Here is a 144,179-nt window from a genome sequence, read left to right as displayed (position 1 = left end):
CACTGTGTAACACTTATACTCGTATTCACGACAGGATAATTCTGAATTCATCAAGTAAATTAGTCTTTTTGCTAGTGTCCATTCTTGCCATATAAATATTGACTTGCCTGTTAGTTGATCTTATTTTTTTAGAGAAGTGGTATTGTACAAAGAATATAATTATTTTCTTCTATCAACCTGTCTCTAGTAATGTGAATAACCAGTGAAAACTGATCATACTCAGTACAGGAAACATAGATTGTATTTCATTTGCCCGGACTCCTTGTAGCAGCACAGTGCAGGTGCTCCTTCAGTTACCCAGCTGTGGCTGTTGCATGGTCAGATGCTGCTTGTTTGGTATCATCAGTATTGATGCACACAGCTGGTATTCCTATTCTGTAATGCATCTTTTTGATGTACGCCATATGCCAATTAACAACGGATAAACTACTTTATTATCGTCAATCTGTATTCGCCATTTTGACTTAATCTTTTAATATTATACATTCCCAAAGAGACTTCGGGTTAACAGAGCTGGTCTGCTGTGATTACATCTGATGGACCCTGCCAAAAAGGGTGACTGCCTTAGCTACCATGATAACCACTGTGGTGTCAGACAATGAATTTCTTACTCCTTTCAGTTTGAAAAAGTTTCAAAGGTGCCCCTCTGCCTTGTCTACTGTAACCTCTAAACTGGTGGTTAAGATAATCGCCTTAAGGACGACGGCCAGGAATACAGGGGCTAAAAAGAATATTGAACCCACGACTTTTTTCTTCGAATATTCAACTTTCTGGATGTAAATAAGTAGTAGGCAATACCACCAAATGCCTACCTTTTAAAAGAAAAGGCTAAGCCTTGCATTGCTGTTAGTGCATAACACAGACATGCCCTGAAAAGACGGCTACACACAGGGTAACCAGACCAGAGAGAAGGGCCTCTGCACGGGTGTTTGTAAGGAGCCTGCTCTGGAAAGTTAAGACAGGACGATTTCAACACACAGCCCTCTTCCCAGCCCTTCTGGATAGCTGGTTTTAAACCACCCCTCGCTCAGCACTTCAGCCATTTGGATCTCATCTGACATGCCAGACGGTCCTCACACAATGATGGTTTACGACTGTGTACCTAACTGTGCTTCAGGTTCCTTTGTGAGGAGCAAAATCCAAATTACAGCATTACAGTATCTCAATATAGCCCATCAATATTTAAGTTCTTTATTGGGTCTGTTCCTGATTTAGAGACATCTGGCTTAAAGGGAGATGATTCTACTTCTGGTATAATGCTATCGACTTCCAGAGAGCAGCTGTTCCATTTTATTCCAGTCATCTCCAATTTTTTCCTAAATAGATATCTAATTCCTAGATCCTTTTGTCATCTCATCTCAGATGCTGGTGAATGAAGAAACAGCTGTGATAGCTGTGTGCCTTTTCATTTAGCACCTACTCCAGACACGCGGAGAAAACACTCTCCTTAGCGTGCATGCGAGAAGATAATACAAATTACTAGTGCTGCTGAGGCTGCAAAACCTCTTAGTGACTAGTACCCTGGAAAGTGGTGGTAAAGGGGGTTGGACAAATTAAAAATCCTGGGGTAAAATCTGGATTCCTGTTCGGTTCGATTTTTTTTTCTGCAGGAAACCTCAAAGAGTAGAAAAAAGGAACCCTTAAACCCCACAATCAGTTGAGACGGGTACCTAGTATGGCAAAAGGTTGCCCGATGTCTTGCAAGCGCTGGTGTAGACCAGATGTCATACATCTGAGGGGTCCCTTCTAAGTTCTTTAAAAAATGGGAATATAGGTTCAAGACAGTGTTCAGGCTGTGGATCCCAAACCAATGGATGAGTCAGGAGGACTGGGCTTTCAGATTTTATATGTGCACCATTTCCCTTTTCTTTTTATGCAGCTGCTCTCTCCTCCAAATCTTGGTGACTCCACACGCCACCTGTCTCAATTTTAAAACTGCATTCCCCTTGCACTGCATACAGGATCTAGCTATCTAAATCTAGGTCTATTTTGAGTGGCGAGAACTTACAGAAACAATGACGTTTTGATTTTATCTTTTACAGGCTGATGTACCCCGTTGTACATCCTTCCCCGTTAAGCTTTGCTCTTGTTTATGCATCTCAGCCGGATAAACCAGAGGGCTAGTCACAGGATACTATTATTATTTTCTGCTAAGCACCTTGATTAGGCTCTGCATCTCAGACTCCAACTTTGTTCTTACAGCCAAATTATTCGGAAAACCTTGAGAAGCTTTCATAGCTATCAAAGGCTTTTGCCTTCATATCCTTTTTATGAGGAGGAAGCCTATCCCAACCTTTGAAACCTTACTACAACTCATTCCTTCATTCTCATTGTCTGCTTTAACTGTTTCCTTGAACACTTTCAGACTTGAAGTTCTTTTCATCTCGGCTGTTAACTCATCCTCTCTTAAAGCCTTCCCAGTAAGTACACCGCATGTCAAGTGGCACATAATCTGTAATCCTGAAGCTGCACCTTATCAAACGCTTTCCTTAGCCTTTGTGACATTTTTTTAATTCAATTAAAACTTTTCCTCCTTCTCTTAAGGATCCCCAGCAGACTCTCTGACCTTTCTTCTACATTCTACCCCATGTTTATTCTATACCTCTGATCTTGCCCTCTCCTCTGTCTCCTTTATTTGCACCGCACTGTATATCCTGAAGACATTCTCCTCATCTGAACCTCTGGTTTATACGAGAAACCTGCTTTACAATTTAGCCTCTTCACACGGAAACATATTTTATTTTCCCTTTTGTCTCTCATCATGCAAGTACCCTCTCACTAGCTCATTACCAAAACTTTCCACCACTAACTCAGCAGCTGTTAAATTTTGTCTTACTATTCTGCTCCTTGCTGTATCCATCTACGGCCAGAACTTTTCTGCCGGCATAAGACTCCTAAGCAGCACACTAACGTATGTTGCCATATGCATAAAATACAAAGGCACGATGTAAAATACGTCCGTAACAAAATATTTATTTTTTTCTTATTGCTCAAATAATTTTGTTTGATTTTCTGTTCCTCATTAGCCAGAGTGAAAATCATAGCATGGGACAGTAAATCCTCCTACTATGGCTCCAGCATGATGTGAATAAATCATCGTGCTGGAACACGTGAAGTTCACATAGCAAACCTGCATGGATTCTACATACTTCTGCAGAAAAAAAAAAAAGCTACATTGTTTTCAGACCAGAAAAATGTATTTCTCTGCAGCAACCTTCCAATTTTACAGAAACACAAGCTCTGTTTACTTTATTAGACTTCCATGATACACTGCACGGCATACCCAGTATTATTTTAGAACTCACCAGAGAGCCAATGCAAAAGTCCTTTGGGTCCAGCGTTTATATCTTAACCCATTTTCCCCTTTATTGAGAGTTTTAGTGAGAGTTTGGCATACACAATAAATGTGAAGTGGGTGTTTTACAGCACAGTGATTTTGTACCTTAAAAATCTGACAGTGAACTCTTAAAAACAATCAGGTGAGCTCTGTGCATGTACATTTTCACTGTAATTTGCATGTATGTACTTCATTATTGATCCTCAGAGTTTTCATTACCACATAGGACAATATTTCTGTTATTAAACTATGTCTTTTTATGATTTGGAACAAAAAATAAGCATTGTATATATTTATTGACATTTGTGCAGACCCAATTAGAATAAAAAGCAAAGAAATTATCATCAAGGAAACTGAGTTTTAAAACAGCCCTGTTGGGGAAAGATCTGTGTTTTAAAAGGATAAATAGATCTTAGTAGCAGTTTTAAAAATACAGTTTTTTGTGGGAAAGGAAAAGGTTTTTTTGGTTGTTTTTTGTTTGTTTCTTTGATTTGTTTTAAGGATAAAAATAAGAACTGTGAGAGATAATTACTGACCAGTAGCTCTGCTTTTCTGCAATTACCATCTGATTGTATTTCTCTCTCTGGTGTCGAGTCACTGATGCATCACATAGGGACAAAGTGCCCAAGCTCAGAGAAACACTGGACTCATTTAAGCCACATACAATTGAACTACTCCCTGTGACTAACTAGTGGGCTTTGGAGATGCTTCCCAGAACAGTCTATTCAGATCCGTTGCAAAGCTTGTATGGACATAAAACATAAAAATCAACATCACCTTTCTTGCCAGTACCAGCAGATGCCATGTAGGGCAGGGCAGTGAATTCAAGAGGCACTGGCAGACCAGCTCTTGCTGACTCAGCAGCAGGGGTTCAAGACAAAGCCCCAGGCTGAGCTGCCCACCACCCTTCTCTGCCAGAGGCATCCCAGCTCACAGCAGGCTCAGCAGAAGGGTGCGCACGCAGCCCATCAAATTAGTGCACAACACCCTGTGAAATCTTTTTCTCTACCGGCCATGAACACCTGGTTCTTCAAATCTTTTTCTTGACTCGGAAGGTGGTAACTAACTGATATTTGCTGTGGCTTCTGGTGCTTGATAAGTTGTGGAAAAGGTGGAAAAGGAACAGGGCTGCTGCCTCTGTAAGTTCACTATAGGCTCCATTTTTCTTTTCCTACAACTTGGCTGCAGCACTACCATCTTCACTACTTCCAAAACCATCCCTTCTCCTTAATTTTTAAGCCACAGCTTCCACAGAGGCATTAATGGGAACAAAGAAACAGAAAAGGAAATGTATACTGACACATGGCACTACGTCACAGACAAAACACAGACTTAGTGTATTGGTGGCGGTATTGAAAATTTGAGAATAGAGTCACAAGAAAAATAAGACTATTGAAGCAGAATTTCAATGAGCTCTCTAAAGAATCCTACAAAAATTTTTGAAACAAAGACATAATCCTTATATGTTTTCCTTTGTAAGGCTGATCATACTTTTTCTTTGCTATATTAGACATCTTACATCAAAAAGGCAAAATGATACAGTTTTCTGTGATGAGCCGTAAAGGGTAAATGAAATTAAATGAGTAAATGAGCTTCCCTACTGAAAACCCCATAATTTACTTAATGGAAAGAATGAAGTACATGGATTTTATTCAATTATAGCACACTGTTGGAATGTAACAAAGGCAGGGATATACAGTGGTAAATGCTGAGATCCTGCATTGTATGGAAAAGTTTGGGGTTTTTTGTTGCCTTTTGTTTGTTTTTAAAACTTCCCCCTATTCCCATGGTATTCAACCTACTTCCTCAACAGCAAGACAGTTTCCCAGGTGACAAGCATACTAGGTACACACTTGCTACAAGAGTGCAGATGATATTGTCATTAGTTGTGAATTCATTTCTGAAGTAATAAAACAAGCTAGTTATCAGAGGTGAGTCTGTCCAGTTCTGAACTCTTGGGTTACTGCAGTTTATGACATCAGTCACAAAATCCATATGGCTCTTGCAGGGGACATGAATAAAAGCTTTATCAGTATTTTTGTTTTGCCATGTTTCCTAATGTTCGCAGTTACATGAAGTTTGATTTCAGGGGTTTTGTGCTTTTTGACTCTTATTTCAATGCATTCACCAACAGAATAATTTCCCTGTAAAATGCTAACACGAGTTTGGCAAATGTTCTTTAGAACTTCATGCGTAACATTGTATAGAACAATTAGAAAAGCCTATTTGTTCTACTACAAAACCTTTTTACTGCAGAAAGGCGGCAAATTGCTTAAGCTTTTGTGATTTCTGCCATTAAACTTGCTCCTATCAAAGTCTGCTAAATAAAATATGTTGGTCTTTCAATGCAAATGAGTTTTGCTCCAATAATCACAACTCAAGTGGCACATGCTGGAAATGTTCAGAACCAAAAATTATCCAAACCTTTTGAATATTACTGTTTTCCCTAGGTTTACTGCATAAATGACATTGACAGGTGAATTTTTCTAAGACTAGGAAGAAAAAAGTTTGAAAGAAAGAATTTTTTCTTACTTCAGACTGGATTTTCTGAATCTATTTCAATATTATCAAGAAGAAAAAAAAAGCCCACTGCTTAACTAGCGCAGGTTCTGTTCTCCAGCAAGGATGAGAGGAGAGACGTAGAATTTTAAATGAACAGATTACCACCGCTACATCAATAGTCTTTAAAGCTTACATTTAGATCTTAATTTCAAATTCAGATGTTAGTTTTGGGACCCAAAGGGAAAAATTTAAGTTATCTTTGTTTTGTGGGTTTAAGCACATAAAGTTATTTTGAACCCAGTCTAGTAGGAACAAATTCATGCAATTAAAATACAGTTTAAATCATATAATCGATTGCAAGCTTTTGAACCAATGTTGTGTGTTTATGTAAAAATTATTCCAAATCCCTCAACTATCACACTATTAGAGAAACTTAATGCCATACAGTGTCTCCAGGGAACACCTAATTATTCCCTCCAAGTAAATAACCACCCTTATCCTTACAGAACACCCTGTACCAGAACACTCCTTCCTTTCCCAGAGCGTGATTTTTGGTCCCAGCCTGCTGGAGATCTTTGCCTTCAATCAGATGGCATTTGTGGTCTTTACTTTTTTTTTTATTTTTTTTTTCCTGAGGCCCTTGAGGAGTTGCAGTATTGCGTTTCTTGTGTATGCACGTCCCACTGACTGGTAGTGAGAAAGGCAGGGCTGCCCCTTCTTAACATTAATGATCAGGGCTCTGCTTAAAATAAGTTAAGAGGAGACAAGATGTACTTCTTAGTTCTTATTTCACACAGAACATGAAATATGTTGTTAATACATTTTTAATTGCATGCCCTCCTATGAAAGGTCTACAACCCACTAAATGTAACACCTACAAAAAGTCCCAGTACTTTAAACCCCCCAATATTTTTCATAAATACATTGGAGCATGGTTGAAATACTAACAAGAAAATACCAGGGCTGAAAAAGGCCATACAATTGATACAAGAGTAAAGGATCAAAGAACACATTAAAATAAAATTAAGCTGTGATATCTCACTCATACCAAAATGCTACTGCATGCATAATTTCATGAAAATCCTATTTAATTTCACCGCATTTTGATGCATTCAGTGAATCTACCATGGGAAGGCAATAAATCAGAACATTTCACCTAAATGTTTCCAATAAACTTGTCATATAATGTTATAAAGTCAGGAATAATATGCCTAGAGTACACCACAGAACTGTTTCAATGTTCAATTTTGTGTCAGGCCAGGTTTCTCAAAAAGCATAAACAAGCAAACGTGCTTGCACAATAGTAAGAAAAATGTACCTAGTGTATTAATCAATTTGGCCTCCCATGACATTTCTTTAAAGTAAAGACACATCTATTGATAGTTGTACTTTCCAAATTAACACTGTTGCAAAATGGTAATTAAGGATGGAGTAGGTTTTTTTGGGGTTTTTTTTTTTTTGAGTCACAGATAGTAAAAGCAGCATAGTTATGTGTAATCCAAATAAGCCATGAACAGCTGGGTAGAAGAAAATTATAGCAGCCTGGACTAAAAGGACAGAGGATACTCTACACTGAAGCTTGCTTCCTGGACCAATCTTATTTGGGGATTGGACTGGAGGACCTTTAATGGTCCCTTCCAACCCAAACTATTCTATGATTGTAAGTATTTTCCATAGCTAATGGAATATGATAATGAAATGAATGGACAACAGACAAAGTTGGAAAGCATTGTCAAAACAAAAGAATGTACCAAAATGAGTAGAACAGAAGACGCTATACACTTGGGAATAATGTCTTAAAAATTAGCTGAAAACCACAGAGGAGGAGGTATGTTACGGGAATTTGCATCCATCATAGGATAAATAAACCACCAACGGGACACTGTGGTGAAACAGCAAATGTATCAGGGGAAGTATTTCTAATAGAATATAGCAGTATAAATTTCCAACATGACCTTGGTGAAACCATATTTGCAGTCCCGTGCACATGTAGGACCACATATGCTCAAGAAAGATGAGGTCCAGTGAAAATAAAGGCTGTTAGGGTGACAGGAGGGAAGAGAGCTTTCCTGCAAGAGCTATCTGTGCTATTCTAGGCGTATCCTAAAGGTATATAAAAAAAGGCAAATTTTGCACTTGATCAAAAGGGTAGTGACATTTTCCAATAATCCCTAGCTCTGCTGAATGAATTGATCTTGAATTAACCTCTGAGAAACCCCTGTTTCTGGCTCACAAAGAGCTCCTTGCTGCCCAACCCAAGCCACAGGGTTGTTCAGATGCTCAGGATGATGTTTAGATAGGTCAAGCTGAGGACATTCATAGATGATGGCCTTCAGACTAAATTTGGAGAAAAGTCCAAATGCTGAATATCTTACTTCCACCCACTTCCTCAAGACATGCCACACATTATCTCACGAAACTCAGAGGGCACTGCAAGACCCTGACCGACACAGAGCCATGCTCTCTGCTTTGTATTTAACCACAGTATATCTTCCCCTCAAAACACATGACATATTTGCTTTTCATTATTGACTTTATAGTTCATTTGGGGGGGGGGGGAAGAGTAGTAATTTAGAAAAATGGCTTAAATAACTGAAATTATCTGCTAAGTTATTGACAGTCTTGGAGTTAACGATGTAACTTGAAAGATCAATTCTCTGTCTCAGGATTATGATTAAAGGAAGAAGTAATAATAACTACAGTGATGGGGCTAAATTACTGTAAATTGTTCAGCTAATTAAAAATAAACAATGAATATATCAAAACAAAGACTGAGTGAATCAACCAATGAATCAACAATAATTTGCTCCTGAATTTTGAAATTATCAAGTCACTGAATTAATACAGAGACTAAAGCACGAGACTAACATAAGAAAAAAAAAGGTTTTTTTGTTGTGGTTTAACTGCAGCCTCAACCAAGTACCCCACAGCTGCTTACTCACTGCCCTCCTCCCCCTTGGTGGGATGGGGAGGAGAATCAGAAAAAAGGTAAAACCCGTGGATTGAGATAAGAACAGTTTCATAATTGAAATTAAATAAAATAAAATAATAACAATCATAATGAAAAAAGGAGACAACAAAAAGAGGAAGAAATAAAACCCTAACATCCAAATGATGAACTATACAATTGCTCACCACCTGCTGACAGATGCCAGCCAATTCCCGAGCAGCTGTCAGCGCCTCCTGGCCAACTCCCCCCAGTTCATATAGGGAGCATGATGTTCTATGGTATGGAATATCCCTTTGGCTAGTTCAGGTCAGCTCCCTCCCAGCTTCTTGCGCACCTCCTTGCTGGCAGAGCACAGGAAACTTGAAAAGTCTTTGATTTAGAGCAAGCACTACTTGGCAACAACTAAAACATCGTGTGTTGTCAACATTATTCTCATACTAAATCCAAACCACAGCACTCTAGCAGCTACTAGGAAGAAAATGAACTCTATCCCAGCCAAAACTAGGACACTAAAAAACCCCACCAAACTATAACAAAAGTCATGCATAGAGACACTGCAGGAAGATGTATTACATCCATTACTTCAGAAAAAAACAAAAGCTAAAAACCTGTCCATCCACCTCCTTCCTACCCAATGCCCCGTCTGACAAATTGGAAGGTCTGTTCCTAATGTAGCTCTTTGACTCAGGGAGTTCACCCAAATGGGCAGTGAGATAACTTTTGCTAATTGCAGAGAAATAATGAGATTAAAGTAGTTTCCCTTCATTCAAATCCTAGAATCTCACCATGGCCAAATTGAGGTTTTCCTCCTGCTTCACTCACAGAAACTAACAGATGACTTAAAATTAGAGATAGCCATTGAAAAATTAACAAGTGCAGCAGCATTTATTTAATCTTAATGAAAATTATTTAGATAATAGTCTAAATAAAATAATAATGAAAAAATATTGGAGGTGTAGTTCAGGAAAAGCAGATGTTTAAGGTCTGAGATCCTGCTTGAACAGTGTTGTTCTTGATGGGGGTTGCTAGGCACAAATGGGAGGAAGACTTTGAGGCCAAGACAGGAGCGGAGCCAGAAAACACAGGACCTGCATGGTCAATCACAAGCCGAGACCAAGTAGGTGAGAAAAGTCACTAGCTTAAAGACTAATACAAGAGAGTGTTCAGAGGCTGAGATGAAGATTGGCCAACATGCTACCAGTCTATATGCTACTGGGAAAGAGGTTGGGCCAAAAAATAGATGAGTGCTAGAACAGGACCCAAGGATACACTGTCCAAAACGGAATCAGACAGCTTCACAGATGTGAGTAGTAGATTTCCCAAGCAATTTACTATGATTATTGCGGAGAGATTGGCACTGGAAAATATAATTTCACTCAGACTGTCTTTTTTTAGTCTATCAAAACTGTTGCTCCCTTAAATCAGACCCAAACAAAAGGTGCAAGTGCCTGCAGCCCCACCGTGACTGCACTAACACTCACTCAAGTGCAATTCAGTTTTTAAAGTGCCTGTAAGGAAAAGCACAGAAGTGCATATGAGCATGAATATGCTGAATAACCTTTTTGTGATACCTTGGAGTCGTTGCCTGTAGGTAAACACACACTGTGGATGACTCGGAACTTGTCCCTGACATAGAGGGCTCAGAGTCCAGCCAAAAGAACCCCAGAAAGTACAGGCAGAAACTAGCCAGTGCTTGTTGGTTATCCAAGGCACTGAAAGATTGTAATGTTACCGAAATCTCGGAATGAAGAACTTATCGACACCAATGTGATGTAGATAAGCAGACACTTCTTTATTAACGGCCGGGTGCGTGAGCGAGTCCTCTCACGATCAACGCACACCAGGTCCCAAAATCAGATTCCATATATAGAACTTATTCATACATATTCATTAAATATTCATGCATAATCATAATATTTCCCGTAAATCATTAACATACTCTCCTCCTATGTCCGATTCTGCGCAGTAAAGCTTAGAAAGGTCTAGAAATGGGTCTAGCGTACGATTTGGGTAGGTGGTATACGAGTCGGATATGTATATGCGCTCTCCCCCTGCCGGAATTACCTTTTACTAAAGTTCACGATTTCTTGGCAGGCAACTACAAGCTATTCCAGTCGACTCTCCCCAGTTTCCATTAATCTCATATTCTGACATTTCAACACACCTCTACATACAGAAGACTGGTTAAATACAAAGGAACCTTTCAAACCCTAAAGTTATTACCTAAGTTTTAACAATGGTTCTAGCCCCTTCTTCTAGCCTTGGTACAGGATGTACAGAAGATCTCATAGCAGCTTTTACTGTGCAGCTATAAGTTTCATTTAAAAATTTTTCTTATCCTTCTATATTTTAATTGATTAATTGATTTTATAAAATCATTTAATAAAATCAAATAAAGTCAATCAATCTTAACTTATTAACAAATTGATAACAGTAATGCCTGATAAATTGCTCTTGGGTGGAAGCAGCAGCTTGGTATGTGTCAGTAACGGAAACATTACTGACACCTCCCGTATCGTATACGTAGCGTAGCACTTAGGGCTATCTCTTGATGGAGACAGAGTTTTTATTGAATCCCAGGGAGTGCTGAGGATAGTCTCCATCCTGGTAATCTCATACTGGACCTTGACACAATTCATTTATCCAGTTTAAGCGTCTCTAGCAGAAGACAATCATACATTTATCTTTACCAATTACCAGTGGAAACAACCTTGGGGATTGTTTCCTGTGGTTAAAAAGCAAACCTCTTTTGACAAAGGAAGCAGTGAATGAGTCCGCTTTCGGGATATGAATATCTTGGTATAACACAGGTAGAATAGTCCTCTGAATTAGATAAGTCTCAGAAACTTCAGGGAATCCATATATACTCTGTCTTTCCAGACAAAGCACGAATGATAGAACTCAATCTTTTCTCCTTTCCTGGTGATGCTATCAAAAGTAGAAAGACACTTAAAAACCAGATGCAATGTTGATATTGCCAAGAGCTTGAAATATGGACTTTCACACTCTCTTATGTCTTAAAAAATATCCCCAGAAAGAGGAAGGCTGTGAGACAGCAAAAGTAAAACACACATGATGCAGCCTCAGTCTACAGGATTCATGAATTGATGGGAGCATGTAGAAAAAGCCGTCGCGCTACTGGGCCACTGAGAGAAACTGAAGGTGCTGGGAGCTCCTGGTGCAAGATCATTAAGGGAATGATCTCTCAGTGGCTTTCACAGCTTGGAACTTTGCTGGTGCCCAAAGGTATAACACATTCCGGACAAGGAGATGAAGACTCCCAGTCTCTAGCACTTTTCAGTCAGAGGGCAACTCCAGGATCTGCTTGTGCAGCAATTTTTTGAGTTTAACCTGATTTTCCTGAGCTGTTCTTTGGCAAAACAGACACGTAACATGGTGACTATGTTCAGCCACTATAGATAGAGATTGGTGGTTGATCACAACGTGACACACAGAAAAGGAAGATAACTGATGGTTGTGGTTTAACCCTGGCCGGCAACCAAGCACCACAGCCGCTTGCTTGCTCCCCCTCACCCGGAGGGATGGGGAGGAGAATTGGAAAGGAATGTAAAGCTCAAGGGTTGAGATAAGAACAATTTAGTAGGTAAAGCAAAAGCCGCGCATGCAAGCAAAACAAAGCAAGGAATTCATTCACCACTTCCCATGGGCAGGCGGGTGTTCGTCCATCCCCAGGACAGCAGGGCTCTGTCACACGTAACAGTTACTTAGGAAGACAAATGCTGTAATGTCGAATGTCCTCCCCCTTCTTCTTCCCCCATTTTTACATACTAAGCATGACGTCCCACGGTATGGAATATCCCTTGGGCTAGTTCGGGTCACCTGTCCTGGCTGTGTCCCCTCCCAGTTCCCCCTGCCCCTCCAGCCCTCTCACTGGCAGGGCCTGAGAAACTGAAAAGCCCTTGACTTAGTATAAACATGACCCTGCAACAACCAAACCCATCCGTGTGCTGTCAGCACTGGTCTCACATCAGAGCCAAAACATGGCACTGCACCAGCTACTAAGAAGCAAACTAACTCTATCCCAGCTGAAACCAGGACACCAGTGAAACTTTCATGCCCAAAGCAAACCAGTAAGTGATGAAAGGGAAGCTTTACTGACAAGAACAGAAGTGCTAGATATAAAATGTTCCATCTATCTTGAGCCACTGCTGACAAAAGGAAATGAGAATCACCACACAGTTTCACATGATTGTCTTCCACAGAGCATTAGACAGGAATATTTGAGAAATAACCTACACCACCACAAATGCAAATAAGCCTTCAGTCTGGCACAGTTTGGCATACACATATCCAGAAATTCAATGAAAAAAATGGAAGCTCCACCCCACAGAACTTAAAATGACATTTTATATTATTTTAGTATGAACAAACTTCTGGATTTTTTGATTCTGAACATGGATTAATCCATCATATTTGCCCTCTGTGCATTAACTCTTTAAATCAAAGCATTTAAAAATTAAAAATCTGCAAAAATAAACTATTATTCTGACAGCTGCTGTTTTAAATGCTCTAACTCTGGCTTACTGCTGTGTTAAATTTAATTTAAATTCACAATTATTTAGGGCAGAAACTTATCTTTTCATTATTCTGTAAATTCCATGTTCATCTGTAACGCAGGCTAGTAAGAGATGACGATACAATTGCAGGGAATGAACCGGCATCCTGAGTAAAGTTGTGTAGAAATCTATTACTCAAGGTATTAAGTATCTGCTGACTTATTTTTTCCTATTCTGCTTCTCCGCATCTGCAGAGGTGAAAACAGGAATTGGTCTGTTTCACCCCAAAAAGAAAACAGCACCAGGCAAAACAGTAGACTATGCAGCTGAAGCCTGAAATGAGAAATTAGGTACACCTTCAGTGTGGGCACCTGGGAAACAAGTACACTGCTGCAGAAATGAAATACGTCTGTTTCTCTCCAGGAGTGCTAGGAAGAAAAAAATGACGCAAATGCTATACCACTTTGGAACAGCCTGTCAAGTAAACAGAGAGGCCTCCTCTTCCTTTCTTCACTTTCTCCCTAAAACTTGAGGATGCCTTATACAAATAAGTGGTTTAGACATTTTCTCTTTGCTACACAGACCTTATTCAACTTTTCATCTGTTCTTACACTAACAGCTTAAACAGAATGAATACTTCAAACTAATTTGTACTTTCTTTTTTATTTCAGCTGAAAGCTCAAGTTTCTGACAGAGAGCAAAGCATGACTTAATTCTGTCTGTATTTTACATTAAACCTTTTTGATCAGTGCTTCAGCTAGAGGATGCTCCATCTGATAACTCTGTTCTGCCATGCTGATTCATGCAAGTAAACTTGTAAACTTCAAGGTGTTACATATAAACCAGAAATTCAGAATCAGGTACAATATTTAAATATACCTTCTATGTACTTGAAAGCTGCCATCAGTGGCTCCCCTAAGTCTTCTTTTCATTAGCCTAAGCATTTCTAACTTTGAAGTGTTCCCCCAGAAGTCGTGGTTACATGTCTAATCATGTAGTTTCAAAACCAAACACCAACAGCACCATTTCTCTCCTATTGGTCATTACTCTTCTGTCAGTATCAGGATGTAGAGAAGAAGAATTTCATGTTTTGAAAGCTCACTCCTCATATGCATTCCAGCCTGATGTTTATCAACGTTGCAACAGTGTAGTATTACGTTCAGCCTATTTTTCTGAAAAAAAGTGCTGAAGCTGCCAATAAATTCAGTTTTTGTTTAGCAGATATGTTACTTGGAATATACTTAAACTTTCTAAACATTTTTTAAACAAGGATTAGTGTTGAATTGGGGCAGAATTACTCAGGCATCTATGCTTAATATCATGCATGCATTTGTATGCTTGATTCAGGCAGTTCCCTGATGCACCCGCCAAAACATAATTTCACTTAAGAAATAAAATGTACAAGAAACGTCATTCTCTTATGACAGTTGATCACGTGAATGAAACCTAGACAGACTAGAACAGTAAGCTAACAGAGACTTCACGAAGTTCAGCAAGGGGAAAGGCGAGGTGCCCACCTGGGAAGGAAGCACCCCTTGCAACAGTACAGGCTAGGGGTGCCTGGAGGATGAGCTGAGCGTGAGCCTCCAGGGGCCCTGGCAGCAAGAAGCACCAACAGCATCCTGGGCTCTGTCAGCAGGAGCACGGATAGCTGATCGAGGGAAGGGATTATTCTCCTCTGCTGTGTACTCATTAGACTGCACCAAAGCCACTGCAGCCCATAACAAGTCCCACAGTGCAAGAAAAACGTTGATAAACTGGAATGAGTTGTGGAGGCCATCAGGACAGTCAGGGCTGGAGCACCTGCCACATGATGGGGGAAGTCGTTCAGCCTGGAGATCAGATGGCTTAGGACTCACCTAAGAGCATCCCCCAGGGCCTACAGGGAGACAATCAGGGGCCTAGAGCCAGGCTCTTCACAGTGGAAAGAAGAAAGATAACAAGGGTAAGTGGAAACAAAAGAGATTAAGACTGGGTAAGGAGAAAAGCCTTCCCCATGAAGCCAACCAAACAGCAGAGTATGCTACCCAGAGTGGTCATGTGGTCTCAGTCTTCAGAAGTTGTCAAAACTCAACTAGATAGATCACTGAGAAACCTGGTTTGTCCTTCTAGTTGACACTGCTTTGAACTAGTGGACTAGACCTTTTGAGGTCCTTTCCAACCTGAATTTTCCTACAGTTCTAAAACCATGCTGACACCTTCTGGAAACTGACTAAAACTCTGAAAAGACGGGGGATATCACAACTTCAAATTGAATACACAAGTTCAGCATGTACTACTTTTTTACTTAACTATAACCTAGTATATTTACTACTTCTGCGTGAAGTTGCATTTAAAATTGTCAGCCACTATAGGGGCTTCAGTAGGGGTTTTGAGCTCCTATTCCAAGGCAGGCTAGAAAAACAAAAGCTGAGCACACGAAAAAGTCCTGCTCATAAAAAACTCCTTGAAAATCTGATTTGTCCCTTAATCTGTCCTTTATTACTTGCCAGTTGCATTTTTCTTTACATTTAACAAGCTCTACTTGCAAGGGCAAACAAGTTCTCTCCTAACGATGTTCTGACAGAAGAAACATAATTGCATACCATAAAATCTTAGTAGCTACTTTAATTGCTCCACAATTTATCTTAAAGTGCTGTGCATGATTTATAGTAGCAAAATGCTCCCCCCTCCAGCAGCTAAATAGAGCTGGCTGGGAACTTTCAAGAAATCTACCTTCTTTTTTTTTTTTTTTGGTAGAAAAATACCCACCTGAAAGGCAAGCCTTTATTTCAGGGACATTTTAATTAAAAAAATAAATTTTGCTGGGAAAAGTTTCTTAACTTTTAGTAGAAGTTTTAATCAGATTTATAATACCATGTTAATTAGTTTCTTAATTACAGCAAGAATACCCAAGTTGAAAGACAGTCAATTTGTAAGCTAAAGCAGACAAGGTGACAGAAACAGATTCAAGATCTTGCCTCATCTAAATAGCAGAAGACCAAAAAGCTTGAACTCGGGTCTAGGTGAAAGAACTATCTTGGTTGAAGCTTTGTCTTTTCTATTGTACTGGAAGGACTTTAATGTAAAAGACCAACAAAAAAACCCCAAAGCATCAAATGAAATTTTCGTTTGCTGATGAGCCTTGTCTTTAAATAATATTTAGGCATCTGTGAGACAATAAACAAACACATATCCTTCCATAATTACAGCAATTTCCACATCCCCCTTCACCTCAGAATTTTATAACAGTAAATGAAGTGGTAACTTTGATGCAGAGCAGCATCATTTTTAGACAGACTACTGCTGGAAGTAGAAATATGAAAAGACTAACATTTCAGAAAGTGAAAGCTGTTTCTCTACAACAAGGCTCTACACTAATTAGGCCATAATTTATCAAGTAGGAAATAGAAATCAGTGAGCCATTAGGAAAAGCTTTTAGAAAGAGACTAACTTTGTAGCTGTACCATCAGACGAATATATTCTGATATAATTGCAGCTTATTTATTCAAAGAGTTATATATCTGTGGGTTCTAACTCATTAATGAATAACGCTTGTTTCTATAGAATTCATTGTTGACATGTCTAAACAACTTTGAGCTGTACTTAATGGAATCTGATCTGCTGAATGAAATCCTCAATCATTAGTACTTTATTGAGCCACTTGTAGCTCTTTTGAATATGAAGTGCTGAAACAATCTTGCTCTCTATTTAAGTTGGATATAATTATTTTCAGAATGAGACAAGTTGACTGGGATGTAAAAGACACCTAGAGTCCAAGTTGGAAGTATACACAAATGCTAAAACAAAACAGATCTGAGAGGTAATATGCAAGCCTTGTGAGTATAAACTATATGTAAGAATAAAGATTTACGGACATCAGATCAGTAATAAGAACTACTCAAAAAATCAAATGTAGAGACAGATACTTTTTTGCTGTTTTGCGCCACAGACCTCGTTTAACAGACAGTGACTTTAGAAACCCTAAACAGTTTCAAACTGGATGCACCAAAGACAAAATGACAACACATTTCAAGCAGAAATGAACAACGGCTGTTTATAAGATAGATAAAGAAAACAAAGATAAAGTAGCAATTCAAGTAACAGAAGTTTAAGTTGCTATGGCACATAATTAGCAAAGTATGTTTTGTATAATTTCTGTAATGACTATGGCATGTAAAAGAAATAAGGCTAAAATAAAAGTAAATATACAAGTAAGATAGAAACTAAAAATACAAAGTATACATATAAGTATATATATATTTCAAAATAGAAATAAAGGGCATGTATAAAATAGAAGTGAAATTCTGAGGTAAGAGAAACTGCAAAATTGCAGAGATTGTATTTCATGCAAAATAAGTACTACAAGAATTTCATTACAACTCTGAATTAAAGAAAATTTTGATATGTCAGCACTTTGAAATCACTCCATATTCATCTTACTCTTTGCATATTTCCTTTGAAATTTTTCACAAATTAGCGTGTTCATACTTTTTGCCTTTATAACTTATACAGTGTCTGTGCTAAAGGATTGTCCCTAAAATTCTAGGCAATCTGAAGCCTTCAATGCATAGAAGTTGGTACTAGGTACAGCTGGCCTTGATCTTTAGGAATTAAAATGTATGTTTCAAAATCTGCTTGCTTCTAAGTATTAAAAATCTTACAAAGTTACTGCGTTTTGACAAAAAGAAAATCTTATAAAAGATAAACACAGAAACTGAATGACTGATAATTAAGTTCTAATGAAAGTACAGGATACAATAGCTTCATTACAAGAAATATATACTACTAACTCTAATGTACCAACCTCTCAACATCGGTAAATGAGAATTTCCCTCTCCTGATTTCATGCTAAGATATCAGCACTGTAAAGGTTCATTATTAAAGTGCTGTGAACAGAAATGTCCAATAATGTACAATTCACAGTAGTCACAGCTTAAAAATAATTGTTACTCAGCTTATTAAAACTGAATAAATTAAGATTACTTCTACTATTTCTTTCTTTTTTATTGTGTTTATTTACCTTCTGGATTTCTTGCATGCTACTGAGCAAATCCATCTTCGTTTTCAGCTTTTCCCTTCTTTAGTATTTCAGCTGCAGTGATTTCAAGAGAGTCTTTATGGAAAAACAGCTATCTCCTATTGTAACTTTTTTAATAATCACAGACTTTTATAGAAGTTTCTTTTTTCCATAGTATTCCTACTAAAGCTGTCCTTTTGAAGGTCAAAACAAAATTATCTTCTTTTTCTGAGCAATTTCCCATCCCTTGAGTCTTAATTCATTTACCGTCAGCTGCTCCCACTTACAGTTACTAATTCCTTCAGGATAATAAACAGCAGAGCTGATACAAGGATAAGATCAGTGGTGCTACCAAAGATTTAAACAGGTGTTGGAGCTAGAATCTGAATATATAACAGGACCCTTATCTTTGATGATCCCCTCTCCAAGCCTGGCTCATTCTCTCTGCCTTGGGGACCTTATGTTGATCATCATTTACATTTCTCTTTGGAAGTTTCCCCTGGGCTCATACCTGCTACAAGTTGAGTAAATTAAATACAGATGAAAGCAGCATTAGCAAAAAGTAATGGTAAGCGTTAGTGAATTGACCGCAGGCAGCTGTCCTGGTGTGTATTGCAGAAGATGGTGTTAAGATTGACAATGTCTGATGCTGCCACAAGTGACCTGCAAGAGGGAGTAAAGATTTTACTAGTGACACTCTCAAACATATGCAGGGCATAAGGAAGGGACTCATAAATCACAATCAAGGTAAAGAATTCAACAAGAAGTATTAATCAGAGGAATAAATAAAACATAGACTGTTGCAGTTAACAGAAAAAATAAAATTAATGCATCCAGGAAGAAAATAACTTTGAATATGCTTGAGGTTTCAGCCCAGGATGATCTCCTGCCTCGAGCTGCTGATTTGTGGTCTAGCTCTCACACGCCACATGCTTTGGAAGCACAGGCAGTAGCCCTGCTTCTCAGCATCCTTTCACTCCGGGTTCCCTTCATTCTCCCTCCTGGGAGTTCAGGCCTTGTGGTTTGTCACACGTCTAAAGCTCTGCTCCCTTGCTTCTTCTAGGACTCGCCCTGACACCTTCTCCAGACCTTCTGAGAACCTCTGGTGACAATTCCTTCTGGTTAGGATGACATTTAAAGCAAAGGGCACAAATCTTGCAATGGGATTTGTAAACACACACGCAACTAGATGTTAGGCAAGACCTGAAACATACACGCATATTTCTGGCAACAGGCGCATCTGGGCAATAAACTATTTCAATCTCTGCATGACCTTAGAAACCTTTGTCTGCACCAGTGAATTAGAGAGCCAGGGCAGAGAAGTTAAATCAAAATGCCAGAACGATCCCTGGTACCCTTTTGGCACTGGTCATCTAGCACTTCTCCCTCCCGCTCAGCCCACGTGCTGGCACAGGCAAGGACCAACATTCAAAAGCTGCTGTGGACATGACAACCCTGATCAGAAGACTATGAGAATTGAAGCTGGCTTGATGGCCAGAGGAAAGCCCTGGCACTGATGGTGTGGCTAGTATAGATACGGCCTTTGAGTCCTGCGTGTCACCAGGGTAGCACATGTTGCACTCCTCAGAACGGGAACTGCAGCAGGCAGCACAGCAGGCAGGGAGCTATCTGAAACCAAGACAACTAGCAAGGTCCTGCTCAGGGTTAGTCACTGCAAGAGTAAGGAGAAGGCTGTGTCTTCAATGTAACCCTTTATGCAAAACAATAGGAAAGTGCTTGGGAGCCACAAATTATCTCTTTTCTAAAAATATTTGTCTAGAAGCCTTTCTTTGAAAGACTGAGCAGGTATCACTGATTTTCCACACTTGGGTGAGTGACCCACCTGAATACTGTGTAAGAAAAGTGACCTTACTACTGCCTTCTGGGGCCACCCTTTGAAATACGGTACCTGAAAATGCGAGGTACCCTTCTTGTGAAAGTCCTGCAGATCACGTTGGCTTATGATAACTCTTTGAACCTATGTGGTTACTACAGCAAATACAGGTATCTACCACAAGGAGAAAATTCGGACGGGGAAGGGCAGAGGGAGAGAGAAAGGAGTTTAGTGAGGTGGCAGACACACTTTTTTCCCCGACTGTAGCTGAACTGACTGAAAAGGTCACTTCTCAAAATTACTTCCAGCTGCTCACGACTGCAGTTGCCTGGGATCATGACGGCCTACTGAACTGCTCCTCTTCACACCCAAAACCCATCTCAGCTGAAATGAGCTACCACAAGAACACATCTGTGCTAAACTGACCCATTTTAGCTGAAACACCTATTTCAGTGATATTAGAGGCTGGTTTGAAGGGTTTAGCCACTTCTTTCAGTGAAAAGGATGAACGCCTGAATCTTAACCCCCCAGCGGTGTCAGTGGACTTACATGCCTAATGTATCCAGCACAATGTATGATGTTTTTGTACATGCACAAGGAAGGCTGCAATCATATAAGGCAGAACAGGTACAGTCATAGCTAGAATTACTACTCTCCAGGCATGATAATGATATCAGAAAGTCATTATCAAATCATCTCACAGGGTATCAACACCAATGATGCTGCCTGGAAAGACTGAATTACAGGGGACAGTCAAGAGAGTTAAATGAAAGCAAGTGAAGAATATAAGGTCTGAACACGGACATGGAATTTCAAATGGATGTATTCCTCTTTATCAACACTAGGTAGCACATTACCAAGACAACATGTAAAATGATCTGGTGTTCATCAGTCTGGAAATTAGTAAGACACTTGTTCACTTGTAATTTCTAATCTTCCTTTAAAGTGCTGCTGACACAAATTCTGTTACCGAGCCTAGAAGTGGATTTGACAGTTTGGTTATGATAAGCAATTTTCTTCAAAATGCTTTTGAAAATAATCCATCCAGAAGAAATATAGAACAAAAAATGAAAACTACACAGGCTTCTTCATCAGTGTCATCTATAAGGTTTTTGTCTTTTACACTTTTTGGTGCCGGAGTGCTATGGGAGCTTAGGTCTCATGCCTCTGCTTTTCTGTTAATTCCTGCATCATGTGTGCATCCTGAAGTTAAATTAATAAACCAGAACCAGGAACAAAACCCCCCACCCTAAGTTACCCTGAGTAAGGAATGCAAATCTAACCCTTAGTTATGTCTGTGTGCTTGCAGCAACCAAAATAAAGGTGACATATCTTGCAAAAATAAAATAGGTAAGGACACCCTGGGAATGTTTCATTTTAAAGGTGATCACACAATTTCAGTACTTCACCCTTCTTGTTAATTGCCAAAAAGGTGCAGATAAACTCTTACTGTATGGTCTGCCTAGCTAAAGCTGAAGACAAGGGAAAGCGTTAACAGTAAGGGTAGATGTGATACCTGTGTGTAGTCTAGTCACAGAAAGCAACAAAGCTTTTCAGCTGTCAGCATCTTCCCCAGTTAAAAAGGAAACCCCTTAGTTTATTTAAAAATAACCATAAGGGCACTTTGTGTGGAACAGAATCATTAACTCAGCAGTGAAATGCCTCGAGTGTAACCTGCCTCTAGTACCCTTTCCAACTTTACTAGAAACTAATGAGTGAAAAAACAGAAAGTGTCAAAATAATTCCAGTGATATACATGACTGGCATGTATTTCTTTAACTTATTTGTTTCAATTATTGCCTTAAATTATTTTCATTATAAGCAGATTTTCTTTCTCACTTGGAGCAAAGAACTACAAATGACAAACAGAACCCTAAAATTCATAGTCAGTTTACTTAAAGTTTTGGATGTCGATTCTGGTTTACATAATCATTAGGAGAAAAAAAGTGAAGTAGAGTATGCTGCTCAAGAGCATACATTAATATTACACAGAAATGCTTGCAACAATACCTTAGTGCAGCAAGAAAGCTGGAGTCAAGTGGTATCCATGTGGAACAGGCTGCCTTTGTGCATCCATTAGCTTCTAAAATAAGAATAGACTTTCAAAGGATGAAATAGTACAATCTGTTTTCTGAAGAGTAAAACAAATTGCTGCACCAAAAACCTACAAAAGACTATTCTGTCATATTCTAATGGTGGAAGACTAAAAGTCTGGCATAATTTCTTATGAATTCTTTCCACTCAAAGAGCCTTTTATACAAAAACAAAAAGATAAAGATAATAAAAATATTTTCTTTGAAATTAAGTGTTTGCCTTAAAAAGTGATAATTAACAGGAAAAATCAATACCAAAGGATTTTAGCAATCTTCATCACCCAGTTATGAGGGGTTCCTTTAACTTGTTTTTACAGAAACATGAAAAATGCAACTGGCTTAGTGTTTAGGAAGCAGAGTATACTTGTTTTATTAAGAACTGTCCTACTCTGTCTCTGGGTGCCTGCATTGGTGATCCAAACCTGTTAGTCCTGCAGATCCCAGAGGTGCTGGGGACACTGCACTAGGTTGTGTGAACAGTCTTCCTACTGCTCCAGCCTAACGGCAAGGAACCTGCAAGGCATGGCTTGGTCATGCTGCTTAGACCCTTAAAAGGATGACACATTGCTGAAGGCTTGTAGATAATTTCACTGCAAGTTCTCACTTTCTGGGAGGTCTCATTACAGTTTGCCTTTTTGTTTCTTTGTTTTTCTCACCTGTCTTTTTTTCCCCTGTATTGTGAGCACAAGACAGCCTCAGAGCAAGGTCAATGCGGAATTATCTCAGCCCTTAGGACCGTTTTTACGGATGGCTATTAAAATAAATGGAAAGACCAGCTGAAAGACACTCTGTTATCTCTAAGGCTTGAAGGTTCTTGATCTTGATAGGACTCATTACCACGAGTAATGAGGATCAGTGAGGTACTAGTGAGGCATCCCGATATCCTATAAAATTCAGAGTCCTGAACACAGGTAGTGAGTTCCCCTGTGCAGAGTTAGCCCTCTTCCCTCCACCCTACTTCCCCAACTCCCCTCCCCCTCCCCCCCACCCCCCAAAAAAAAAGAAAAAAAAAGAAAATAATAGTTCAAAGGAGTCAGTCACTAAGAAAAATAGTAAGCTACAATATCAATCTTTTGTTCTTTTTCTGGCTCAAGGCATATTTCCTCGTCTCTGGTATAAAAGACAGAGCCCAGAATACCCAATGGCCAAAAGTAACAACTTTCCAGACAAAGACACAGCGAAGGGCTGTGAAGGTCAGAGATGCCCCAGCATCTTCTTCAGATAACAAAAGGAGTAGTATATACATGTGTTCAAAGCCTTCTGTGGAGCTAAACCCTTCTTGTTAATTCTGTATGTCAAAAAGATAACAGAAAATTAGGCTGACATAGTTTTTACTTGCATTCAGCAGAAACATAAATACTTCACTAAATCAATGGAGCTCATTTATGTCAGATGAAAACAATCTAATTTTGCCCTTGTCTTTTCCCTCATCTCTATAAAAAGCTTAAATGAGGATTTTTACAGTACTGATCTTTCTGCACATTGTGTCTCGTTTTGTCACCCAGCCATATGATATTCCTGTACTCATCTCACCTAGCACCTCCAGCAGAGTCAAAGGCTCCTGCTCATCTGTACCTCCTTCTTCATCTTCTCTTCAGTTTATTTTTTGGGTTGAGCTGCTTCTCCCCTTGTTGCAGGATGCTGAGGATAGCTAAAGGAATTACTATGGTGCAAGAGCTACAAGAGTTTCTGCATGTAAATATGGTGGTTTTAATACCCTTACTCAGAAGTCACCGCTATTTTACCTCACAGACAAGACAGTGTGCCCTTGCAGTGAGGAGGTTTTGAGAATGCCCTGCACTTCTGCAGTGTGAAAGAAGTTATGAGTAGCGCTTTCCACCTTTGAGAAGTCAACATTGTTCTGGTCCACTTCACTGTCCCTGCAGGCCAGACATGCTCACGGGTTGTGGAATTTTTAAATAAAAAAGCAGAAGCTGTAAGATTTTTTTGATTTGACGAAACAGTCATTCTGAGTCCTCTGTTTCCATACCAGCAAGAGATCTAAAGACTAAATTCCCTTGTCTAGATCAATAAAATATGAACATATATTAACCACTCCCAAACCAATAGCTTTTTAAAGCAGGCTAAGCTAAACCGAATTTCAGATTGAATAATTTTACACAAATCTGATATTAATTCTAAAATTTCAAAGCCAGATCTCTTGTAAATGCAAAGATAAACTTAAATACTGATGACTTTCCAAGTGATTTACATCATAGTATTTCATAGATGGTTTTCAGTCAGATTAAGGATTTACAAAGCATGAAACGTGTAGTGACAGCAGACACAGATAAAGCTGAGGAACTTGTCTGCTGCCTTTGCCTCAGTCTCCAAATCAAGGTCTCCTAGGCCTTTCTGCTTAGTGGAAGTGCTCAAGGAGAGGAACTATTAGGAGGACCTGAAGATGAAGTTACGTTTTTTCTTTGTGAGATTTCAGCCCATATATGTTCATAGGAGCAGGTGGTCTACATTCATGGCTGCTGACAGAATTTGTCAGTGTCCTGACAAAGCAAGGGTAGGATATGTTTGGATACGTTAAAAACTAGGTGGGTAACATTTTGATTATCAATTTAATGGGTTGTACTTTACCTGGACGCCTGTCACAGAAAGCTATCCTGCAATATATCCTCTTTCACATCTTTATCGATGACCTGGAAGTGGGTCATGGAGTGCACCCTTATCAAATTTGCAGATGTCATTGAATTGGGAGTCCCAGTTGATATGCTTGAGGGCAGGGCTTAGAGGGACTGATGCTGGCTGGAAAGTCAGCTGACAGAGGCTATGAAATTCAGGAAGGACAAGTGTGAAGTGTCCAACCCGGGAAGGAAGAGCCCCTTGCAGCGGTACAGGCTGGGAGTGCCTGGCTAGGGAGCAACTCAGCGGGCAAAGCCCCTCAGGACCCCAGCAGGCAGCGAGCTGACCGTGAGTCTGCAGGGGCCCTGGCAGCAATGAGGGCCAACAGCATCCTGGGCTGTGCCAGCAGCACAGAACAAGGGAAGGGATCACACCCCTCTACTCAGCGCTTGTTATTCTGCATCTGGACTACTACTGCCCATTTTGGCCCCCGGTAAAAATGTTCAGTGAAGAATGTTCAGTGGAGGGCCACCGAGATGGCTGGGGTTGGAGCATCTGTGCTGTGAGGTGGGTTAAGGGAGCTGGGCTTGTTCAGCCTGGGAAAGAGATGGTTTCAGGGGGACCTAACAGCAGCCTCCAGTGCCTGTGGGGAAGGAAGCAAGGGGGCAGATCCAGGCTCTGGCTGGTGGGAAGACTAAAACACCGAGCATAAAATGAAACAACAGAGGTTCAGACTGTATATAAGGAAAAAAAAAAAAATTCACTGTGAAGACAGTCTAGCAGAAGGGCATGTTATCTACAGAAGTTGTGCAGTTTCTATCCTTGAAGGGTTTTAATACCTGACTGAACACTGAACCAGCAACAGACAACTTGGTTCGACCCCACAGCTAACCTTGCTTCAAGCAGGAGGTTGGACTGGAGACCGTGAGGTGCTGTCCAATACGAATTCTGTGTTCAGATGAATGCCAGCTGAATGTTGCACCACAGTAAACTATAGTGTTACTCTGTATGAGCTAGTAATGCACAGGTAACTGGAAAAAAATATTATTACAGGATTAAAACAAGGCAGTTTCATTTCCACTATTACCAACACATACGAGCAATAATTACCTTAAAAAATCAGTATGTCACAATCAAAAAGATTCAAAATTAGGTTTACAAAAGTATCCTGAGACAGTTCACTTCAAAATCCCACCCACTGCTGTCATTAGCAGGTATGTAAAATTCTTTAGCAAATAGAATAGTCAATGGAGCAGCACTGGAATAAAAATTTATTTTCCTTATCTTATAATTTTTCTACTTTCACAAAAAGAGACACTGTACCATAAAATCCTTTTTAAAACAGATGGAGACAGGTACAAACACAGTCACATAAGAAAGTGAGAATGTGGCAGAGTAAAGAAATTACAAAATCATAAACTTCTATTATGCTACTAATTAATAAGCACTGCTAATTCAACCATATAAATATATAATTCATCCATATGTATGTCTCTGTTTGTATATATATATATACACATATAAAATCAAAGCTTGAACAATTTGCATTTTCAGAACATTAGCATTTTGCCAAATTCTAAAGTACATATATTTACAAGAACAAAATCACCAAGACAAAATAAATATCCTTAAACTGTTAATTCTAAAATTGTACGGGTAACTCAGATGAAACACTCCAGGGAGCGATGACAGGTCAGACCAAGTTCTATTTTTAGTGTTTCCTATTCTTTAGGTCTATGACATGTTATGCTCAGCACATGGGAGTTTGAGATTGTTCTTTTGACTCTCCACTCAGCAAAGACCACAGGTACTTTCTCTGGATTTGGGATTCCTCTCTGGAGGCCAGATAGGTAAAAGTTGGATGTTGACATACCTATTTAGTACTTTAAGACTTAAAAGTCCAAGCTGCAGGAAGGTTTCTTCCAACCAGGGCACAAATCCTCACCTGTAACAGTTAACTCCAGGGACTGGCTCAGTCATCCTGTTTTATTTTAAAACTGAAGACAGTGATGTTTACTCAAATCACACCTATCAGTCATAGGACAAGCGCAGAAATTGTCTGAAGAGCATGGACTTAAATCTAGGATTTCCTACTCCTAAAAACAGGTAAGATACCACACATGTGGGATTTAGTTCTCACATTAAGACACCAAAATGCACGTTCGTGTCAGTGAGCTACATATCTAAGCTAATGCTATCATGACTGCTGGATTCAGTTGCCTATGCAGACATATTTAGTGACAGCGTCACTGAAGATGCTCCAGGGTATCAGAGACATATAGATGAAGAGAGGAAATGTGACATAGGACTCTCAAAAAATCTGCAGCACAGTCCTTTTGGGGTGCAGCTGCAGACCCAGCCCAAAACACTATACTTTGTAAGTGCTTCATAGCTTAGACATCCCAAACATGCAGACATCTGAATGCACATGTCTACCTTTGTGCACCTTCATCTTGAGACGAGTCCCACCTTGGTGAAATACCTCTTGAAGAAACACAAGATAACAATCTGTGTAATAACTATTCTGTTTGCAGAGGTTATTGCTCCTACCAAAGTTGAGGTATGCTCATTAATGTGGTTCAGCAGCACTATTTAATTTTGCACTGAAACAGACATGGAGAGCCCAGGTAATCAGTTAATAGCACTTTTGCAGACAGGCTAGTGTGTATCTAATTGCTGCAATATCATAACATGGGGAACTCTCACTCTGCACTAACACTTTCAAAGCTGCATAACGAACAGTTTCAAATCCTTGTCAAAGCATAAGTGACATAGTTAATTCCATCTCTGGACACAAAATCCCTTCTCTCTGTATGTTGTGAAAAAGATTTCAAAAACCATGTTGCAAGTCAGCAGTTACTTCAAAACTTATCAAGGAGGCATGTATTTCCAAAATATCCATTGTTCTTCCAGTGGCCTAGAGAGCTTGCTGGTGAGAATGCTACAATTTGCAAAGAAGAAAATATGTGTCCATTTGTGCTTGAGTTGCCTTACTAATAAGAAAAATATTTTTTGCCAATAGATCAGCAAATATGCTGTGGTATGCAATCTAGTGTTGAAACTGTTCTTTATAACAGGAGTCTTGAAACAATAGATATTTTGCTATATACAGACTGCAGTATCCTCCTGTGTTCTGTGTGTTTTCTTTACAAAATACTTTTGAATGAAGCTTTGTTAAGAAATGAAAATGAAAACTGTTCTATTAATTAGATACCAGTTCCCTTTTGTTTATTCCTTTCCTTGCTCTTTTTGTAATCACGCTTTCCATGCTGTGAAGGGATGTGGAACAGTAGCTCCTGAGCAGCTACCAAACTTACATATTGATTTAATTTTATTTTCTTTAATTTGGCTAAACTTATCTGATTTTCTAATGTGACTATTAAGGAATACTTGTTTTGCAAATCAAACATTTCTGTTGAAAGAAATTTTGCTAAAAGAAAGCATTAAACAAATGTTAACACTTGACATACCAAATACGAAGTTTAAGAAACAAAGCAGTGGCCAGTGTATAAAGAAGTATAAGAATCATTCTTTAGGGAGCCAATTCAATCAAAGTACCTTGTTTTGTAAACTTTTGTAAATACTAGTGCATTTTACATATATAGAAACCAAAGTTTTATTATCTGAAATAAATGCATTCAAATTAACAAGATAAATCACTTACATTTTTAAAAAAGTGGTGTTTCAGATAATTTTTATGACATAAAAATCAATCCGATGAAAGAAGTGCAAGGGGAAGGATAAGGACTAATGCTAAAAATATTTTCATATTTACAGTGAATATGCACTATTAGGAGACATAAAACTACAATGTTGTTTATCTGTTAGAAAAAAATGCCATTCAGCATAATAATTACCCTCTAAGTTTATCAAAGACTCTGGATTAGTTAAGGTATTGCTGAAGTCATATTTTAAAGGCCTTTTATGTTTAAGATTATTTCTGTTACAATATGTTGCTTTGATTATTACTATGAATGTAATTCCATCACACAGAAATAAAAATTTAAAAATCAGATAACACAAATATTCAAAGGGGATTTTATCAACATTCATTAATTTTGAACAGAAAGTTTTAAAGTAATCATGAAATGAATTAAATTTATTTAGATTAGATCCTTGAAATCATTAGTCAATTTGGACCAAATTAGGCCTACTGTGCCTACGCGGGTAAAGCCAAGCAGTATACAATAAATGTAGGAGTTGTAAAACTGAGCAGCAGATTTAGTTTGCTCAGGTTAATGACTCTTTTGAATAAATCAGAAACCAAGACTTTCCTGTAAGAATTTGCAGCAGTAAGTTACCAAGTTTTAAAATATTCTTGTTTCTGCCAACCAGCCATTGTCTCTAAAGCACACAGAAGCTATACAACTCTTAAAAGAAAGGCAATACTTTCCTAATTTGGAAGCTTTAAACACACGTTGTGTCTTGACTTTAAAATGCATAGCTATTATTTTAATCATCACCTGAAACACTTTCTTTGTTGCCATTTTCACTGTGTACACAAACATCAACTTACCGTTTTCCATTATGAGAAAAAGCATTTATTGAAAACAGCACCTGGATTATTAAATATTTTTCTGTATTTAAAATTGGGAAAAAAATCGCATTATCTCTGAAACTGCTGTATAGCATAGTAGTTTAATGTAAATATTTTCCAATTACAACAATTCTCCTGTCTGGCTTGAGAATTTTCCAATGCAATCCCACAATAAATGCACTATTAAAAAGCAGTCTGCTTGTTTTAATCAACTTGTATTTGAGCTGAGTTCAAAAGAACACTTACTCTCCATAAATACAAAGAAAACAAAGGGAATTCATCTGAGAGATGAAGAATAATTTGATCAAGGTTCTTCAGAAATTTGATTTTTTCCTCTCCATCGTAGTCTGAGCTTGAAACGTTACTTTCTTCTGTCTCATTTTGAAGAAGTTGTTCCAGAATCATGCACAAAAGAAAAATATTCTCATACTGGGTAATGTTATACATTGCCTGGATCTGGGAATAAAGAAAAATCAATACATAAGCACAGTGTGAAAATGTTTGTGCAGCCTACCATCTCAGAAGACAGTTTAAGGAATAATGTTAACATTTACAGTAGTATTTATATAATCAGAACAGCTACACTCTCAGTATGATTACTTCTAAGAAATATTTTCCTTTTTGTGATAACAGCCAAAAACCTAACTCTCCATCACACTCCCAAATGGAAAGTCAACATAACCTCCTGTTCATGAGTCAGAGGGTTTCGCTACCTAATTATCCACAGAGATGACATATAATAATGATTACAAACAACAACAATAACAACAGTAGCTTTGTTTGGTTTAGGCATATCATTAAAATTAGTGGATTTCTGTTTTCTGACAAACGAAATAACAAGTAAAAAAAGAAATTTTTAAATATAGACAATCATCTATTCAAATAACACCTCTAGAAAGCAAATTAAAAGTTCAAATTATTAATCCAAATAGAAGATACACAAGCCAGTACTACATATCTGACTCGGTTACAAAGTGGAAGGGTCAGTTTGTCAAATACGCTCACTGACCAAACAACAAATTTATCAAAAGCCTTACAGCTTTATCTAATATAAATTTACCTGTTCTGTATTTGGAAACTGCAGTTCCAAACTGAAGTTTTCAGAATCTCTGCTGTACATAGGGAATAACTGGTAAGATAAAAACTTAAACCTTGGGCAGCTGTCCCTGTGAATTGAAATTCTGTGCCCTTTACAGCAAAATCTACCAATAATATAAGATGACCTCGTTCTGAAAAGCGCTGCAATTACAATAGATAGATGATCAGAACTGAAGGTAAAATCATAGCTGCTAGAAAATTATGCACTTTAGAAAATGGACCGATAGGTCTAACAAGCCTAAACAACTGTTTGGGTCTGTGGGACAAAGCCAGATGGGCTTAGGTTTTGACATGGGTCTATGAATCAGCATCAAATCATTTTACCCACCCTGAACCTACTAGCATACTGCTAGATTTCCAAAGTGTGAAATTTATTATATAATGGTGTTTTTTTACAAACAACGTAAGTTATTTTGGATTCCAGTAGAATCTATCAAAAACACAGCACTTTACCTTCCTCAGGTAAGGTTGCTGCTGTCTGCCTCTGCGGTAGATGGTGGCTCAGGGGCTGCTCACTGTCCTTCTGAGCTAGTAGCTCTTGAACCTAAAATCTGTGTTGAAGCTCCCTAGACTAATATCTTTCAGGTAGCGTGCCACCTCAGGGATGACACTAGAGATACCACAGCCAAAGCCTCAATGTAGCAAAGTCATTTTGCTTTTTCTAAACATCTTGAAAATTAGGTTAATTACTGAAAAAATATTATCCCTAGCCTTGCATGCTCCAGTTCTGTCTCTCTGGAACCTGGCAAGAAAAATCCGCAGTTCAAAAGCTGCTGCCAAGAATTTGGTATTGTCATTCTCATCACAACAGACGGCAAAAAAATATAAAAGGACAATAGTAAGTATTTGCATACTTTTAAAGTCCAATTAAATCCAATTGTGTAATTAGGGAAAACAGAGGTAACAAGACAGTCTGTTTCTTCAAATACCAAGCAGCTGACTCTAGGACAATTATGCCTATACACCGATTGTTTTGACTATTAACTAATACTGGTGAGATAATTGTATTTATTTTGCTTATTAGACTAAATTACTACTTTCTAAGTTGAGAAAATAACTGGTATTAATGATTTCCTGAATCTCTACAGAACAGATGATTCTGAAGGCCTACAAATTCTGCTTTTTAGACTTTAGTGTAGGAGTCATCTGACCAAACACAGGCATCAACAAGCTGAGACAGTTATCCTTGGTTCCTGTTTTAGCCAACAGAGGCAAGCATGGGGTGGGACTCAAGTTGCCTGAATGTAGGTATCTGTTGCCATTTTGGATGTCCAAGGGTATCCGAGGCACATGCATGAGCAGAGCTTTACGTAAGAGTTAACAGCCGTAAACCCAAAGTACCACCTTAGGGCATCCAGTGTGGTATTAGATGGCTGAGTTTTGGCAGCTGAGTAGTTCCCAGGGTCTTTCAGAATGTAATTCATCCCACTCTAAACCAGATCCACAGATGTACCATGTCCTGAAACTCTTTACAGTGATAAAAGTACATAAAGTATGATTGTAAACATAAATTACAGTTCTATGCTTTACGTTTTTGCTTATAACATTGTACTTCTGAAGTACAATGTTATAAGCAAAAACCTGTTTGATTCAGGTGTTGGCCTTGTAAATTCACTCAGATCTTTCTTTCACATGAGGAATCAATGGAAAATGTTTTAGAAAGGCAAATTATGTCATTTCACTTATCCCCATAACCTCAGGCTCTTCCAAGCCGTTAAGCAATTGTGTTACTTTCAGTGGGTCTTGAAAAGTGCAACTGATTGCAGCTTAGTAAACTATCTAATTGATTATGGATAAAAGAAACCACGAGCTAACTAATTCTTTTTCCTCTGCAAATACTACTGCACTAAAGGAAAATTATTTTAGCTTCACCGAACTGACTTTGAACAGAAAGGGTAAGTCTGATGGCAAGGAGGAAGTATTTTTTTGAGGTAATTGCTTTTCAGGGGACAAACGCACTTTAAAATATTGTTTTATAAAACCAGGGGTGGGGAGGGGGAATTGGACTAGAACACTTTCTTGCTCAAGACTTATTAACCTTTCCGACCCATTTAATAATCTGAACAAAATGCGTCTCCATTTCTTTTGTTAGATGTCTTCTGTAGCGCTAATTGATGCAGAAACTACCAATGCAAATTTATGCCACAGAATTTGTAGAGGAATACCTTTACTGTTACCTAATGGTGCACAGTCACATAAAAGACCTCTTAAGTGTACACACACACGCGCGCGCACACAGCTAGTCCATCCAGAAAGTTCAGAAGGTTTGTCTGTAAAGCAAACCTTATAAATATACGCTACAATTCCAGAACATCTTAATACCAACTTTAAATAACACTAATTCTGTTTTTCAGAAAGTTCTTTAATATAATGAATCTTTTTACAGATCAGATTAGATGGGTAGGCAATATGGGATTTGGACACTGGGTTTTTTGGTGACACTAGTCCTTGCTGATTTTTCCTCACCTAGTATTTGGAAATGTGTTTCTTCACAGTAAGATGCATTTTGCATGCACCTGAGTTTGGAAATTAACTTTTGAAATTATTTGCTTATTATGATATGTCAAACCAAAAAAACTCCTCAAAGTTAATATTATTTTTTTTAGAATTATTAATAAAATAAGATTGAGCTCTGTATAAGATGGGAACAAGGGGTACAAGGATCTCCTGGCTGGATTTGACAATTTGCTAATCAGAATTCATATATTTACATCACCGAGTTCAGAATGCAGCAAGTGCCAAAGCTTTTGGCTGAAATTAATTCTTCAAGCTTCTCCTACATCACAGGGTGGCCACCTGGAATAGCACACATATTGACTACATAATCTGAAAGCAGGGAAAAAGATCTCTAACCTGTCTTCTTTATAATGAATTCATAAACCCCAGTACTAATACGTTAAAGGAAACTGCTCAAAACCGTAGGCAGCGATGACAGTCAGAAAGCTAAAAAGCCATCTGTGTTGCAGGTCCCTGGACCTTTATTGCACTTCCTCTTTGCAAAGCAACAGGTCAGATGGCCCTGTACCAAATTCCAAGCCACAGCTCTCTTATTGGACAGATTTGGAGTTGGGGTCTTCAGCAAAATTTTGGACAATAGGGATCTGAAAGCAAAGAATTAACCAAAGTAACCTTCACAGAACAGTGGATGTAATTTTTGAAGGTTATTCAACCAGATTCAGAAAAAATCCCAAGTGATATTCTAAATGCAAGTTTTGCACTTAGAATATTTTTGTTTTCTTGTTTTACAGTATCATGCACATTTGCATAATTTATTGAAATGGCCTCAATAACAGCAATTTTAAACAAGAACAAGAGAATAAATATTAGCTTTGAAGAAATTCTCTACTATTCTTAAGCCATTCACCAGCCACAACTCATTACTTCTAGTGAAGTAATCTGCTGAGGCCGGAATTTTCACATGCAGAAGATGGATGTTAACTTCTAGTATAGCTATGTAAGTTTTATTTCTTTTATATCTCAAAAGACCTACAGAATGGGGACAACACTCAACCAGTACAAATAAGAATTAGATGGAAAGAAAGACAGTATGTCCATGGCAACTAGGATTTGCTTCCACGTAACTCAGATACATATGTAGACTATGGACAAAGTATCAGCAACATCTGTATGCTTTCTGGAATAAGCCAGAAACAGCTCTAACTCGAGAAAAATTATTTTTGGTTTAGAATGGAACATTGAAATGCTGAAATTTCTGACAAAATTAAAACAATTAAAATTAATTTAGAGGCACCATTATGTTTGATTACTTACAAAAAGTTTTCTTCCTTTTCTATCCTTATAATTTATTTAACATCTGTTCAGGCTTTTTCAGTCCCACAAAGATACCAAGTTTAAAAGTATATTGCAACAAATAACTATACACAACATCATGCTATATAAAATACTGACATACTGATACAAATTTTAATCAAACTGGATAGTTAAGTGTTTATATACCTCTGGTGTTTAGAAAGTGATAAAACTGACAGTTCTAGAAGATGGCTATTTTAGCAGAGAATGTTCTGCCCAAATCTCCTCAATCCATCATACTCTAACAGTTTTGCTTCTTGTAAATTTTTTCTTGCAACTTTTGCCACTTCCATTTCTTTGCAAACTTTTACTATTCAGCAAGGATGTAACTTTTATGCTAGCAAAGTGTCTTTTCTATGTCCCAAGAAATTCTGTTTCAAATTTCACTGAAATATCATGCTAGAAGTTGGCATTTCTCTTCTTTTACATGCAAATTATTCAGAGAAGCATAAAGGGTAGACCAAAATAAACAACGGGAACTGCTAAAGCGTGGCTAATATTGCCCTCAAGAGAAGCAGAGGCAGTGGGCTGCACCACCAGCTGCTCGCCTGTGATCACTTAAGGAGGACAGAGGGCAGAACAGAACCAAATCTGCCATCTAGCCATTTCCAGCAAAAATCCCCCATGGCCCATCCCCTTCTCAGTGAAGCAAATGGAGCCATTTTTTCTTTAGAAAATTCTTTAGAGCACGTGGAAACAGGCAAAGAGCATGCATCTTCCTTGAAATAGTCTATCACCAGCCAAGACATCATCGCAGCAAATAGTTCCAGCACCCCTTGTTTCCTTACTGAAAGCTGCTGGTACAGGCAGGTACATGTGCAGACTGAATTCTTGGCAAGAAAATTCAAATTCATGGCCTAGGGGACCACAAAGTGAGTGCAAGCTGATGTCCCGTGTAACACAGAACAGTCAATTTAGTCAAATTAATTCGAAGTGTTTGAAGTGGAGCACGCCTGTTAGAAAATGACTAAGCTTGATTTACACGCTTTTAGATATACACAATCCAGTATATGCTGTTTCGTGGTCAACTACCCCAACTCTTTTTCTAGATTTATTTTATTTGCTGTCTTGGCTTTCTGGAAGTAGGAGGGATTGCTCCTTCCAGAACTATAACAAAGGTGGATATGAGACTAAATAAAGCAGTGACAAACTAAATACAGCCACTGATACCCACAGAAAAGAAAACATCTGTGCTCACTATGCCTGCATATAGGAGGGATGCTTCTCTGAAAACATTTTCTGTGTTTTAACATGACAGTTGTCCTAACAAGTATATCATTATCAAATTAAGTCTCTAAATGGAAAGATATTTGGAAGCATCACTTTTTAGGTAAAAAAGTTCCTAAATCATCATAACGAAAAATAAGGAAGAAGCAACTAGCTGGAAACCTATCAACAAGTGATCATCATTTAGCAAATTTTGTGTTGTCTAAGGTAACGCTCACAAACCTAAGTTTTCAGTAAAATCAACACTGTTTTACTCTACCTACCCAGTCTGACTCAGAGGTTAACAGAAATGTATTTCAAGAATGACTGAATTGTTTCCTCAAGTGGCAATATATTCTCATTTTATGAACAAAGATGAAATATCGCAAGGAATTCTGTTCTTGAACGTTCTCCCTATCCAGGCTACTCATTGCTGCATTCCAAGTTCTAAACACAAGGCAAACATTTTTCAGTGTGGCTTGTATGTTTGCATAATATGCATTTTACTTCAAAACAACATGGGAAGCCTTTTAAGTGGATGTTCCACAAGTGTGAAAATAATCTCTATGTGCATCATTGAGATTTACAAAACCAACAATATACATGGGACAAGAAAGAACACAGTAGGATAAAAGAGGTTACCTCTAACTGCTGTTTAGTGTTTAAATAGCATGCTGATAAGCATCTCTAAAATATTTACGGCAGGCATGCATGAAAGACTTTACTAGAAATCTTTTTGTTCTGATTTTTACACTATTGTATTTGGTTAAAAGGTAATTACCTTACAAATTGCCATGACTCAGGATTCAGTTTTTAGCTGATTAGCATTTCTCTTTAATAGCTTCTTGTTTTGTTATTTGAAATGCATGTTTCCCTAACATCCCTCCCAGTAATCATAATACTCATTAAGCACACCAATATTCACCTGCCAAGAAAGTTCAAACTAATTTACACCCTCTTTCAGTTTCTAAAGCAAAATTCACATCACCTACAATTCCTTATTTAAATTTATACAAACCTGCCCCCCCCTTCCCCAAACTTTCAAAGTATTTTTGTCTTTTATTGTCTTTTATTCAATGTGATTAATAACTGAAGCATGGGCAACAAACTGGAAGGAGTTGCAAGCCATTGCGGAGCTGGAAAAATATGATATAGCTGTCATCATGGAAACATGGTGGGATGACTGACAGCTGGAGTGCTGCCATGGAGGGCTGTAAACTCTTCAGAAGGGATGGGCAAGGGAGGAGAGGTGGTGGGGAAGCCCTGTGTGGTAGGGAGTGTTTTGGTTGTCTAGAGATTTGTGGTGGCAACAAGGTTGAATATTTATGGGTAAGAATCACATGGAAGGCCAATGGTGGGAATCTATTACAGACCACCACACCAGGACGAAGAGGCAGATGGAATATTCTATAAGCATCTGGGAGAAGTCTCACAATCACTAGCCCTTGTTCTTCTGAGGGACTTCCACTTACCAGATGTCTGCTGGAAATACAGCACAGCAGAAGATAACTTCCTGACAGAGCTGGTGAGGGGAGCCAGCTAGGGGAAATGTCCTGCTGGACCTGCTGTTTATGAACAGAGGACTGGTAGGTGATGTGATGATCAGAGGACATCCTCAGCATAGTGATCACAAAATGACAGAGTTTTCAGTTCTTTGAAAAGTAAGGAAGGGGGTCAGCAAAACCGCTGCCATGGACTTCAAGAGGGCAGACTTTGGCCTCTTTAGGAGCCTGGTCAAGAGAGACCCTTGGGAGATAGTTCTGAAGGGCCAAGGAGTTCAGGAAGGCTGGACATTCTCCCAGAAGGAAATCTTAAAGGCAGAGGAACAGGCTGTCCCCATGTGCTGAAAGATGAGCTGTCAGGGAAGAAGACCTGCCTGGCTAGACAGAGCTTTTGCTGGAACTCAGGGTGAAAAAAAACCAGAAAATGTACCACCTTTGGAAGAAGGGGCAGGCAATTCAGGAGGACTATAAGTATGTCGTGAGGTTGTGCAGGGCAAAGATTGGAAAGGTGGAAGCCCAGCTAGAACTCAGGCTGGCCACTGCCGTAAAAGATAACAAAAAACGTTTTTACAAATACATAAGAAACAAAAGGAGGGCCAAGGATAACTGCATCCTTTATTGGATGTGTGTGGGGAACATTGCCACCAAACCTGAGGAAAAGGCTGAGGAACTTAATGCCTTCTTTGTCTCAGTCTTTAAGTCAGAGCAGTTATCCTCAAGGGTACTCAGCCCCCTGAGCTGGATGACAGGGATGAGGAGAAGAACGAAGTCCACATATCCAGGAGGAAACAGTTTGTGACCTGCTGCTCCACTTAGATGTGCCCATTTCTATGGAGCAGAATGGCATCCACCCAAGGGTACTGAGGGAGCTGGTGGAAGAGCTTATCAAGCCACCCTCCATCATTTATCAGCAGTCCTGGCTAACTGGGAAGGTCCCAGAAGACTGGAGGTTATCCAATGTGATACCCATCTACAAGAAGGACAGAAAGGAGGATCTGGGGAACTACAGGCCTGTCAAGCTGACCTCAGTGCCCGGGAAGGTTATGGACCAGATCATCCTGAGTGTGATCACACAGCACGTGCAGGACACCTCGGGGATCAGGCCCAGCCACCAGGGGTTTATGAAAGGCAGGTCCTACTTGACTGACCTGATCTCCTTCTATGATAAGGTGACCTGCCTACTGGATGAGGGAAAAGCTGTGGATGTTGTCTAATTAGACCTTAGTAAAGACTTTGCCACTGTCTCCCACAGCATTCTCCTGGAGAAACTGGCTGCTCGTGGCTTGCACAGGTGTACTCTACACTGGATAAAACGCTGGCTGGACGGTCAAGCCCAAAGAGTGGTGGTGAATGGAGTTAAATCCAGTTGGTGGCCTGTTTAATATTGTTATTGATGATTTGGATGAGGGGATCGAGTGCAACCTCAGTAAATTTGCAGATGACCAAGCTGGGGAGGCATGTTGATCTGCTTGAGGGCAGGAAGGCTCTGCAGGGGGGTCTGGACAGGCTGGACTGATGGACCAAGGCAGTCCTGGGTTAACAGTTGGACTTGATAATCAAAAAGGTCTTTTCCAACCTAAATGATTCTATGAGTCTATGATCTGAAATTCTAGTTGTGTCACCTTTATTTATATTATCACTTTCTACTCAAGTAGCTCCCTAAGATTCAACAATTCTGCTTAGAGATCAAGAGCAAACCATATGCAGAAATGGTCAAGGAATTGCTAACCTCTGTGAAAGTTAAATTACAAAGGAGAGAACATCAGCTAAACTCTTGGAACAAATGATTCTACACCATGTGCAATGAGTACAGTTCTGAGCAACATGTCAACAACATTTTAGATGGCCCAGCTAGCCTCACGCTAGAGAGGTTTCCAAAGCAACAAGAATCTTGTGAAAATGGTTTCTGCCCAGACATGATAATTTGGGATACTCTGGAAAATACTTTTGACAGGAAACAGAACAAACACTTTAAATTCTATGACCCCAGGGGAAGACACTTAGCCCTGAGACATTTATGCATCATGCTTCTTCCACATACAATTTAGCATGGTCATGTGCTAATAGCCCTTCATATGACACAGAAAATTACAAGAAATTCCCAAGCCATCTTAAGCAATATTATTCTTATCTAGTAGTATGATTTCTAAAACATACTGAAAGAAATTAAACATACCAGCAGTAGAGCATTCAAGCTTCCATTTTGGAGTAAGAATCATAATAATTGCCTTACAAGTTACATAAGAAAGACACAAAGTTTTAAAAAGTAAATTATAATTCCTGCTATCCTGTTAAAGCAAGCTAAAATAAGAGCCACTAAGAAATCTCACTTAAGAGAAAACCACCAAAAAAATGAATACAGAAACTTCTTGGGATAATTTGAATTTATAAACCTACTTTACTCCAATCTACAAGGCATAAACTTAAACTGTCATTTCTGTCTTACATGGTTTTTTTTTTAAGTCTATTCTAGAATAAAAACATTCAGTTCTTCACAAGCTGAAGCATGAAATATGTTGGGGGTTTATTAGTTTTTTCAGAAACTAATCTGAAATAAAGCTTGTAAAAGTATCTATCATAGTATGGGTCTTTCCAAATCAAACGGGCTACTTAAGCATATTTCTAACTTTTTTAAAAAAGTAAAGTTCTAGACCAGACAGTCACACACAAAGTCACTATTAGGGGAAAAGGAGAAAGAAACCAACAAAAATAATTTAACGCAATTTCTCAGTTATGAACACTTCAGTACTAAAGAAAGGTTTGTGTTGTGTGTTTTCATTCCTGGTTGAGGAGGAAGAATTGCCTCCATTCCTGTAAACTCATAGGAAAAAGAAAACTGTGGAAAAGCAAAGAGGCTTGTCAATTTAACAATAAAGTAAAAAAAACCCTGGTTTTATCTCCCTCAGATGTATGCTTCCCTCCAAAAGGAACCTGAAAACAACTCACATTGACTTTCAACTCCAATGAGTCATAAAAAACTGACAACAGACTATACCACGTACTTTGTTATGTATCACCTTTCACCCCATCTTCCAAGTTCTATTGGGACTTCTGTTTCTCTATCCATGTTTTGCTTAGCTTTCAGGGAGTCAAAGGATAGATGGATGATGATTTAATTGTGGTTATGAATAAGCTGCTAATAACTAGTGGAAAACAAAACAATGACAAAGACTGAGGCCTTAGCACATAAAATAAAATCCAGATTTTATAACTAGATCTTCAAGTATCATATCAAAGTTATTTTAACATATCAGAAAAATATCAGAAAAACAACGTAAAAAAGCAGAAAAAATGTAAGCTGTCAACCCATCAGTTTCCCCATTTAATAGTTACTGCCCATATGAAAAGTAATGAGCAGGACACCAAAGAGTTCTCATATTCTTTCTTCTTTTCAAGTGTCCTTAAAAGTGGTAAGGAAGCTTCTCCTGACCAGAAATGCTATGGTCCTTTGATGGCAGCTGATGTCTGAATAGGCCTTCCCAGACAGACTGTGTTCTGTTCATGGGCAGCCCTGTCTGTCCTTCAAGATTTCCACTCAATTCCCTGGGTCAGCCTTACACATATCAAGCTTCTTTTCAGCAGAAAGGGGAGAGATAACACATTCATAACATCACTTCATTCTCTGATGTGCATTTCTTTAATTTACCATAAGGAAGTGTAGGAGTACCATATGCAATAACCTATTGTTAAAATAAAAGATGTTGTTTGTTGTCATAAGAAATAATATTCTCATCCTACAGGAAATGTCATAAAGTCCACAGCAATGCTAGTATGTTGAAAGTAAACATCATACATAGAACATTTTTATAGGTAAAGAATGACAATAAGGTAATAAAATAGTTCTGAAAAACAACAAAAGCAGCAGCAAGTTCTCTATTAATTAAAACCGTATCAGAAAACAATGGATTGCTGAAAAATACAGCTGTATTGGTTTCAAAAGATTTGACAGAAGTTTACGTATCTTTAGAAAACGCACAAAAAATAAACAGCAATCACTCTGTTTTAGTATCTTTAACAAACACAACTCAGAGTAATGCAAGATTCATGTTCATTAGTACTTAACCATAATTCATTCATTTTTTAAAAGAAGGTTTTGAAAATGCTTTTCATCTCATAAGGCTTTTTTTTGTTTGTTTGTTCTTCTAAAAGCATGATAACCTCACCCCACATTCAGCTTCACTTACTAAAATCATCTCTACCAATACTAGGGTTGGTAAGTATCAAATGAATCTAAGCAAGTGGCAGATGGCTGGTCTGAAAACAAATCAGAGTAGTAGGTTATCACACAACATGCATTTTTATTGCTTGCCACAGGATATTGTGAAAGCTGAAAGCTTGCACAAGGAGAAAGGAAACAGCCATATGATAGTGAAATCCACTGATAAACATGTAGAACAGCCGCTCTCCACCTTAGATAGCCAAAATTGCTGGATACTGGGGGAATGTTTCTGGAAACATCTCCAAACTCTTCCCTGCATGTCTACTACAACTGCTGTCTGAAGCAGAATGTTTGACCTCTGGTTTGACAGCACGGCCATTCTTGTGTTCTCCTACCTTCCAATCTACTTTGCTGCCCTACCCACTGCCAACAAGTTACTTTAGAGAAGAAAATCCTCTTCCCTTCTCCAGGCAAAGTAGAGCTTTGTTTCAGCTCTGGAAGTTTGCAACCAATGGCTCTATATGCACCACAAACTTCAGTTTCAGTGAGGTCAGCCCTTCCTCCAAAGCCTTAGGCAGAATCCATCATGCCAGGATCAGAACCGCAGAGGAAAAAAAGCCTCAACAGAAGCAAACTTAGGGGCTTTTGGACTCACTGAAAACGCAATACCTACTCAAAGCTTGTATTTATCTGCAAAAGAAAACAGAAAAGCCATGAAAAGACAAAAGGTAACACCTAACAGAGCAAGAGGACTGATTCTAGGCACTGCCCTGTGTGAGGAAAAGGACAAAGCTGGTTGGATCACAAGCCTCATATGTTAAGAAAAAAACCTGACATCTGCTTTCTGAATCACTTTAATCCAATGAATCAAACTCTCTGTATACTTTTCATAAATATAAAAGGATAACGTTGAAGACAGGTTTCCTTCTAATTATGCGGTTATTTTTCCTTTTCTGTAAGTCAGGTGCTGAATATTGCATAATTGTTCAAGGCAATGTTCAACTAAACCAACTTTTGTCTTTGGTTTAGGAAGAAGTGTTTTATTTACATATTTATGCTTCCTCTAGTTTTGGAAAAAAAATCTTACATTTTATTGTACAGAAAAAATCTTTAGGAAAATATTTATATTTCATATAAATATAATGTTTTCACAAACCAGTTGCCTAAAATGTATGAATATTTCCCTTAGAGATGATTATGAAACAAGACAATAAAATATGGTGTTTCCATGATTCTAGCATCTGCCTACAACATCAGCTTTCCACTACAATTATGTCACCAGACCCCTAAACCTCCTCCCAATTTTCAGAGACCACCACCAATGTCTTCCAAATTTTACCTGGAAGACTCAAGAGGCATGGTAGGATATCATAATATAACAGAAACTGGCCAGGATAGAAAAGCAGTGCTACTTTCTTATTTAATGTATTTAAAACTATGTGGATTACGTATGTAGAATAGATTAACAGAATTTAACTATATGAAAATGATGTTGCTTATTCAGCTTAAATGTGTGAGAAATTACAGAAGCAAAATATTTAATTGAAAATCATATGAAATAAAAAATACCATGAAATCATGAGTACACCACAGTGTATCTAGAAGTTTATATACATGCTGTAAAGCTTAATTTTAGAAGCAATTACTCTGACAGAAAACATTACAAAACAAAAAATTGATCAGGTTGCTTCCTACAGTCTTTTTAGGCTTGGCTTTACAGAAACTAAATGGGTATGACTGAGCAAATATGGTTTCTCTTTCAAATTTTACTTCTCCATTAGTTTTCCATTACACTTTCCTGGAAAAACTTAAACCAGTACTATTCCAGACCTCTTCATATTTTTGATTTGTTTGTTTGATTTTTTTTCAAATGCCACAGCAGCACAGTAGTGTAAATAGGGTTTTAAGGGCTTCAGACCAGCAGTTTAGAACTGGTGTCACAGTAAAACCAGTGCTGAAAAGCAGTGATAGGCAGTTCAAGACTGGCCCTCTAAAATTCATCATGGCAGAAATAACTCTAAAGACACATTTAGAAAGATCCTTTTGAAACCAAAAATCTTCCACAGCTTGTGTGAAAATTGTAACATCCTGACAGAACACAAAAAAGCAAGGTAAACTTAAAAGGGATTAAACTATAAATTGATCATCAAAGGCCAGCTACTTTTTCTTTCAATTTTTGAAGCAGAAAAGAATGTAAAAAATACACGGGCAGGATTACGTACAGGAAAGTGCTTTTAATTCTAAAAGTTATGATACCAACTGAAAAAAATCATGGAAGAATTACTGAAGAAAGATCTGTGGTCTGAGCATTATTATTAGGTGAAACATACTAGGTTGTACCAAGACGAGAGTCCAACGATACGCCTAAATCTGGAATAGCATGACTCCCATTCAAGGTAGTTTGGGGCAAGTTCTCTGCTATGCAAGTCAGTTTGGCCAAACGCGTATGATCGGACCTGCCCTCTGGATTGTTCTGTCACTCTCAAATATGTCAGCTGGGAATGGCCCAACTGGCCTTAACTAAAGGAAAAGATGCTAGAGAGTGCAAAGTTAAGCCAAAATTTGGATGAATAACACCAGCATTTTCAGCAAGCACAGTCATTTACAGCGAGCCTTATTTCTTGTGCTAGCAGGATGCCATTGAGAAATGCTGAACCTGAGAATGCCAAGATTTGAAATGACCTGGAAGAAAGCTGAAGAAAATCAAGGAAGATTTACATATGGTAAGAGAAGCACGTGCTTTTTCACTCTTTGGTATCATTTCTTATGCCAAATCTTCGACACAGCTCAGTAAGACTACCTAGAATTGACAAGTAGTGAAGAGGTACAGGCTTATTTGTACTTCATAGAATCTGTTTGAAGTATAATGTTCTGCAGTTGAATTGGATATCTAACAGCTGAGCACCCTAGCAAAAGTACAGACGGTTTTATCAAAAGGCTGTGCTAAGCCAAAGACTTAAGACCCAATAAAGCTCAAAATGACCAGAAGTGCACTCTGTTGCACTCTCCGAAAGGAGACTATTGCACCCAAACTACAGGGATATCATAGAAGCTTAAAGCAATTGAGTTTGAAGCAGAAGCAGCATTTCAATAAATAATTAGAAACAACAGGCCAGTTGGAGCTGAAAGTTATGTTCAAAGCGAAAAAAGATCTGAACAAAGCCAAATGAAACAGCATCTGCATTGAGAAACCTAAAAGACAGTGTTTCAGGCAAATGACTGAGTTGCTGGTGGACCTGTTATAGAATGCTGATATCAACATACCTGTAGGGGTCCATATGGGATCCTGATAAGAGTTAGCAAGCTAAAGAAACACACTGTCATTCATGTGAACATGGTATGAGAGCTGCATAAAAGAAATGTCAAGGTATCAAAAAACCCAGCCATAAACAACTGCAGCAATAGAATAGTGTTGTCAGTCTGTGACAGCACTGGAAGTCAAGAACATACTTGCACTTGGTGGAACTGAATTTTGTAGAAAAAAAGAAAAAAAAAAAAAAAAGATTTCAAATTAGCTTTCAGCTAAGGTTGCGACGTCCTCTTATGGCCTGAACCAGCCATACTACTAGGTGAATTAGATCAGAAAACCTCTCCTGTCTTCCTTAGCAGTTACAACTTGCCCTGCCATTCCTTTCCCTGCTGTGCTCCCATCTCCATCCTTTAGGCTCTCCTCTATTTTTTCCCCTCTCCCACCTCAAGATAACAAAAGGTAAGGTAAAGTGTCCCATTGGCCAGACCATGTTCTGGGCCAGGAGTGGAACCACACGAATCTGAAATACACAGGAGGTTGTATTTCATCAATTACCACAAACTGTTTTGCTCTTAATGTCTCTGAATTCTGAACCTGGTAAAAATATTTTTTTTTATTTGATCTGAACTTCCCATAAGAACATGGTCTTGGGGGGGGGGGGGGGGAAATCAGAGTGGAAAATAAGCAAATCTGCAAACCGAAGAAAAAGAAGATGCTCAGAGGGCTGGAGCACCTCTCTTGTGAAGACAAGCCGAGACAATTGGCGTTGTTCAGCCTGGAAAAGAGAATGCTCTGGGGAGACCTCATAGCCGCCTTCCAGTACCCAAAGAGGGCCTGCAAGGAAGCTGGAGAGGGACTTTTTACAGGGGCACGTAGTGATAGGACAAGGGGGAATGGCTTTAAACTGAAAGAGGGTAGATTTAGATTAGATATTCAGGAGAAATTCTTTACTGTGAGGGTGGTGAGACACTGGCACAGGCTGCCCAGAGCAGCTGTGGATGCCCCATCCCTGGGAGCACTCAAGGCCAGGCTGGATGGGGCTTGGAGCAACCTGGTCTGGTGGGAGGTGTCCCTGCCCATGGCAGCGGGGATGGAACTAGATGATCTTTAAGGTCCCTTCCAACCCAAACCATTCCATGATTCTATGATAAATCTCTTCATTTTCACTTCAAAACTATGGATGTTTTGAAGGGGATCGAAGTAGCAGAATAATTAGCAGTGTCTAAAACACAGCATGCTGCTTCCACAGAAAGCAGAGTTTAAAAATGCAATTAGAATATGGTACTTAGCTAAAGAATTTCAGAGCTTAGTACAGTTTACAGAGGTTACAGAAAACAGTCCCTAATCCTCACCACCATTAAGAGAGCGCATGACCTTCTGTGTAAACAACAAATCGTATCATGCCAACAGAGTTAAGGTAACTGACATTCAGAACAGATTCTCAGAGATGATTCTACTCTTTCTGAAGGTGCCAGAGTACTTGCCAACTACCAAATGAGCACACAGTAGGCAAAAAGCAATGCTATTGACAGATTTACTGTACAAACAGAATGCAGTGTTAGATATAGCATAATAGTTATTAAAAATTTGTCCTGAAAAGATCAGAAAAATTCCAAAATTTCAGAGGATGACTAGCCTTTCAAAAGGATAGCTAAGCTTCAGTTTGAGACAGATTTTTTTATTTTTTTAGATTATTTAAATAGTCTGGAACAAGAAATAAAGCATCTTCCTAACTGTGGACCAGATGTAACAATTCAAAATACCTGCTATTTCATTTTATGCACAAAGCTATTTAAAATAATCTAATTCTATTTAATAATTACCAGTAGGCAATATAAACAAGAGCGTAGCAATGCTTCTTGAAGTGCCTTTAGTAATACAACAGCATTCCTCTTTTCTCTTTGCTACTTTAAAACAGATATAATGCTGCGAATTTAATGCAGTTTAACATAATTGCTTAATTTATTAGGCAGGATTAAAACCAGTGTGAAATATCTTAAAATAACATATTAACAAATCAAACTAAATACACAGGCCACCTAGCTCTTCAAAATTATTTCAGATGAATGCAGGAAATACATTAATACAAGTATGACAGAAAAATCATTACAGATTGACTCATTAAAAGAGGAGAGATGAAACAAAATCAAATCCTATCAAAATTAAGGTGCACAGATCATCTTTATTATGCTGTAACTGACGCCTAGCAAATTTCTAATTATTAGAAGGCCTAGCCTACCTAGCATAGTAATCATAACATTACTAATGAGTGAGACAGCAGCAACATAAAGAAAACCTATTTCAACACTCAAACTTAATTTATTAGACAAAAGTCACTATCCTGAATCTGACCTTTTATACATTCAATGATCTTTTAGAGAATATGTATGCTATAATAGAGGGAAAAATTCTGGGATAATAGAGCAATTTACAGACTGTGAGCAAATAAGAAAGAGACAACTGCTACATTTTAACAGCCTTAAGGAAGCCATGCAATGCATTCATTCGAGTTTCCCTGATGAAAGCAAATTAGCCAATAAGGAATTAATTCCCAGCTGTTTCTGCTCCTGAACTGAACTCATTTAAATCGAATTCACGTTCTCCTATACTATATTGGCATACAGCCATTGATTTAAAAAAGATTTTAAGCTCTCCAGTCCACGAACTCTTAAAAATTTCTTATTTATTTTTGTCACAGGCCTATCTCTCTTCCTTAATACTGTATATTTTATATTCCCTTCTGGAAATGGAGGAGATGGGATTATCACCATGTAGAACTATGGTTCATTTAACATTCTTTTCAGTTCTCAATCCTCTGGCCAATAGGAATCGAATAACTTTGACTTCCTTAATCCTAAAGGGTTACTTAGACTTCTTCCACCTAGTGCTCCCTCAGTGGGATCTCAGTCTAGTGTTCGGAACTGTATGATGTCAGCCCTGGGCGCTTCACCTTCCTATAAAACTTCCTTGATCACTAATTAATCTCTTTCCAGAAAAAAATATGCCCTGTGATTTGTTCCAAATCCTTTTGTCCCCAGGTGACACATGGATTTAGCAACAAGCAGGAAATCAGTTATATATTTCTTTTTTCACCCCAGCTCTTGAATGTCTGAGATTACATCAGAGTTACCAACTCAAACGGTTGTGTGCAGATGAGGGAACTTATTGTCTGGGTTCTACACTGATTTTAATTCCACTCCTTTTTGAAAAAAATAAAAAGAAGGAAAAAGAATTAAAAAAGCAAGAAGCTATGAACTGCGAAGCATTCTTTCCTTTTACAGGAAACTCTTGTTTTCAGGGTCAGAAGAAAATTTAACCTGTTGTGAAAGATCTTCATGAACATCATCCTTGAAAGGCACAGAGATAACAGTGGTTCAAGATGACAGTAAGGAAAACTAAATGGATCAGCTGGCTGTGGTAACACAAATGTATGTACACAGATCTAGTATAAATACACTTCTTAAGGGATTATAGTGAAAACTGGAAAAAGTAATACATAAGAAGAATGTATCAGACCTCTTGGATATGTCTACAGTGTGAGGGTAGGCATCTTGTCAAACTCTTCTCAAACTAGACCTCATCTGTGTGACGCTAATGCCCTTATTTCAGTGGATCCAACTCTGGCTGTACTTGTGGAACAGCCAAAAAGCGCAGCCTCTCCAAGTACGATCCATGGAACTGGCTTCCTCTGAAAAGTGATTGCCATTAACCATCTTAATACAGTTTGAAAATCTTCAATGAAAAGAAAGATTCATCCACTCTATCATTAGAAAGAATGAAGTTACCAAGAGATAGATGACCACAGAGAAAGGCATTTCTCTAGGTAAGCACACAGACTCAAACTAGGAGCTGCTCCTCATCTGGGAAGATAAAATTCAAGCAATTCCAAGGGTAAGTCTTTTGATATACCATGATCTTTCAATAGCAAGAATGGAAGTGATGCTAGACACAGTATATGCATCTTCTGCTAGCGCTGAAACATGAAACCAAAGACTTCTACCTTGATAAAGTCAATGGCTTTTACTGCTTTTCTTTGGCTTTATTAGAGTTAACTGACACAGTTGTTAACATCAGCAATTGTACAAAGCTTTCTGAATTTCTCCTTAATGGAGAAAGAAGGTGGTAGAACCTGAAGTCAGCTTCTTGCCTTCTTAGTCATCAATTGGAAACTGTCATTGGGACAAACATCTTTCATTTCACAGCTCTATTTGAACACTAAGTTCATACTGCCTCACGTAAGACATAGCCTTATTGCCAAACAAAAGTGCACAACAGCAAAAAAGGAGAAATATATTTGACTATTAGCAGGACTGTAACAATAGGAAGAGTCAGATAGCCAAGAGAACATTCTTCCTGAACCAATGCTCTTTCTCACCTCATTTTTTGGGGGGGGGGGGGGGGGGGAAAAAGTCTGAAGAGATCAGGTGGGTAACACAATATTTTTATGGAAGTAGTCCACATGCATTGTTCCTAAAAGCAATGACCATTTGAGGGTGGGAAACTACTGTACTACTGTGACAAGGAAATAATTATTCCACTCATATCTGGTCTTCCCATCCTTGCCACCAGGTGCCCCATTGTCTTTCTGAAAAAATGAAACCACTTTGGAAACATTCAGAAACACTGAATGAGGGTTTTCAAGGGAAATTTGCAGCTTTTGAATTCTTCAGCACATTTAGGACTCTCTGTATAAACTGCAGCCTCTTCTAACGATCACAGCACTTCCTGAATCTACTCTTCTTACTCACCCTTTAGGATCCATTGTATGTGGATCCTCAGAGAAGCACAAAGTATTGGCTGAAAATCACTGCCTTAGAAAGAAACACATCTGTAGTGATACCAATAGTCCAAAGTGAAAAGGTAAAGCAGGGAATAAAAAGATTACAGAGAATTTGCACATATGACAAGAATTTTCATGGAACATCCACAAAGAGAAAGTAGCTAGGAAGTTCTTGCACAAGATCTGGAGATCAGGAAAGAAAATACACTAGATATTACCTTTCAACAAAGGTATCTCTTTCTCAGATGCAAGTTTTTTTCACCTTCAAATTTCAATGCCACCTAGTTCTTCCATAAAGAAAAGGGCAGTAAAATATTCAGTTTATCTTCTTTACATCACATACTGGTTTATATATTTCTGTTGTAACCCTCATTTGTTTCCTCTTTAAATCACAGTCTTTTGTTCTCTCAGAATAAATGACTTCACAAGTCTAAAGCTATTGGCTTTATCCAAACCCATTCTAGTCTGTTACAAATTTTCTGGAAAAACATTATCACATGACCAAGATTGCTAAAACTCATCATCTATATATGTATCAGTTTATCTCACAATCCTAATAATATTTTAGAACAGTTGTTCTGCATGGGAGTAATGGCTAAGAACCTATTTTCTGTACTTGGTAAATTACGCTAAATTTAAATAACTCACTCTTAAGGGTTAAACAAAATAATAATTAATTACAGTTATGAGTAAAAATTACACTAACCTCAGTCTTCAAAATTTAAATCTACAATAGCTAGCATCACCTTGCTATACTAACTGATGAAAGAATAATGACAAAATACTCGGGAACGTTTTTTAATTTGCTGCTTTTGCACGCAGCATGATTTATCTTAGGATTTAAAACTGTGCTTAATTGCATATTAAGAGATGGCAATATGTGCAACAAGATTCCATTAATGCCACTGCCTGTCATCCTTCATATTGAAAACAATCTACACTAGCTCACCTATAAAATGAACTCGCAACAAAGGCCTACTTCATGCAAAGTAGCACATTAATATTCTACACAGACTGTAATTGCCATTCTGCTGGCTTTATAATATTCATGTTTGTAAGCAGTTTTGAATAGCAGTCAATGACTTGTTCTTTTGGAATGCTCCCCTTGCATTTATATTAAAAGGCTTTGAGAAGACAGTCACCGACTGGTGGGAATAATTTTGCAGGAACATAGATACATTTTTCAGGTTTATTTTGACTTTGTGGAAGTCTGAAAGTATTTCTTTGGTCTTTGTTTTCAAAAAAGTTAACTAATCCAAGTACAGAGATTACTCCAGTAGCTGCAGTATTCACTAGAGACAATCAAGTTCTGAATTGCTTTAGAAGGATACAGCACAACAGAAACACCATTAGAGCATATTGACACAGATGCTTAGAAGACTAATGCAAATTTGGCAATCTCTTTTAAGAACAAACTCTGGATGCTAATGGGGTGAGTAGGTAAATAAACGGAAAGAGGACTAAATGCAACACAAATATGAATGACCGATAAGAAAATTAGCATAACGCAATAGTTTTAATGTGAAACCATGAGACAGCAAGACTGGAAAAATGTAATGTGTTTGACAAAAGTTATCCTGTGCTGCTAACCCTTCTATGTTGTCCAAGTGGTGTAGAAAGTGACACAACTGTTCTCTACGAATTACCTTCCTTGTTTAGTCCCAGACTTGTTTTGCTGTGCTTGTTAATCAAATGTGAAAATTATATAAGTGGTATTTCAAGTGGTATGGTAGAGAATTTAGTATGCTGTGAAGAACAGCGCAATCTGTTACTGTAAGCCACTGATTAGGATGTACAAATGAAACTCTTCCTAAGAAAGTAATTCTCTGTACAAAAATGGGACGTCGGAAGCACTGTTATGTACTGACTTCATTTCAAAGGACATATGCAAATCTCCTTCCCATTTCCAACTTGAAATAAACGATTCAGGTGCTTCAACTAAGGCAAACCACCTAGGGTTTATAAACTGCAATACTACAGGTGAGCTGCACAGAAAAAAAAAATTAAGAAACACCCATTTCTTAAATTTTCCTACTTCTTAGAATAAGCTGTCTCCCACTCACGTCTACTGCTGTCAAGGCTATTCTGGAATATTCATCTTTTTCCCAGCATGGTACCAGGAGCTTACTGAAAGATCTCACACTGGGAACTAGGCATAGAAGTGGAAGCACTGTGATATTTTTTCAGTTATGTCCCTCTGTGATCTAACACTCAGTCTTCCAGTACCAAGAATGTCTGGTTGGTTTTTTTTTAATCAAGAAACACACAAGACAAAAATATGAATATTTACTAAAAATAAGATTAATATCAGTTTAGCTTCTAAACAGAGTCTGCCAAAACTAAGAAGTTCAGAAAGGAGGAATATCAACAGCCTTAGAGCAAACCACATTGTGAGATGACAGGGAACAATTATTAAAAATGCAAAGTTGACAGAGTTGCAAAAAGATGTGAGAAGGGTAGCAAAAACTGGCTGACAGCAAGAGGTCAGACAGTGACTCACTAGCCCGCTTTGAGAAGTATACCCTAACTAGGAAATCACATCTACTGCTCAAATATTAGCTACAAGCAGGCACACAAATTAAGAACCAGAAACAGTAAGATGGCAAGAAATCAGTTATTTTAGAATTTACAACTAGACCGTCCTTGTTTGTATATTATCTGCAGCATTTCCTTAAGCGTGTGACAGGTATTATTACTCTACTTTGTGTGTGTACATCAGATTGCAGAAGGCTGATATTCTACACAGTCCGTGAAACCACAACAACCCAGTTCTCTGTTGCTGCTTTGCTTACCTAGAAATCAGCTCTCAAAGGTTTTTCTTTTTGCTGCTGCTGTTTCACATCTTATGGTACAGTTACTTTACCCTTCCTAATTCCAAATTTGTATCCATTCAGTGGCATTTCTACAGCACAATGGGCCTTGAAGGGAAGAAAAGAGCTTGTAAACCCAAACTAAACAAACAAGCTCATATTTTTCAGAAAAAATATTTTGAATTAAAAGTTCTTACAGCAAAGAAACATAGAGTAGAAATTCTCTTTTTAAAAATAACTCCAAGTCCTTAGCGATCATGTATCTGAAAGTATTAAATAATGTATTATGTTTTTACATAGTCTTCCATTTTAAATCTATAAGGGCCCACAAAGACCACACTGCTTGATCTGAAAGTTCAAGGTAAAAATCATGACTTTTTTCCCCAGAAAATGAATTTATCATCTTTTCTGAAAGATACAGAGCTGTATCTTAAAGATGATAAACTACGGAAGTCATTATTTTTCCTTGTAAACTGCCAGCATGTCAGCTGAATTTTCCAAGTATCAACATTACAAATGGAAAAGTATGCTGATGTAAAAGTGAACCTATTAAAAGAAAACGTGAAAGCAAAGGTAAAACACTAAATAATCTATAGGTAAGGAATAGAAGAGGAGGCAATTAATAGCACTGAAGGTAAGGTAAAAATTTATAATGCAAGTATCTGATGAGAGAAGCTAAAGGGATCATAGAATATCAGTAACTAGCAGAGTATGAAAAAAAAAACCAAAACAAAACAAAAGTAAGAACTCTGAAGCATGTTAGGAACAAAAGTAAAACAGATAAAACCCAGATACCCTACTAAATGTAATTAGGAAGATTTTAAGTAGTCATGAAAAAAAAATATCAAAAATAGACAAGTGGTTTCTCCTCCAGTTCTGAAGTGGAAGAGGAAAAGAATATTTCTATTCCATATGATATTGTGGACAGAACTGAAAATGTGAAACATCATCTGCAACAGCCTAACACTTTATTAAAAGATGCTCTCAAGTTCGTTCCAGAACCTTTTTAGCATTTCTCACTATGAATTTATGTCAAGACCCACACTAAAACATCAAACATATATACATATTAAGCCCTAGATCACTGCTTGGAAGATCTATTTCAACAGGATAATGCATTTGCCAAAAGGTGGTGGGGCCTGTCTGCTAAGGAACTTCTTTTATGCTAGTACAGTTATGAACTAACTGCAGCACAGTACTGTCCCCTATGTTCACGCTGAATATGAAAAAATTATGACGTTTCCTGTGTAAAAAGTGTTTTTTTAAATGCAAACATAATATTTCAAGGTTTGGACTGCAAATAAGGAGTATCAAAGAAAGCAGACCTTTCTTCTACCCCAGAAATATCTTGGCACCTAACAGATATTTGATTAAATCACAAAATCATAGTTTACTCTTACACAATTAATTTTAAAATAGCATAAAGAAGTGGAAAAGTAAAATCTATTATTATGGCTAATCATTTCAGGGACTGTAATTATTTCTCAAATAGTATTTGTAAGATGCCAGTTTATTTAAAGCATCGCAGTTCACTGCTTGTGTTCCTGGATACAATTGGCAACTAATAAACCCCATCTATGTTTTATTTATTAACTTAGCAGACAGACATGCACTTACTAGATTTTGTATTAATTGTTAGTATCTCCCTACAGCAACGAAGCCCTGAAGGTCTTGTTAGAAATATGTCAACTGCAACTGGATGCCTATATCTGAGTTTGTTTTTCAGATGTAATGCCTTTACACATAACTATTCAGGTGTCTTGGAAAAAAAAATAAATTAATTTTCCAATTATAGAAACAAGTAGAATCTGATAAAAGAACTGCTCATGCTACTCCTGCAGATCCTTAATAAAATTAGCAAGGGCAATTAAATCAATACACCTCAATTTCAACACAATTATAATAAAAATTCCACAGACTGCACTGTCAACCTAGTTTTATAACTACACTGATAGCTAAAACTTCCTGAAAATCTTGCTATTTCACATGATGCATTTGACTGCAAATTCTGACTCTCCTGACAGTTCCTACTGAAAGGAACATGGGAATATGTTCCTTAGAAATAAGCTGGTCTTCTAGACTCTTAGCTTTAGATTTTTAATTTTTTTAAGTCTTTTTTTGGAATTTGGAACTTAGCACAGGCTGGTATTTTACAAATAAGATATTAATGATCGAATGGCTACAGGCACCTCATCTTTGTGAGTGAAATTCTAGAAATCTGCCTCCTGCTGAGCCAAATGCAATTTTTAAAAAAATAATCAGTGCCTTGTGCAGAGATTACAATAAAATTTGCCATGGTTATGCTATACCAGTACCTGCACATGTGGGAATTCATTGGGAGCCATCACACTGGTGAACAGATACACCACCCTCAGTTGCTCACAGCGCATTCAGACTTGTATACAGATACAGATTGAGGAGAAAAAAAAAAGTTGTCTTCTTTCCTAATACTGCACTGCTTATTAGAAGAAAGAAGTGGGCATGAGGAATGCATCTTTAAAGACAATGCAACAAATGAAAAATTGGTATCTTTTGGGTGGAGGAGTGGTGGTGGTGGTGTGTGTAGAGTTAAAAGCAATGTTGTATGCTACCTGCTATTCCGAACAGATTTCTCACACCTGAAACAGTGACAGTAAAGTGTCTTTTAAGGCTGCCAGCAAGCATATTTAAAATGTCCGCTTTGTTCATTCAGCCTTCACTTTTCAGGCAGGAGAATGAGTCAGGAAGCACCTCAGGATGATAAAAGATGTGCAAGGTGCAGAGTTAGCAAATGGTCCTTTGGCTCTAAAGGGAGAACTGCTGCTTGCAGGCCTGTGCGCAAGTTGTTTGGGGTGCTGTCCCACAGGACCGGAGACTGATGGGGTACCAAGGTCATATAGAAAAGCAAGAGCCCTCCCAGTTGCTTTACCTGCCACTAGAAAGAAGAAAAGCTTTGCCATGGCAACTATGCTATGTATTTTTCATCTTTGCTATGTTTAGAACAGCTTATTTTGGCTACATCTTCTGAGGGTTTGCATTAAAAACGTAAAATTTCATCCCCGTTCCAACACTGTTAAGAAGGAATATGACAGAATTGCTGGAGCAATCATATATCTCATTTTTTGTATCCTGATAACCCCTCAAAATCTCCACTCAATTACTTTTAATATCTTATGCTGTGATTTAAAACTATTCAAAGGAATATAAGAAAGAAAATATGGATGACATGAAAACAATCAGAAAATGGTACAGACAACTTACACTATTAACGTTTGTTCTTCCCTCTTTAAACCATACATTTGCATTTGTAACTGAATATGTATAACTGCAAGTGTTGCTTTCTTACAGGGATCATAACAGAAGTGGTTGTTAGGAAGTTTGAAAATGCAAATAGAGTACTTCAGGTTTGCTAAACGTGCTACACTGTGACTAAAGAGACAGATACAGAGAATTCTGTTTCAGAGCATCAGGTAGGAGAGACAACCAAGTCAGACATCACTGACAAGTGCAGGTAGCATTATGTAAGAGTTTCTGTTTCATAAACAACAAAAAATGAAGAAATCATGCCTTACACAGGGTTATAATAAAAATTACTGATACAAAGTGTTATGTGAAGTAGAAGAAAAAACTATAAATCCCTAAATAAAAGGAAACTCAATTATGCTTACATTAACAAATTCTCAATTTTGTTTTAATTACCTCTTATTTTTAAAAGTGCCTGAACTCAGCAACTGTATAATGCTATGATATTATACATCCAAACATTTAATGTAATTTGACTGAAAGATGGAGTCCTCTAGCAATTTCAACAGGCTCTGGATCTGGTCTTTAACTTTTGAATTAACAGGACTAGGAGCATACCGAATGTGATTAGATCACAGCATAGCCAGGACTGGATCATTCCCAACTACTTTAACTGACACTGAAAATGTTGCAGTATTCTAAGCATTTGTAATGGTTCTTCCAAATGAGTTCTAATAAAATTTTGTTTCTACCAGCTGGATTTCTTCCTCCAATAAATATTTTACCAAATACATAATAATAAACCAGATCAATATCTCATTAATGCCATTGATTCAAGTTGATTCAACATAAACCTAATTCTTTGGACAACTGCTTATGCTTCATTCATAATTTATCTAGTTTACTATATAACTTTATATATTACACTATATAACTTTATGCAGCTGTAACACTATTTCAGCATATTCTATCAGTCTTGAACAGGGCTTTTTTTCCTTTTTCTTTTTTTGTGTTTTTCAAACTGTTACTTAATTCTAGGCATAAAATTCAGATACAGAAAGCAAAAACTCACAAGGTGTTATTAAAGAATGAGGAGAAGAATAATTGGAAACAATGAACAGCTTTCGGATGAGATGTATTAATAACACATTCTTAAATTCAGATTCAGGAAAAATCTATTGCCTATATAAAAAGGAATTTGGACTAAATGACTCCCTCTGACCTCAGAATACATGAATCAATAATATAATGTAACTTTCAAATGCATTTAAAATTGTTTGCAAGGAAGTTAAGAAGTGTGTTCTGAAAGTGAAAAGTATGCTAAAATACGTTTTGAAGAACAGCTCTTATGATAAATAGAAATATTTAAAAATGAGCAAAAAGGCTCTTGAATATTATTAGTTTTGTCATTAGCATAAAACAACCCAGAACAGTACGTATCATTTGAAATGCAATTCAAGTGAACACAGTTGTAAGCTACTCATTATTCAGATCCTTATATGTATGTATAGCACCACTGTAACTGAGCACAACTCTATAATGTTTCAATCAATGCTGCAGTCCAGTCTCCATCTACTTTTTTCTCCCAGTTTCTACGACCTCTCCTAAAATTACTGTTTTCTCTATCTTTATAGATAAGATACATTATACACAGGTGTTACAGTAAATACTGAATATAAGTGGGGACATCAAAAGTAATGTACCTGGGAAATACAGAATTCACAGGACTCCAAATATGAAAACCCCAAGTCTCCCTCTGACACAAACCAGTCACTTCTGCGCAAAAATAACCTGTTTAAAATCCCTGCTTAAGTTTTATTACTGCCTGAAGAAGAGTTTTAACCTACTGCACTTTGAAATCCTGATTGTGGGACATGTTAGTAATTTTCTAAAATGAATCAAGTTTTGTGTATTTTCTGTAAAACCTCTTTCCTGACCTACTAGCATTAATTATTAAATCCTCATTATACCAATCTCCCAAAAATTAGCATCCACATATTTAATTCCAATAGTACTTCAATTTCTTGCAAAAAAACGCAGGAGCAGAGGAAATCTGCAGTGGAGTTTTGCCTCCTTCTCCCTCCCTTGCAACTGACTCAAATTTTGACTATAATTATCAGTGCTAATTTAAGATATAAATAGGCATGCAGAGTTCAGATTTATAGCTGAAAGGGTCCTCAAGTGTTCTAGTCCCAACCCTCACCCTGAGGCAGGTTCAAGTATACTTAGGTCACCCCCAAAAGGTGCTCATCATGAACGTACTTGAAGATCTTCAGTGAAAAATGTCTGATATCTAGCATTAATCACCAAATACAATACACTTCTTGTTCACTCTGGAAGGACTACTCCTTTTATAGCCACTTTTCACACTCTGGAAGACTACTACAACCGTTCTTCCCCTTCAGTCCTTTCTTTTCTAGATTATTTTATGGAAACTCACATTTTTTCAACAATATCTTAAAATACGCTAAAAATGGACACAAAGAATCCCATGCAAATTACCTATAAAACTGAAAATGCACTATTCTATGATTTACTCTATTTTTAAGTAATCAAAATTTTTAACATCAAAAATGTTAAAAATAAATTCAAAACACAAATTACCAACAATCATTCTTTTTTTATTAAATATAATATATTCTTGATATTTTGGTCAACTGGTTCTTTATATCACAGCTTTCCTAGTTACATACTAGCAAAATTGTAATGAATGTTGGGCTCATCACAAAGCCAAAGCACCTTTTACAGTTTGCCTATTTAGCAACACTATCTATGGAAAACAGATTAATTTTGAGCAAAATATTAGTAAGTCTTCCATAATTTCTAAAGTTACATTTTAAAGGTGAGTAGTAATGCTGCATAGCACATAACAAAATAGAATTACACGGAAAAGAGACTTCTGTAAGCATTTTAATCTCCACATGCTTCTTCCAAAACCACTATGGGAGTAAAAATCCTCTTCATTTTCATTAGCTTTAAATCATGCATAAGGAAAGACTCAGCAGCTTTATACTTTCCCTGAAAGTTAACTTCCTCTGCTTTTTCTAAAGTGGTATCTACACTCAGAGAAAGAGACAGGCATAGTTTAGAAGGAGCTGTCTTTCATATGATAACTAATTAATTTTAAGAATCTGTGACCGTGGAAAACTGCATCTTAAAAAAAAAAACCACAAACTGGAATCAGCTCCTATGTTACAGACAGAAAATATAGGTACAACCTATTCATTACACTCAAGACACCAATCAAAGCATACCTTCCTCTAAGCTAAGTACAGCTGAGTAATTCCTGAGCAGCCACCATGTAGCAGGACATATTGAAAAGGTTGGTCAAAGGATTCATTAGCAGAATCATGAAATATTGAGGAAATTAAGGTTTATGATTCAAATTATGTTCTTTAATACTGCAAATTAAATATTTATTTTATATAGATTCTTTATGTAGTACTAGCTACCTAATTTTTATTAGGAATGACAATTTTAAATCAGTACAATGACATTGCAAGCCTGATTTGACTCTCACACCTACAGGTTTTAACTATGTGACCACTTACTATTTGGGTTTTTTGTGATTTTTTTTTTTCTTTTTTTGCAAGGGTACTTCCCTCTGTAACAATAGAGGATGGATGACGCTCAATTAGAAGAAATCCTATTCAGTACTTTTTTCATTATTGTTATATGAATGGGCATAAAATGTGTAGCCTTCAGTCTGCTGAATACAGAATCAATACTTTTTTTTTATATCAATATAAAAAAATATAACATTGCTATAATTCCACGGATACCACAAATATTACAACTTCACAACTGCTTTTAGAGAAAGAGGTAATGCTTTCACCTTTTTATGAAAGATTTTTTTAAATATCTAAAGTAGCCACTCAAGCCAATCTTGGCTGACTAGGACATGATTTTATAATGCCTGCCATTACACAGAACTGTATGAATTCAAAGCAAAGTTCCTACTGGCTTCGTGAAAGTTGTGGACATTTATGCCTTCCTCTTTAAATTTGTACACATGCACTCACAGAAACAAAAATAAAGTAAAAAGCACATACAAAAATAGCCTGAGGCAGACATCTATAGAAAAAAAATGCAGCCTGAATGGTTAACATTTGCCGAAATTTACAAGATGAAAACAAGCTCTTATGATAGAAAACACTATTATTTACCTGATCTACAGTGTGGATGAATTGCATTGTGTGAGCATTGTTTCTTTTATCTTGTTAATGAGAAAGCATTCTTTTCACATGTTATACCTGAAATTTTTATTCTGTTTTCAGCATATGGTACAGTAAGATCTTCCAACCATACAGCATTACCTGACAGAATCACAACTCCAATGCTATCCATTTTGGAAATACCAAATGGAATCATACACCATTTGCTTTAGAGAAAAAAACTTAGTGAATATTTAGAATTACTTCTTATTTTGAATGAGAAAGAGTTTTCAAGCCTAAAAGCTCCTTGTCCTTTTTATCCCCAGACTTCTGGTGCTACCTCCTCCTGGATACTCTGGAGGCAAGAATCTGTGAAAGACCGTCAAGGATTGGTACGAAACCAGGGCTGACAGAAGTAAAAGGAAGAGAACTGTGATGGGGTTTAGGTGACTGGAAGGAAGGTGTGGTAACATGAAAGATCTAGCATTAATATAATGGTACCAGACAGAAATGACTAGGCAATGAGAATCCAAATTAATCCCAGTCAAGGAACCATCATGTTGACGACACTCTTGCTAGGGGCAAGCACTGCTCTAGATTTAATCCTTGGTGGTTTCCCCATTCCCTGTGCATTGCTAAAACAACAGTACTATACCTCCCCCAGGAGCATGCGTGTAAGAATGTATGCTTTTTTACATGAGCGGATACAAAGGTTTGTCAAGTTTACAGTTTAAGCACCAAACTTCCTAACTAATCTACACATCGTGATGGAAAAGCAAAACAGCTCATAAAAGACCCAAGTATTAAGGTTTCTAGAGAAATAATTTTGCTTTCCTGCTTCCTCAAGCTATTCAAGACCATTCTTAAAATCAGACAAGTTGTAAATTGTAACTAATAGTTTTTAGGAAAGCAACACATTAGTTTCCTTAATAATAACAATAATTATAATAATACTACAGTAAAGGTATTAAAAATACTTGAATATACTTTATTCTAGCTATTATTTAAGGTCTCTCTGAAATATATTTTAGGCTCCGAAGACTAAAGGCTAGCTTAGTGGGTCATGTGTTATCCCCCAGAGAAGATCCCAGCCTCTGTTTCACCTTCTTAGGTATAGGCAAAGGTTTTCCATAGAGTGTTTGAGAAACAGGCGGCATTCAGAGCATGTCTCAATACTCACCTTATGTTCCCACAAACTTAGTGGGCTTCGTTATGAATTAGTTTCATATAATGATAATCATTATCTTCCCTGGTTCATAACTCTGAAAGTGTTACTAAAGCTCCTATAAGCTTTCCTGAGGAGGATTACTCCTTGTTAGGTAGAAAAGTGACTTGCCTCTATATGACTTAACACTTCTCTAGGGAACTCAACTAATTTGCAACTATAATCTTACCTATTGCTTGAAAATTTATCAGAATAAAAAAGCCGGATTGCCACCCTGACCATCAGCAGAGCAGACTTTGGCTGCTTCATGAATCTATTTGAGAAAATCCAATATGTTACAACCCTGGGGAGAAGAGGGATCTAGAAGAGTTAGTTGATTTTCAAGGATCACCTCCTTCAGGCTCAAGAACGGTTTACCTGATGTACAGGAAAACAAAGGTGACAGGAGGACTGCATGGAAGAACAAGGACCTCCTGACAAAAACAAAAAGGAAGCACACAACAGGGGTCAGGTGAACTGAGAGGAATGCAAAAACACTCTTGAGTGTGCAGGGAGATGGTTAGGAGCCCTTCTCAAGTTGAATCTGGCAAGGAAGGTGAAGTGAATCAAGAGATTTCTACAGGCACATCAGAAGCAAAATTATGAGGAAATATGTGGCAAGGAAACTGGTGACAAAGGACACAGTGCTCTCTTTGCCATAATCTTTACTGGTAAAACCAGCCTTGAGGACTCTCATGTCTGCAGGACCAGTGGAAAAGTCTGGAGCAAGGAACACTTGCCTGCAGTGGAAAAAAATCAAGTTAGGGACCATTTAAAGAAACTGGACATACGTAAGTCCATGGGCCTCAGCAGCAGGCACCTGTGACTGTCACAGGCCACTCAATTATCTTTGGACAGTCATGGCAATCATGGGAAGTTCCTGAGGACTGGAAGAAAGCAAATGTTACTTCTGTCTTCAAGAAGGAGCACACAAAAAATACAGGCCAGTCAGCGTCAGCTTGACTCCTGGCCAGGTGATGGAGCAAATTAATCCTTGAAACCATTTCCAGGCATATGATGGACAAAATGATTATTGAGAGTAGTCAACATAGATTTACAGGCTTGGTAAGTAGACAGTGAGGGGGACTGAAATCTGCCCAAACTGCCATTCTCAGAGGGCTGTGATCAGAGGCATAAAATCCAGCTGGTGGCCACTCACTAGTGGTGCACCCCAGGGGCTGACACTGGCACCAGTAGTGTTCAACATCTTCATGTATGACCTGGACAATGGGACTTCTGTATCATCTCCAAACTCAGAAAGTTTCAAGTTGAGAGTAATACAAAAGCAGGACAAGTGACGGTCATGCCAGAGGGTTATGCTACCATTCAGAGGGACCTTGACAGGCTGGAGAAACTGGCCAAGAGAAATCTTGATTTGTCACAATGGTAAGTGCAAAATCTTATCCCTGGGGAGGAATAACCCCCACGCACCATATAGTTTGGTGGCTGACAGCTGCAAAGCAGCTTGGCAGAGAAGAACCTGAAGGCCCCAGCAGACAAGCTGAACATGACCCGGTGCTGAGTCCTTGTGGCCAGCTGTGGCCAGCACTGCACGAGAGGAAGTATTGCCAGCAAGTTGAGGGAAGTGATCCCTCCCATCTGCTCAGTACTGGTGAGACACACCTGGAGTGCTGGGTGCAGTTCTGGGCTCCTTAGCACAAAGAAGACCTGGATATACTGGAATGGGACCAGTGAAAAGGCACAAAAGTGATGAAGGGACAAGAATGTACAAGGAGAGGCTGAGAGAGCTGGTACTGTTCCATCTGGAGAGAAGGTGGCTTGTGGGGGGATCTCATCAACGTATATAAATACCTGATGGGGCAGGGGTATGGAAGACAAAGCCAGACCCTTCACAGTGGTATCCAGTGACAGGACAGAAGTCAATGGGTAAAAACTGAAATGCAGGAAATTCCATTTAAACATAAGAAATATTTTTTCCATGAAAAAGGTTATCAGCACTGGAATAGGCTGCCCAGAGGGTCTGTGCAGTCTCCATCTTTGGAAAATTTTGAAACTTGGTTAGACAGAGCCTTGAGCAACCTGCTCTAGCTGAGCCTACTTTGAGCAGGAAGGTTGTAATAGATCATCTCCAGAGGTTGTTTCCAACCTTCTCCATTCTGTAATTCTATGATCATTCGATGAATTCACCCTAAGTTAATCAACAGGACTGAATTCTAGTTCACATAATCAAATTGTGTAGGAAGAACCCACAATGAGTAACTGAATAAGCTAACCTAAACTAAGTTCTGCTTATAATTTATTCCTATAGGCAGAACTACTACTCAGATTTTTACCTCTATTACCACACTCTCATATTTATCATACACAATTCCCTATAGTATTCCATATTAAATACAGTAGCCAGGGTTAGTAAAAAAGCTTTGATTAAAAAATAAGGTTATACAAAAGTTCTTTAAAACAACTTCAGCTAGAAGTTTAATATTCTGAAAAGTCAGAGAGACTAGGAGCCACTTTTATGAAAGAATTAATTATAAGGATTACATAAGATGCGAAACTATCTTGTTTCAAGACAATACATGCAGAGGTTTAATTGCGCTTTGCCAGCTCAATTCAAGGATTGACAGATGCCAGGAAATGCAAAACGTGCAAGTCTTCAAAGGCTGCACTGTAATCATGCAACCTGGGATGCCATCATTTACACTGAAGGAGAAATACAAACACATTTTTTCTTCTATTTTCCATGTTTTCTTTCTCTATGCATTTGTCTCAATTCATTTCTCCCTATGTGAACTGTTATTGGAATCAAGTGAAAATAATCCATTCTTACATAACAGGAATTCAAACTGCAGTGCATTCAAGAATGTTATTTCCTAAAACTAGTTTTAATTCTGTAATGTTAGTGCTACGTGCATTTCAAGTGTATACTTCTGCACGAAAGAAATAATTCTAGAAGATATGCAATACAGATTGTGCTGCCATAAAATATTCTGTGACTCTGTGTGTGTGCATCAGTACTACAGATGTGGTTCAGCCTAGCACAGGTACCTGGTTGCCTGTATTTCATTCAAGTCCATGACTGCAACCAGCAATGCCTTAATCCTAATTCTAATCAAGCCATATAAAACATATCCTGTCCAAGCATACTTCAGCTTGTCCTTCTGGAATACCTCCAACTTCAGCAAAGCATTCTCTGCTGCACAAATCCTAGACATCCAAGCCTTGCTTACTGCCTTAACACCAATCCAGCAACTCACGTCACAAACATTCAGATCTAAACACGCTCCGCCACTGCTGCCTTTCTTCCTCACCACAAACCTATCCCAGCATCCCATTCCTGTATCTCTAAATCCCCTATGAATCCCAAAGGAATGAATAAGCTCATTTCTCATTCTTACACTCACCCAAGCCCACCAATACATTACTTCCACCAGATTAGTTGTGAATTGAGAAGGCTACATCATCAGTGCCTACCTAAAACTGAAACCCCAGACTCCTGAGCCTTCACCACACCAACCCTATATCTAGTTCTGTGATACCTTTCGTAAACGTGTTCAGCTTTAGCTCATCACATCCTGTCTACCTAAATTAAATCTATAGCAGAAGTCCTGTCAATCTAACAATAAATAGGAGTTGCTGCTGACACATACTGAAACCAACTTCGACCTCTGGGAGCAACGTTAATAGTAGTTTCCTGCCCTGGCAGATCAAGCCTTAACCAGTCACGTCAAGTGCCGTCACCCAAAACCTAGACTAAGTTTAAGATAAGCTCCTGCATGCCTCAGCCATGCAAACCATAATTCCAACCTCAGCTACAAAATGAACTCCATAGCCAGTCTCTTTCATCCCAGACATAAACCTACTTTATTAATGACTTGTACATCAGCTAAATCCTAGCAAGACAAATCCTGCTTGTTTCAGAGCCAAATGTGGGACAGCAGCTCCTTCTGGATGTGGTGGCATTCAATGCAGCTCATATGCATGTTCACTCAAATCCAAACTACCACCATTAACTATAGCCTGTGATAGTTTCAGTTGAGGACTTAACCAGGGAGTTTGATCTAACACCAACTCTAAAGTAATTAATAGTCAGCTAGCAGAGCAAGTGTAGTCTGGTTTGTCATGACAAACACTCCTAAGCACAGCCTTTCAAGCATTTCCCTCTGTGGTGAGTATCTTATTTTGCCATCCTAAATCTAAATCCTTGTCTAATCTTAAACCTAACACTAAACACACTATAGCCATCCTTCCCAGCTTAAAACCTAAGCTAAGCCACGTGCTCCCTTGAAAATCCAGAGTTCAGCCCCAGCACAGAATGCAAAACAAAACCATTGCTTACCAAAAAAAGAACAGAAGCAGTTTTTCCGTATCTGATGGCATACCACAGCATGATGCAGAAATGCCACTGTGCATGTGCTTAGTGGTTCTAATGTTTCACAGTGAGCTATATAATGAGTTTTGGAAAAGCAGTTTAACATTTTAGAAAGCACTGAACAAACACCAGTTGATCTTTCTGGTTCTGTGATATAAAGTAGCGACGGCTGTGCATAAGCTCTGTAAGTAGACAAATACAGCTTCACTGGTATTTTTACCAGAAAACCCCAAAGCAATACATGAGGTCCCAATGGGGCAAGCCGATATTCTAAGTCATTAGGTACAGGACTGTCCCACATGTTTAGAGAGAGGCAAGTGTGTGTGAAGCTAGGAAATCCAAAGATATTGATGTGTCCTCCAAAATGAAAACAATGTTTTGAAAGAAAGATGAAGTGATGATTTCACTAGTATGCATTACCATGTCACAGTTGCCATTTATATTTTACTATATTTAACCAGGCTTTTATTTAAAGACGGTTTTAATTATCACCTGTAAATACTCTTGCAAACAAAAATCCATTATATCAGTAATTTCTAGTTAGAAATTCTATGGCTACAACTCTTCCCTTTTCATTTTTACTAAGATATGAAATACTAAAGCAGCAAATAAATTGCAATGCCATTGACACGGGAACTGTGTGTTTAAACTGTAACCCAGAAAGCATTTAGTGAAGCTGTGTTAAAAGTACATTGTAATGAAGACTTTAAGCAATTCTTCAAAAAGAAAAAAAGAAAATCAAAAGGCAAATCTAACAAAATGTTACCTTGCCTGTAAATTGAACTTTTAAGAGCACATACAGGATATAGGCTAATTCACATAGACAACTCCAATATCCAAAAGCATTAAGGAAGCTGTGCTTAATTTTCTGTAACATCATTCCATTTTGCAAATCACTGTCAGTAAGCCAGAAAACTCCCTGAAGAAAGGTTAACAGGCACATTAAAACTACCTATCTGGAGACACAGATTAAGTAATAATCAAATGGTCTTCCAGATTAGCTGGTATACCACATATGCCACAAAAATCAGATGCTTCTTCCTTATACACATTCTGCCTTCATGCATGCAAAAGGATTAACCAAGGTGTAAAGAAAGCAATTCTTTCTTTCCAATTCTCAGAACTGACACTGAGAATAAGGAAGTAAGAATAGCATCAACCGAGAGAAGCTTTCGTTGCCCTTTCTTTTTTAGTGTATCAAGAATTCACATAGGTAATTTTAATTATTAATTGTGTTATTTTGGGAGCTTTCTTAAAGCCTGGATTTTGTGCACAGTTTGAAACAAGAAGATTTCCAGGAATATTACTTATTTGTTTGTTGAGGTGTGATATATTCTGATTTCTTTAATTAAGCATTTTTCCTTTTCCAGTATTACGTTTCCATGAACAAGATGATTCATCAATATTAAGAGTAATAATTCTCTAGCTGACAGTAATACAGGGTTCTCCTCGTGCAATCAATATTTGCTGCTTCTGTTCCCAAACACACCTGAGGTTTTCTGATTACATGTCATTCTCAATTTTGCCAAGCACCTAAGTACATCAAAGCCCTGCTACCATTTAGCTCTGTAAGAACACTTCTAAACTCCTTTCACCTTTAGCGCTACCATTTTATGACAGTATGAGAGGGAAGGGAGAAACTGCATGAACCGTTTGTCATTTTCCAGTTCTGACTGACACATACGCTTTTTTAATTCTAATCTGTAATAGGGGATGACACATGCAGCAAAAGCAGGTATACACTTCAAAGGTGCACAGCATCCTTCCAACATATACCGAGTCTCAACTGATTCTTTCACTCCTGTCTTTCAGGGCAGAGATTTATGTTTTCACAAGTCTGCATCTCCAAACCAAGTACATTATCTATGAGACAAAATGCAGATCCACTGATTATTCTATCCAGCCATTACTTCGTTTGCTACCAGTAGCATCAGCAGTCACATGGAATAAAAAAAAATCCTACGTTTACCCAGAGCACTATTTTGCAGCATCTCTACCCATTCACAATTTGAAATATGTTACAATCTCTGCTTATCAGTATAATAAGGAAAGAAATTACATCTTTAAAATGATGAATGCATGTCCAAATGCACATTTAATTATTTTCACAAGGTCTACATAGCATCAATCTCTTTTCTTTTACCTGGGTGAAGTATTAGTAATCTGATGCGTTTGTAAAAGTCAGCAGTAGAAACTACAAAAACCCAAATATGCCGGATAGCCATTTTAGTACTTTGAACAACAATGGACTGTTGTGCATTTATCTTACCTAGTTGCATAATATTTTCAGCTATTTTTTTCTAATTAATGATTTTATCCATTTCCTACCACATTTGGGAAAAATACTGTAGCTTTTTTTCTTTCTAATGCATGAAAAAGCTCTATTACAACATATTCAAACTTATGGCTGAGGAGATTAGACATACTGCATAAATGAAGTAGACTTCTTGGAAAGCAGCTTATCTGAAGAATTCTCTACATCACATTGGACACACTTGCATTTGGAATAAAGTATGTTGTGGCTGCCATACCTGCCCAGAGCATCCACTGGATACAGAATGGCTGCATGGAGGAAGACTCATGAAGACAAGCCTTGACATCAATAGCTCAGTTCTTAGCACTTTAAATCTTTCTGTTATCTATCTGAACACAGCTCCAGGCAAACTCCGTTTTCCCTGATGGACTGATTACCAGCTAAGCTAGTCCATCTTGAAATTTGCAATGTCTCTAACTTGCAGGCCTGCTAGAAAAAAAACAGCTCTCCAGCCCCAGGAATATTTCAGCCCTTCATTTGCTTCCACATAGAAGTGTTGCCATGTAGTTTGACATTTCAGTGACATGACTGTTCGCTACACAGTGCTGAATGGCAACAAAAATCTCAGAAAATGGTCAAAATCATACCACATCCATGCTCCTCCTTGATCTTCTTCTTCCTAATTACATTGCCTGCATAGACTGTTAGTTTAACAGAGCTGCCTGTTTAAAGGCATATGCGTCAGACACACCATAGCTGAAAGCATGTCACAAGAAGCTCCAACACACGTATCCTGCATCCTAGTTCACCACCAAACTCTTCCAGTAACGTGTACGCTTAAATTTGAATACCTGGGAATTAAGTTAACTTATTAATTATCTTAACAAATATAACTTATTACAAACATCTAATAAGGTTACTTACATAAGTCTGTCTGTGTTCAGACAGAAGTAAGCTTTGCACAACTGTTACAACCGTTCTGTAGGATCAGGCCTTTCCTGGCTTAACAGCTCTCGTCCAGATCATCCAAAAGAGATCTTCAGAGAGATATGATAGAACTTTCCTCCCTTAACTTTAGATGTCTACAACATAAATATTTACATTTCAACTGATCAACCTAAGTTTCCTTCCTCATAGTCAGAAGAGAGAAGCAAACAACGGCCAATTACTATAATTATGTACATTCAAAATAGGCTAGAAAAGAAATGCCTCTTTTCCTCCCTTGGCTATAAAGAAAAATTAAAATAAGCAAATCTGATGGAAACACCACAGAAATCTGAAGTGAGACAAATCCCACCATATGTCTAACTCCTTTGGCTTGTTTGAATCAAAGCTATTCTGTTGTAATGAGCCCAAATCTCCAGAACCTATGTAACATTCAACAGAGCCTCGTGTGACTGTCTTCACATTGGCGAATTTTTTAGTTAACCTTAGCTGCTTGGTGGACTTCTATGAGAAGCAGACAGCAGTGTCTACTATATACATCTAAATTAAATAGGATGAATCCCACCTTATCCTGTGTCTAAGTCTAACTGCACCATTCATTTCAGGAGAAGAGTTAGGACACACATGTGGATTTGGACTTAATGCTTACATATAACATTAAGAATTACATATAACTTGGCGTTTTGATTTAAAAAAAAACCCACCAATTATCCAGTGTACAGCTTTTGTCACAGAAATGTTTTAAAGTTTTAAAAACGGAAAAATAGTGTGCAGAAAATAGTGTGTTATAAAAATACAATGCTAGACAAGCTATGTATCAGCAATTACTGAATAATAGTGCTTTCCAAAACTTCGCGGTCTGTCTTCCCTCTTCTTTTTTCAAATCTATTTTCTGGTTTTTAATCTTTCAGAGTTCTTGGAATTAACACCTGGGGGTTAGAAATGGGCACTGAACCAATATGCGCTTTCCATTTCTGGTCATCTGTCTTTGAAACAATTATCATAAAGGAAGATCTGCTATCATGGTAAGGGGCTCAATATTTGAAAAATAATCCAACAACCCCAGTACCATTCTGAAATCTTAGTATTTAAAATTGTATCTCCTTTGCAATAGGAATCCGATTGGGGATCAGAAGATTTCTACTCCATAGTAAGATAAGTTTCAGTTACTGTATTCTTATAAAATGTATTTATGAAGCATGAAAGGTTCCTCATAAAAATTAAAAGTACACATCCAACATCAGTAAAAATTAAGGGATCCAACTGAGTTTACATTATTATACTTTTCCCTGGAAGTCAGTGTCCTGGTGTCAGCAACGCGCTGAAGTATGAGCTTCACCTTAAGCACATGATGAAGTACTTAAATGAATTAAAGCAAACTAATAACGTGCTTGAGAGTTTACTACCATAAAATTAATCTTAACTGGGTGAAAAAATCAGGATAACTATACTATTTTACAGGCACCTTAGTTACTTTTATTTTCTGTATTAACATGTGGGAATATTAGTCCAAAATATTGAAAAAAATCTATTATTCATATATTTCACAATAATTTATCATATTCCAATAGTAAAGGTATTTAGCCAACTGGGGAACGATATCAAAATATGCAAAGTAATCTGTACTTTTCTGGTGTAGTTCATGAGATACACTCTCCTACAATCAACCTATTTTCTTAATTTGTAAAGCTAGGGGCATATATAGCTCTTCAAACCTGTGGGTCTTAAAGAGATAAGCTTGTTTCAAGAGGACACAGATACAAACTCACTAAAATAAGTCAGAATTTTAAAGTAAAAAAAGTTCAATATTTATCAAAGGACATATCCACAATATGTAACCTTACCTGAGCATACTTCCTGTTGAAGAAAAGACTGAATATAAAATTGCATAATCTAGAATGAAAACATTTTATAAACTATCTGTAGCTTAGCTCAAGTCTTAATGAGGAAATTAAAAATGTTGGGATATCTAGATAATTAATTTAGAAAAATTCAACACAGTTTTGTTTTCAGTCAAGTCAATGTGGGAAAACACCTTCAATGTAAAAAAAAATATTATACAAAAATAAAACATAGAAATTTGCTTGGATGAATAAGCTAAATTTTCAATTTCTATTTTTCACCAAATGCTCAAAAGTTAATTGCAAGCTAACCTGAATACATGCCTAGATGATCTTTATTTCTCCTATCTGCCCACAACAAGAAACAAACAACAAAACAGAATGAAAATAGGTATTTGCACACCTCTCATCATAACTACATTCCAGAGTCCCTAATTTGATTGTCTTAGGCAGAAGGCATGAAACACTTTATAATTAACAGCAGTTTTGCTTAAGTAACAAAACACAATTAGGATACTTGTCAGCTAATGAAGTTTGATTATATAAAGTATTATCGTTCTGCAAATTCTAATTTAAGTATTTATGAAGAATTATTTTTAAAGCTGTCATTTGGTATATTTCAAACTGATATTGTATTGTTTAGTGTCCTGTTGCAATAAGGTTTTTGATAAGCAGTATTTCCAGAAATAATTATCACATACAGAATGTATAAGGGTTTGTGAATGAACGCAAGACACCTATTTGGACCAAATGGAAGAATGCACAAACTTTAAAAACACTGACTTCACAGCAAGCTAAGCAAAACAGAAATTCAGTTACTTTTCCCACATGAACTACAGCTTTTCAAAATCTTATAGTTCTACAAAGTGTCAGCTACAGATAGACCCACAGATCCTGCAGCTTCAAATTCAGCCACTTGAACTGTCCGCTATAACCAGAAAAAGTCCAACACTGTCTTGGGTGGTGAACCTTTCAGGACTACTTTGTTACTGTAAAATTAATCACTGGAGTATCCTCCTAAGTGTCTGAAGCTCATTTATTCTTCTGGTGGTCACTTAAATGCAAAGTGTTTTAAAAGGACTCAGAAGAAAGCCCCATAAGCTTTAGTAAGATTGTATCAAAGTCTTATTCCAGACCACAGTTTGTGGTTGGTTGCTCAAGATGCATTAATCTTCCAACAAACGCTTATAAGGTTGGATGAGGAAGATATAAATTAATAAATAACTGTATCAGTTACAAAAAAGAAAAAGGGAAGATCTACTACATCTCAGTAGCAGAAGGCACGTGGATAACTTAGCTGGAGAAAGCAGAAACAGAGCAGGGAACTCTTGTTCCATAAAGATAGGTCTAAATTATTGAATATAAGAGAATTAAATTATTTCTCTGAGTGAAGAAAAGGGGCTGTTTCAAAAAAAAAAAAAAGGTGAAAGGGAACCTTATTAAGTGTCTCTTGGTAGTAGAAAATCTGAAAATCAGTACTGTGGACTGATAATGGCTAAGATTTGCAGTAAGCACAAATGCAAGGTGATTAAAATGAGTTGGAGGGCTGCAGGGAGCAAAGACTTAACCTGAAAAGGGATTTGGTCCTGAAGCTGAAAAGCTCAAGTAACAAATGCATTTTACTGTCCCAAATGTCAGTCCATATATACCAAGTATGAAGAAACAGAATAGATGTACAAGATCGAAAACATCTCTCTTTTTTTTTTTTTTCTTTTCAATAAATGAGTACAAATTTCTGTCCCCCCAGAAATTGTGTCCCACTCAGGGGCCTTCCCTTCAGTGCTAGGTACAAATTTCTTCAATTGCTCAAGGAAGTATAATTGAAGGTTTCAATTTCTTTAAGGGGCGGGGGAAATCAAGTAGAGTGATAGCTCCCAGAGGAAAAAAAAGAAGAAAAACTGCTGTACCATCAACTAGGTGTATCAAGCCAAGCTAGTGAGACTGCCATTTAAGCAATTTATTATACTATCCATGGTATAAGAATTGTTCAGGGATTAAATTACTAACTTCTCTATATTTATATATGAATCAAATCCTCTACTATCTTTCTATAAATAAACTATACTGCCAGTATTAAATTATTTGCCATTAGAAAAAAATCAAAATCAATTCTGTATTTAAAGAGATTCTTTTATGGTTAAAAATCACAGGATACTAATTTAGTTCCATTTTCTCAACTGCAAGTTATACAGCTTTGTAATCACACTTATTATGACCGTAAAATCAAATACATGATTCTTTCCAACATACAGTAAAGCCAAAGAGGAGTTCAAACTAGAAATTTTTAGAAATAAATTTTATGCACTGAATACAAAAGCAATACTTAAAATAATTACAGTATGGCAAGGTTAAGTAGTCCTGCAGTAACTCGGCAAAGTGCAATACTCAATGTAAGCTTTTCATCAGTGTTGAGCACTGTAGAGTTCTGCGTTGCCACTGGCAAAAACTCTGCTGAAAGGAGGCATGACTAATTCTGTTAAACAGATGAGATTTAATAATGCTAAAAATAAGCAATAAGATCCATTTACTACCTTTTATGAAACAGATACAAACAAAACACTCCCCAGCACCACTCTTCGGCCCTTCTCCAAAAGAGAAGATGACAGTACCTGGTGAGCTTGCAACAGCTGCTCAGCAAACTGATGTACTTCTGCTAGTAGAAGGGATATTAAAGCACTTCTTAGTATGTTGTTCCTTCCTAGCAAAACCAGTGTGTGTGATACAGCATGCAGTGCCTGAAACTAAAGAGAAATAACAGTAAATTCAATCTCTCAAAATAAGTCTCCATCTTTTTTACTCCAAACAATTACCTTAAATAGAAACGGGATAGACATATTAAAATCTTCAAGAAAAAAGTAAAATTCTAAATTCTGGAGTTTAAAACTCTTTTAATTACATACATTACAGATCTATGAGAAACCCATGTCCATTACCTAGGAACATTCCTTTCTCAAAAGATTAACACTACAGGAAACTGACATGAACAAACTCCTTCAAAAGTGTGAATTCCCCTGGAGGCAGCTTGTCAGTGTTAGCTGTCATCATGCCCACCTGCTGTCACAGAAAGTGGTGACTGCCCTGTACATACAGTAATTGTTTGTCACGGGTAGACAAATGAACAAATAAATTCTTTGAAACACAAACACGAGCAAGCTAAGAGCTATACTGGAGTTTTCTGTCAATAGAGTTATCTGGAATAAACTTGATTAAATGCTAACTGATAGAAGATATGCTATACTTTCAAATTCAAACGATTCACTTCCATATCATTGTTTAACAAGCTGTAACCAAGGAATTTCTCTTGAACCATGGGAGAAGTCATGTAAACTTACATGAGAATTATATTAGTAATTTTTTTCCACAGTCTTTCCTATTAAAAAAAACCCACCTGTTTTCTTTGTTCCCTGAAATGGAAATGTATAACTATTATGTAATGAAACATACTCCTCTACAAATTAAAGACATTATTTCATTAAATACTACCTGAAGAAATTTTCATTTCTATATATAAATATATTGAAGTTATTTCAATAGAAAAATACACATTAAATACGACTATAATTTATGATTTTATATAAATTTATGTCTACAACATTAATATTCAGTAACTCTTTGAAAATGAGTATTTTTCACTGACAGAATAATACTCCTGACCCAAATTTGTATATCTAAGAATAACTAAGGTGCCTTAACCACTCAAAACCAGACCACCACAGCCTAAGAACAAACTAGTTTATTCCTCTAGCCAGCTCACATGCATACACACACACACACATACACGTATATGAATAAAAAAAAAATTTACAAGTTTGGACGAATCCTCCTGGAAATCATTTCTGAACACACAAAAAGCAGGAAGGCGATCCAGTAGTGGTCAGCATGGATTTATTTAGGGTAAACCATACCTAACCAATGTGATGGCCTTCTACAGTGAAATGACCATCTGAGTGGATGAGGGGAAAGCAGAGAGTGTCATTTACCTTGACTTTACCATGGTTTTCAACACTGTCTCCTGTAAAATTGTTACTGACAAAATTTTGGGCTTGGTAAACAGACAATGAGGTGGACTGAAAACTTTTGCTGTAAAAACCATTAATTACATAGCTTCCTATTTACAGTTACTGCTTCTCTGCCTGATCAGATGGTCAAACTGCTTTGCCAGTTGATGTAACGCCTATTTACCAGCCTCTTACACTCAGGAGTTTGATCAGGCTGGTTATCATCTGGCCAGTATGAGACAATCTCTTACTCACAGTCATAATAATCAAACTTTAATAAACCTTTGCCGTTCGTCATCTCACTTCAGCACATAATCCCAAAATGAATATAAAAAGAAAACTATAAAAGACAAAAAAAGTCTTATGTTCAGAATCAAACCTGAAGAAATAAAAAGTAAACTCCTCATTTAGAAAGAACTCAAAAATTGTACATATTTAGCTTTGAAAATCTGTGAGATTGAAATAATTCATAAATGTATATACTAAAGAGTCTATGAAGATAAAACACGAATGAAGATGAGATAAAAATAGGTTTCTGAACCTTTAAAATCACAGGAAAGGATAATGCAATGAATGAAACTATATGTGCTTTGAGGATCTATGAATTAAAATCAGACTTCCATAAAATAGAAATGTACACCCTTCCAAAGAAAATAATGACTCCTCTTCCTAAAAATAATCTAGACATTTACAGTTTTGAAAGATCTTCCACAGTATCTACTAAAACTATGACAGAAACAAAGTTTGCAACACCTGGATAGCGCTTCCTTGACAGCACCCATGTTCCAAAAGGGTACAACTGCTTCAAATCATTACTCAGGTTTTAATCAATGCTAAAAAATAGCACATTTTTCATTGAAGTCCCCATTCATTTTTACTTCTTTTTATAAATTAAGGATAGATACATATTTTATAGTTCTATATTTTCAGAAAGCGACATTGAGTATACTTGCTAATTTGCCCTTGGCAAGCAAGCAAACGAGACAACCCTGAGTAGTTTTTCAATGCTATCTCTTCCAAAGAACACACTAAATGTGTATATTTATACACAAACATAATTATGGTTGTTCTTTTTTAAAGTCTGTTCAATTTGCTTACAAGATTCTTAGATAGCGAAACAATGAATTTTTTTATTAGTATTATTAATGCTAGCAGCTGAGATTTAATCAAAATAGGATCTGTCACAAAATTTCTGAATCCTTCCTGGTTTGGCATGAGTTACCATTTTCTAGCTGGAATTTCATAGGACTAGATAACATGGATTTTCAAATTTAAAGCCTGATCTTTAAATTCCCTCTACTAAGGAAAGTAAATAGGGATTTTTTAATGACGGTACTTAGGTTACTTGAGATATGGGTGTGGATGCCACTGAAAAATCCCATCTGTTAACTGATTTATTAAAGAGTATGGATTTAATATTGTATTTTGGTGGACCTCAGTATATTTTAAGAAAACAAGGAGACAACGAAGATCTAAGGTTAAAATAACACTCACAGACTGTACGCATTAAATGTGTACAGAACAAATTTCTAGCATATAAGCAATAAATCCATAAATTGCACACAGAATTGTTTCAGAGCAATGCTCACGTATTGCTAATTAAACTCTGGAAACATTCAAACTGATAATAGGTCAAATAGTGTGCAGTTTCCCTAAAGATAAAAGCATATGTTCATCTCACAGATCTATCAAGCATTAAAAAAGGAACAGAAATCTTTTAATCCCTTGGGCTACCTTAAGGGTACAGATGAAATAAAATCTATACTCCTCAGGGATTCTCAGGTAAAAGCAGTCAGAAAATTAGATTGCAAAAATCAGACAGTCAGAAACAAGAAAATAATGCAGCCTGGTTCACTGGTTCACTGTTCAGGAGCTGCATCATCTGTCCCTAACCCTCCTCCCACAGCCCAGTTTCTTGCTCTCATCCCATGTTCCTTGGGATGCAGCATAAGACAGAGCAATGCTGTGCCAGTAGCTGGGAAGGATGCGTAGATTGTTGAAATGTTCTATTGCCTCACACATACTAATATGGCCTTTCCTCCACCCAGCCACTGATTTTGAAGCCTATTGGAAGGTATTTTTGACTTTCCACTTCTTTGCAAATGATTTCGAACTGGCTATCCATTTCAAAAGTTACTAGTAGAGGAAAAGACTGACAAGCAAAATAACCAGCACATTCCTGTGACTCTTATTTTCCCAGGAAACTAGGATAAAAATCCTTACTCACAAATTATTTGTTTTGAATTCATTTATCAGAATATGTTAGACTTTTCCTTAATAACAGTTATCCAAAACTTGTGAGATTAACTCCTTCAGGAGTTGCACAATTCACTACACCCTGCAACTATGAAAACTGCACTTTAGTTTCTGTTTCACTAGTTTACAGCTTCATGCCAAGCAACAGCTCTCCTCCCCAAGTGACTGGCATATTTGGGAATACAGGACTAAAGCAAAAAATTATTACAGGCACCCTCAAATCATGAGGTGTTAAAAACAAAACAGTATTTTTGCCTTTGAATTCACATCACCCTTGCCCTTTGCCCATTTAGTCCAACCTGACTTCCAATCAATGTCACTTGAAAAGTTTCAGTTTTATACAGAGAGCATTAATACCCCTGTTCGCTCATGTTGCTTCCTTTGTTAATTTGATGGCTGTCATTTATCTCTCCTCCTGTTTACGCTGCACTATTTCGCCTGTCTTCAAGTCTTGGAATTCCATACATAGTATCCCAAATCTTTGCTCTGCAAGCCTCATCTCAAGCCCTTATTCTGCCATTATGCCTTCATAACCTTGTTCATGCTTCTCTCCACTCTTCTAAACCTGATGGTCTCTGCTAGGACCATCAGTTAGCTTCACTGCTGCAGGCTGCCTTTTCAGAACTTTTTGTAGAGCTTTAACTGAAAAACATTCTGACAAACTGTGTGACATACAATAGAGGCAGGTCTGTTTGCAACATGCTTGACTGCATGCACCAAAAGTGTTTACAAAAAACAAGCTAAAATGCAAAAGAGATGAACATTTTTTTAATTTTGGGTTGGTTTCTTTAAGAAAAGACAAAAGCCAAAAAACCAATGAAAATTGAATGAAGATATTGTAGTATCTGGGAAAGAATTATTGTAATATGACACCTGCAAGCCATGCAGAGAATGGAGATGGAGAAAGAAATCACATGCAGTCAGCCTACTAAATATTCTGAAAACCAGAACACTTTGGTGAATGATGCTGTAAAAGCCAGAAATGCTAGCAGTAGATATTATAGTACTTACTGAAAGAAACATGCAACCTGTACTGGCTTAAGTACAGCTTTGTTGAATTTGTTGAGTGAGGAGGGAAGACCTCCAAGGAAGTGTACTACATGAAGTCTTCTCAGTCATATTTGCTGACCATGAAACTTGTATGTCAGAGCGTCAGGGAGTGTGAAGGTGCAATTTTTTTCTGCTAATGGATTGAAAATATCTTTCTTAGGTTTATTTCTTCATGGCTGCCTAAAAGTCACTCCTTCATTCACTGATCAGCGGGGTCCCTCTGGCTCCATATATGCTTTTATCCAACTCAATACCAGCTCCCTAGTGACACATGCAATGATCAGTGAATCTGCTTGCTCCTGTCCACAGGCTAAACCAAGCCAAATCAGCTGCTGCTGCCACAGCAACAAGGAGGAGAGATGAGATACCACAGAAACTGCTGTGAAAGAGATATGCACTTACAGCCACCTTCCTACTCCCCCTGTCCCTTACTGCTTCTCCACACCACTAAGCCCTCTGGCAGAAGCAAATTTCCAGGACTATTTCCTGGGTGTTTACTCTCTCCTTCTCTGCACAAGGGAAGGCTGTTACTGCTGAAGTAAGGAGAACAGACTCAGATCAGATCCAGCACACCAGCAGAGACTGGACTACCCTTAAGTAGTACATCCTCTGATTGACTGACATATGCAAACCTTTCACCTCCTTTTCTTGTGAAGTATAAACACTAAGCACAAAGCGCAACTTGCTGCTGCTTCTCCACCTGTTTTCCTATGCAATTACAAAACATTAAAGCATTAAAGAACATATTTTTCTGTTTCATTAATATTTTTCTAGTATAAGTTCCATAACTAATGCTTTATTGAACACCAGATAGATAAAAGCTACCAAATCTCCCATCTGCAAATATGGTTTATTTTACAAAGAATGATCTTATGTTGCTCTGCCATGATTTACCTCTGGTAAAGTCATGATGAACTTCATATAATTTATCTCTAAATCTTTCATTTTTCCTTTCTTTATACATTGTTATAAAGCTTTGTACATTAGTGAGATAAACTGCTACTAAGGTAACTTCCTCTTAACCTTCACTTTCAAACATAGAGCATGCTATATTAGAAATTCCATGGTTACAATAATATAATCTCTAAGTCTTTGATTCTAAACTTATTTCACTTTTTTCTTTCAGTTTCATAAGGTAAAGACTTGTCTTTCCCTTTTTGAGCACCTTTCATTCAAACAGTGACATCTAATTGATGGGACAAAATACATATAACAGACCCCGTTGTGAGTTTCAGTGTTTTTTTAAAAAAACAACAACAATAGGCAAACCACCAACCAAAAACCCCCAATCCAAAGCTAAAACACAACCTGGATGCCCTTAGAGGAATTCAGGGCTGCAAATCACTGTCATGTTTAAGTTACCTCTAATGGTAATATCCATTTCCATACACTAAAACCCAATACTTTGCTCGTGTCACCTCACCCCAATCACCTTTACAGAAAAGGCAACACTTTCATGAGGGCATGCAAACACCCAAGTCATCAGTTCATTTGAAGACTAAGCACAAGAAACTAACGTATAAAGAAATTCATCTAACTACTGAAGACACTTGGGATCCTGCTGGCATCAGAGTTTTCACCAGTAACTCTACTTTAAAGAATGCTACCATGGCAGAGATCAAGAATGTCTGCATCTTCTTGAGATTCATGAATTAGGCATTTAAATACCTAATTCACCCAAGAGGCTGGATCCAGTAAATTTTGCCAACAGGAAGACAGTATCAATCCAAGTCAAACAAACAGCATTCACAACAGCTGCCACTGAAGACAACTCAGATATTACTGCTGCCCTTTTTAATACCTACTGTAAATATTCCATTGATTATGAAGAAGCAGCTCTAGATAGAAAGTCTCCCCTGCTGGAGAGATTAAAATTTATATTACTCTTGATTTCTCCTTCTCAAATAGTCCTCATCAGAAGCCCAGAGGAGTGAAGAAATGCCTATCTGCCTGCTGATGCTGAGTTGCAATCCATGTTAATGGATGCAGAAGACACTAAGCAACAAGTGTGAGCTCACTCAGAGCAGAAGAGTTATGGATTCAAATTTTTAATCTGAAGACTGCTTAGAAAAAGTCACTGGATAAATTACAGAAAACAGGTATTCTTTAGCTTTTAAGTTTTTAAATTAAAGAATAAGCTGGTCATCCTTAAAGAAATTCAGCAATGTAAATCAATGTCTTATGTAAGGCTTTAAGACTTACAGTACCTGTAAATGAAAATGGATTTCAATTATTTCCCAGTCCTTCACTCTTCTTCCCTCTACCCACAATGTATGAGCTACTTGGAATGCCACTTAAAGGTGCCATATAACTGGAATACATACTTGGGAAGAACAGAGGTACCTTGTTTGGGGTTGTAGAGATTTCACTGCAGCAGTTGAGCACTAAAAAGTTAGGCAAGGAATACTCAGCTGTCTTTGCAACCAGCTGTAGCTAACTGGCTCTACAGAGCTTACTTATCCTTGCTATCCTACCACCGTAACACAAACACATCCTATTTAGGCAAACTAGAGGATGTAGGAGATAATTTTCCCCCAAGGACAAAAAAATAAATAAAAAATATATATTAAAAAGCACCATTCAGTTAAAAGCAACAAACTGAACTCTTCCATGAAGTAAAAGACAATCCTTCCAGCAGGAATGGCCCTAGACCTAGACCCACCTGGAAGTGACCAGAATGGTATTAAAACGCTGGGATAAGTATGGTATTAAAATGCTGGGATAAGTAACAATGTGATAGAACGAAGGTGGTCGCATCATCCTTTTGAATAACCAGCTACTATGGTACCCAGACACCAAAGAAGCAGAACAATTCTAGGTCCTCTGGTTCAATAACAGATCTGGAACAACAGAAAACAAGGCCTAGATAGAACTAAAACGTTTTTACACAGGCATAAGTGAAGGACTGAGAGATGGGCTCTGATGTTGCTGCTTCACATGGTCTCAGCTGCAAATATCACAGAGATGCCAAAGCAGCAAAACAACATCACTAATGCAGTGCTACAGAAAGTCAAGAGACCTTTGACAGAAGGCATTCACTGGAGATAGACTGGGGGCAGAGGAACAGCTTTTGATATATATTTCCTACCATATTCATCAAAAACGAGAACTTCCTATATTCTTGCATTAAGGGCCCCCATATATTTAATTTGTAAATCAAGAGAAGAGCAACGGCCTATTCCATCCATTTTTTTTTCTCCTCCTAGTGGAAAAAATCTGTAATACCTGGAATACTAGTTAATTGGATAAAAACAGGCAATGACAGTATTTCATATTAGGAAAAGAAAAGGCCCTGACAACAGCAATACAGGCAGGTTGAAAACCATGAATAAAACTTTTTTGCTATAATGGTAAAAAAAATATCCCACTAACAATCCTGTAACTCTTCAATAATTGTCATTTTAGTGCATGATGTATATCAGCTGAGGAGGGAAGGTGGACAAAAGTCTGAAGCAGACAAAATTTTCTTTCATTCATTCCTGTCTAGTTACTCCTATGATACACTTTACAGAAGTAAATGAGAGTCACTCAGTTTGGTGATCGCTTTAGACTGTAATGTTCTACAGGACAATGGATTTTGATTACCATTTGAATTAAACAGCTCTCTAGATAGGACAACAGATTGCTGAGAAAATTTAATTCAACAATCAGAAGATTCAAACATTGACTCTTACTAGACCATAAAACCCTGGTAACACATTTTAACATTCATACTAACAAACTGCTCTTCCACTACATAAGCAAAATTCTTTGGCCAATGAAAATGTACCATGTCTCAGAAGCCATGATATTGCCCTTGGGACTCAATTAATTTAGGAAAACTGAAGCCCACCACTGGAGACATGAATAACTATTTTTAAATCTCATTTGTGCCTGAGCAGAAAAGATTCTTGTAAACTGATGAGTTAAGTGCTGTTCTGGCAGTTGCTGACAAAAGATACTGCAAAATATACACAGCCAGGGGAATCTATTGTTGCTCACAACTAGTTAGAGCATGTATTAAATACATACTGTTGCATGTATTAAAACCATCAGAGTAAATTTATGATTACTCTCTTCAAGGCAATTTCAGTCATTAATGAATCATACAAATTGTATTCTAGATAAGAAAAGATTCAAAACCGTGGTTCTGATTGATGTGTACTTTTTTCAACTGCACAAGCACACTTCCATACATTTCATTATGTAACTGCCAATGGGATTAAAACACTTCTATCTTTCTGCTTTTCACTACCCTACATTTCAACTTGTTATTTTCATGAAAAATTGTGAAACCTTTCTCAGGCAAACATCCAGTAAAGGCATTAAACCACTACCCAGAATTCTTGCATTTGCTTTTCTGCTAAACACACCAATATATGAGCATCTGCAAAATTCTACATAAAAACTTTTAGATGGAAGATAAGAGAGAGAAAAATGAGAATAGGCAGTAAGTCCTGAACAGGATAAGAAAAGTTCCTAGAGAATATGTTCATGTCTCAGTATCAATTCAGATACAGCTAATGCAAAATAACTTCAAATCAAATACTCTTAAAGGTAGGGTAGCCAATTTCCAAAGGGGACAAGGGTCAAAAAAAAGGAAGGAAATAGCACAAAATTTTTATAATTTTTTTTTTGCTTTGTTTGAATGGAGCGGGTAATTCATGACTCCTGACAGAAGTCAGTTTTAAACTGTATGCTTTAAACATAACATGAGAAGAACCAAGCCACTACAGTTCAATGAAACACATCCCATTTCCTTCTGGGTCTTTTTTGAAAGAGACTGTCATCAGGTGAGGCAGATGGATGAGGTATTTGCTGAACAGCAACAAGGCACCAGAAAGCAGCCTCTTCTGAGAGCCTTAGACCGCTCAACTTTACTCCAGAACCTTGAAGGCAATGTACCATTGTCTTCTATTTTAGTGTTTTAACTCCTTAAAACAAGATGCCCAAGAAACAGACACAGATCTTTGCACAGAACCCAGGGTGAAGGCCACAATCTTCTGGCACATCATTGACGAATTAGACATACTGCAATGAGCTGTGCAAAACCTTCACCCGAAACATAAAACACACATGCTATTCTGAACAATACTGGGAGCTGGGAATCCCCAGTGCCTCTTGACTGTTACATTTTTCTGATACAGGATAAATGAACCCTTGTTCCAACACACTCTGGACAACAGAAACAAACCTCAACAGAACAGGCACGTCTCCATGCCAGTGAGTAAGTGAATCATCTAGGAGCAGGACAGATGCACGTTCATTATGTCCCTGTGGATGTGGATGGAGATAGCTGTTGTCAAATCCCAAATGGGTAGATTAAGGGGAAAAAAATGGTCCTGTGCTTCCTTTCTAAAGAAGAGACAAAGTTTCTACTCCACTGGAGTTGTAATTGCATACCATAGCTCGTACAGAAGTTTTCTATGGGAAATGTTTTCCCACATTTTGTGAGGTAGCAGAGAACCGTCCATTTGAAAAATAGGGCCAGTTGCTCCACAAACTGAATACACAAATGCTCACTGAGTTTTCTCATTATATGCTTCTGTCTGCTTGAAAGCAGGATTTGCAAAGAACCTGCATAAATAGGACAGTGGTTCTGCTGACAGTGGAGTGACTCAACGTGAATGAACAATTTGCACGTTGAAAGGCAGTGCACCAACAGCAACACCCCCATACAAACCTCCAAGAGTCTCAGTGCTGAGGGCTCAAAAACTGGTAACAAAGTGCTTGCTCCATGATAGCAGTTACTATCAAAGATTTTGCAGCACAAGAGCAACAACTCATCTGTACTGGCATTAGACACAGGATCTTCACAAGCTTTTCTGTGGCGGCCATACAGGGATGCATGACCATGCCAGTAGAAGGTGCAGAAGTAGGCCTTTGATCAGATGATTTATCTTCAGAGCATTCATGCTTCACCCTTAGCAGCCATGACTTGAGGATCCTTCTAGATACTTCCAGAAGTCTGACAGCTGTGCAGACTTCTGAGCTGTTCTCCAAATATGGAAGGACAGGAGAAGAATTAAAAAAGGAAATTCAAGAGGCTACTTTTATTTGTAGTTCTTCAATTTAAAAGTTTTTACATTTTAAGTAATATTTCCTTTTATTTTACCTCTCATATCTTAAATGATAGTTATTTTTTCCCCCTTTCAATACTAATGTCAATTTGGAGTTTCAGGCCAAACATTCTATCCAAAATGCACAGCTTCAGGCAACAGAATCCAGGCAGAAAAGCTCTGAGAAGTGCCTGCTGGTTCTTACAGCTTCCAGGGCTTCATAATTATAAACATCTGAAACAATAGGACTCAACAGTTACAGCAAGAAATTCTGTTGCTGTTTTTCTTCCTTTAAGTCTAACATAGAGATAATTACCTCTTTTCCAGTTCTCAAAGGATTTTTAAGTTATTTAATTTGCTCTGCAAAATGCTGGAATTGGTTTTGAAGATGAGGCATTAAGTGTAATCCACAGCCATTTCTCTCTTTGTTCACTTTTTGAAGGTGTTTCTCTCAGCACTTTGTCCTCCTGGACAGCTCCTGACAGTTTTATAGTGAGGACGGCAAAAGGAAAAGTTGTGTCAAATTATACAGCCGCATTGGTGGCTGTCTGTACATGTGCTTTTTGATGGTTAGTTAGGTTAGATACAACAACATTCTGAATGTTTTTATACTGGAGGCATTTAAGCATCCTCCTCGAACCAAAATTCATACAGTTTGCCACTCTTTCCACATGACAGCCTTGTAATTAATGGCAATTTTATTTTAAACCTATAACCTTGATATTTCAATCACTACTTGACTAAACAGTGATGATTAAAACTGAAGCATAAAGTGTCCCCGGGAGATATCTGGTATGCAGCACATGAAGAATTCACTACACAATTTCCACTACCAATTCTTAATACTATATATTTATTTCCATATTCAATTCAGTTTAAAGAAAACCAAACCTCTAAAAAGGATTTTTCAATAAATCTTTATAAACATTGCAACTACACACATGTTCCCTTTTTCCCCTAGAAATCTGGAAATTACCACGATTATCCCTTAATAATTGGTTTATACAATTTTTAAACTCTTTGAATCTGTTTGATTGAAGTAATGGCTGCTGGTAGGAACGACTGTTAAGGCAATATTTTGGTGGAACAAGATATAAAACATCTTATAAAAAGCCATCTGTTCCAGAGAAGTTATTCAGAGAAAAGATGCTACTTACAAATTATGTGGACATACTCCACCCTTCCTGAATGATTTATAAAAACACTTTGCAGACTGAAACACCCTTGATCTATGAGGATATTACTTCTCATTTAAAATTTGACACCTCTCACTTAAGCTTCACCAGATTCTTCCAATCAACAAGTAATCCCTCTGTGGATAACCTCTTGGTTGCTCTCCTACAATTATCATTATTTTAATTATTTATTAATTTCCCATTCGGGTAGAGGAGGGGTATAGGTGGAAACACTGAATATCATCAACTATGAAGAAATACTTAATGAATGCCTGCTCAAGTTTTCTTTGTTCTGTATCCTGTAATCACACAAAAAAAATAAAAGGAGTCACACCTGCATGACTATTCCTGACACCACACAAAAGGTATGGATGTTCACATTCTTTCAAAACACCGGCCAGGGACACCTCTAATTAAAAGCTAAGTATCACACCATGGTGACACAACTACAAAGCACCCTGGTATTAAGGACACAAAGCTTTAGTCCTGGAAAAGCTTCAGTGTATGAAGACTTCCTTCTGAATGCTCTCTAACCAAAACAGAGGCATATCTGCCTTTTTAACTGTTTACTGTTAAATACTCAGGAACAGACTAGAAGATTTTGCACGCATAAGCAATAACTTTTTCAAATGCTTTAGAGCATTTATTGTTCATATCACAAAAAGGAACAATCACAAAGACCTCTGAGAAGTACTCCTCAAAATACAGTAAGACAAACTAATATTTAAAAGTGCATAAAACCAGAAGAATATTACAGTACACTGAAATAGGGTGACAAAGATGGAAGATATTTTAAACTTACCCTATTGACACTGCTGTTTCTTAAAATAATCTGAATTAGATTTTTCTTAAATTCTTCCAGCTTCTTGAAACACTTCTTCAAAACATGATTAGATAATTTAGTATCAGTTATTAAACTGATCAAAACACTAACTGCTTCAGTAATAAAATTTGAAACTGGAAGTTTAGGACTGTTATAAAAAACAATCAGTCCATCAAGCAACCGAGACACTGAATCACATACGGTGAAAGAATCATTCTCAAGCTCTTTGAAGTCTGCTTGAAGAATTCTTCCTTCTGACAGCTTTCTTATTTCAAGCAGATGTTGCAAAAACTGCACTGGAGCAGTCAGAGATTCCTCCGTGCTAATACAGCAAAGACCCACGGGGGGAACTCCTTCCAACCAATGTTTAGAAGTGTTGACATTATGCTCAGATTGGTGAAAATCAGAAGCTATACCTAAAGAATCAAATGCATAGTCATTACAGACATCACATCCAGAGTCTTCTAGCTGGCTTGGGTAACTCATAGAGTTTATATATTCCTGATCCAGAAGAGTTTCAGCAGAGGTGTTTGGTTTTCCTGAAACACAAATGTGAAAGTTAATATTTGTGTAATATTTAAAGACATTCTTATGCAAAGCATCATATATCCTTTCTCCTTTTGCTTCCATGGAAAATGTATGTAATACATACATATATTTGCTCCCCAAGAACTTCCCATGACTAGAATTTAGCTGTAGAAAATGACATTTTTAAATTAAAGTAAAAACTTTCAGGAGGTAGTGTATATTTGTGAACAAGGTGTTTCATGCATGGAAATGAATGTAAATTTCTAGTCCCCCAAACGTTTTCACTACTTTTATTCTCAAGAACTCAGACTGATTTGACAGTGAAGCTCTGCTACTATAATTGTATCTATTAAGCTCATCTTTACTCCTTACACTTTCTTCACAGGTCAGGTAAGGAATCCTAACAGAGTCAAAGTTGAACAGAACATTACACTTAAGCTTTTTATTATTTAACAAAGAATAACATTCAGAATAAAAAACGTCTCCAGCCACCACTTAGCTCACACCATCTTCTTCAATGACACACAAACTACATTATACAAAGTATGCACTGCATTCACAGTATTAGATTATTGTCATACACCATTGTAGAATCTCCTTCATCCTATCTTACAGATTAGATACATTTAAACCAGTGCCTCTGAGCATAAATTCAGTCCTAGGTGACAGACTCCCTCTGTGCTACATGCTACTTATGCCAAAAGATTACAATTAAGCAAGAGACATTAGAGCAGTGAAATGCAAGATCAACACATGTAAACATCTTGGTGCCATGAGGCAAGGCTAGAACCCCATCTGACCAACTCCTGGCTGTGCCCTGCTTACTGGGGCACCGCCACAAACTGCCTCTCCTCTCACTCTTAAGAGATTTGCACATACTGTTCATATTTTCCACAAGGATCCAAAGCAATACCATAGCCCTCTGTGTCTGTATTCTTAAATTAATGTTTTGGAAGTTTTTATAGATGATTTGGCCTGATGGAAATAAATGTTATATTTCACGGCAAGTTGTTTTTTTTTTTTAAAAAAAAAGGCCTTTTTAACACAGAAAACATCACTAGGCAGCAATCTACAGTATTCTGTACACTAACTAAACATTACTCAAAAAAGTTTATACAGATGTCATTAAATATAGTTTCAAACTGAATCCTGTTACTTCAGTCTCTGAGAACATACAAGATCATCCAATGAAGGTACTACTACTGACATTAAAACTAGTAACATGTTTGTTATTGTTGAGTTCTGTACCTTTAACATTCAGACATACTCAAAATTGAACAGGACTGGTAACAGCTGACTCAAAATGAAAGGCTAACTGTAGGGAAATCAACCGACATTTCCAGGAGGTACGGAAAGCAGAGCTTTTAAGGCCAGCCTAGGATTTTTTTTTATATTAACACTGTACCCAAATGCCCTGCATACCTAAACTTGGAAAGCAAGCAAAGAGGCAAAATGCACTTCCCGTGGTCTGACTAACAAAAAAAGGCATCAATCTTTCATGTCTTCTCTCCCTAGGCTTTTGAGCAAGAAATTCCAAAAGAAAAAATAACCTGAATGCTGGTGTTGGTGCTGTTTAAGGAAGATAAGCCCTTCTAGGGAATCCATCTACTGTGAGTTTCACTATGTGGGTATTTTGTTCCTGTTCTTAAATCCATGGGGCAACATGAGAATTGCTCATGAGGGTCTAATGCCAGGAGTCAAAGAAGCAAAGCAAGAACGAATGCCAGAAAACATGTATGTTTGCCAATCATCTTGTTGAAGGGGAGAATAAAAAAATAAAAAAAATAAAAAAAAGCAGAGCTGAAAGAAAGGAGAAGGAAAGACAAGAAAAAGGGAAGGGAAGGGAAGAATAATACAGAAACATCTGTAGGAGCCAAACTTAACCATCCCCAAATACAAGTAGCATATTCAATGAAACACTCCTACCAGCAGGAGACAATGTTTCATTTATGCTTAGGTTCCTACTCATTGAGACCCCACCTCCTGTCCCATGATGAGCTTCCAGAAAACCCTGTAAGTCTCTACTAGCAGCACATTTCCAGTTCAATGAATAATACAAGATGCTTTAAAAATGTTCACTCAATTGTATGTTCTAGTTATCTGGGGGGAGGTGGAAGTTGTCTTTTTAAAAGAAGAAATAAATGACCCACCAGGAAATACTCATTATTTCCCTCAAAATGTCTAGAAAGTGCTTATCATTTATTTTTTTAAAGAAGGTAAACTAATCACTTTGTACTTACCTACTATTTAAATGAGAAAGCAGTCTTGATGTTCACACCATGTGGTTATCAAGTACAAAAAAAAAAAAGAAAGGGAACAGCATTATGCCTGCCTCACACTAACAATAATTTTCAAACAGTAATTTCAAGAACATTTGACTACAAATACACTGGAACAAGAAATAGGAAAATTTAGTGTGCATGATACATTAACCACAAAATTTTACAATGCCTTTATGTAGGTAATGAAATATTTGGTTATAAGCAATTTTAAAGCCTCCTTAAATATGTCACATCAGATTTAGAAAATATTTAAACTCTTAATTCCTATTTAGGACTGTAGCTCCTTACTACATTAAGATACTAAGCTGAAAATCAGAACTGAATGGTCCCCAGACAAAGCAAGATATGGTCACAAGAAGAGCCTTGGAGTGCAAAGGCTGAGAACCGACATCCCCCTACACATACCCACCACTGCAGAAAGTGTCTGGCCTGAAAACCAGCAGTGGTTCAAGGGAGGAGTGATTTGCACACGGTGACAGTATGTGAGCAAAGTTTGTAGGCACTTCCATGAAGCGTAAGAACTCAAATGCACATATAACTGTGGGACCACAGAACACAGAGGCTTTTATCGGCGGAGCAAGATGCCAATCAGTCTTATGATTAGAGTGTGGAGTTCTCAGCTAGTCCTAAGGAAGCAGAGGTCTCACAAACACCAAAGTCCACCCCGTGTCCCAAATGAATTCTGTCACTTCTGAATAGTCACCTTAATACACCAAGACTCAGTTCAGGGACAACAAAGGGAGGAGGAAGAGCCGGTTGCTTCATCAGGACAGGAAAACACGTTTTGCCTCCCAAGTGCCTGCTGCCAGCAGTATGGTCACAAGGATTCCTGGGGCTGTGAAGAGACAGGGGTTCTCTACCCAATGCAGAGTAAGAGAGGCAGCATCTGCAATACCCATGTGGCAGCATCCAGGGGTGGTGGAAGATACTTTCTCAGACACCTGCACTACTGGCTGCCACAGATCGGACAATGTTTGAACGAGGAGGCCCATATGTTCTATGTAGTTCAAACCTGAGGAAGGGGTCCCAGTTCAATGATGAAATTGCTGTGGAATCATAAGATGGCCTTCATGACTTTTGAAAAACTTAATATAGCTGCAGTTACACCATCAACAGGGATTGCAGAACAGAAAATGGGCTTGAAGGTGGCAGATATAAGAAACAAAATGAAGATTTGAATTCTGCAAAGAAAATATTATTTCCATTTCAAGCATTAGGTATTGTTTATATTTTCTCATTTTGTGACCACATGCATGGATTATCACTTGAAAATCAACACCAACGATGACAGACATTTAAAGTTCTCTTAAAACTCAGTTACAATGGATAGGCTCAGTTCCACTTCTAAAAGAAAGACAATTACAAAGGAGACAACATTAGAAACCTCTTCACTAATACTGCATTCTGCTTTCCAAGTAGGTGTTCAGTCAATAAATTCTAAAAGGAAATAAAAACATATGTGAAATAATTCATATTTTTCCTGTTGTGTTCACTTCTCCACTTCTGAATTTTTTAGGACTCAGTTATTCTTCATTTAATCTTCATTGATTAGTTTGTTGCAAGTGCACTTTCCATGAATGATGAATTAAGTTTATTCCTTCTTTAAAAAAACCTCCTTACACACACTAACTGTTTTCTTTACCCTTTCTGCATCAAGCATATCTCTGTTCTACTGTTTTCACTACTAACCAAGCTGGCTGGTTGAGAAAAAACAGCGCTCTCCTCCCTCATGAACTCCTACGTGTTTAGCACACCATTGTTGTCCTGATCTGGAACGAAGCCAAACTTCTCTATATGTCAAAGCACAATGTTCATAAATTTGAACGTTTTGAAATAATGAAAAGAAAATAAAAAGCTTCCAGGATTCTCAAAATGGAGAAATTTTAGAAGCTGCATATCCCACTCTTTGCTTCTGCATTTCCATGTTTTTTTTATAACCAGCTTGGAAGAGAAAGCTCTTCTGTTTAAAGCTAAGGTATTTCATGCTGACATATTTTGTCACATTTAGGAATAACTTCACAGAAATGAACACAGGACTGAGTATCTAAAATTATCAAATTAATCGTTCAATGCCAGGATTTAAATGCTTCTCGGAAGGCTTAGAAGCATATACTTCAATTTATTAGGGAATTTGCTTACATAAAGCATCTAAATGTTTAGAAATCAGTAAAAACTGAGAAAGATTTGGGAGATATACACATTCATTTTTAGGGGATTTCTGTAGACAGGACAATTCTTTTGTTGTTCCAGTCAAATAAAGAATACTTGCAGTACAGATATGGAAGGATGAATTATCAGGTGACAAACACACAGATTTGGATCAGTTAATGCTCATCAAACAGCTTTCACGACCAAAGACCTAACACATGCTTTACAGTATTGACCACCTCAATGAGATGACTGAAACTTGAGTCCTAAGCTAGATACGGCATATTTCACAATATTAAGTGAATTAATGTTACCTATGAAGACTACCTGTCCAAAGTGGTAGTACTGAACTAGAAGTACTATTTTTATTAAAAACACTTTACATTGTCCAACAAACTGAGCTTTGCTAAGAGACAAGTATCAGCCAATGCAGACAGCAATGATCCGGGTGCAACTGTAATGAGCTGAAGGTTGAAATGAGGAAGACTCCCTAAGAAATCAGCTAGGGTGTGCATTCCTAAAAACATCTATTTTTTTGAATATAACATGGTAAAAATATTTGGCTTTTTTGTTTATATATCCAGAAGCCCACAAACAGAAATCTGCTTGAGGAACTCAATAAGTTTGAGTTAGGTTAAGGTTGCCCAAAAAGGTGGTGGAATCTCCATTCTTAGAGATACTCAGAAGTTGCCTGGACATGGTCCTGCACAACTGGCTCTAGGTGGCCCTGCTTGACAAGGGGGTTGGAAAAGATGCCATCCAGTGGTCCCTTCCAAGTTTAACCATTCTGTGATTCTGTATTTCCAGAGAAAAATTTGACTGATGCTTAGCTCCCCACTGTAGACTTATAGGCAAGAGGATACTAATTGCCATGGCCACACTTAACCTGTTTTTCCCATACACATTCAGTTTTCCCCAACATTATCGTTCTGTTACCCAGAAGAAAGGAAATTAATCTACACTAAATCATGAATCCTACTTGCTTTTATGAAACTTATTCTTAAAAATCAGTATGCGTCTTATCAGGAACTTAACCTATACATGGAATTTAGAAAATAACAACAAAACCTTTCCCTTACTGGGACAATTGGGTTGGTTTTGCCTCTGAATGGGCTCCTTATACAGAAACCTGGAAAGAAAAGGAGGCTTCTGAAGTCCCTTTGCCCCAAGTATGTGCTTAGAACAGCTGTAGCAATGCCATCTGATAAGAGAGACAGCATCTGCTTTCAAAGGGAGAAGGTCTCCACAACCAAAACAGACCTGTTATCCATGGAAGGAGCAGTACTGTGAGATTTCAGTGAATCATTACACTCCAGCTGGTGCTTTTTCCAGATTGCAAATTAACTTATTTAATTATCTTGAAAAGGCCTCAGCTTTCATAAAGTTCCCCATTGTGTCGCTACGATTACAGAGAACAGATTTATCTCATCATCATATTCCAAGAGCCATATTCCCATAAATCTGTGCTAAACACATTTTAACTCCATTTTTGTCATCTCATGTATCTGTTCTCAATTCCTCACTTCCCTCCTAGAAAAATAAAATACTTTTTAGGTTGTGAGACGTTACTTGCAATGCTGTCTACCTGCACTAGTACCACTGGTAGAAGCATGGAGTATACTAGCATACTTAAGATGTCAAAGGACAGTACATTTTTGAAGTACTGTCTGACACCATCACGCCTTAGAGAAAATGCTGAGATGATACTTAGATGGGGCTGTCCTTATGGATCTGTATGGACAGAAAGCCACCTTGTGTGTGTGTGTGTGTGTGTGTATAATTGGAGATGAGGCGGGCAGGGGGAAGGAAAAAGAATCTCTTTATGCAGAAACATCACATCCCTAAGCACCAGACAAAAATAATCAGATCTGTTTCCCAGCAACATCAAACTAAGTGTTGACTGCTGCCCAGTGGAGAATCTTCTCACCTTGGAAAAAGGAAACTAGAAAAAGAAAGAAGCCAAAAAGATACCTACCCCTCAGAGGCTGACAATTGCACTGCAACTGTCATTCTTTTGCATTCCTTGCTTCCTGACAAATACCAGGGATGGGGGGGGGGGGGGGGGGGGGGGGGGGGGGGGAGGAAATCTGTACACAGCAATCTGTAACAGCAGCTCATTCAAACACATTGAGCTGAATAAATAGCTTCCAGATAAATACACCATGATAACTTGGAAGTTCTAGCCTATATTCTTCTACCTTGCTACTGTGCCATAGGAACTAAAATCTTTGCTAAGTGCTATTCAGGGGAGCTGTAAACATTTCACATCATTTCATGTTCTTTCTGGGGAGGGAAGTAATTTCTCCTAATAGACTAATATGTTTTTATCATAATTATTCAGTCTGATTTGGACTGCTGCTCCCTCCACTAACGAGGAAGAATCCTTTATGAGGCTGCACAAAACATTCACTGAGAAATCTGTTTATGTTTCGGTCTGATCTTTCTGAATTCATCTGATAGATTGCTCTTTGAAAATGAGCTTACAATTATGTTCTGCCACTGCTCCTTTTAATGTAAGCCAGCCGAGGAAACATCACAAGTTAGGTTATTGAAATCATGGAGGAGAGTTTTGCCCTTTCAGAGGTCTGAAATCAAATTATTCCGAAAAGACTTTGACTGGCTATTACTCTTCCTGCTTTCATCACCAGGACTTATCTGATCCCTTCTCTGCCTACCAAGGAAATGCTGGGGCTTTAAGCTCAGTTTCTGCCCAGTTTTGGGGCAGTTAACCTAGAGTTTGTACCTCTCCCTGTTGAGCAAGAAACACCCAAGCCATGACTTACAGTGAAGTACAAAGGTAAGAGGTAGCTGAATTGTGTGGCCCAAAACAAGGCTGCCAGTAAACTGGAGCTGTGTACCACTTACAATCATTTTTACTTCAGCTGATGAGCTAGTTGGTTCCAATTCTGTATGCTTCTGCTTTTGCAGCAAGTCGGAGCTTCCAGCAAGAAGAAAGGAGGGTGTCCTGGTTTCAGCTGGGACAGAGTTAATTTTCTTCTTAGTAGCTGGTGCAGTGCTGTGGTTTGGATTCGGTGTGAGAACACTGTTGATAGCACACTGATGTTTTTAGTTCTTTCTAGGTAACGTTTATACTAAGTTTATAACGTTAAACTTTTCAGTTTCTCAGGCCTTGCCAACAAGAAGGCTGGAGGGACACAAGAAACCAGGAGGGGATAAAGCCAGGACAGCTGACCTGAACTAACCAAAGGGATATTCCATACTGTAGAACAATATGCTAAGCATATAAACTGGGGGGAGTTGGCTGGGGCTGGCCAGGCATCAGTCAGTGAGTGGCAAGCAGTGGTATTGTGCATCACTTGTTTTCTTTTCTCCCCTCCCTTTGATTTTATTCCTCTTCTCTTCTCCCTCCTTTTCATTATGATTTTTATTATTATACTTGTTATTACTGTAATTGTTGTTATTATTATTGTTACTTTATTTTATTTATTCAACGCAGGGGGGATGGGGGGCAAGCAGCTGCATGGTACTTAGTTACTGGCTGAGGGTAAACCATGACAGAGACTAAAGTGTCTTTATTCATACTAATCTACAAAAGAAACTTCTCCCTTTTTCCACATTTAGAACTAAATGCCTCAAGAAACCCACCAAGTTCACAAGGAGTGAAGCAGGAGATACAAAATTCTTTTTGCCTCTGGCTCATATTCCCTAAAGAGATACAAGTTGCTTCAAATGTCTTCACATAGGAAGCGCAATTTAGGGGACAGTATCCCAAAAAGTTAAACACAGCCTCAGGACAAAGTTAAAAATCAGACATTCACACTAATGACATTCCGACTCAGAGTTCAGCATTTCTCTAAAACACACAGACACACTATGGTAGGGTGGGCTGGCAGCCATATGCTACTGTGAAGGCTGAGAACACAGGAGGGGACTTCAGGCCATGACAGATGAAGTTCTGCTGTAAATCACCTATAAAGGGAAGAATAAACTAATTCTAAAAAAGCAAGAGGGAAAATAATCTGATTTAAAAAAAAAAAAATAAAATTAAAGGAGCAAGCAGTTCAGTAAATTCCTATCCACTGCGTAAGAAGGGAATAATATGAACCAAGATTGAAGGTGAAGCTAAGGAAGAAAGAATACACACTCGATACAAGTTTTGCTAAACATATACCTGGGATAACTGATTTGGAACCCTTCAAGAGTATCAGCCTAAAGCAACCAAGGCAATAAATATCTATCCTCTAAACTGTCATTCCTAAAATACATGCTTGGCAAAAAAGGGTAGAGTACTGCATTTATGCCTTCTTAGGATGGAGTAACAGCTGCAGGCTTTTCAGATCTCTTTAAACAAGGCTGCCAAGAAACAATACGATTGTTGACTTGATGAGCTGATAACAGCTCAGGAATTTGTCTCAGAGGACAGGTGCTTCAATCCATGAATCTATCAATTCATCAATGCTTTGTAAGATCCTTTGTCTTTTCATGTAGCTCTAAAGCAAACTGACAAGTGACAACAGACTGTTCAAATATTTTCTTATTCTTGGAATAACACCAACCAGCTTCTCTCCTCCTTTCTGTGAAATTTTAATCCAAATCAACGAAAGGCAAGAAACTTTGATGAGTATGAATTTTTTTTTTTTTTTTCTACCCATGGGCATAATTGTCAGGACAATAGTGGCAAGGTGAAAAATAATGAACAGACAATTACAGAAAGATTTGCTTCTCCTCCTCTTTGGATGGCTAATGTACGGACAAAAGCACCACCATGTAAAAGGAATATCAGTGTCCTTGTATTCAGACAGACAGCTGCACATTAAGTCAAAAAAGGAACTTCCAGGCACAGCACAGTCAGTGAGTATGTACCACTGCAGTTTTATGAACACCACATTAAACTGTAACAACCCATATTATCAAACAGTTTACCTGTAGCAAAGCATGCTCCTCCCACTAAGCAAGGAACCCCAAAATTTTTTAGGGTCTCTGAGGACAAAAAACTAGTCAGGTGGGACAAAAATAATTTAGACAACATTATCTTTAAAAATGGATACTTTGGTCTTTCTCCTCCATGTGCTTGCACCAATACTGTGTGCAACTTTATATATAGAAGGAAAACAAGCATCATAGCTTCAAAGAGCTCACAAATTTCTCACATCAGGGAAATATAACTTCATGGGCAGTCTCTAATCATTCCTGAAGCCTCTGAGAGACCTACTATTATTATTACAAACAGGGAGTGAGAAAGCAGAGCAGGGAAGATACAGCTGCAAAATGAAACTTGCCTGAAGGACTTAAAACTCTTCAGCTCTCAACAGGCAGCAGCAGACACAAATGCAATATCTGATCCCTACTGCACAAGATTTTCCAGTGGTGGATTTTGTGAAACCCTGGTATTCTTGCATCTGTTGAGTTGTTAAGCAGAACACAAGAAGGCCATAGAAAAGCTGAGGATCTGAATTCTTTTACAAGGTTACATTGTTTTAAGCAGAACATCAACTCCAAAAACAAGACTGGAGAAATGAGTGGAGGAAGAAAAGGATCCATGATATCTGTAGATTACCTGGTCCTAAGAACAAGCCTTGGCCCTAAAGAGAATTTCTCTGGTGTGATATTAGGTAGTAAACCTGGGCAATATATCATCAACAACAAACCTTAACAATGGCTTGATGGATCTACAGTAGCTTTCAGGTGAACAGGATGGAAGACCACTTACACCGCTTTTCCTCTCAATTTAAGATTCAAACTCTTTGTGCCTTCCTATCTCAGCAGTAGCCACCCTTTAGCTTCTAATCTCCATGGGCTTGAAAAATCTCAAAACTGGCACAACACACAAGAGAGGAATTTTTTTTTCCCAGAGCAGATGTTGCCAGCGGTGGAGAGGCCCCTATTTCAGATAGGGTTTGCTTCTAACACCATCTCCCTTTAAATGTCAGCCACAGGTGTTCTGCAATTCACACACATCAACTCAATCACCAGAAGAGTGCACATCGTACCAACAGATATCCTGTCAGGTATCAGTAACGATCTTTCTTTACTCAAAAACAAGAGACTGACCATTTGTCTCCCATGTAACTGTAACTACGAATGCTCATTCAGCAGTTACTTCTGTCTGATGAAGAATATTTCCAAAACAACATACGTTGCAAACCCATTATCAGAAGAGTTACACTGCATACCAAGGTTTAAGCAGAGAGAAAAAACAAAAGAAAAAACAAACAAAAAAAACCCACCTCACAGTTGAAAGAAAGAAATATCACAAAAAAATAGCTGTCTCAAAGTTAGACTCCAAGAGCTTGAAAGTGTCCTTTCAATGTTAAGGAAAATCTGTATGAAGAAATAGAAATTATGATAATAGTTCAGATTTTCCACATATTTTTGCTCTCATACACCCAAGTGATTACAAGAAACTGAATGGGACGAAAGAAATTACGCCCTACTCCTCTTGGACAGCATGTGACGCAGGTGAAGCTGATGTGAACTCCCATAAATATTTCAAATGTCAAAAGGATTTCTGTAACAGATTTATCAACACTGTAATCATAAATATTTATAAATCACAAACATTTGAAGAGAAAAGCAGCCACACACTAATCCTTCAAATTAGAAGGGTGTTGGTTTTGTACCCTGGAGAAACTGAAGAAATATAGAAGGATTACAGATACCATGTACTTATCACTACTATTTATGACTCCATTAGCTAAACACAGATTGAAATTAAAGTTTGGATACACTGAAAATGAGACTTAGTTCAGCTACCCAAGGTATGTTTGAACAGGCTGCTAAGATCATAGAAAACAAAGAGAGTGATCTATGAAGAGCAGCTTCCTGAAGTGATTTGGGAATAATGGGACTTTCTCTAAGCCAGTCTGTCTACTTCTAATAGAATGGAGAGGGATGTCTTTTTTGGATAATTCACCATATCCATATTAGTTGATATTGCAATGGGTCAGGTGAACCACAAATTGTAGATTAAGTGTGCTATTTCCCTGTACAGATAATGAAGCACAGAAAATTTAGTGCAACTGTAGACATCTAAAATTAGACAAGATTATCATATTTTAGGTCTGTGAGCAAACTTTATTCTGACTAGGGCAATGAAAATCAACATCCTTTGGAAAAGGTGTTATTTGCCAGGGACACCTGCTCTTCTCTGCCTACCTTGCAATTAAAAGACCTTTAGCAAGTGAGATATCAGTATTGCTTAGTTCAATAGCTTGGGGGCAAAGAATCTTTAAAAAGCTGGACTTGTAATACAGAAGTTGCTGCAGATGAATTGACTTAATTTCTGGTGTTCAGTATATTCTACTTAATCCACAATTAGAATATCCTCTCCAGACATTAGATGTCAATAAATCTCTCCTGATCATATGCATCATATGCAATCAGTTCTTTACAACATTAAGACATGTGTTGCAAAAAGCAGCTTGAAAGTTACTTTCAAATAAATTTAATGTTTGGAACAGGTTGCAGAGAACAGAAGTACAAATAATTAAGTATGAATAGTCATTAAATCACTTCTCTAGAGAAAAAGGTCTGTTACTAAAAAAAAAAAACAAAAACCAAAAAACCAAACCAAACATCAGAGCTCCTAGGTAAAATCCAATACATCACCCTTCTCAATCAAAGTTAGAATCTAGAAATCTTTTCACAAGGCAATAAAGTTTCAGTACAAAAGCATTCCAGTAAAGCCTCACCAAATTTTGTATCAGGGAACCATCTACAAATCTCAGTTCATGAAGAAAGTAGCTATACATTTTTATTTTAGATATCACATCAACAATGAACTGTCTCTCTCCTTCATCCCAGAGCGTTTTGATCTTCACTTCCCAGGGGAAATACCTCCCCAGAGCGTGGAGACATCCTCCACTGCCTGATTTCCAAGCTCATCCTGTGCCATTGATCTCCGAGTGAGAATGACTCACTCCACATGTACACATCACAGAAAGTGCTCTTTGAGCTCCTTTCTTCTTTTTCTTCACATATTACTTAATTAACAGCTTTCCTGAATCCTACAATACCAGACTTAAAATAATTTATCATATGTCAGAATAAACATTCACAGTATCCATAGTCTAAGTACATTAACAGAAATAGCAGATATATTGTTCTTCGCCTGCCCAAACTTCCCATTATAAATATTAGGGATTCCTGCTTTCAGTGCATTAGACTTAAAATTGCAATTCTAGGAATCTTTAAAGTGGTAAAAAAAATATGCAGTGTTTCTTTAAGACATGTTCCAAATGTAAATAGGGTACATCAATACTCTTACATAAAACCAGTATCTCTGAGGTTATAAAGTAACATTTTGTATTGACAATTTTGTGTGGAATTATTCCATATGAGAAATCGATTCTGAAGGTTTAAAATGTAAGTTCTGAGTAAGCATCAAATTCTCAGCTCAATTCCATTACAAGAATTAAGTGTTCTACTACTTCAGAGCTCTGGAAAAAATAGAAAGCTGTACACTGAAGACTCTCATATCTAGGTACAAGAAAAGGTACCTGTTTGTTTCCTTGCTACTGCATCATAGTCAGAAATTATTTGAGAAACTTACCATTTTCCAAGCAGAATCTCGGACAGATCTTGTTCAAAAGAAGTTCCTGACGTAATCGAAGAACTTCAGCTTCCAGCACTTCAACTTTTGACTTCCATCCAAAGTCTTGTTTGGATAGAGTTTTGGCAAGGTGCTCAGTGTATTCTTTGCAACTCTTCCCTGGTGGTTTTGAGTGGATAATTGCAAAAGCCAATGCTAGTTTTGAAATTTTCAAATACCAATCTTGATTTTTTCTTCCGCCTTTTATTTCTATTACATCAGAAAAACAGAAAACAAAAAAGTAACTTCACTATGACTTTGTTAAGGAAATTATGCACAGTATTTTCTTGGCTTTGAAAAGTGTTCAACAGTGAGACCAATTATTTTATTTCTAGTGCACTTCTAAATCATCAAGGAAAAAAAGAAAACATGTAGAAATATAAGCACCTGTGCACAATGTGAGAATAAAACATACATGAGCTGCACTCCAGCTATAACAGCAAAATTCAGGCAGTGTTTGAGAATAACTGTGGAAACAGCAAGCACTTCAAATAGGCTTATCCTTGCAAATTTTAAATGCAAATGTTATCTCCACTAAAACAAAGATGAAAACACTAAAAAAACCACCCCTCACCTAACCTCAAAAAAAAAAAAAGAAAAAAACTAAGCCCATGACTGAAGAATGTATATGGGGTTCTTTAACCTTAGCTTAAACACAATACATGCAATTTCTTGAAAGTATGCCAAAAAGTCCCAATGCTCAAAAGATAAAACTTCTGAGGTTGTTGTTAGTTTCCGGGTTTGGACACCTGGTATTGCCACCCTTGCAGTTCTAAGTCTGCATTAAGCCTCAAGCCTGCAGAAAGGTCTATGCAGACAGCTTGAAAACGATGCACAAGGCTAGTAAGGTAAATGCAGAAGAGTTTTATCAGCTTTGTTCCAAGCAGTGAGGATGGGGCAAAAGGCATAATAGGAGTCAGAAAAAGACAATATTTATCCAGATGATTATGTCATGGGGAACAGCACAGGACCTAGGAAAAAAATTAAATTAAAATAAAAATAACTAATAATATCCAGCCTACCTAATTAGCTAAACTGTTGGGTTTTTTTAATTCCATACCATTTTCATTCAGTAGTTTGCTGTATTTTTTATCTGAAAAAAATATTACTTCCACAATAATTAAAAAAAAATAATAATAATACTTCCTATGCTTTCATCCTGGCCTTGACATCTAAATATTGCTCATAATACTATTTTTTTCTTGTTATCCAAGAAAACTATAATAAGGTGTGTTGAGTATCTCTGAAACAGTCACACCACAGATCTGAATAAGCTATTTTATGTCATACTTTCACCAGATCGCCTATCACTCAGCTGATTCCTTCCTTTGGTTCTCCTCAACTTTGGACAGTAAGTCATAAATCATGACGTATTTATTTATCCATCAGAAACACTTCAGGGAAGAGCTGCCTTTTAAATACTTCTTTCACCTTTCAAATACTTCTGAAACGCACAAACAATTCCTGTACCTTCCTTGCACACTGTCCATTCAGACACACCGGTCAGTTACACTTTGAAATATACAGAGCACAAGTGATAATACTGCAAAAATTCCCTGGCATCTATCTACCTACAGCTATGCTTTAAGCTACTGTTCTCCACCTGAAACCCTGCATTCCTGCCCTGTGTCAGGGCAAAACCACCTAGTCTAAGCCACCAGTGCGCTCTTAATGCTAATGAAAGACTAAGCCCTTCAAAACGGAACTATACTATCTATACCCATTGCTTAAAGCAGTTATGCATTAAATAAATGGTACTTTTTGCAAAACTTCTTACTTAGAAAAAAAAAATCTATTTTGCACAACTTTTCCATTCATATCTAAAAATTCCAGTGAAAAGCTGAAGTTAATTCTCTCAGCCTCAAAGGATCAGCACCTCTGTGGAACAACAAACTGATGTAAGACTCTTGTTTGGTTATACATCAAAGGAAATGTTTTACAAATACAGAACCATGCAAGTAATTGAACTGCCTTCAAAGCTGTGAATAAAATGAAATACGTGGAACCACACTGAAAGAAGAGTAAGTAGTGACAGTAAGGTATCCAAAAACTTTAGCTTTGAACCTGAAAGGTACTCCCCAGATAATCTCATCTTCTTAACAGAAGTTTCACCCAGATATTACTCAGTGTCTGCCAAGCTCCATTCTTAAGAGTTCCTTTGCAGAGACACAAAATCAGGCAGGCAGAAAGATGTCTTAAAAAATGGCTTTCACTGCTGGTTTATCATTTTGATATCTCCAGAGACTACTTTGCAAAAGCTTTCCGATTCACCTTCCTTTCAAAAAAAAGGACAAATAAAAGAGTTGCTTTGTGCTTTATAACATGCTTTGTCGGTACTAGCATTTTCCTTTAACTACATTCAAGGAAGTTGCAGAAGGACCAACATTCCAATGTGGGTCAGGGGATGGTATTTAATTTCAGCACTTCATGAATGTTCAGGTGACTTTTATCATTAGAGTCACCATCAATACCTTCTTTACTGTCATGCTTTGTTTATTTCTACTCACATGACATACTATTACAAAGAAAATCCAAAGTTAGCTGTTTGACCATGGATACTTTGCCACTATGCATTTTGCAACACCTCAGACCATAACTCTAAATCACTGGATTTAGTCTCAAAAAAATCCCCAATAAAAATAATCCAGTAAGTAGACAAGTATTACAAGGAACTGGAATGGCAATAGTTGACACTGAATTTCTACATCTCAAGGAAATACAGAAATGCTACCTCACTTCTTTTCCACCACTTATTACCATACTAAAGAGAGTCACTTTTCTACTTTGTTTTAAAGGAGACTACTAAATTTTAAGCAAAGCAAAAATCTTAGTGCACATGCTAATAATAAAACATAGACAAGCAAAAGGTTCTTTCACCCTCAACATGCAAAAATGCTATTTTCCAAAAGAGATGTACCCCTAATAAATCACATAAGCCATGGTATCTTGCCTAATTTTGCTTTAAATCACAATCATCAAATTCTTAAATAGAATTCCACCTTAATACTTAGGACATACAATTAACTACTGAAATTTGAATTTTGAGGGAGGCCTTTTCCTCTTTAACATCTTATACACACTTGTGCAATAGGAGTGCCTTACACTAAATGAGTTTAATGAGGTACTCTTACCCTAGAGAAAAAGAATCACTCCTTTTCTGGGATAATTACTTGTAAAGATGTTGTAAAGAAAAAAAAAAAAAGAAAAAGAAAAGCAGCCCAGATCACAAAGTTGGTTCTCCTTAGGAACAAGATACAATCAAAGCAGTTTTTGGAGAAGTAAGTCTGTGGGAATCTCAAAATCTCTTGCTTAAGACCAGGAAATTAATGACAAATAGTGTACCTGCATGTATTTCCAGAAACAGTGGATTTCATAAAGATTTTATAGAGAAATTCAACTCCTTTCTATTACTGTCACCATCACCATTGCTCTTCTCTTTTCTTCTTTTGCGAGCATGAAAAGATAAGTTTGTGGAATTAAAAGCAGGAGTTGTAAAAGTTGATTCAAGTTTTTCCACGGCTCCCTAAAGGGACAGCTGCTCCCTCAGAAACCACTGTAAAAATCTTCCAGAAAACTAACACCAGATGATGCTGTTAGAAATACAGGGATGCTGGCCAGCTGTGCATTAGCAAAAATTGCACAGCAATCCCTTGCCCTCAGGAAGTGCTGCACCAAAGACCACCAAAAATACATTCCACTAAAAGCATATTGTCAGCTACAGAGTTTTATCAATAATATTTTTACTCACATCAGCACAGAAACGACACCAACTGTTAGACAGAAAAGAGGGTCAGAACCAAACTTGAAATTTTCCTTGATTGGAAACAGTACCAGGCCAAGAGCAGAAGGAAGTCACCAGTCCTAGTTGCTAATGCCAAAATACATCTGACAGGAACTGAAAGGATCAAGAATCATCTACCAAAATACAGCTGGTACCCAAATTACTCAGTGAGAGTAAGAACTTACTAACAAAGCTCCATTTGTGTGCTTACTCAGTGCTAAGGAGGGAACCAGTAACCCCTTGTCAACTCTGCTTGAAGCAGGGCACAGCATCCTAAAAACAGATACCATCCAATGACATGTTTCCTGTGCAAACCCCTCAATCCACAAACAAATACTGGAAGCATACTCAGAGGACAGGATCGGGTAACACCATCGTCAAAGAGGACTGAATCTCCAGAGTTCCGACAAGAAAAAAAGAGACCTCCCTCTCTCTCTAGCCTTCTGACTCTCGGGCAGGGAGAGGGTACTGAGGATCCACAGCCCTACTGAGGTCCTAGCTGTGGAAGGCTGCTGAGTAATACGCAGCTGCTGAAATAACTACAAAAGAAGTCGTGAACTTTCCTGTACAAATCTGTGTTAGATTACCAAGGGGAACTAAAAGGTGGTGTAAAATCCTTTGAGGACCTTAGATATAAGTAAAACCAGGGTAACAAAGAAACAGGGTAAATCTGATCCGTAAGCACTACCTTACTCCACTTAACCTGCTAGTCCCCCTGTTCTGCAACTGCATTTGATGCAGCAGCTCATATTAGATCATTAACTACAGCAACATATCTTTGTGGTAAGTCTCATCTTGGTTTTGACACTGCCTGCAACGTGTGAAGAGGAAATAATTCCCGCTAATCAGAAAAAAAAAAAACCAAAAAAAACCCACTAGCTTCAGATGATCACCTTTTTAGTTCATTTTCTTCTCAGTCAGAAACTTCATATATTTAACTCCATTCCAAAGGTCAAAGGTTTCATATTATTGGTTTAAAAGCCTAAACAATTCCAATCAGTCATTGTTATTAAAAAACTTAAAACATCCATTAAGGCCATGAAACTTACATCTAAACTTAAATCATTTACACTAAAGTAATTTTAATAAGCTATAAAATTTCCTGTTTCCAAAACCCGCAACACCAGGTTGCACCTTGCTAGTTAGTGGTCCCCACTTTCATACCGATAACATGTTGTCAAAGTCTGAAAGTTGAGAACACACACATCACATCTTCAAGAAACAAAGACAATTCCCCGAGCCCACTACTGGCTCAAAAGCATCCCTTCCTCCCCTAGCACTCTCTTAGCTGTCAGAAGATGCTTTTATGCCTCTTACTTCTTCATTGTTTCTTTCTTCACAGTTAACTACACACAACTGAGCAGCCCAGCCCCTGAACGCGCAGCAGTTGCTGTCACTGCTGCACGCAACACCAAATTAAGTCTCAAGAGGAAACAAAATTCTCCTGAACGCTATTTGGATTTTTCTACCTCATGCCAGAATTACACTAGTGTCAAAAACAGGCTGACAGGGCTAACAATTTTCTGTCTTTAACAGAAGCACCGAGGTGATCTCTTCATTATTCTTTGCACATTAGTCCACGTGAGCTAGAGGAATTGGCCTCCCAAACAGGATTAGCCTAGAAAGGGGTACAGTTAGGTATGCAGTCAGATCAAAATGGATCGCTCCCTGAGGAAAAAACCCAGTGATCGTGGGATGAGCCTCCGCCAGCTCCTGGGCCCACATCCATTGGTCTCTCCCAGCCAGCTCTGGGCTCCTCCACCCCGAGGACCAGCAGCGTGCCACACCCAGCCATCAAGGGATGAGCTACTCAGTTTGCACAGGTGAACCCTCAGCTCTAGAGCCTTTAAGAAGTCTTCTGGGGGTGTTTATGGGTAAAGGGAGGTGAATAATTGCAGATAATTTACCTTTCTGAGTGCTACGTACAGATTTCTGACTGACCTTGGAAACAGAGATGTCACAGACTGATGAGGGAAATGGGGCTAAGTTCTAGTGTGATTTAAAAGTATAAGGTACCTCAAAATAAAAGCAAAACCTAAACTTGTTTGAAGTAATTCAACATTTGAGAAATACTCATTTAGGTCACTGAATTAGGCATGATCTTAGGCAAGATCTCTATGTTTGCCCATGAAATTCATGGCTAACAACAGAAGAAACTTCTGCAAATGCCACAGACAAAACCTTATTGCTTACAACAGGACATTCATTTGTTACTTAGATCATTATCATCTAAGACTGAACATTTCAATGGAGTAAGTCACCAAATAGACTTTAACTTCTAGGCCATTAAAGGGCTCAGTTTTCTTCACGATTGAAATAGATGGGACATACAGAAAGGATTTGTTGGGACAGAAACAAATTGCTATTCACCACTACTATGCAGCTAAAACTCTTCACACAGTCCTAAATAACAGTATGTAACAAATATACAAAAAATGGTTTTCCTTCTAAATTGAAGTGTATGGCCTGTCTTCAAAGGCACAAACACAACAGGAAAAATGTTTTGTTGCTATGATTTTTACTGGAACTACACTGCAGATAAAGGTGAAAAAAATACCCCTATCTTTGTGACCTCATTCTGCACTATACAATAGCAACTAAGATATTGACTCGGTATAATGGACCACAAAATGCTGCAAGTGCTCTAGTGGAACTGGGCTGAGCTGCAGACACATAAGGCCATAATATTAAGCAACAATAAAATAAACTTCATTTAATTGGTGTGCCTAACATAACGCTTTCGTGTATATAATAAATAATGATAATGAGACAGCTGCATATTCAAGATGAACTAAAGTATGCCTTGTGTTCCAGTTAAGGAGCTTTTATTGTAAAGATGTATATTAAACCAAGGCTACTCCACAGTGTCATTTTAAAACAACCTATACTCATAATACACAAAGATTTGTAACGTGGACATGCTTACTGAGGGAAGAACTTGCTTTTACTACCACAAACCTAAAAAATACCTCCAGCACATCTTTTTTAAATGGACTCAAGATGCTAAAATGATACTGAAAATAATATTTAAAATATGTTATGTCAGAAGCACAAGGAAACCTGATTAAAATGTACCATGATTTATTTCTTCAAACAATTTAACTTTTACATAACTTTAGCTTCTAAAATCAAGTCATATAAATTCTCCAAACCCAAGCAACATAATTGAAAAAATATTTTAGAACTTTTTAACATTCCCCAACTATAACCATTTTGTAGCACTTAAGAACAAAAGCAAGCATAATCCCTCAAGATTTCAGTAACATTTTAGAGGTAGGATTTATCTTCTCTTAACTACAGAAATCTACAGTTTAGAAGACTACAGCTGAGCTAACCGTCTAGATTTCCTTCACTATCAATGGACAGAAACACAGATTTCTAACGTTAAAAATAAGCCAAGTGATGTGTACATCTACTTTGTGATGAAGTTAAGGCACAACCCAGAAACACTTGTTTCCTCCCAGCACTACAAAGAGGGTTAAGATGATTAGATCAGAGTTACATATGTGTATTGTGGACAGCTAACCTCAGTGAGATGAGTCGGTGCATCACAGGCGGCTAAAGCTTAGACCTTCAAAAAACCATTTAAATGCCTAACTAACAAGAGAAATGTTGCAAGGCTAAAATCAGCACTTTTTAAAAAAGTTTGTAATCATAGATCTTTTGAATATCTCGGGGGGGGGGGGGGGGGGGGAAGGGGGGAAGCTTTCTAGAAGAAACCCCCAAAAATCATGGAAAATTTTTGTGAGAATAACCTTGCAAGCATTTAAACATTGTCCATGCATGGAAACAAAACAGCATACAAGTGCAAAGTAAAACACACGGGAAGTAAGTATGTCCAGAATTAAATGAGTGTAAAACAATCAGTTTGGCCCTCAAAAAAGTGAGATCACAAGGCAATTATTTCCACCCGTTTTAAAATGTGTAAAGTCCCAATTAAAGATACCACGAGTGTATCAATAATCCCAATACTATATGCTTAGATAAACTCTTTCTAGGTTTAGACTATTCTGGCATTTTGCTTTCTGAACAGAATTATTTAACAGGGTTTTTTAATGGTCTTTTTTCTATCATGCTATTGTAGTGACACATCTAGAAAAGACATACCATATCAGATTTAACATACAAGAATCCCAAGTCACTCAAGGGTTCAACTCTGTCAGTCTTCTTAAAGAAACATTACAAAGTATTGACAGCAAGGACAGCTTATGCACCATAGGAGCCTCAAAAAGATAAAAGGATTCACTTCTGCTCTATTCCCGTTAGTACAGCCCAAATAAAAAACACTAATGTAAGCCTGAGAATTCTGGTCATTTTAAATTATGTATATGTTCTCTCTACAAGCTGAGAGTTCTTCCTTTTGCACTCTGTTTTTCTTCTCCAACTGGCTTTTTTTGCTGTGCCACTTACAATGAGATCTAATGAATCTGGTACACATTACTATGTTTCTCTGCTATTCTCACTACTAAAGACATGCATACATTTGCACCAAAGGGAACGTATTCTATAAAGCCTGCTGTCACTGCACTTGCAATGGTGCAAATTTACCTGTTCTTATGTTGGAAGAGATTTCTTCCCCTACCAAACAACACTGTGATCACTCAATCCGTTGGCTGTAAATCCATTTGGTTTGGAAATTGAGGATATACTTTTCATTACAGCTTTATGAGATAGAGCATGAAGTTCAGACCCTTATTTACAGAGTTTCATATGTGTTAATAATAATTACATAAAGTCTAAATTTACAGTTCACATTTTGGACTGTGGAAAATAATCCCAGTCTTCATATACTGCCAAGTTACAACAAGAAAGCAGCCATATCTCCCACATTTTACTATTGCAATGACTGAATTAGCTCTTGAATGTAGAATTTCAAAGCAGAATTCAAAAAAAAGGCAATCATGAAGAGTCTGGAGGATTATACAGGGATTATTTTGCGTCTCTCCTCTTCCTGTGTTAAAATCCATTGACTAAAATACCACTATAATTTCCTTTTCAATTTCACACTTTCAGCATCTGAACAGTTCAATTTCCACAGGTTTTTAAAACTGCAAGATCAGTATCTTTCAGTGAACAAGTTTCCTTCACATAAGTTACCAAAAAGCATCAGTTGTATTTTAAAAACCTTGTTCTTAGGTTTCTTACATAAATTTTCTATTGGCAGAACGAAAGATGAGGTTGTTCAAAAGAAAGTAAATGTTTGAAACACAAGACAAAGAATAGAGAAACTGGTAGGAACACTAGGAATCTAGTGCTATAAAAGGCATACAGTATGCAATGAAGAACAAAGTCTTACATATACTATAGATACTAACATAACTATAATCACATTTAAATATGTAGTGCCTGGATATTAGTTTGTGAAGCACTGGAAGTTGTAAAAGGCAGTTAACCGTGGAAGCGCCTTGCCGAGCATTTGCACCCAAGTCCATAGAGAAATATTTTTTACGCTTTAATTCTGCTTAATTACTAGTTTATTCAAATTAAGAGAACAACTGGGGAATAAGAGAAAATTAATCATTGCTTTTTTCCATCAGTCACCAATTTCTAAATTCCTAAGGACAAGGTGATCAGAAACAACCATTTCAATTCACTGGCATTGGAAATAGCTTCAGGTAAAAATATTGATAACTGCTCTTTGGTAACTTTTTGATAGCTCTCTTCTGTTGTATCTGCATGTTTAATGCGACCTTATTTTCAGAAGCAGAGCACTAACAACATCAACTGAATTCCAGCACCTGTCCAGTACCACTGAACAACAACCCAGCGCTCTTACTCGTGACTTGGGTGAAATAAGCAGGAAACCAACTTCAGGTTTGTAAAACAGCAGAAAAGAAAACTAAGAACTGGATGAATACAGACAGAAGTAATTCGCAGCTTATCTTCTTCATTAATAATAGAAGAGTGGTGCAACATCCGTGTGAAGGTTGCCATTTCCTTCCAAAGAAACTGACCTTCCCTTCAGGACACCCGTCCCGACACACGCGAGCCCGCCCCGGCGGGGCCTGCCCCACGCCGCCCCACGGTGCGCCTGGCCCCGCCGCCCGCCCCGCCCCGGGACCCTCTTCCGCACCCCCAGGCGACCCCCGAAGCCCAGCCGGCGGCGCGGGCTTTACGAAGGCGAAGGGTGTCCTCGAAGGCGGCCGCCGCCGCGGCGGAGGAGACAGCCCACCGACCTCGCCTCAGGCCGCGGCCCGCCGCCCTTACCACCCGCCCGGCCGCGGGGCTGCCTCGGGCCCCAACCCACCTGCAGCGGCAGCCCCTCCGCTGGGGCCGCTCCCCGGCTCCATGGCGAGGGGCGGCGGCCGGCAGCCGCCTTCAGAGGGGGCCTGCGGCGCGGCGGTTCGGCGGGAGCCCTCGGGCAGAGGCCCTGCGCTCCCACTCGTGCTTGTCCCGGCCAAACGCCGGTGTTTCCTGCGGGGGCTGCCTGCGCCCGCCTGCAGGGCTGGGACGAGCAGAGGCTGGGACGAGGGCGGGCGCCCCCGTGCTGAAGGGGCGAGGGCTGCCGCCGGCGGGTGGGGGAAGGGGGCAGCGGGGTGGCCGCTGCAGGGCGCCTCGGAAGGCCCCGGGGCGGCCGCCGGAGCGGGCGGGGAGCGTCGCCGTGGGCCGGCGTGGCCCCGCGGGGGTGGCGGAGCCCCCGTCGCCTCAGACACCGGGAGGGACCCCCACACGTGCTCTGACGCTCTCAAATCCGCAGCATTTTTAGGGGCTATAAATTGCGTGGAGGCCTTTCGAACCATTTTGTTGATGCATTCAGGTTTCCCTAAACGTTTCTTATGTTCGGATATCCTGAGAGCAAGTGAGATCTCAAAACGTGGGAACAGTGTTTCTCTGACCATACTTTGGACATAGCGGCCTTCCGGCTGAAACGCTGTGACCAAAGCTCACCGGTTATATTGAGACATTATTTTTGGATGTAAAATCATATTCTTTACGCAAATTGTGCTGAAAAGGCCGTTTTAAGACTTCTTGGCCAGAAACAGAGCCTGGTCAGCTGAGGAAGGAGCAGAGGAAGGGCAGGAGGAGAGATAAGGAATGGGTAATGAGGCCAGGCGCGTCAGCTGCAGCCAGGCTGCCGCGGTGCGTCAGGCCCCCGAGTAGAGGGGGACTGATCCTACTAAGTACAGGTGTATGCAGAGGTGACAAATAATATATACTTTAAGAATTCTTGTCCCTGTTTTTTGTTCTTGGATAATCTAAACAGCTTTATTTTTAAGGTGCTAAATTTTGTTCAAAAAATTAACTTTTGAACCCAGTGCACATAGACTTCTGAGCTAATGTACTTGGGCTTTCTTTTAATTTGAAAAATAAATTTACCGTCCCAACTACAGAAAACTGTTAACACCTTGGAACTTTCGTTTTAGACTTAAAATGATAAAAATAAATTAGATTGAATAATTTAGAGTTTATTTTCATTCTGACAGCGCTACTTATTTCTCAGTGAAGCCCAGGGGCGAAAAAACCAAACAAACCAAAACATTCTCCAGCCTTTTATGACAGTGACATAGCAGCAGCTACATTTTGTTTATCATTTTCTGTGCGTCTTCTGTGCAAGTAAGCGATGCAGATGCTTTGCAAAGTTGACAGTCATTATGTAGATCGAAACTTTCATGTTTTCCCATGTTTTCATCTGAAATAAAAGATTCAGCGACAACAGTGCTTTTACCTGCAAAGCTGGGATTTATATACAGGGAGCTGAATCTAAAAAGCAGAATTAGGCAGAGGCAGCATTATTACTGTTCTGAAAAAGAAAGTGGCTCTACTATTTGTGAGAGTACCAGTCCTGCTGCAATTGTAGGCTCACTGAGAGGCACCTAACAACCCTGAGACTGTTAAACAGCTGCCTGGAGGGATGTTTTTAGCTTGATTATTTTGTACTTGAACATCTAAGAGCTGCATAAATTTAGTTTTAGATGCACAGCCCCTTTTTTGATTTGGACCTAGCATTGGTTAAGAGGAATGCGTCTTAAACTTAAGAACTCGTTGTATGCAACCTTAAGAATACCAATCAATGTACACCTTCTTAAAGTTTTTAGGTTTGCCTTTAAAATAAATTGAAGCATCCCAATATTTTCAAGGTGAAAAAAAAAACCCTGATTCCCCCAGTCCCCATTAACAGAGCATCTCTAAGGACTTTTTTATTTATCCAAAAGCAGCAACATTTGGACATAATCAACTGCGGATTCACTGAGATGTATGATCCTGTTGTATTGAAAAACAGTTTTCAAAAATAACGTATAGAATTTGTATTAACTTTATAACTGAATATTCCCTTCTTATTACATAATCTGACATTTTTATAAATGAATTGTGTGTGGTTTTGTGCACATGCATTCATGCACATGCACAAATTAATGTTATGTCAAATAAATAAAAAATAAGATATACGCTTTCTATTTTTACAACCAAATGTGAGATGATTAGCACTGTATGTCACCTCAAGTGAACCAATTGTAAAATCAAGCTTTGATTTGAAATAAGCAGTTTGTAGATCGTAAAGGAAGCTGATTCTAGTAGTTGCAGATCCTTTTGATCTCTTTCTAAAGATGCCTTTTGATCTCAAGAAAAGTCAAAGGACATATTTGTGGCAAAAGGTCATACAAAATAATTAGCTGCTTTTATTAATAATTAAATATAAGAGCAGTGCAGGTGTTTAATCACATTGGAGGTCATGAATTCTCAGTATTTAACCAATCCACATGCTGAATAATTGCAGACAAGTCAGTGGTCAGCTGAAAACAAACTCCAAAAACACAGGCTTCAATTGGTTGTTAAAGGTAAATGGATTACATTGCTGCCAGACATGCAGGCCCTGCTCTTACTGGATGCCTACAGCATCAACAATCTGGGCAAACGTGAAAGAAACCTTTTTGTTTGGAGGGCTACAATCTGTCAGAATTCATCAGACATCTTTATATTTTAATGGATCTCATTTACCCGAGAGCTGGAAGTGTCTGAAAACACGTATGAATTATGCTGTCTCAACTGTTGTAGTTTGCAATTGTGTTTTGCTGATGTTGGGCAAGAGATAAACCATCTTGAGAGGAGTGTGTGAAAATCATAAGCAGAAACATCAGTGTCTTCTCATTTGAGCCTTCATTCTTCTATGTTACAGTGCTGTATTTAATTAAAAATAAAAATTTTAGCATCATGATTCTTCATTACTCGGCATCATGCTCTTTTCAAAATAGATTATAATGTGTTTGTGATGGCTCTGGTATGTAATTCTGATGACAGAAATATGGCTCAAGTAGTCATCACAATCTGCAATTCTAAACAAATCATGATTTAGGATGTTCAGGGAGTTATGCAATGACTTCTTTGTTACTGTTCAGAAATTAAGCTTTACCATCAGGGAAAAAAAATAAAAAAGATAACACTTCATCTGAGGCAATGAAAACCTCATTCTACAAAAGTAACATAAAAAGCTAGACATAATATGAGGAGGAAAGGGAAACAAACAAAACTTGCTACCATTACGAGCAACATACCATCAGTTATGACAGTATGCTCTGTTATTAGATACTTTACAGTGTTTTATTTAAATGTTACCGCTTACATCAAAGTAATGACAACAGAATCCATTCTATTCTATACAGTATATACTAAAGAAAGAGAAAAACTTTCCTTCAAAGAATCTCACCATCTGGAAATCAATACTAAAAGATTCCTATACCACCAGGTAAGAAAAAGGGTAAAAGCGTGTTAGCAAGTAATCGGACTGATGGTCATACTTTAGTGTAGAGAGGTTTAAAAATGAATGTGACAATATAGCAGACAATTTTCTATATTTGCATTTCATCATTGATCTAAGACTAACGCAGCACTATTGTGAGATCTTTTTTTTTTCTTTTTTCCCTGTATAGGACAACAGACATCTGGGAGCAAAGAAAAATTAAAGTAGGGGCATATAAAAAGAGTTTTCATTTAATTTAGTGGGGTTTATTATGATTCCACAAGGATTTCTTTATGAAGTTTATAAAGAAGCAGAGAGAGGAAGAGGTAATTTTTATGAAGTAGCTATCCTAGAATATAAAAATTTCAGAATACATTTCTGCACGCGGGGCTAGAATTAAAGACTGTCTGATAAGTCCTCCCTAAATGCCTCATCATATAGAAAATAGAGTGCATTAAAATATCTACATTTTTCTGATTTAATCCTGACATTCTGATTGACATTCCTCTGTGCAAATGTTGGTTGTCAGCTGAATCACGGGTTTCAATGTTCATTTCTTTCTATTGACTCAAATGGGTCTGGCATAAGTTTTGATGAAATTAGTTCCACCTCTTGGAACATACTCAATCACACTTCACAGACAAAAAATGCCAGATGCTGGCTGGTGTAAGACACAGTGGTTTGTGCTAGTGCTTCTAGTGCCTCGCCTGTCTAACCAGTAGCTTATTATTCAGAGCTTGAAGGGTACAGAGTAAATTCTTTTTTCTGGGGGGAATTTGCACCTTGTCTCCCACAGGAGCATTGCACTCAGCAATAACAGAGGTGTTCTGAAAGAGGGTTGTCTCAGTTCTTTTTGCCAAAAATGCTCTGCTTTGGGTAGAATTAAATACTCTTCAGGCTACAGGGAGCTTTAATAAGGTGAAAAAGCAATTACCTGGCAGAAAGGGGAGGCTCCAGTTTTGATATCTGCTCCAGGTAATGTGTATTTTTCTGCAGTGAGAACTGGAATTTGCCTTACTTTCAGGTAAGAAACCAAGCTACCTTTATGTGAGGGGTCATATGTGATACTATGTAATATGCTGTCTCATCCTCTGATGGAAGAGCTGCAATTGCAATGTTGGTCATGGTGACAGTCCTACTTGAAGTGGGGCATAGGGCTGACTAGACAACCTCCAGAAGTCCCTTCAAACCAAACCAAACCAAACCTGAAGCAAAACAGTGCTCTGCCCATACCTTCACCCTGACCACCTGAAGGTAGCCTATAGTCGGTGAATTGGGCTGCAGGATGGGAGAGGTGGGCTTGAACACTGACTCAGGAATGGAGTATGTGTGTGCCACCTTGCAGCTGAACACTCTGGCCACTGAATTATCGGGCAGAAACTGGTTGAAGTAGCTACTATGGTATTTTGTAAAAACTTGACTATTCCAGACCTAAAATAAGGAGAGGTTTTGGAGGCTGTGACATGTATGTGGACATACATGTTGTGATCTGCACTGGAGGGAATTGAATGTGGTCTGTCAGTCTTACACACGGGTAAGAATTTTGATTCCCTCAAGAAGCTCCTTGCTTGGCATCTGCCTTTGTCAGTCTCATTCTTCCCAGTCTCTTAGTAGTAGTGCTGAGAAGTCTCCTGCTAAAAAACATCCACAATCTTTTTGCACCACATAGCAACAAAGAAGTTGTTTTCTGGACCAGACAGCGTATCTGTGTGATACTGTGGCACTGTCCAGGTCATGCATTGTGCAGTATCAATCTGGCTGTGCCACACAGCTGGTGTCAAGCACAAGGAAGCCCTGTGTGTTAGGAAATCCATGACTGACCAGGCACCAAAGTACCCTTCCTCCTTCAGTCCACAAAGGACAACGTAGACATTTCCTCATTTTATGGAAGCTTATATTGTTTGTGGAAGCTGATGTGCTTACACACACTCACTTGCATGCAGGCACGCATGCAACTATTGATTAAGAGACCTATTCTTATAGACTAAGCAGTCTGGTTTAGTCTTCAAAATTAGGGTAACTTCTCCCCTTAAAAGAACTGTAGTGTACAGCTCTCACAGGTGAGGTGAGGAGAGGGAGGGCCATCTGCTCAGCCATGTAAATTGTCACCCTTTCATTAACTTAAAAGGAGTTTTTTCAGTTTGTTCTAATTGTAAATGTGGCCCACTGAGTTTAACAAGCTTAAACCATTGAGTCATTCATTTTTTCCTGTGTGAAATGTAGGCTTCAGGTTAAATTATTAAAAAATGTAGATTATTGGAACCCAGAATTCCTTGTATGTAGAAACTGGAAAACAGATTGGAGAATAAAAAACACTGCTCAGAAAATCTTAAATATTTTAGATTAGTAAAATGAATTTTTAATGCAATATGTAGTATAAATAGAATAGGTCATATATAGAGGTATACACACATAAATACATATATATATATATACACATTTAGACAGCTGGATAGATAGACATACAGCTAGATACCAATGACAAAGTAAAACAGGTTGTTGTGAAGAGGAAGAGAAAGTAATTTTTTGTTATCATCTGATTAATATGTTTCAACTATAGCAACTGGCCTCCAAAGATAAAACACTTTGTCTCCTCCACACGTAACTTCCCCTCCCTCAGAAAAATTCCACCACATGTCCTAGTTCAGTGGTTACTGAGCTTTGCAGCTGAAGGGTTGAACATAATTTTAACAGATCAAGGGAGCTGCAATCAATACTGTATCTGCTTTGAAACTCTTATCCTGTGCTTCCTGGGGCTCCTGGCGCCCATCAGGGAAGAACAGTGGACCTGACATAAATCCTTTCTTCCAGCAGCTGGGCTGCAGAGGAGAAGAGCATCTGCTTACAGCATGAGAGGGTCACATTACCATGGTTCCCATGCCTGAAATAAAATGGTGGTGATACACGAATGTGAGCCTCAGTAGATACAAATGAAGATGCCATTTAAAATCTGGCACAGCATGGCTCAAGTGACACAATTTTAAATTCAAATCAAATCACTATAAGCTATATCCTGATGCAGCTATCCAGAAATCTGAAGGCCTGTATGTGGGCCTCAGGCCACAGATTAGAACCACAAAGGCTGGGCTGTCCATATTTTAAGGGAGGAAAAGTGCAGGTGCCCATGCCTGCAATTATCCATTCCATGGGAGGATTTAAGAGGCAATCGCCCATCTGCTAGAATATGCGTCCTGTCTTTAATCATGTTTCTGCTGAATTAGCAGAAGACATCAGAAAAAAATAATAATAATACAAAAATGAACAAGATTGCCAACTGTGTAATTATTAAGAAAACAAATGTTTAGAAGGAATTGGCTGCAATGGTGAACCTAAATTTTATATGTGTAACTTTGAAAGTAGACTGAGTTGTCATGACTTAAAATATCACTAAAACCCTTGTTAGAAGGAAATGTACTTCATTTAAATCCATGAAAACCACTGTATAAGTATGGTTCATAAAATGAACTGGATTAAGTTCTAACTAAATTCTGTTTGGTTTAGTTCTAAGTAAGTTCTAGACTTTTTGTTGAAATAATTCACTATTTTATTTTTCAGTTATATAAAATCAATGCAGTTTTTCATTTCAACTGTAATATTCAGTTGCTCTTTACTATAACCTTGATTGGTTGCATAGCTTGTGGTCTCAAGGATTTGAGAAACAATGAAAGAAAAGGCAGCAAGCCAGGAGAGTGAAATTCTTATGTAAGTTACTTGGATAATTCATATCTGAGAATAAAGAAATCTGAGTTCTGTGGAATGCATGTGATACTTGATGTGTGTGCTTTACATACCGTTTCCCTAAGGTCAAGAAAATAACCGAAGTTTAATCATAAGTTTTGCTCTGCATGGATCTGACAACCTAAGGTGAAACTGGACCAAGAAATGTATTTATGGAGATAATCCTCTTGTATTCCCATGCACCTTCCCTTTGGAGGGGAGCTATATTCCAATAGCTTTTATAATTTTCAATCCTTCTTCAACTCTACTATTTCATTTATGCTTTATCGCCACATTCTACACGCAGATATGTGCATGACTTCATTGGGAGAATATGCACATATTTCTCTCAAGGGAAAATGTGGCCTTTAATAAATATGCAATGTGGCACAGTTGTGATTGAGGTAGGCAGTTTTAAGATGCATAACTTCATTATTTCAAAAACAGATTTCTTCAAACATGCCAAAGGCAGGTATATGTCAAGCTAAAAGTTACCTGAATTGGAGTGTAAAAGGGCAACCTAAGTATTTTTCAAATGATACAAAAATCTGTTTGCTTATATTCCATAACTCAGAACCAGCCCGACTGGATTTTTACTATACTTTCATAATAATTCATAGTTGGGTAGTGAACAAATATGAACAATATTAGCACAACAGATCATGTTCTTTAACCGCTAAATGTCATAATGGAAATACCTTCTCAACCATAACTATGGCACTTGCAAGTGAGATGCTATAAAAAGCAAAAAAAGATGTTTTCTTCTTTGTTTTCTAGTTGAAATGTTTATTTAGGTAGCCCTCAGAACACTGTTGCTCGCTATTAAATGTCTTCAAGGAATAATACTTCAAATGCTCATGACTGCTCAGAGCTTTTGAAGTACTGTGAGAGTTCAAAGAAACCTATGTTGTCACTGGTGTTTCTTCATATACTAAGAAACCCTCTCTTACGCAGAAATAATTACTTCTAAACCTGTTTCCAGGGCTGGAAATTGTTCTGCCAATAATCATGAAGTCCAGCTTGTCCTCACTTATTTTATTTCTAGAAAACGTGTTAGATAGGCTGTCTGAATGCTCTGGGAATTTAGTTCAGTTTAAAGTTGATACCAAGCCAGAGAGATGATCCCAGTGTCCCACAGATTATTCCTCAGGCTGTCAATCAATATGATTTCACCTGGGTCTCCCTATCTGTTAAGTCCAGCAGCAAGTAACACCAAGCATGGAAGCACGTATCAGTTGAAAACATAAGAAATGCCACAGTGAGTGAGACCAATGGTCCATCTAGTTCAGTTTGGTCTCTCCTACAGCAGCAGTGGGAAAGGCTGTTAGAATATTATTTAGAGATTGCTTGCTGGCATCTGTTTTCTCCATTGTGTCTTGTTTCAGGTTGTAGGCACTGTTGAGCTCTTCATTACTGCCATGGCTGAGCATCCTTCTATTTTCCTTGGCATCTTCGTGGTAAGAAAGTGCTATTTCTTTTGAACAGATTGACACAGGAAATCAACCACAGAGTGAGAAAAAATACTTTTGTCTCCAGCTTCTTTACTAGCACCCTATCTAATAAAGTCAGTTATCCCATTTGACCCAAGTGATTAACAAAGATATTAATTAGCAACTAACTTGGACAGAATTCTTGCCAATCCTGTTCAACCTAGCTGCTTTCATAGGTGTTGTTTAGCCTTTTTCAGTGCATATTTGTTTCCAAGATCTTCCATTAGGTTTTCTTACCTGTTATGTTCAAAGCAAAAAAACCAGATTATACAGTGTTTGCTATTCTAGGTAATGGCTTTTAGCCAGAGTTCGTTTCAAGTGTTAGTGATCATATTCAGGGTGACTTAAGCTCATCTTCCATAGGAAATAGGTCACCTGTTGGCCATTAGACATTCCATTAGCAGTTGAAATAGGTCAATAGGAGAAGATAGCAAACCCCTTTAGATTTAGGTAGTAAGATGAAGAAACTGTCTTCAGTAAAGCATAGGAGAGGAGTTTAGCAAAGCTGACAGAACCTGAAGCAGCAGAGAAATTGGAGGCGTCAAGGGGAAGTCAGTTTCCGCTGATGTGCCTTTCTCTCTCAAAAGTGACTGCTTTCCATTTATATTGGCTTCAAAGCTTATTAGCTGTAGTCTAAATTTTACAGGGCCTTACTTCTCTCTTTTCCTGGAGGACTTCTTTCAATGGGTTAAAATTACATGGTGTTCTTTTCTCCTTCTTTGGTGACATGACAGCTGTAAGTCAGCCTGTGGCCATATGCAACATCACTATTTATATTTTTCAAAGACACTGATGCAACAGAGATGTTAATTCAGTTGTCAAAAACTGGGTGCTTAGACAAAATTGATTATAAATTAAATAGGGTAGGTTTGAACATGTGTCCAAACCTCTGTTCCACAGTCCTAAATTCTCTGCACATTTGCAGGACAGAGTATTTACATTTTTCTAAGAAAACTCCCAAATAAAGATACTACACAATTCATAACTGAAAAAAAATTGCTATCGAGTACTGTGTCAAATGTCATTCCATACTGATTTTCTATGTTTAAATTACAGTTTCATGAGTTATATGTAGTAAGCTTCCAATGCAGAGCTAAGAAAGCTCCTGTGAAATATCTAAGTAGCTTTCAAAATCTTGCCAAATACAGGAAACTCTAAAAGGATCATGCAGTTGTCCCTGAAGGAATTCAAAGATGATGTAATGTCCTTGAAAAGAAAACTTTATAATTGAAAAACTGACAGGTCCATCACTATAAAATCATAAATGCAACTCAAATCAGACTTTTACAAGGGCTTAGACAGTGAGTTTTCAAAGAAAATCCTTGAAAGGTAATGTTGAGTTATTAATATCACAAAATCACGAACAATGGACTGTTAGGTGACTAAAACAGTTCAACCTAAAAAGAAAAAAAATGATAAGCACATGGATTTTCATTTTCAATTTAAAACAATGAAATAAGAAGATCTTAAAAGAATTTTGAGCCTCCACAAAGGGAAAACCTGTGCATTGGAAATTTTTCTATCTTTTTCATTGTTTTTCCACGTCTGATAAACGTAGCATCGATTTTCAATTTCTAGAACCACTTGACACTGAAGTGTCTTACACAGTGATCAGATGTTGCTTTTTGGTGACAGTATATTGAATGACCTCTTAACAGTTTCAAAGAGAGAGAGAAAAAAAAAGTAAGCAGTCTTCTGCTTAGTAGCTGACTCTCCAATACACTGGTTGTAAACTCTACAAAAACTATGTTGTTACAAAAATTATGAAGGTAAATGCACCTTTGAGTCTGAAGATGTTAAAAATTTTTGGTAGCTGTGGTAGGTTAACCTTGGCTGCAGGCCAGGTCCTCACCAAGCTACTCTATCACTCCCCTCCTCGAGTGGGGGAAGACACAGAGAAAATAATCTTGTGAGTCAAGATAAAGACAGTGTAATAAAGCAAAACCAAAGACCACATGTGGAAGCAAAGGAAAACCAAAAGATTTATTCTCTACTTCCCATCAGCAGGCAATGTACCACCACTTCCTGGGAAGTAGGGCTCCAGTACAGGTAGCGGTTGATAGAATCATAGAATCATTTAGGTTGGAAAAGACCTCTGAGATCATCAAGTCCAACTGCCAAGTCCATCACCAAACCATGTCCCTAAGCACAGCATTGTCTTGATTTTAAACACCTTCAGAGACCGTGATTCCACCCCTTCGTGTGCTTGACCACCCTTTCCATGAAGAAAATTTTCCTAATATCCAATCTAAACCTCCCCTGGCTCAAATTGAAGCCTTTTCTCTCATCCCATCGCTTGTTACCTGGGAGGAGACCAACACCCACCTGCCTACAACCTCCTTTCAGGCAGTTGTAGAGAGCGATAAGGTCCCCCCTGAGGCTCCTCCTCTCCAGGCTAATCACCCCCAGTTCCCTCAGCTGCTCCCCATAGAACTTGTGCTCCAGACCCTTCCCCAGCTCCGTTGCCCTTCTCTGGACACGCTCCAGCACCTCAGTGTCTGTCTTGCAGTGAGGGGCCCAAACCTGAACCCAGGATTCGAGGTGGGGCCCCACCAGTGCCCAGTACAGGGGGACAGTCACTGCCCTGGTCCTGCTGGCCACACTGTTGCTGATACAAGCCAGGATGCTGTTGCCTTCCTGGCCACCTGGGCACACCGATGGCTCATGTTCAGCCGGCTGTTGACCAGCACCCCCAGGTCCTTTCCCACCAGGCAGCTTTCCAGCCGCCCTTCCCCAAGCCTGTAGCGCTGTGTGGGGTTGTGGTCACCCAGGTGCAGGACCCGGCTCTTCTCCTTGTTGAACCTCATAGAACTGGCCTCGGCCCATCAATCCAGCTTGTCCAGACCCCCCTGCAGAGCCTTCCTGCCCTCAAGCAGATCAACATTCCCCCCCAACTTGCTGTCGTCTGCAAACTCACTGAGGGTGCACTCGATCCCCTCGTCCAGATCATCGATAAGGACATTGAACAGGACTGGCCCCAGTGCTGAGTCCTGGGGAACACCGCTTGTGACTGGCCGCCAGCTGGAGGTAACTCCGTTCACCACCACTCTTTGGGCTCGGCCATCCAGCCACTTTTTACCCAGTGAAGGACACACCTGTGCAAGCCATGTGCAGCCAGTTTCTGCAGGAGAATGCTGTGGGAGACAGTGTCAAAGGCTTTACTAAATACTAGGTCGACAACATGACAGCTTTTCCCTCATCTAGTAGGTGGGTCATCTTGTCATAGAGGGAGATCAAGTTTTTCAAGCAGGACCTGCCTTTCTGGTTGCTCCAGAAGATGAATACCCCTCCCCTGCCTCCTTTCTCTTAGCTTTTTTACTGCTGAGCAGACGTCATATAGTATGGAATATCCCTTTGGTCAGTTTGGGTCAGCTGTCCTGGCTATGTCCCCTCCCAAGATCTTGCCCATCTCTAGCCTACTGGGTGAGGTGGGGGAATGTTGGAGAGACAGCCTTGATGCTGGGCCAGTGCTGCTCAGCACTAGCCAAACCACTGGTGACTTATCAAAGCTTTCTAGCTACCAGTACAAACCACAGCACTATCAGGTCTGATGTGGGGAAAGTTAACTCCATCTCAGCCAGACCCAATACAGTAGCATCTTATTTTAAAGTTTGTTTTTAAATCATTTCAAACAGGTTATCTTCTGATGTCTACCATGAAAAAAAACCCAAAGCTTTATAAAGAAGTGTCTCCTTGTTTAAGTAGTCACTAATAATAATAGCAGTTGAAATTAACATGAAGACTCAGAAACTGGATAGAAGGAACTGTAGAAACTTTCTGCATAGAAATTGGAAAAAAAAGAACTAAGAATTATTACAATTCCTTTTATTGATGCAAGTCTCTGCGCAGTATGTTTAAGCACAAAAATATGCTACACAGGAATGATTGAACTGATAAAAAAAGTACTGATATAAATTTTTAAGATCAAAGAAGTGCTCCTTTCTTTCCAAAAATAAAAATGCTGCTGCACCTAAGTAATCAGTGAGGTGAAAAACAGCTGAACCTGCTTTTTTGATACCATTTTCTAGGAGGATGATCTTCAATCACTTCGATCATGGGTCAGTGAATAAAAAGTAAGCAATTTCACTGTTAATCAGTATCTGCCATCTTTTCTTGTTTACCCTAGTCAGCTGCCAGTCTCACTGAGACTGAAATGTAATCCTGGAGGAGCACAAGCAACACAGTGATTTTGACTTCATTTCTGTCACTGAGATATAACACTATATAAGATACCCAGATCTTCTGAAGATTGTAGATTATGTGTCTCTTCAGGTAAATTGCTTGCAATATCAATATAGGCACAGAATAGACTCCTCAAGAAAGATTGCTCATTGGTTTCATTCAGGTCTTTCCACATATCCTTTAGAGTGGTGCGCCGTTGGGTCAGGGCCTGGGAAACTGGTACGTTTCCTTCTGGGGTCAACAGAAGGACCTGCTGCTTTTCAGGTTTTAGCAGGAATCTACCTACCTGTCTTCCATGCAGTTGCTGGGCCAGGCAAGCAGATAACCTAGGCAAATGGGCATTGCAAGTGCAAACTGATTCATGCCATTTTGAATGCAGAGCCAGTAACAAGCATCAGGCACCTGGGTTTGGACCCACAAATGTTGGCAGATGTACGTCTCCTCAGTTAGTCACTGTATAGCTAGCACGAGTGAGATATGACTAGCCATCTTCTTTAAATAATTAAATAAATTCCTTGCAAAATATTTATGACAAGTAAGGATCAGTCAGGAATCTCTTGGAAAATTAATAGAGAAGGGGAGAAGGCAGGATACAGAAATATGAAAAATAATATAAAAATAGGGATGTTTTTATAGATATTTTGGAGGCACACCAAACTTCTCATTTGTATTCCTTTTTGCACAATTTAGTTTGTCAGTCTTCCTGTTACATCCTGTAAAACAACAGATTAATAGAAAGAACAAGGACACAGAGTTAAAAAAGTTCAGCAGAGTTATAAAAGTGCATAAACTGATAATCCAAGTGTCATACCAGGCAAGTCCCCCAGGCAGTAGCTCCTTGCTCCTGTGGTGGGCAAGCCTCCCTGCCTCCAGAGAGGCTGAGGAGAGCCATAAGATGCTTTTGATCAAGCAGGATCTGTTTCGTAGCTTTCTCTGCTAGAAGCAAGCAGTAATGAGCATTAAAGGCAACCTTTGTTGGTGGGTTGGATAAATTTTACTTGTGAAATAAACTCAATTTAAATGTACAAATAAATACTGTACCTCTGTTTAATAAGTGGAGGTAAGAGCTTCACAGCTAAACACAGCAGGCCAAATTCCGGGGTTTCTGAAGTGCTAAAACTTCTGCCAGGTTTGGTTAGAGTTTTGTATAAACTGAAAAAAGTCTTCAAGACTTCATTCATTGTACCTGTTAATATCCCACATCTTTTGCACTGCTTTCCCTATGAACAAAATCTCGTAAGTTGAAATCATGTTTTCTGGCAATTACCTTTCTGAGGACAAATAAGCAAACAAAATAACCATCAACAAGCCATGCAGAGGCTTTCAGGAAGTCATTTAGAAGCCTGAAATTCTGCCTGAAAGGAGTGTTCCCTTTTTCACTGAACTGATTGCTTCCGCCTTCGGTATCTCCTCCTCTGCCCTGCAAGTGAAATAGCCAGTCGCGTCTTGCTGGAGAGAGTTGATGGATGAAACAGTTTTATACTGGAAATGATCTCTACACTGCTAGTCAAGCTCTTTTTGTCCCAAATGGATTCTGCATACGGCTGAATTTTGTGTACAGAGTAAGAAGTAAACAGAGACTGAAAGATATTGGCTTTCCATCATCTGAACTGTCAGCTGCTGTACATTAAGAAGTTATCTATGCCTTTAATTGTGAGTAGGAGAGGGATTTAGAGCTTGAAGGAGCGTACTTGTTTCACAGTAAATCTACAGATAAGCCCCTCTTCCTTACTGCCCACACACAGTTCCACTGACTTTAAAATATTATTGTCCCTTTCCCGTCAAACGTTGGTGCCTAAGGCAAGATTTATTATCCTGAAGCTTTCTTTGTAGCTTAGACTCTAATGAGATGCTGATATTGCAAACCAATAACGAAAATGAGGAAATACTAAAATGAAGCATAAGACTGCCTTTCTTACTGCCATATTTCTTTACTGCATTAATTTTGAAACATGTTTCTGTGTTCTGTCTAATCCCGGTCTTGGTGTTAAAAGTTTTGATAATTGACAAGTTTCTTTCTCATGTGATGTGATCCTGGAGACAAGGTGTAAGCGTGTGAAGGAGGGCAAAGGAGGGGAGGATTTTTATCTTTTAATGTGCCAGAGACTGCAAAATTTTTCTTTCATTTTAATCAGATAAAACGGGCTTCTTTTGATGTCTAATTCTCAAAGTTTGGTGAATTGCTCAGTCCTTATTATGGATGGGTTTGAATTCAAGAAGCAAATACCTTAAGAAAATCAGGTAAATGGTCCTGTGATTAAATAAATATCTGCAGTCCCCCTGGGCTTGTCTTTGTTTCTTTTGAGCTTCAGCAATCTTGTCTTGTTCCTGCAGTGAGGATACAAGAATATGTGACTATTTAGCAAAACGTACTTGTGTAAATGAGCTAATGAACAGTTGCAGTTGCTTGTATTCCCCAGCCTGTCTAAGAAGAGAAGTGATTTTGCTTATTACTATTAAAAGAGGAATGCACACCAGAAAAATGCCTCTCTTTATCCATGCTCTATTCACTGACAGTAATTTACACTACAATAGCATCGCTCATGGAGGTAATACAAAGCGATCTCGCATTTAGGGTGAGTCTAATTGCATTCTTTGAATCAGTGGGTGATGCAAGGGAATTATGATATAAAAGAGACAAACACTGCTTGCACCAGCTTCAGGTGAGACATGCTGTTCCTGTCCTACCTGTCTAAACAAGCAGGACAAGGCACATCATGCTGGTCACATCCTCAGAGATTTGATGCGACAAGAGTGACCAGGTCAGGGGATGCAGAGATGTCTCCAGGTGGGCTTCCTGCTGCAAGGACCCCATAAGTCTGGGTATCACCAATGAAAGCCTTTTCTGAGTGAGCTAATGCCTCCTCTATGCCCTTTGTCACGCAAAGCAGCCAGTTATCCCAGTGTCAAGGATATCTGGCATTTTTACAGGGAGATGCATGACTACAGATGGTTTATTTTTGCCCTGACTTCCATTTTTTAATCTTACTGTCCTCTTTCTTTCCATTCATTTCATGAAAACAAATCTCTTTACACAGAAAGAGGCATGCTGAAAATAAAATGTCAGATAAATTATAGGAATAAAACATTTTGACATTGTGCAACTTCTTTTAAAATGAGAGGGTGCAGTAATAGCATTTGGCTTGGTATTTCCTCCAACAAAGAGGCAATCTATTTTCATAGCTACCTTATAGGACAGGAGGATGTTAAAGGAATTTTCAGTAATTTGTGGGAATTTTTGTGCTTAACATCTGTCTTTCCATTTTAATTGAGTTAATAGAATTCTCCTTTGTGTTCTGTGTGTATTTTAACAACCATTTAGTGCTAAAATTTTCAGGTTGAACTTCAAGTGGCTCAGAGTAGCATTTTGTGTGCTGAACAAGGATGAGTAGAAAATGCAACTCTCTTTATTTTCCCTTTTTTTTTTTCCTAAGATACGTAGAGTGTATGCTGTTACAAAACCAGCAGAAATGACATTATGAACGCTGCAATCATATAACTCGATGAATGTACAAACCTGTGTAGAAAAATGAGACTTTGACAATAGCACCTGAGATTGGCTTAACTCCATATTTACTGGCCTCTGAATGCAAGCAATTTTTGTGTGCTTAAACAAGTATTCATAATGACACTACATTTTAAAGAGAATACTATGCATGTTATTCCGCAGGTACATGGCTACAGGGAACAGAAATATATCTACATAGTGAGAAAACAGGCAAATGGAGGTTCAATAAAGCATTAAGTAATATTGCTAACGAAAAACACAAAATAAGGTGGTGGAAAAAGAAGGGAGCCAACCACCAACCTTGTTCAACAACCCAGAATAGTGTAATATTAATCTTGAAATACTGACTTGTGGACTAGCCAGTAAATTGCATAAATTACTTAAGGGCCTTTAACATTAGAGTGTTTAATGATTTATGTCATTTGCAACGCACAGCATGTCACATCCTATTGCAATACTCTGTATGTTATGTGTAACCATCTATCCAGGCTGCTGTTGCTAAATTTTCCTACCTTCTGGTTGGTATATGAAAGAATAAAATTCCACCCCCTTATATAATTTAAGGAAACAAAATGAAACTCTAAAGCTACATGGAAACCATTTTTTATTTTGATGTTGAAATTTCTCCTCTAAGAATCTATCTCGAGCCAAGAGTTTTCCCAGTTGGACACCAGGGCTGCTGGTTACAACTGCTTGTCAAGAAGCTGACTAACAAAAACCAGATAGTTTCTGATAGTTACTAACTTTATTCACTTAGCTTATTATTCGCTTAGCTTAATAGCTTCTCAGCATTATTGAGCACTGCCAAGTTAGTTAGTTGATAAAAATATATCTTAGAAGAAATCCAGTCTTCTAAGAACTTTGGGAATTTCAGGCATTTCAATGACTTTCTTCACTGATGCTTAATTTGTTTGAATCAACCGGTGATATTACTGTACCTTGATTCTTGCCACTGATCTCCAGATGTTTATAAGCAGATCAAAGAAAATCTTTAGATTCTTTGATATTTTCCTCATGTGTAATTGAAGCCTGAACTGATGAAGCTGGCCATTTACTGAAGTGGTAGGTAACAGGAATTTCATGACTCCAAGACTTTGGCTTAAATCTAGTTTTCACCTACAGCAATTATAAAATTAATTGATGATAGATAGGAGAGCTATGTCAGTTATGTTGGTGGTCGCAATAAGAGGAATGTTTTTTAAAAAAATATCCTCACCTTTTCAGTTCAGTATGGGCACTTACATGTTCTTGTGTTGAACAGTCCCTCTTTTTAAGTTTGGGTGTAGACATTAGGAGGCCGACTGATGCTGTCTACATCTTAGAGCATGTGTGTGGATTTATGTGTGTGTGCCTATACAGATTCACACTCAGACAATACATTTCACATCTCCTGGGATGGGTGCAGTGTGAGAAAGGAATTTTGTATCAACTAACAGGAACTTTCTACAATAAAAATACAGAAAAGTTACTGGAACAGAAACAACTAGGGATGAGTTTTGCAACACGCTAAAAACCTTTACTTTGATACATGGGACTGAGTTGTATATGTCTGGTCTGAGTATGCTGAGCTAGAGCTGGAAACTACATTTTGCAGGATCAAGCAAATCCCAGTGAGATTTTGCCAACAAATATTTGACTCATACAAATTGATAATATATACTCTGAAATCTTTGTCTTTTGAACATTTTTACAGCAATAATCTTCTTTCCAACAGGAATCAGAATAGTCATGTCTCAGAAGACAGTACTGATTAACCACTGGAAAAGGCAAAGGATGTGGAAGCATTTGACCTGAAAAGCTATTTTTCCTCATTTTAATAAATGGTCCTTATGCTAACCCACCTCTGTCACTAATCAGCTCAAAACCCTCCATCCACAAAACACAAAGGGGGAGGCAGAGCTGTTCTTATAAGGTTTTTAAGTAGAAACTATAGGAGGTTTTATTCTTTTTTTCCCCTGCCTTTCTCTCCTGTCCCAGAGAAAGCCCTCATCTTCTCCCTCCACTCCTGAGTTCATTGTTCATGAGCAGAAGATTGATGTAAAAGTACTAAGAGACATGCTTCTATATTTGTTTCAGCTTTAAAAAGAAAAAGCAATGCCTGATCAAGGCTTTCACTTCAGTGTTACAGAGGATTTTCACTGACTTTTAGAACTGTGAGATCAGTCAAAACAGCTCCATCACAAAAAAATTAAGGTTCAGAAAGTGTATTGTTAAAAGTAAATGCTAGTGCTAGAAAGCAAGCCAGTAATTTTTTTCTTAAAAAAAAAAAAAAGAGAGAGCTTAAAAATCATTCACTCTACTGGAAGGGTTTCACAATCACAACCTGGTGCCAGGCATGTCATTTGATGATATGTATTTAATCAAATTTCAAATTATTTCTTATTTGCAAATGCAAGATATGAATTTGACTTTGCAAATGAAAGATGTGTCTTCGCCCTTCTATTCAGATACATTTTTAACATGAAGAATCAAAGTGTAGTGGCATGAGAAAAAAGTTTGAGAAAGATTAATTTGGCACTAAGGAAAAACTTTATAATGAACACTGATAGATTTAGCTGATGGTTTTTTCCCAATTATTATCTTTGTCATCTTCTGTGCAGGTTATGAATGAGATGGATTTACTCAGTAGTTTGCTTATTTATTATGAAGCACTTCATGTAACAAGAGCACTGTTCTTCTATGCTATATGGCTTTTAAGTAGATCAATACTCAATGAAATTACTTACGTAATATTACTTTAAATGTGCTGATCTACATATACTACCAATTTCAATTTCCCCTTTGTACTTATAGGCATAATATATTTCCAGCCATAATCTTTGAGAAATGCGAACAATCTGCTTCTACTTTTCTTGGTTCCACCTTTAATTTTGTTTGGCTAATGTTAGTGTGGTTTTATTTATTTTGTTAATTTTCAGAATTCAGTATTTATAGTCCTTTTGAGTTAGCTCAGTCTGGGCTTGGGCTATTGGCAAGCTGGTATAAAATGGTTTAGAAAGTTACTTTATTAGCTTCTAACAACATTTCTTCATCATTGGGAACACTTTTTGTTTGTATTGCTCTGGTATTTTATAATCTGAAAAAGAAATTTGAAATAATAGGACCAGATGCTGGGAGGACCACGTGCAGATCTTATGTAGAGCACCTTGCTTGCTGAGAATAGTTCTGTTAATGCTAAAATCATTATGTTGCACATTAAGGTCAGGCTCTGTCTCTGTGATCTCTCAAGACCTGGCAATGCCACATGCAGTTAGTGTTAGCCAAGTGATGTCCTTGTAGGTGGAGGACAGACACCTTTGGAGAGGAGTGAGGTCCACCTGGAGCTTTGGCTCTGACAGCAGCTGTTCCTGTCTCCTTCTATTAGCTGGAAAGGGAACAGACCGGTATCCAGATCTCTAACCTTTAGAAAGCTGGGCTTAGGTGAGAGGAATTGCAGCCTCAGTGGCCCAGTGCATTACTGGAGGCCTTGCCCTGCTGGGGTAGGGGAATGGCTGACAGGGCAGTGGTACCTCAGAGCAGCAGCTGCAAAGATGCTGACCTGAGCATTTGCACGGAAGGGGCATCATCCCAGAGGATGGCTCACTGCCATGCACCATGGCAGCCATGGGCATCCCAAGCTGTCCTGACACCAGTCCTGTGCCAAGGTGTTAGGGTATGGGGGGGTGTGCACTTCCACTGTGCACCGCTGGACTCCAGCTTGCTGGCCGAGCGTGGGGCTGGTGTGATGGCAAAGAAGGGCTTGGGGTGAATATGGCGGGCGGGTGAAGAGATGCAGCTGGGTCACAGCTAGTGATGCTGGGGAGAGAGCTGAGGAGACGGGTTGTATATCAGCACAAATGGTCATAACAAGCGGGTGGTGAAGGAAAGGACAGTGACGCACTTTTGCCTGCACACATGCATGGCTTGACAGAGAGCGAAGAACTGCTGTTATTACCACCGAAGCTACCTTCAAAGACAACTGAAAAAATTGTTTGAAATGCCCTGCTTTTTTATTATTTGAAATTTTTTAATTTTTTGTATTTACTTATATTCTTTTCAAAAAACGTTTTCCCAGTGCCTCTTGCCCCCAAAGCACATGTTGGGACCAAAGTTCTTTCACCAAAACATCTTGACACATACGGGATAAAATGCTGCTTAGTAAGATTTCATTAAATAACTAAGAGGTTACTGTCAGAGCTGAAATTATTATTCAAGAGTTGTGCTGTCATGAAAAAGATTTTTTCTCATCTTTAAATCTTCTTTTAATGATGTGTTTTTCATTCACTTTGTTAGAAGGAAATTACTTGAGTTGTCTTAATAAAAGTTTAAGCAGTCTTTATTCTGTAAATGAAAGGATGCACAAAACCAAATCATTGCAAAGATATATATCAAGTGTATACAAATTCTACAGAATCATCTCTTTTAAAGCAATTTTATAAAACCACTTAAAATCATATAGTGAGACATAAGACATAAATAAAACAGGTACAATGAATTTAAAATATGCAGAATGAACTTAATTTGTGCTTGTTTGTGAACATTTATTACTAAGAGACATTTAAAACAGAACAAATGATGTTTACAACTGGTTCACTCAGTCACCTCTTAACCACTTCCAGCATTTCTGTAACGGAGATAAATTTCTGGAAAATTATTATTGTTTTGTAAGCAGCTCCTCTATTCACCCAGTTGTAGCATGGAGAGCGGGATGGGCGTCTCTGTGTAGGCTCATGTACTTTACCAAGGCCTTATGGAGAAATTTTGGCCAACTCTAGCATTGTAGCTAGGTCTGTAGTTCCCCGAACAAGCTTCTGCATACATGCCCTGCAATGTATCTCTGAGGAGATGGTCATGCCTCTGCTGTGGAGGAAAATCTTCATGCAAACTCAGAGTAATCCAGCCCAGGAAAGCCTGAGTACCACATATTTTTCAGTGACTTGGAGGCCCAGAATTCAGTGATAATAGGCAAAGAAGAGATGTTTTAGGTTTTTATTGCTTGATAGGGCTTGATTTTTTTGGTTTAGTCCAACATATAGCACAAACCATAACACCTTACCAGGTATGCTGTGTTAAAGCCTGGAGACTTTTGTGGTACTGAAGCATGAGAGTTCTCAGGAAATTAAACTGTGCAACAGACAGAAAATACAAGAAACCAGAAGTGTCAGTGGTGCACAGTTGTATTAGCAAAGGAGCAGGTACCTGTGCTGGGCAGCAGCCTTTCTCTGCTCCTCTTCCACAGGTGAGTAAGGGGCAGTCCAGTGTCTTCCTGTGCTAAAAGTGCTTTTGAATTCTGGACCAAGCTGCATCTGGGAATAGATGGGCATGCACAGTGCCTACAGAGGGCATGTGGTGCAGGCTCTCTGGCCATCCCTGCTGTAGCCCCTGTCTTGAAGAAGTCCTCAGCGGCCACATCCAACTGATCCTTAATCTACGTGTAGCTCATGAGCAATGGATATGTCACCTCCAGCCTGAATAGATCTCCCCAGCTGTGGCAGATACATAGCTTGTCCCAAAACATTGCTGGAATTCTCCCCAAAATGAGAATGCCCTCCATCCCTGTCCACCCAGCACTGTCTGTCATGTCTTTGTGGCCTGAGACATTTCTGCTGCCCTGTGTGCCATCCCCGTACTGCACCAGTGGCAATTCAGACAGCTCTGTGCGTTTGTGAGGAAGGTGAACTTCTTTCTCGGGTATGACTATCTTCCTCACAAAAAGGGGTATAGGAGAAGAAGTTTAATCTCTGTGTATTGAGATATTAGGACAGGCATAGGTGATCTTGTTAGGTGCTACCAGGAGGTGAACAAATTAAAATGTAAGAGTCATGACCATGTCAGACTTTCTAGTCTAATTCTTGCCTTAAGCCAATATTTGAGCAATAATTATACTCTCCGTTGAGCTGCTCTATGGACACGAGTAATTATAATTCCCAATACACAAACCCATGTATCTCATTATAATGAAACACAGAAGTAAACAAAAAAAAAAAAAAAAAGGCCTAGAAATAAATATTCAGGATGGCATTTATATGCTCGGCTTTAGTCAGTCAGCTCAGGTTTTACATAACAAGGAAGTCTGCATATGGAAATCTGGCCTTGTAAGTGGAGTTCGTGTGAAGAGTAGTTGTTAAGAGATATTTGTCCAATACCTGAAAAGAAAATGGCTATTCAGTTCAAATATTTCATTAGGTAGTAATCAAAGTGAGAAGTTTGCAGAGATACACTGCTTCTAAAGTTAAAATATAATTCTGTGCTCACATTTCTGTAGTAACTAGCTCAGTAACATTAAATAATTCAATATTGCAGCCTTTTTTCATTAAAATCCTAAAGCATTTACTAAAAAGTAAGTATAAAATTATAAAATTGATGTGGCTAAATGTAGTTAGTTACTGTAGACTCCTCTTAGAGTCAGCGCAGACCTAGGGAGCAACCCAGTTCATCCTAGAGCAGATGTCTTAAATATACTGTAGATATGTGTATTTAATCAAAAGAATCTACCCCAACAATATAAAAAGTTTAGACTTAGAAAACCAATCTCCATGTGTTCAAATTTCATTAAAATAGATCTGATACCAGACTTTCTAGATATCCGCAAAACGTATAAATCTTACCAAGCAAAAAGCTGCAGTGATGGCTACTCAGCTGTTAAGACAAATTTAACCATCAGTCAGTTCAGTTCGGTCTGATTTTTCATTTTCATTTTACATTTTTCAATGTAGGGAAATTGACTACGTGGCTACATAAAATCACATCATTTCCAGCATTTCCATGTTTCCTTACCTGAAAGAATACAGCACTGGAACACGTACGTGGTGGAAATCCTGATGACGCTGAAGTCAAAGGGGATGTTTCCTTGATTTCAGAAATGCCAGGATTTCACCCAGGGACAAGAATGGTTGTGCCATGTCACCACAGATCTGCACAGGGAATGAAGATAATCCCCCAAACTTTAAAAACAAAGCCAAATACCCACCACCCACCACCCCTTGTCTGGCGGGTTCATCATTTCATGTCCCATTAAGGCATCTGTAGGCAACTCTGTCATAGAGAACAGGGTGTCTTGTGCTTGAAACGTGAATGAGGAAATGAGTGCTGGAGTTCAGCGATGAGTCACATCTGGCAAGTGTCTATTCCTGTCACTTCTGAGCAGCACTGCCCTGCTCTGCTCCACCGAAACATTTTAAATGATGTGGGAGATATTTTATATGGAGAAGCAAAGCACTCTGTACATGACTCAGAGATTCTGTTATTATTTTATCCCTTATTCAAATTAATCTTTAGATCAAGATTGTATTATTACTCATAATTAATTTGGCCTTGCATAATGCTTTTAATCCAAGTATCTCACAATACTTCTTGAGCATTACCTAATTAAGCTAGTCACAATATCTCTGTGATGTAGTCAAGGAATCTGTGGCTTGTTTCATCCACTGCCAAGAAGCAGTCACCTCTGGGGTCAAGTAAAGCAGCTGTTCAATAATGCATAGTGGCATTGCGCCACACTTTGGGAGAGGGAGTGAGAAATAGCATCCCTAATTGGGACAACAGGGAGATTAAGGGAGGAAAATGTAATTATCCATAATGTCAGATTTAAAGGTGATAACTCGTCTTTTCATCTGAAGATTGTCAAAGGCTTTTTAATGTCCAGTGTTCTTTTAGCGCACGGAACAGATGTTTCATAAAATACCACAGGTCCTCTGGTACCCTCTGGTCAGAGCCCGAGAGGAGTTCCTTACCTTGTCATGATTTGATGACCTATTTTACTTTGAAATTCTGTATCTACACATAGCATTTACATGCCCAAAGTAAATAGCTAGTGTGATTCTTTGATCAAAACCTTTAAGCAAGTGTCAGTATTTAACATTTCTCCCTATGAGGCTTATTTCAGGTAGTGTTATTATCCCCACAGTACAGAATGAAACTGAAGCACTGGGAAAATAAATGACCTTCCTCTACATACTGAGAAAGCCAGTGATTAAAAGGTCATCAAATCTTATTTTCCAGGCCTATATTAGTTTGCTAAACTCTCCCTCATCCTTCTTTCTGCCTGTTAAAATATCCCTTACATTCAGTCTGTACGACAAACCCTTTCTGTATTTGATTAAAATACAGCTCGAACACAGAGTCTAAAATATTGTGCTTAAGAGGAGAGCTTTCACATATCCATTCTCATTCCTGCCTCCTGTAAAACAAGATTTAAAACCCCCACGAAACCAAACACTACTAACCCCACTAATGCAGAAGCTCCCCAAGTGTCTTTTGGACAACTACTCCCCAAAGCAGGAGCACCCCATTTGTGGCTACTGCTGCTTCAGCCCAGACCCATCCCTGCGGGAAACTGCAACAGGCACCCGTCACCCAGGCTGTTCACAGCTCCACAGGCCGAGGTGTGTGGGACACAGGGCTTCGGGAGTGTGCCAGAGTGGGGACAAAGGACATTATATGCAGTTCCCTCTTCTCGGGAAGGGGCAGGAGGAGCAATCCCATGGACAGGATAGTCACTGAAAACAGCATTAAACTTTTCACAGGTTCTTGCAGCCAGATCAAGCTGTAGTGATCTCCTGTAACCTCCTCTGCAGCACACAAACCAGCAGGTATCACTAAGGAATTTTTGCATACGATAAAAACCTGACCTTCATTTAGATGCTGAGAGACAAAGGAACCGTTGTGACTCTAGGCAAAGTATTGAAATGGAAAATGACACTCACCACTGAATACCAGATTTTACTAAATCTCTGGTGGCTCAATCTCAATTATAGGAAAACCTGTTCCTTGTAGGTATTTATAAACAAGACTGGGGTGGAGGCTGGGTAGCCCAGATATTTTGCCAGGGCCTAGAAAAGCCAAGAGGGCCATAAAATTCACCTTTCTCCATCCTGCTTGTAGCGTAGCCATTTTTCAAACTTTGACTTTCATGTGCACATCTCTTTTTCAGTTCTTCTGTAACACAATGTGCATTCTTATGAAGCAAGAAAATGGAGGAAAAATGATAAGCAACAGGCTAAGGAATCCTGATGATTATTAAATTTAGAGACAGGACAGGCACTACTGTAACACCTGGAAGATCCAGGTCTTAAAGCATAGGAAATTATATAAAACCATCTATAATCCCAGTATTTTTACTATCTAGTAATGACATAATCTGCAGTGATATACCATCCTCCACTTTATGAAAACTCTGAGAACTGATGTACTTTATTATCATCAAGGGAGCAGACAGCCAACATGACCATTCCCGAGTTGAAAACACCTTTGCAAGATGACCCTTTAAATAGAGCTCCTATGAGGATGAAAATTCCAGTTCTTGGATGATTAAATGTCTCCCCAAATCTTGATGCTTTCAGATACTTTGTGAAAGAACTATTCTAGGGGGAAAGAAAAAAAAAAATCCATCAGAGTTCCTATTTCCAGTATTCTGATTGTAGAACAATTACAATTTTGAAACAAAGTACTTCCTGAAGGGAAAAAATATAAATGTTTCAGTCTGCAAAAGTATTGTAACAAAAAGTTCTGACACGCTCAATGTAGCTCTATGTTATTTGGGTTAAAATTGACAGTTTCACATTTCACCAGAGTAAAACATCTGTCAGTTTTAATAGCTTTTGTTGTGTTCCTTAAGCAACTTCAGTCACTTAAAATAAGTAAATACATAAATACATAAATACTCTTTATTCCAGGGATAATGCTTTAAAAAGGAAGTTAAATTTTCTTTCCAATTATGCCCAATGGTAAGTTAAATTATTTTTCCAGTTATGCCCAAATGTATGCACATCTCCTTCTCAGTAGGTAACAAATTCCAGATGGCTGTATTACCTATGTTCACTGTGGTGTGCATCATGAAGAGCTGTAGCATCACAGTCATAGTGGCTGCACTTATATTTTCTTTGTAGAAAAACACATGCCTTTTCTCCTCAGGAAAGAGGAAGGACATCTCTAGGTTCAGCTACTAGTACATGTAAAATGAGGAGTTTGTCACATTGCAGGCCAGGGAAACACACATTGAGCAAGGTATGAAGTTAACTTCAGGGTGCTAGAAGTTAGAGAAGTCAAGGTTGAGCTCTTCATAGCGATGAGAGATATGGACTCCTAGGTGATTCATCTAATTCCAAATGAGTTACCTAATTATACACCTTCACTAAGTCAGGGAAAATAATTGCAAGTTGGAAATTCCTGTTATTCTCCATTGACACTAAAGGGAGCCAAAGGTAACTAATTCACTCCTTGATAACTAACTTTGTCTAAATTTTGCTGAGATGATCCTACCCTAAGTGCCTACAGTTATCTTAAAATACTTTTTAAAATCTACTTATGGATTTTGATAGCCATTCCTAAAATCAACAGGAAGGCATCCAGCCTGGGCAGGTTCCAGGGATTACATGCCTAAGGGTGATGCTAGAGCAATGACATTACCAGTGCTAAGTGTGCAGCAACAGTGTATTATGAACTCATATTTCAGGTTTAAATCTTCATAGAATATTGCATTTGACTGAATGAATGAATGTGTTGTTTGAATATTGCTATAACTGTACCTGCTGCTGTACCTAAAGTGGATGAAACGTCAAAGCACAGTAGATGTTACAAAACACAGTGCTGTAACCAAAGCCGAATGACCAGATGGCTTGGCTTGGCACAGATTTGTGGATACTTTGCTATATGCAGAGCTTACGATCTTTTTTGCACAAATTTAGAGACAGATTTAGGTTTTAAATATGTATTGTGCTAGTGCAAAAATCTAGCTGAATCAATCAGAAATGTTAAACAAAAGTATTGCTGCATGTCAATTCTCTGTCAGGATTTAGAGGCACTTAGGGGGAAAAGTGTAGCCCACAAGCTGCACCGATACAAAGGGAATGAACTCTCCTCCTAATGGTTTTGACACATCACGGCTAGCAGAATAGCAGAAATACTTAAATTAAACATTAATTTGGGTATCTCCACGTTGTGTGGCATTCTGACATATTCTAAGTTGCCTTCAGTGGGACCGCACAGATGTTACAGAGGAGACAGTAAGCCAATTCTCATAACTTTACAGCATATGTTTTGCTGTACTGCTCAGATCTGCCTGGCTTTACTAGCCACATTCAAAATACATTAAATGTCAATGATTCCTTTCTATTTGTAACAATTTACTCCACGGCAAAATTGGATTACTGGTAGAAAAGGAAAAAAAAACAGGTGATGAGGGAGTATAAACAAGAAAAAGCAATGAAGATTCTCTTACAAAAAAATTCAAGAGAGTTACTTGCACTGAAACAAAAAAGGGCATCTCAAATGCTAAATAGTTCAACATCCTACCCAATAAACCATACTTAACCGACTACACAAATTAAGACCATTATAAATAAATTCAGCCCCCACACTGCTTTAATCAAATATAGAATCAAGGCAGATGGAACCCCAAGTACAAAAGGAAACATCTCATTTCTCAGTCATACTCAGTCAATCAGGCGAACAGATGGCTTAATAGCATGCCCTGAAATGTCTAATTACATGAGAAACTTTGTATAGTTTTTCTGGACTTTTAATTGGTATCCCAACTGTGTGTGAAAAGAGCCAAATGTTTTAATAGATTAATAATAAATATCAAGATAGACTGTTACGGCATGTACAAGACCTTGCTGGATTATTGTTGATGTGGATTTAAAAGATGAGGCAGTGCAGGGAGGGATTCAGCCCTGTGAGTCCAGACTGTCAGGCAAATAAGCAGACAAGCGATACTTACCTCTTTGGAAGTCTTCCTCATAACAAATTGGGTACCTTACCATCCCACAAAACAGAAACAACAAGAGGTATGTCATAACAGATGTAGGGGCACTAAGAATTTAGCCTACATAAATGGCATGAGAGGAGCAATGGCCAGTAACTATAGCAACCAATAAAACCCTAAGAAGAGAGGGGAATGGACATTACACATCAGCACGCCAAACTGAAATGTAACAATATGACTGAAAGATTAACAATATAATGCAAAGATCAAATTACTGAAATAATAAAATATTTTATTTATATTGTTAAAAGGATTAATGTATATTTAATGACCGAGATGTAAATATCTAAACAGCAGCAAAACAATGTATAGTCAAGTTCACAAAATCTTGTTCACAAACAACAGGCACAGAAACTAAGCATTGAGGCAAGAAAAAATCAGCAACAGCAAATGTGTTTTCCAGTGTGCAGTGAATTCAGAAATTTTATCTATAGATATCGGATCTATACCTCTATTGCCCAAAACTTTGTATAATGTTTCCCTCAAGCCGCAGGAAAGCATCAGAATTCTGCTATTTTGGTCACATCATTTAATCCAGGTTGCGATCATGCTGTTTAACCACATTATATATTGTGCTGGAATTAGAAAAGCTGTTCAAAAATGGTGTTGCTTTGATGCTTAGAAACCTTCTTTTCAGGATAAATTTATTAATGGCCAGTTTATATCCATTTGTTCTGGTGCCAGCAGTGGCTATTAGTTCAAATAGCTTTTATCTGGTGTAATAACATGCAATATTATAGACACGCAACATTTTGTTGGACTGTGAAAGTCGAGTTCCTCTCAGAAGACAGAATCACAGAGTGGTTTGGGTTGGAAGTAACCATTAAAGGTCATGTAGTCCAACTCCCCTGCCATGGGCAGGGATGTCCTTCACTACATCAGGTTGCTCCAAGCCCCATCCAACCTGGCTTTGAGCACTCCCAGGGATGGGGCATCCACAACTTCTCTGAGTAACCTGTTCCAGTGTCTCACCACCCTCATCATAAGGAACTTCTTCCTTATATCTAACGTAAACCTACCCTCCTTTAGTTTAAAACAGTTACTCCTTGTTCTGTCACTACTGGCCCTGGTAAAAAATCTCCATCTTTCTCATAAACCCCCTTTAAGTACTGGGAGGCTGTACTAAGGTCTCCCCAGAGCCTCCTCTTCTCCAGGCTGAACAACCCCAACTCTCTCAGCCTGTCCTCATAGAAGAGGTGCTCCAGCCCTCTGATCGTTTCATAACCTTTCTTTACCCTAATTATCTTGGAGTCTTTCTCTGATTTTCAGCACGTTTAATTCACTTGTGTAACCAGATGTAAATTACACTCTAGGTAAACTCTTGCTGGAGTACTCTTTAGTACTTCCCTGTCCTTGAGGATATGTTTTCTTTTTATATGGCTGTATCACATCAGTCTGTCACAGGATAGCTACCAGCTATCAATATTTTTTTCTTGGTTTATTGTTCCAACAGGTGAGGTAATTTACTGAAGAAACTCTAGAAACTACTGCTTAATCCTTGGCCTTGCATTTTGCACTACGGAATGTTGTCCAATTTTTACTAACTCAACCATCAGCTCAACCCATCACGGTGCAGGAGCCTATATCCCAGTTATGGTTGTTATTCCATTATGCTTATTATACCTGTACATGTGGCTGTGTAACAACTGAGCCTTTTCATTATTATTTATACATGTCCTCCAGCATATACCTGAAAAATTGCAATCCCAGTAATAAGAATTTGCTACATACAGCGATCTCTATTCACCTGTCTATAGGATCTGTGGCAGTACATCAACGGTGGCCCCAGTGAAATCTCTTTTGCAATCCTTCCCATACACAACTGACCAAAATCCTTTTTGTTTTCATCAATCTAACCTTTATTTCACTGTTCGTTACTAACATGGTAATTCTCAACCCCACCAATTTAATCTTATCTTTCCTGGACAGCACACAGCTTTCTTCCACTGATGGTTGTAGTTTCATTGTGCTTCTTACTGCTGCAGAGGAAAGAATCATAGAATCGTTGGAAAAGACCTTTAAGATTATTGGGTCCAACCATTAACCTGGCACTGCCAAGTCCACCACTAAACCATGTCCCCAGGTGCAACATCTACACGTCTTTTAAATACCTCCAGGGATGGTGACTCAGCCACATTCCTGGGCAGCCTGTTCCAATGCTTGACAACACTTCTGGGGAAGAAGTTTTTAATACCAACCTGACCCTCCCCTAGCATAACCTGAGGCCATTTCCTCTTGTTCTATCACCTAAGATCCTGACTGATAAGCAGTACTTTGCACATATTTCCAAGAACAAAGAAGGAAAAGAAATTAAGGAAAATGGGTGATCATGGTCATAAGGTCTGTAGTGCTAAACTGAAAGCAAATCCTGTTCTACCTAGGTGCAAAGGGTAACAGAGGTGAAATAGCCATGTAGAAGGTATAATGCCTGAAATTATAGTGCTTCCCATTTTGGTTTGTATAGTTAGCCAGTATGACACACCTTCTTGGCTATCTTTGCTGTCTCCTTGTCACTGTTTACAGGGGAATCTGGTTGAATCTCTGTTTACTGTGGTCCATAAAGGGTGGGTTTTTTCCTTTTAAACAGAGTAAAAATCTTATGAAGCAAGAAAAATTACAGTGCTAGTCCTACTACCAGCCAGCAGTTAACCCAAAATCTCCCTCTCTGTGTAGTACTACAGATGTTTTCTGAACTCTCTGTGGTGATTTGTCCCTGAGGTTCCTAGTGCTCATTGCCCAAATACTGGGACTCTCTATGAAGTCCACTCCCTGCCCCTTCATGCAGATCCTACTTGTTAACTGTATATGGACTATAACTGCAAAAAGCCTGGCTCTCAGGCACTGCCCTCTCGTGCCCATTTCAGGTGCTTCTACCGTGAAAAAGCTAAACTGCATCTATTGGGGTTGTCAGACCCCACTCCCCCACCCCTCCCCGGGGATTTAGTCCAGCTGCAGTTCTGCAAGGCATACCCAAGCACTCCGCAGACAAGATGGTTATGTCTATACAAGTAAAGGCACCAGTCCCAAGGTCCACTCACTAATCCCCAGGCCAACCAGCTTTGACTGGCTGTGCCTGTTCTGTTCATTTTTCTCAGCCTCCAAAACAGAGCGGCCACTTCCAAACTGCTGGTTGGCATGGGCCAGCCTGTGCTGTGGAGCTGCTCAGGAGGCTACTAGTTCACTCAGTTCAAAATGTGCCAGGGACTGGTTTAACGATTCATCTGTGCATACATTTCATTGCATCAGTTTAGATTATCATTGAAGACAGCTGCAAAAATGCTCATACCCTTATATTTCAGTTACAGCACCCATATATGTGCATTTTCCTTTGTGCTCCTGAGAATTACCCCTTCTCAGGGTTGGATGTTAAAAGTAGTGTCAAAACCTTTATTTGCAGCTATCAGAAGGTCTGGGAGTTCAAGAACTTGCAAGATTATAGCTCTTGAAGTACAGAGATTTATGCCTGGCAATTAGCATTTTTGTGTCCCCATATCTCACCTTTCATTGGCATACAGGCAACCTGCTTGTACTGCAGAAGCCCGTGGAGTCTACCCCTTTGTATAACGACTTCCAGAGCCTGCAAAAGTTTCCTTGTATTTAAAAAAATCTACAAAGAAGTGCAGCGAAGATAGCCTCGTTTACAAGTATAAAGAGCTAAAATGTAACCTCTCTACTCTTTAAGTATCATGACAACTGCCATGCTAGAGGCAGAGCTGTACTATTGGAAGTCTTCCAGGGTGGAGAAATAGGATAAGAAATAGGATAAGAGGAGCAGCATTAGAGGAACACAAAGCCCCATATTACTCACAGGATGCTTGCTCTGCAAGATGTCCAAAGGAAAGAAGATTGCTGAAGTGATGGCAAGACGGGGAGGTAAAGCTGAGCTTGGGGGAAAGAAAGCTAGTATCAGCAATCCCAGCAGCTTCAAAATACTTAGATATATTGTCCAAGTTGTCCTGTTCTTATGCTGAAGGGAGAGTCAGTCCATGGGAATTCAAATCAGGAAATTTTGAAGCTGTCAGAAAGGGCCACAAGAAAGCAAATTATAGATAAGAAAATAAGAAAGTTATTTGGAAATACTATTTTGCATGATAATGGACAAGCCAAATAACATTCTGGATGAAATCACCTTACACAAATAGGGAAGGTAAAACACAACAGCCCTATAATTGAATACAGTCCTAACTAAGATGACTACTTCTGATAAGTATCCAGCACAGAGGATTGCAAGTTCATAAAACACCAAGAGAAAGCACATCCCAAAGACACCTACATGTGTGATCACAGTTTAACCAATCAGGCAGATGAATAAATCAAGTGAGGATTAAATATATTAAGATTCTTAGCATTAGATTAGAAAAAGAACAGAAAACACCTTGTTTACAAGAGAACACATCTATTCCTGTGGAATAAGAAATACGAAGGAGCTTTCTTTGTAAAACTGTGAAAACAATTCTCAACTAGCAATACATAGCGTAACTCTGTAGGTAGTTATTCTGCATTTAAATTAGATGTATGAGTTGCTATCAAAACAGGATAAGCCATCTGGCTTGTGTGACAGCGTGTTTGCTATTTCCCATCTAGTTGTGTATTTGCTTTACTGTTTTTTTAGTTTCCATTCCATATCTTCACAACTCTTGCCTTCAAAATAAAAATAGGTAGACTGAGGCAGAGGTATTGTTTACTAGGTGCTTATTACAGGGTGGCTGTTAAATAAACTGATTGGGGTTTCAGAAACCATAACACAACTGATCTAGATCAAGGTGCAAGGTCACATAGTCAAATTAAGTCTTGTTTCCTGTGGTTTTCATGGTTAACTCTGGGGTTTCAAATTAGACCAGACAAGGAATCCCGTTACTGCAAGCCTGTCACACTACAGACAGAAATTACTTGAATTGAAGCACCTGTCCACTGAAAGGCACTTTATGCATCGGGATAGTTTTCAGAGCTTCACATTCTGAAAGATGCAATTTCTTTTCTATAAAAAATATTAAAAATACATTATTTCAGTCAGAGATCTTGGTAACAGAGGTTCCAAGAAAATAGTTTGATATACAATAAATTAGAGTTTAGTATAAATTGATATTGTGAAAATAAAAGATAACATAAAAATTATAGTCAAATTATCAACACATTGAAACAAAGGGTTACAGCAAAAGATTTTTTTATTATTTGTCTGCATTTCCCCAGGTTTAAACAGAGTTGTGGGCAACATAGTGTTCACAACATTTTATACACAAATAATTATGTAATTATATACAGTGGTTTTAGAGTTCTAGACACTTAGAATGGAAAATGTCACAAAAACTAGGACTACTTGACATAATATCAGTGTAAAAATGCATTATTTAATAGCTTCAGAATATTCACTCATGGCCATGGAACAGTTATGAAATCCTCTGCTTTAGACTTAGGATGGAGATATATATATATATTTTTTTATATATATATATATATGTATGTCTGTGTGTACACACACACAGAGTTATATATGTGTGTGAATGAGAAAACAGGATCTTCTTTGGGATGGTCTCGTTTACCTTTTAATCAGAAGTAAACAGTAACATGCAAGGCATGTAGACTTATAGAAACTATTAGTGTTTGAACAAAACAGTAAACACATGTAATAAAAGATTAGTGTAATAGTCATGAAATTATCAGCTAGAAAATATGTTTGGACAGAATAGAATTTCACTGTGATTATGGATACAAAAGAAAAATAATATAGAAGTAAAACAAGTCCTAGTGGGAAAGACATACAATTGCACAATTTTAATATTCAATTTTTAAAAGAAGAAAGGCAGAAAGAAAATAAACAGAAAAATACTTAATCTAATAATTTCCTGTATATTCTTCATTATAAATTCAAATTTATTTTTTTTAAATAAAAAGAATGGATACCAAAAATATTCCCTTGTGCTTAGATGAGGAAGCTGTTAACGTCTTAGACTTAAAGGCTCTCTTAAGTATTTGACCCTGGTTAAAACTGGAGAAACAGGACTTATAAATCATCTGAACTGCCCGGCCAAAATGATTATGACCTTTAACTCGCTTTGAATCAATTCAGACTAAAGAATTAGGATCTCAAGCTGCAAATAAATAAGCATGTAACAAATTGTGATGGCCCGAGAATATTTGTGCTTTTCCCACAATACCAAGGAACCTCTTTAGATGACCCTGCCCAGCTCTCCAGAGTAGTATTTGTGGTAAGCAGAAGCAATTGTGCAAAGCTAGAGGGAGAGAAAGGAAATGCTGTGAAAGGGCAGATAAGGAGAGAGCACCAACAGCAAAACAGGGACTCAGAATTTAAAAACAGTGGGTTTTCCAGGAATTGAAGTACGTCTCTAGCTACAGGAAGGTACTCAAAATAATAGTAGTACTGAAATCTAAGGTCACCATTACATACCTAAGAGCAGACCCATGTTCATAACTTAGTACTTTACAAAGACAATACTATTACAGTGAAACCGGGGGGGGGGGGGGGAAGGCATTTTTGCAAGTCAAAACGACTTACTTAGGATGTTTGGAGATTTTTCCCGAGTTTCTGGATGATCTAAGAATAAGTTCAAATTGGGAAAGCAGCCCATGCAAGAAGATATAAATCAGTCCCAACCATAGTGCCCCATAGTGCCAGGATAAAAAAATACAGGACTACTAAATAACTTGAGGGTTTTCTTCCTTATGAACTTCTTGCTTAAATTAAACCCAGTATTTTTATAAATTATGTGTACAGCTGACTGGGAATTTTTCAAAATTAAAACACAAACAAATGACAATGTCCAAACCCAAAAGCAGAGGTTAAAATTCAGAGGTAAAATAAAATTCAGCTTACCACTGGGAGATGAAATATTTAGTCTGGGGCCGGGTTACACAGCAGAGTTGGCTAAGTTTCATCAGTTGAGTTAAAATAGAATGGAGGCACAAAGACCAGCTCTTCAGGAGTCAGTGCAGCAGCTCAAAACCCAGAGTAAATTGGAGGAAGCTGACATTAAAGGCTTCAGTTATGCTCACAGGGAACCCAAACCCAGTATCTGGAAATGTCCAGAAGTGTCGTTTAGCTTAGAATGACAAAACAAAACAAAAGAATGGGATGCTGTGAAATTTTACTGCCATGTAAAAAAAGTGTCAATATTTCTTGTGTCTGACACAACGCAAATTTTGAAACCCTGGTATTTTCACAAGAAGTAAGTATTCATTTGCATCCAATTCTGATAAATTCAAGTGCTGCATGCTGTTAAGCAAAGGATGTGTGTTCAACAGTGTGAGAGGAGAGGCAGGTAAAGCTCTGAGATGCGTGTCTTGACCTTTGCTTTAGGATGTAAACC

At 38.2% G+C, this 144,179-nt stretch overlaps 1 protein-coding gene and 1 long non-coding RNA gene across 2 annotated transcripts; both read right to left on the bottom strand.

The window, feature by feature from the left end:
• Positions 1 to 28,835: 28,835 nt before the first annotated feature.
• Positions 28,836 to 109,278, bottom strand: MEI4 (meiotic double-stranded break formation protein 4). Its single transcript, XM_037392970.1, has 5 exons — positions 108,786 to 109,278; positions 98,719 to 98,967; positions 85,228 to 85,787; positions 72,518 to 72,649; positions 28,836 to 29,799 (listed from the first exon to the last, which is right to left on the bottom strand). The coding sequence occupies exons 1-5, from the start codon at positions 109,276 to 109,278 to the stop codon at positions 29,548 to 29,550; spliced, it is 1,686 nt and encodes a 561-aa protein (XP_037248867.1). The 3' UTR covers positions 28,836 to 29,547.
• A 20,303-nt stretch (positions 109,279 to 129,581) lies between these two features.
• LOC119150538 lies at positions 129,582 to 143,955 on the bottom strand. The gene is made up of 3 exons (XR_005105109.1): positions 143,687 to 143,955; positions 131,868 to 132,004; positions 129,582 to 131,236 (listed from the first exon to the last, which is right to left on the bottom strand). It is a non-coding gene; the product is annotated as an uncharacterized LOC119150538 (long non-coding RNA).
• Between the last annotated feature and the right edge of the window lie 224 nt (positions 143,956 to 144,179).

This window comes from Falco rusticolus, chromosome 6 (assembly GCF_015220075.1).
Source record: "Falco rusticolus isolate bFalRus1 chromosome 6, bFalRus1.pri, whole genome shotgun sequence".
NCBI lineage: Eukaryota > Metazoa > Chordata > Aves > Falconiformes > Falconidae > Falco > Falco rusticolus.
The sequence above is the reverse complement of the archived record's forward strand: the minus strand, read 5'-3'. Positions and strand labels throughout refer to the sequence as shown.

Coding starts and splice junctions, on each gene's coding strand:
- MEI4 (XM_037392970.1), bottom strand. CDS start 109,278: ATGGTTCGAAAGGCCTCCACGCAATTTATAGCCCCTAAAAATGCTGCG. Junction 85,788..98,718: donor GAGATTCTGCTTGGAAAATG/GTAAGTTTCTCA, acceptor TTTGTGTTTCAG/GAAAACCAAACACCTCTGCT. Junction 29,800..72,517: donor AGCTGTTGCAAGCTCACCAG/GTACTGTCATCT, acceptor CTTTATTCCCAG/ATCCAGGCAATGTATAACAT.